Raw genomic sequence first — 144,179 nt, 5'->3', positions numbered from 1 at the left:
TGCAAAATTCAACATGGTATTTGTTGACTATGAATTTTACTTCTTATGCGAACAACCTTATGGGAAACTCAATGATGGGGGACCTACGCAAAAATCATTGAGTAACCTCTGGGTTTTAGAAGCCGACTCTTCATAAATGAGGGGAGAAAAAGGGAGAGAGAAAACTTGAAAGAAAAACTATTCTAAGAGATGCACTAGAGGATATTTTTGAATACTTAGAGTGCAGTTTTAAGGCTCATTCAACAATCTACATGCCCAAAAGGTCAGAAAAGAAACAAACAATCACCCATTTTGACATACTACAATGTATACCATTCATCTAACAGATAAAAAGTTTAAAAAACATAGTTTAATCCGTAGAGTTTCATAGAATCTATTGCAAAAGTTCATTGAATCACGAAATGCACATAAGATAATCCCTTGTACTGAGAAACAAATCACCATAAAGGCCACAAGCACAATTTTATATATTCAGAGTCTCAGAAAATGATTAATATAAAGGCATGATTCACAGTGTCAGAGTCTAAAAATTCTTCTCTCTCATTAAATAAAAAAATAGCCGAGGAGGCCCAATGGCTACGAGACTAAGAACATGAGAGAAAACTCTCAAAACAATGCATCCTATCAGAAATCCTATGTGGCAGCTCCAGATAAGCATGCATAAAAAAGGTGAAATGATATTCTATTATGATCCTTGATAAAGCATCATGGTGATCCTTGAAACAACATCATGGAAAAAATGCAGCGCGAAAGAGATATCACAGTCTGCAACAAAGCCAACGACATGTCCTAGCTCAAAATTGGACGTAGAAGGAGGAAGCCAGAAATGAACATAAGGAGGCCAAGTGTTTGTCGAGGTTGGAATACAAGAAGGTGGGCTTGGGTGCATATGTTAGGAAAAGAATCAAAGCCATGCGATAGCCCCGCGGTCTCTCAAAACTAAAGGGAGAAAGGTGAGCTACCAGAAGGAATGTTGTGACATCATGTGGCATGTGCAAACAAAGACAACAAAACGACCGAAGGAAAAATGAACACTTAAACCAAAAAATATCCCCACATAAATAAAACATGGATAAAATATCCATAGTTCTTGATGACTAAGGGGAAAATTTTGCCTGCAGAATGCCGATACCCAAAATTTATTGTCTCGCAGACCAGACCTATGCTTGAATTGGGGAGAGAAGGTCCAAAACTTGCTACAACGGGAGCCAATCATCCTCCAAGGGCAACACTTGAGATTGCAGAATCTGGCAATTCTTGTCTAAACAAATAACCTCATCAAATGGCAAGCTTGCTGGCTTCTCATGGACCATCCTGAGTAAGGCATAGAGCTGAGCAAGAGGATGCAGGAGACCCTTGACTTCATGGGCAACTGGGGGAACATTGAGATGCTAGAGAAAAGTTTGATCTTGTTGTTGCTGTTCAATTTGGCTCACAATTTTCTCGATCCCCAAAACAAAACCATAAGAAACAAAGGGTGAAGGTAGGACAAGGTGCACACAATGCTCTACACGTTCCTTGATATCCAGGATGGAGATCCTTAGGGAATTTAATGATGCCATTTCCTGCATGGCTGCCCTATGATGGCTGATGAAAAGATTAGCCCTTTTGGTTAATTGCTTGCGGTCAGTGAGTCCTTTAGCTGATAACTCATCATCAGAAACAACATAAAGCCATTTTATTAATCTCCGAGTGTCATGAACCTTGGGGCTAATGGATTGAGTGACCCTATCGATGAGATTACTTCTCTCGATGCAAAGAGACTTTGCATCACTGAGAAACCTTAAAATAGGTCGCAAGGAGGGACAAAACTGTTTAACCTTCTCCCAGTGAGAAACATATAATTCCTGGATAACAAGGGAGAAATCCTCTGAGACCGCAAGAAGGGAAGCACTTTGAGATAAGCGCACAATTTCATCGTCCCTCGCTTTTAGCTCAGCATATAATTATTTACTTCTTTCTACTTCCACTTTCGCTGTATGCTCGAGGGAGATGATTTTTGTGCCTTTATCCTATAGAGCTTCCTGAAGCCGCACCGTGCATTCATGATCCTGTTCTATTGATTGCCTTGCACTTTGGAGCTCTTTTTCAGTCTCAGTAAGTTGTCCCATATTTCCAATTTTATTGCTTCAAATTGTTCTATTTCCTCTGAAAGAGTGACCTGTGCGCTGCTCAAATTTTGAGCATATTCTTCTTTTAAATGAACTTCCTCTCATAGTTGAGCTTGATACTACGTTGCATCTCTGGAGCTTGCTCTCAGCTGCTACAGTTCTTGTTCTCTATCTTCGAGCTCTTTCACCAACACGTTTCTTGCCGACTCCTACTCTTGGACCTGGGAGGCTACATTATTCAAGACAACCTGGAGCTTCTCTTTCTCAGAATTTTCTTATGATAACAAGCTCTGCAGGTGATTGATCCCTGAACTCCTTGCATTATCCTCCTTTCTCTGTCGATCTAGAGATTCTTTGAGGTGTCCAAACTCATCTTGCATTTTGTCAAGGCACCGACTCTTTTTAATTAAATTAGAGGATACTGCCTTTGATGTCTCTTCTAAATTCCCACCTTATCCAATGTGGTGGCATTCCTTAAGTCTATTCCGATTGCATACATGGAATAGTCATCTGGCTTCATCTGGGCCATTGGCTTTTTGACCTTTGGGAATATAGTTACGTAGAGAAGGCTCTGACTTTCTTCATTGAAATGCATCTGCATGTATGGCTAGGTAGGCTTTTAGTTGTCTGTCTCCTTTCTCTTTTGTGCACAATGAGCATGGGCCACCCTGGAGTGGGTAATTGGCAGATGAAAATCCTCTGGGGTCAGAATAGCTTGACATGCGAATGCAACACTGGGGGGAACAACAAAGGGAAAAGAGACTACATAGCCTCTGAAATTGGTCTGAATTGGCTATGCAAGAGTGGTTAGAGAAAAAAGTGGGACAAAGGGGGATGCACTAGCGAAAGAAGGACCAACAAAAAATGTGCTAACGATTGAGGAAGGAGTGGATTCATCAAAAGCAAGCATATGTGCAACGAAAGATGTGGCGGGGTTTTGCGAGGGAGTACCTGTGGGTAAGGTAATGCTTGGGGTGGGAAGCAAAATTGAAGCCTGCCAAAAGGTAGCTTACTAATGGGGAACAGGCATGGGGGAAACCTGGGGCTCAACATATGACTTTGTGGATGTTAGTGCAAGGGTGGAAGAGACCGGAGTCATCATGGGAGTAGCAGGAAAAACTAGAGAGATCAAAGATTGAGTAGAGAGGTGGTGCATGAGAACCTCATAAAACCATTCAAGATGACAAATCAGACTCTGAGAAGGGAGGATAAGGCATTACAAATGTCTTTAGAATTTTTTATATAGGTTTTCAATCATGCATTATATATTTGTAATAATGAACTGCATCTTGTGAGCCAAACTCCTATTTTGGCATTTCAATGAGCCAATTAGGACTTTTGGAAAATAAGGGATCAAATGTGTTGGTTTAAAGTGTTTTAAGATGTTTTAGGAAGGGTTGAACTTGAACCAAGGCATTAGGAGGTGAAAGATGACATTTTTACAACTTTTGCAAAAGTTGTCAAAAGTTGTCATGAGCAACTTTTATGCACTTTTTGCATTTTGTAATTTGAAACTCCTCCAATAGCTCTAACCTCTTGATTTTCAGTTGAGATCAATTGAGGAATGGTTTATACACCTCGTGGATCCAATTTCCAAGAAGTTATTGTACGGAGAAGAGTTTTGATGCAAACAAACTAATAGAATTATGAGTTTTTCCTGCAATTCTGGAGTTTTGGTTGGTGGTACGATTTTGTATGGATTGGGATCCATTCCCAATTATGTGAATTGGTTGGAGAGGAGAGTTAAATCTGTTTTGGTTTTTATTTTAAGTCTTTATTGTGTGTGTTGCTCCTGATATTCAAGTTTTACTCTAGGTACCCGGAAAACCAGGATTTACCTTGGGTTTTTCCTCCATGGCCATATCTTGCACTTTACCAATCTGAGGCTCATGGGATTTGGTGAAAGGAAAGTATGGTCAATGTATTTTATATTTCCAATATTTTTTTGTAGGAAGAGGAAGGGAGAGAAGTGTTTGGAGCAACCCTAGGTAGACATCTCTATGTGGCTACCTAGACCTTGAACAAACAAAAGTACCTTGTGTACAAATGGCGATGCTTCCAGGCGTGTAACCCTAGATTCCCTATTGATTTATGTTTCCCAACATTCCCATGGGATTTTAATTGACCGGTTCATCTACCTGAGCATAGTTGCTTCACAAAAGAGGCCTAATTAGCCCTTTTAAGAAAATCAACATCCGATCGACAAAGACCTTTATTTTCTAGACCCTTACTGTTTCCTTTGGGGAGTTGTATAACTTCCAAAAGGGTGTTTGAATCCATAATTTTTTTGCCAAGGTGTTTGGGAAAAATTTGAACTTAAGGTCTCTTTACCCGCTAAATAGGGCTATAAGCAACTAGGCCTAATTGGGTGAGTTTCTTAAGGAATGAGAATGTATCCTTGCAACCGGTGCTTTGTCTAACCTTGGGGAGTCTTGTATGACTCAAAACCAGTGTGCAAATTATTTGTAACCCTTGGAGGCATCATGGAGTGTGTTGTAGCAAGATACCCTTGATTGAGTAGGCAAGAGCCTTGGAGATGGTGAGAAGATTGTACTAAAGTTGTAGAGTCTTGCCTTGATAGGATCCCATTCATGTGCTAGGGGGTCAGTGTCATACATTTTGAGGTGTTTGGCAAGTAACAAGGAGGGCTCTACATCAAGAGGAGGGGAGGAGGGAAGCACACTTGAACCGCTGGGGTCACTGCCTACTAGAGATCTGGAACTATCGCAGAGACCTGGTGAGAAGCTCCTCCAAGCTCAGAGATTAGGGTTTTCTTCTTTTTTGAGGATGGGCCAGTTATCTACAAATATACCTATCTTTTTGAGGAACGAGAGCGCTGCCTTCTAACTAGGCTAATAAAGGCCACTGACACGATGACTTCAACATTTTGTTCCTCCATGTCTACAACTTCTACCCTCTCTGCCCATTGAAATATGCAGGAACACATCACCTATCCCCTCATCATCATTGTAATTCAACCACTATCTCTCAAAAATGGTGTCCAGGTGGTAATCGCCCACATTCACTCTGGGCTATTGAACTTCCTAGCGGTAAATCTAGAAATGATTTCTTTTTCTTCCAGAGCACTCATCCTCCATTGTTCACTACAAACTAGGAGGGATAGGCTTAGCTGGATTATGTCTCTGTAGAGGAGTATAAAAACTTAGCCACAAATGACTCACAACTTCAGAAAAATCACTTGTGTCTATATAGAAATTAGGGTTGAATCTACTAGAGGATTGACCCATTTCCCCCAAGATTCTCGTCATTCATGCTTGATGGAATTCCTTCTGTAGTCACTAGATAGAAAGTCATTCAGGTCATAGCTCCATATATCATCAATGATTACCAGGCCCAACTGTACTAGCTTATAGGTCAAAACCCCTTCCAGGAGGCTTTTTTGCTCAAGGACAATAGGACCTATAGCCTTGTAATCCCCAGTTATGGCAGTGTCATGCTTGCCTGACCCGATGACTTTTTCAACCTCCACTAATTTTCTGAATATTTCTAGGGCCAAGGTTCACTCGATGACATAGGTTGGCAGGCAAAAAGGCTCTTCAGAGAAGCCATGGACCCTGACGAATGGTAAATCTTTCCCCAAAATCCAGTCACAACAGGGTCTTTCGTTATTCATCCAATTAATCTTCACCCTAGAAAAATAGGCGAGTGGGTCTTGGGCTATCACATTTAAGTCATGAAATGAAGGGGTTAGGAAATAATTAGAGAAAGGATATGCATCATATGTGGTTGATAGTATGGTGGTCCAGGCAGACATCGACATTCTTCTCCCTCGTTCATCAAGGGTGGCTAACTTCATATACTGATTGAAAAAGCCACAATTTTGATGCACAAACATGTGAATAAGAAAAGAGGCAGACCTAAAGTGACGTCTCTATTCAAACTCAGACAATTGCTAAATCATGTCATTAGCTATCATCTTCAAAAGTTCAAAATGGAAAACCTCCTTCTATTTCCAGCATTTGAAAAGAACACCCATCATGAATGTCGAGATATTTTGATCATTTACATGGCCACATAAGAAAGCATTCGTTGAAGTGATGTCTTTCAGGTCATCATGCTTTAAGTCACTGTAAGATAATAGGAGCCTTGGGGGTTCCATCATTACCAGCTTGCCGATTGCACTCCGACAAAAGGGAAGGATATCATGCCTAGTATACCAATAATTTTCCAAAACATACCTATCAAAATATTCTGTGATATCAAGTCTAGGACAACAAACCATATCTTTGATGGCCTCAGGAGTTATGTTGACTCATAATGAGGTGCCTTGAATGGAAGGAGGGTTGGGGATGATTCTAGTAGCATATTTTGCAACAAATTTTGGGTAGTGAGGGACCAAGGGCACAACAAATTATGGAATGCCACTATTCGAGAATTTGAAAACCGTGGATTGATGATCATTCCTATGATTTATCATTCTGACACATGTTGGTTCTCGGAGGCCTTTCGATTGTTTGTGCAGCTTAGGTTCTATGACATCTTCAAACTTATCAATTACCAATGCAGGGTTCTTACTTGACAACTTGGACTTGGGCTCAGTCTTAGGATATTCAGGCCTTGGAGGCATGGCGTGGGCAGCGTAGGAAATTTCACTATAGACATCTACCCACATCTCAACTTGAGATGAGCTGAGAGTTCCGTGACAACCTCCATTTTTTTTTTCAAAAACTGCTTGAGGCTATTTGATATTTTTAGACACCCAAAAGAAGATGAACAAATGCATGCAAAACCTTAATAACTTTATTCTTTAATACACTACATTCCTGGATTTGCATGCCAAAAAGTGCGTTAATTATAAGCGTTGGCTCGTATATGTGTCACCTTGGCTTTTTGTATGGTATTAATTTTGAAATATTCCCATATATCTATCACTGCGTATGTTTTAAAGCCACTTGCCTATTCCGCCGCCATTCCAAACTGTCTGGACGATTGGTTGTCAAGGACATATCTCCTTATTAAGGAAATAATTGTAGCCAGCTATGCAAGCATGAGCCATAGAGCACATAAAAAATACTAAATTAAGAGGGGCGTATCGAGAGGTACGCGTGTCACCTGCATACGCCTTTCGCGTCATTCCAAGTTCTGAGCAAAAAATTCACGATCTCGGCCTTACTCAATTCATTTGTGTGAACCATGGAAAAGGACAACGTCCCACTTTTCAAAAGCACAATTCATCAACTCCCATTTATTTCCTTAACATTCTTAGATGCTATAAATATGTCTTTTCAGACATTCATTGTGCATAGTGGCTGGCTCAACTGCGAAGAGTTTAGAGTGATGGACACTCCAATTAGGCTTGTTAGCAACAAAGCGTAGGTCATTTTTTGGGGAAATATCTTGGATTGGTGCTTGCAACGTATGACACGATGAACCAACCCTGTCATCATTGCGGCCATGAAATGGGTGCTGGGTGAGGACTTTATTGATGATGCTAACCATTATCACGTGAACACAAACATCTATTCTCACTTTGTGGCTTCATTGCTGGACCTTGGTATGAATGAGGACTTGGTGGTTGAGCTAACCTAGACTCTCTTTCCACAAGAGTACTTGGGAAGAATTGAAGAAGTGGTTAGAACAACGGTTCCCTTTTTGGGGTTGCCATATGCCTCAAACTTGAGGCGATTTTTGTATCACAATCAAGAGGTAGAATGGTTCCCACTTATCTCTGGCCTTAGAACCATGGCACTATTTGAACACCGCTTCCACGTTGAATGTGCAACCGATTTCCTGCTATGCATTCATTTCATAGTGCATGCCCACGTCAGGAGGCAACATGGTATACTGACTTCAGAGACTACATCTTCCTAAGAATTATGACTCCGGATATTCCTCCACACCTTGTGCATGTTACAATCTTTCAAGAGTCTGACAATGACTTCAGTTTCGAGCTCATGGAGGAGGTCGGCGATAATGATGAAGATCTAGACTATATGATCAAGGAGGGAGAAGAAGAGGAAGATGATTGAAAGGAAACCATGTCTAGGATGGACAACTCATCAACCCGTGAATTTAAGAACTAAGGCTGCATGCCATTTTGTAATTTTGCCTTGTACAAAGTATAATCATAATTATAAGACAAATTTTTCTTTGTTTCACCATTTCATGACTTGGCTTTTAATTGGCACATGATTGAGTATAAATAAATAAATAGAGGCTAAACAATATTTACATGGCACCCCCTTATACACATATTTACAAGCTAATTACACATATGTACAATTTACAAGTATGCACAGTTATATTCAATTGTAATGTTTGAGATGAACTCCGTTGATCAGGATTTTGAGAAATTCACCCTGCGTGTTCTCTAGGTCAAAAGCGTTGAATTCTTTGGAGTTGATGATGTGAAAAGTGCCCTCCCATAAACTATCAAACTTCACATGTTGACCTGGCTTGGTTGCTCGCTTGTTATATTTTAACACAAGATCCCCTTCTTTGAAGCCTAGGCCTAAGATTTTCTTATCAAACCACCGCTTGATGGTTTGCTGGCGGGCTTGGAAAGTGTCGAACGTGACTTCACGCTTTTCTCGCAATTCCAATAGCTATGCTAATCTCACCTCCATGGGCTCATTTTCTTCCATTTCAAGGGACTTCAACAACTGCAAGGCGAGGATTTCTAGTGAAATTGGAAAATAGGCTTCTTTCCCATATACAAGCTAATAGGGGGAGGTTTTAAGCACTTTCTTAGGTGTTACTCTGTCTTCCCAGAGAGTGCTCTTTATATGGAGGTGCCATTCCCTCTTGTGTTCAACTCCCATTCTTTTAATCATTCTAATTAGGTTCTTATTGGTTGATTCAGATAGACCATTGCCTTGGGGGTAGTAATTTGAAGAAGTTTAGAGGAAAATCCCTTGATCGAGAGAGATTTGGGTTATACGCAAGCCTGTGAATGCTCTGGCATTATCTGAAATGATAGTCGTTGGTGGACCATACCTGCTGACTAGCTCCTCTAGGAAATATAGGATTTCCGATTCAGTGGCATTTTTTAACAGGACGACCTCTGTCTAGCAGGTGAAATAATCCATGGCAGTGAGAATCCATTTGTGGCCGATTGAGCTGAGTGGATTAATCATTCCAATAAAGTCTAAACCCCATTGAGAAAAGGGCTCATCAATCACAATTGGTCTGAGAGGCATAGCGACATTCTTACACCTTCCAACATAAAATTGAAATTATTTCCATTCCCTTACCAGGGTGTGTGCATCCTTGAATAATGAGGGCCATAAATAGCTTGCGCGGGTGATTTTAATTTCTCTTGTTTGTATAGAAAAATGACCTCCCGTTGGCCCATGATGGAACTCATGTAAAATCCTTTTCCCTTGCTCTTTGTTTACATAGAGGAGTAGTACTCCATCAAAATTTCTCTTGAAAATAATTCCTTCGGTCAACCTATACTCGCTATTCTACAACCTATAGAATCTTTTCTTTTGTGGGGGAAGATTCATGGGAAAGGTACCGGTTTGCATGAAATGTCTCCGATCAACAATCCATCCTTCCTCAAGATCTGAGTTAGTTATCATTGTCTCATCTAGTATTGCTTCTGATTCTTCAGGCTTTTGAGCCAAGTATTCACAGAGGCCTTTCCCATGGATCACCTCGGTTGGTTTGACATCATCATCATATTCTAGGATCTTGGTAATCTAGTTAGCCCGCTTTTCTGTGACTTCTCCCTCCATGATATATTCATGGAGATGGGTGAGCAACATAGACAACAGTCTTATTACATGCGGTGAAATGCCTGAACTTTTTTAAGCCCTTGACTAAAGCCAGTGCTTTCTTTTCAATAAAGTTATATTTGGCTTCATACTCTTTGAGCATTTTTGAATGAAAAGCTATCAGGTGCTCACCTTTTTGGTACACACTCTTATGAGTTAGCATCACTGCTATACTAAAATTGCTTGAGAAAACATACATGATGAAATCTCTAGACATATCGGGGTTAATCAAAACTGGAGCAGATGAGATAGCCTCTTTGATCTTCTCGAATGACTCTTTAGCCTCAGGTTTCCACTTAAAGTGTAGGTCCTTCTTGAGAATGAGAGTAATGGGCCTCACCATTCCTACAAAATTAGAGATGAAACAAATGATAAAGTTAACCTTTTTGAGGAAAGATTGAACACCCTTTTTGTTGACCGAAAGGGGCAATTCCTTTATAGATTTTACATGATCTGGATCAATAAAGACTCCTTCCTTGGATACTACATGCCCCAACAATTTCTCTTGGGAAAACCCAAAAATACACTTCTTTGGGTTTAAAGAAACCTTGAGTTCTAAGCATTTTTAGAATAATAACTCCAGATGGTCGAAATGATCCTCTTTATGTTTTGAGAATACTGTCAAATCGTCCAAGTAAATGAGAATAATCTTGTTGATTATCTCCCGAAATGCCATATCCATAGCTCTTTGGAAGGTTGCACCAACATTTGATATCCTGAATGACATTTTTTGATATGCAAATGTTTCCCACTTTATGGTGAATGTAGTCTTATGGTGGTCCTCTAGCTTGACTAATAGGTTGTTATAGCCAAAGAAGCCATCTAACATGGAAAACATTTTTGAACCCGCCACTATGTGCAAGAGTTGTTCCATTGGTGACATAGGGTAATGATCCTTTAGGGAGGCCCGATTTAAGTCTTAGAAATCCACACAAAGGTGGATATCTCCATTCTTCTTCCCGACTGAAACCAGGTTTGAGACCCAAGTGCTATGTTTGATAGGGTAGATGATCTTGGAGTCTTTTAGCTTCTTAAATTCTCAAGTCATGAGGGACTCAATTTTGGGATTAACTAGTCTCTACTTTTGGCAAACTGGTTTTGCACCCTCGGTGAGCTCTATAGTATGCTGAATGATGCCTAGGTTGTATCCTTTCAGATCATCGTATGACCATGCAACTACCCCTAGATATTTGTCACAAAAATGCATGAGTCTTTCTTTGTCTTTCTGTAAGACACCCCTGTCGACCTTAAGCTTCCTTCCATTTCTGACTAATACTTTAGAATAATCACCCTTTTCAGTCGTGAACTTCCTTTTGTTGTTCCTGACATCATCATGATCAAACATGTTTTCTAGGGTGATCAGACCATTAGGGAGATTGTTAGATTTCAGCTGTACCACTTGATCACCATATGCTTCACCAATCCTAGGTTGCAATTGATCCGCAAACTCTCTGAAATATTGGATAAACATGGTGATATGTTCAGGGCTCTCAAATACTTGCCAGTGTGTATCATTATCTGGGATAGCAGGAAAGATGTCCACACAAACTGCATGTATATTTTTGAGCAACTGAGAAATGGGGTCAAATTGAGACCCAATAATAGCCATTCAGTTTGTGACTGCATTCTCCTTGCGAGGAACTCTTTTTATGTTAAATGCTTCAAAGGTCTCAATCAAATCCCACACTTTGTGATGATAGGATTACATGCGGACATGTTTGGTGAATGAGATCCCTCGAACCTGATGCACCACCAGCTCCAAATCTCTCATAACTCTCAGTTGTGCAATCCCCATGCGTTCTGTAAGGCTAATTCCTTGGATCAGTCCTTCATATTCTACGCCATTGTTAGAATAGGAAAACTAAAGATGGAAAGACCTTAAGGTCTGCTCACTGGAAGGGAAGGTCAAACAAATTCCTGCTCCAGAATCCACTTTACATCTTGCTCCATCAAAGTGTAGAGTCCAAAGTTTGGAAGACAACTCTTCCTTTTGCTTTTCTACCTCTTGAGTCTCTTTGGTCAGCTTAGGAATGACCTGGTCTTCATCAAAGATGTAGTAAGTTCCAAGCCTTGTAGCATGATAGTTTGCATATGGGTCCGCATCTATAAATTCATTTAGGAAAAGCTTCTACTCTGGTGATATTTCCCCAATTATATCTTCATCTTCTAGAAGCTCATCTCATCACTTGAAATGGAGGTGTGTGTAGATTCAAAATTGATTAGAGCCTAATATACTACATGCTCCAAGTGGAGGGGTTCAAAAAATATTTTAAGCTTCACTCCATTCTTGGTTCAAAGTATCAAAGTGGACCAGTCTAGAGAGAGGTATCCTCCTACCTTGGTAGTGAAATCTCATGAGAGGTAAAGACCAAACGTAGGGGGAATATCTATGGTGACTACCTCTTGAGACACAGTTATGCTTGGGCATGAAAATAGAGTTAGCTAAAGGTTTTTGATGAGTGCTACGGTTTGGAATTTATTCCCATCTAACTGCATTACACCTCTGCTAAGGGGTTCATAGTTTATCTTCAAAAATTATGCAATTTTCTTAGGCATAACAATGGTGTTAGCAAAGATCTATCATGGAGTTATGTAATAGCTTATCCCCTACAATGAGAGTTAAATAGAACGGATTGGGTTTAGGCTTACCTTCTTTTTGAAGTTTAGACAGTTCAGTGTAGTTAGTGAGCACGGTTGACAATCGAGGTTGGTCACCGACTGCTACTTCCTTATCTTTAGCCTTTGTGTGATTCACCTCGACCAACGCTTCCTTCAGGTGGGCTTTCTACTCTAGAATGGAAAGGATATCCCATAGGGATACATTAGCAGGATCCTTCTTCAATTGTTCTACCACATCTAGGATTGAGGGAATAGGCGCTTTTGCTTCTTTTGGCTTGTAAGGTATGAAGTTCTTTCTTTGGTAAGTGGGAGCCATTGCAGGCTGTTCCCAGGCCTTGTCTGGGCCAAATCTTCCTTGCATGGTGACTGGTTCTCCTATTAACCAACACTTTGAGTGGAGGTTGTAGTTAGACTGCACTTGGGGTATTCCCGAGGTTGAAGCGAGCACATCATTAGTGAGCACTGCATCGCTACCCTCCATCCAGGAGAACAAAGCATGGTCGGGGATGATTTTTGCTTCTTGCTCCATTGACATACTCTACATCTGGGTGATGAGAGTGACATTATCCATTCCAGGAGAGGTATACACTCCCGTATCTGGGGAGACACCTTGGCTTCTTTTCTCCGCAACTTTTTGTTGCAAATTTCCTCTTGGGCAATTTCTTGATGAATGAGCATCATTGCATGGAAAACACCAAGAATTAGTGAAGAAGTTGAGGAAATACAACTTTAGAGATCCCAAGAACACCTGCATGCAAATACCTGTCACAAGAGAAGAATGGAGGCACATTTGGGTCCCAACAACAAGGCCTGATGAGGTACCTGTGTGTGTGAAAAAGTGGTCTGTAGCTACAAGCACAACACTTCAATTAAGTCATTATATGCATGGTTAATAATCAATAATCAATAAGTAAAAAACCATAACAAAGCAACAAATTGCCTTCTAAAAGATGTGAGTATAAGATTACTCTCAGATTTTTATAAGCAATACCAGTGACTAGACTACACCAAGACGAAGGATTTAATCTATATGATATTAACTATATGGATGCAAGATGGATGAATAATTCAAGCAAATAATCAATTCAAGCAATAATGGATGTAAGCAATAATGGATGCAAGCAATCTAAAAAGCACAATGATCTTCAATGACTCTAGAGAGAAATTAGCGTGATAATATCTCCAAGTGTGCTCTCAAAAATCTCTAGGGTAAATTGGAATGAGAGCTGAAGACTGAATTTATAGAGAATTGCAAGAGGAAAGCTCAATTTAGGATTAATTGAAAATAATTGAGAAATCAGGTTTAGTTACTATTGAGATAGATTCCAATTATAGTTTAATTGAAATGCATTCAAATTAGAAGTCCAAGTTGAATTGGAAATAATAATAAATTAATTCCATGCATTTGTGATAAAAATAGATAATTCTTTTATTTATTCAAGAAAAGAGTCTTTTCAATGCAACCGAACTTCTTTTTCTGAAAAGCTTTGAGTTCCAATTTTAGAGAATAATTCAATAATTCAATTTATTGCTAATCTGATTTCAAGTTCTAAATTTAGAAAAAGAAATAATATCTCAAGTTTGATTTCTCTTTCAATTCAATTCTTTTATTTTAATTTCAATTCAACTCTTGTTTTGTAATTAATTACTCTTTTGTAATAAATTAATTCCTTTTGCATGATTAAATGGCAATTTTATTAATTAATTAAATATGCAAGGATATTTAATAAATTAAAATGGGATAATTGATCAAAATGATATTCTTGGAAATGATTCAATTAATTAAATGAATATTTAATTAATATTGAGTAATTGATTTACCATGTGATATTTGATGATTAAAGAATTAATAATGTGCTCAAGATTGATTTAATTGCCTTTGGTTAGGACCTTGGTGATGTTGTCAAGATTAGGGGCCCATGGTTTAGATGACCATTTTTATATTACATTTGCCCCTCTTTGAATTAATGTGCGAGCAGCACGTTGGTTCAAATAATGTGTGATGTCTAGGAGATGCCAGTTCTGAACTTGATTGATCACGAACTAGATGAAGAGCAAGGTGTTTAGCTTGATTCGAAGCGACAAAGCTAAATGAAGTCTGATTAAAGCGATACCATTCCCAAACTTGATTAAACTGAGGAACGATAGAAACAAAAGATACCGAACTTGAACTTGATTGATCAAGAAGCGGATCTTACTGATCTAGAACTTGATTGAACTTAGATGCAGTGAGTGATGATAAAAATCGATCTTGAACTTGATTGATCAAGACACGATGAAGACAAACTGTTTATCTTGATCAAGAAACAAATACTGAACACCTGCTTAGATTGAGTGTGATCAAAGATACTCTTTAAACTTTTGATTGAGTTTAAATGAATAACCAGCTTGATTTGAAGCGATGAAACTGATTAACGTTAAGAGATTGATTCAGATGAAAGACAAATATCAACTTGATTTGAAGCAATGAAACTGATATGCCCCTAGCGATTGATTTGATTCAGATGATCGAGAGATCTCAACTTGATGTGAAGCGATGAAGCTGAGATGCCCCTTAGCAATAAGAATTGATTTTCTTTAGTTAAAAAAGATTTTGGTCGACTTTTGATGAAGATTTAAAAATATTGTTCTCGACTTTGAAGATGTGAAGTCATAAGGTCGTGAGTATGCCCCCTCGAGAACAAAATCAAAAGATAGCGAGGGATTGATGTTATAGGCAATTGTGTGGTGAGAATAAGTTATTTGAGCACAAATTGATTCTAAGGAATATTTGGAAAATTCGGTGTTGATTGGTAAAATTGAGCAAAGAGTTGATCGTAATGTTGATGTGTAGAATTGAAATTGATATTCAACGTTGAAATTGAGCACAATTAGAAGAAAAATGAGCATTTTGATGAAAAGAGTGCTAAGTGGTCAACGTCGTGAAATTTTGATTAGAGAATTGATGTCAGATTTTGATTTCGATCCCGAAAATGAACTCAGGACAGCCAATTTACGAGCTCTTGATTTGCTTTCATCGTACTTGTGTTGATTGATTATGAGATGTTGTTCTATATGCTTTATTCTATATGTATGCATTTCTTTTCAATATGAATGTATGTAATGCAAATGATTATAGATGTCTATTTTTGGTTCTTTTCATATGCAAATAAATGAATGAGTATGAGTAATGTGAAATGCAATATTTCATTTTCTATGCAATAAGATGAATGCAAATGAGTAATAATGAAATGTATGAAGCTATATTAAATGTTATGTATGCAGCTAAACATCTCAAGACACAAGTACTCGATTGAAGAAATGGTGATAAATAGACCACTTAGCATAAGAAATGATGATGATTTCAGCTCTCATTCAACATATAAAGAGATTATTACCATACCAAAATCACTCTAAATTCACAAAAATGCAGAATGATATGCAAAATGGTATGCAAAATGCAACCTAAACCTAGTCACTAGATTTAAAATACTTAAGATTCATCACTGAGCATAACGAACACAACTGGCAGGTTAGAGTTCCTTTCTTTCTCAAATGTGCAATATTTATTATCTTGTCCGCAATGACCCTTTTTTCATTCATATCCTTGGACAGATTTCGTAGGGACCCGAATTGCATCATAAAGAAATTCCCTCAAAACAGACAAAGAAATGATATGGACCTCCCTGTAGCATACAAATAAGCGGAGTCGAGGCATGTGAGGCGGTTTGACCTTGTTGTGAAGGCTCTTATCATAGACACCAGCTAATTTATATGTTTCCAGATCATTGGGATCATTCCTACAAGCAGAAAACAAAGAAAATATTATGCCCCCAATCCTTGCTCCTCTTAGTCACAATAGACTTCCTCGAGTTACTCAGAGGGATAATAATCGAAAACCAATATAAAAGACAACACACAAAGAAAATTTTCATTCATAGCTCAAACTGTTTAGTGATTGTTTTCCATTATGTTGTTTTGCTTGTTTACTCAGTGATAAATTTTTTTTGGTAGTTAGGAGACAAGTGACTGACTTGGAGTGGATGACCAGGTTTCATTGACGGAAAGATGAATTGGTTGGCATTGCTTAGGATATGTAAATTGCTCTGTCGAGTAACCTAAGACTAGGACGTTGATCAGTTTCAAGTCATGAGGGTTCCAACGAACCAGGATGTCACAAAAGTGACTAAAAAAAATGTACAAGTGAAAGCAAAAGATGCATGAAATCGGGAAATGCCAACGTTGTGTTGATAGATGGAGTGCTTGAGTACAAGAGGTGCATGTTTGCCAGGTTTTCACCTGCTTGGCAGAGATTCAAATTTTTTTTTTTTTTTGACCAAGGTGCCTATTTACCAGGTTTTCACCAAGGCATTTTCTCTCTTTATATTTTTTTTCTTTTTCTTTTTCTCTTTTTTTTTTGTATTTTATGATTTTTGTATTTTTTTCAGTTGTACAAGTTGGTGGCACAGAGAATGCTAAGTGAAAAATTTATTCAAGTGGATGGTGTTAATCGGTTCATGAAGCTATTCTCCTTCCAAGTTTGAGAGTTGATAGGCACTAGAGCTGAATACTGTAGTAACAATGTAGGGACCCAGCTAATTGGGTTCAAACTTCCCTTTATTGTCACGAAACTGTTGATTTTTTGGATTTTCTCTTAGAACTAGGTCACCAACTTGAAATTCTCTTTGTCAAACTTTCTTGTTATATCCTCTAGACATTCTCTTTTGATACACTCTGAGATGATCAAACGCCACTTACTGACGCTCATCCAACAATTCGAGTTCTTGCAATCTAGATATTCTATGATCTTCATCAGTAATAAGACCTTGCAAAGAAACTCTTAGAGATGGTATTTCTACTTCAATAGGTAGTACTGCTTTGGACCCATACACCAAAGAGAAAGGTGTATCCTCAGTAGGTGTTCTGATACTTGTTCTGTAAGCCCACAGTGCAAGATTGAGCTACAGATGCCAATCCTTCCCAGATTTGTTCACTGTTATGTGCAAGATAATCAACAGGTTTTTGTTAGACGCCTCAGCTTGTCCATTACCCTGAGGGTAATATACTGATGACCATTGTTGATTTATTTTGAATTTCTCACAAAGCTCATCCAGATCTTTATTCTTAAACTGTCCTCCATTATCAGTCATGATGGATGAAGGTATCCCATACCCGCAGATGATATAGTTCAGGATGAACAAGGCGACTTGTTTACCGGTTGCTTTAATGAGCAGAACTGCTTCTACCCACTTGGTGAAATACTCAATGGCAGTTATGATGAATTTATGTCCATTGGATGAAGCAGGATATATCTGACCAATGAGATCAAAGGCCCATTGCTGAAAAGGCCAATGTGTAATGAAGGGTATAAGATCCCTTGCCGGGGCATGTATGAGATTTCCATGAAGCTGACATTTCTCACAAGTCTTAGCAAATTTTATGGCGTCTTTTTCCATGTCTGGCCAGTAGTAGCCAACTTGTAATAGTTTCCGAGCTAAAGTAAGACCATTCGAATGAGATCCACAAATACCTTCATGAACTTCCGATAATGCATGTTTAGATTCTTCAGTTTCTCAACACCTATGCAATGTACCATCCAAAACTCATCTAAATAAATCATTAGAAATGATAACATACCATGAAGTATTTCGAGTTAGGTTTCTTTTCTCATTTCGGGTAAGATTTTCAAGGATAATTTGGTCTTGTAGATAAGAGTAGATATGACTATATTGGGATGAGTCATGTCCAATAATAGAATAGACTATTTGGGTCTTAGGAGAATCATAGGCAGGGTAATATAAGTCTTCCACTAGGAAATCAAAGCGAAAATTGGACTCCTGTAGCTTAGGTATAGATGCCAAGGTAGCCATAGCATCTACTGCTCTGTTTGTGGATCTAGGAATCTATTGGAATGATACAAAAGAAAAATAATTCTTAAGATCATCAACCATCCTCTTGTAAGGCATCAATTTCTCATCTTGAGTCTAATATGTATCGTTGATTTGATTAACCACCAGCTGAGAATCTCCATAGATATACAATTCTGCAACCTTCCATTCAATAGCTAGTTTTATCCCATTCAACAAAGCTTCATATTCTGCAATGTTGTTTGTACAAGGGAATAGAATCTTATAAGACTTTGGGATTGAATACTTTTGAGGAGTAATGAATAATATGCCAGCACCTGAACCATTTTGAGTAAAGGAACCATCGAAGAACATCTTCCAGGGTTGTTGAGTAAGGTGCATTATAGATTCATCTGGAAACTCTATATGAAGTGGTTGAGTGTCCTCAAGTGGAGCGTCAGCCCTTTTATGGCTTTGCGTTCCACATATTCAATGTCAAACTCTGTAAGGATCATTACCCATTTTGCCAATCTTCCTGTAAGTGTTTCCTTATTGAGAAGATACTTGAGTGGATCAATTTTGGCCACTAGCTTGACTGAATGTGCTAGCATGTAGTGCCTCATTTTTGTGATGCAAAGACTAATGCCAAGCATACTTTTTCTATTATAGTGTAGTTCATTTCATAAGACACCAATGTCCTGTTGATGTAATAAATAGCTCGTTCCTTTTTGTTGTCATCCTGTTGTGCCTGAAGTGACCCCAGTGATGAATCGGTTGCTGATATATATAAAATTAGTGGTTTACCCTAAATTGGTGGCATCAATATCGGTGGATTCAAAAGGTACTCTTTGATTTGCTGAAGATGTTGTTCACACTGCTAATCCTTGTTGTAAATTACTCATTTTCTCAATACCTTTGTGAAAGGTTGAGCTTTGTCTGCTAGCTGAGAAATGAATCGTCTGATGGATTGGAGACATCCCTGTAGACTTCTCATTTGACTGATGTTCTTCAGAGGTGGCATTTCCATTATAGCTTGGACCTTCTTAGGATCAACCTCGATTCCCTTCTTTGAAATGATATAGCCAAGTAGTTTACCAGATGTCACTCCGAATGCACACTTCTTTGGATTTAACCAGAGTTTAAACTTTTCCATTTTGTCAAGTATAAGACCTAACTCTTGAATATGCATTGATCTCTTCATAGTATTCACTAAGGTGTCATCAACATAGTCTTCCATATTCTTATGCATCATATCATGAAAAATGGTTGTAACTGCTCTTTGGTAGGTAGCTCCTGTGTTCTTTAGCCCAAATGGCATGATGTTCTAGCAAAAGGTTCCCCATGCACATGTAAAAGCTATCTTTTCTTGATCTCTAGGAGCTATTTTGATTTGATTGTATCTGGAGAATCCGTCCATTAGTGAGTACATTTCATTCCCAGTAGTCATGTCGACTATCATATCAATATTTGGTAATGGAAAGTCGTCCTTCAGACATGCTTTGTTAAGATCTCTGAAGTTAGTACAAACTCTGATAGACTTGTCTGCCTTTGACACAGGTACTATGTTTGAAATCCATTCGACATAATCTATAGCTCTTATGAATCCAACTTTGAGCAATTTTTCTAGTTCATCCTTGACTAATAGTGCTACATGCGGGTGCATCTTACAGAGTTTTTGCTTAACTGGTTTTACTCTTGGTGTAATTGAAAGATGGTGCATAATGAGATCAGGATTGGCATATCAGAGTATGTCCATGCAAAGTTTATTTTCTTTTCTAAGAATAGCTGAGTGAACTCCTTCAATTCTTTTGCTGATATTGATTGAGCTACATGAATGATGTGTGGTGTCTCTTGACTCCCAATGTTCACTGGTTGAGTTGGCTCGATTGATATGGAGGACCTTTCCTAGAAATGACTTGGTAGTATATCAAGTATCTCACCTTCAGGCACCTCAGAGAGATTTTCACCTTTAGGTACGTCCTTTATTTTCTCTTTTTTAGATTCTGACACTGCCACAATGTGGTTTTCGCCATCAGATCTTTTATTTTTATTTTTCTTGTTTTTGCGACTAAGATACTTGATATCCGCTTCAGTCATATTTTCACTTTGTTCACTAGTGGAAGAGTCTATAGGTTCGACTACATTGAGATAATAGGCTAACTATAGTCATTGGCAAAAGTAGGTATATTCATGGGCTTGTTTTGTAAAGTATAGTCAATCAATTCGGGATGTACTAAGGATAAATCTTGGATAGGTTCAAGAGCGTTCATGGTATTGTTATCACAGCGGCAGATCGAAAAGTCGAGTTCCAGAAGAATACCTTGAGTAAGTGTCTCAAGACTAGGAAGAGTCAGATCACGATTATTAAAGTTCATGTTAATATTTAATTGATCTAATCCGATAGACATACTTGTAACTTCGTTCAGTACGCCAGACTAGACTTCATATCGTGGTTTAACAACAATAAGACCAGTAGAAAAATTTTCATTGTTTGTATCAGATGATTCATAATTTGAGGCCGAGTAGATATTGTCTTGAATAAGACTGTCATCAGGGTCATTAGAGTCATCAGATGAAGTTTATGAGTCTTCTTCAGGTGATTTAGTAAGCATATGTATGGTATCAATACCAACATCTTTAATGCTGCAAGTTCCTTCATGTTGTGGTTCATTTGTCATTTGTATCTGACACACCCGTTGACATGATCTTGATGTTTCCATGATTTGCTGTCTTCTACTCCATTTAGCTTCTTCTGGACTGATAACTAGCTCTTGTTCTGTAGCTTCAGACTCTTCTTGTGTAGTGCTATACCTGATTTGTTTTGTTTTAGGATAAGGGCACATAGATGAGAAGCTTTCTGGTAATCTCCCTTCTTTCAATCCTTGTTCATAATTTGCTTGTCTCCTTTGTCTAATTTCTTGTATTTCTTTCTCTAGTTTAATCTATATGATATTAACTATATGGATGCAAGATGGATGAATAATTCAAGCAAGTAATCAATTCAAGCAATAATGGATGTAAGCAATAATGGATGCAAGCAATCTAAAAAGAACAATTATTTTTAATGACTCCAAAGCGAAATTAGCGTGATAATAATCTCCAAGTGTGTTCTCAAAAATCTCTGGAGTAAATTGGAATGAGAGCCGAAGACTGAATTTATAGAGAATTGTAAGAGAAAAGCTCAATTTAGGATTAATTGAAAATAATTGAGAAATCAGGTTTAGTTAACATTGAGATAGATTCCAATTATAGTTTAATTGAAATGCATTCAAATTAGAAGTCCAAGTTGCATTGGAAATAATAATAAATTAATTCCATGCATTTGTGATAAAAATAGAAAACTCATATGGCTGAAAAGTGCAAAGAACAAGCTTTCCAACGATATAAAGTTTTTGAAAAACAGAGTTCAGATGCTCATTCTATGGCTCCTGGAGTACAAAAAAGAGACCCCACTTTGACTGGAGAAAAACACAGTCAAACAAAAAAATTGAAAAAAAAAATCCAACATCACGAGGTCCGACTTGGAACCTGCTTTCCGACGCCTATTCGTTTTCGAAAAAATGACTCCGTATGCCCAAGTTATGGCCAAAAGAAAAAACCCCTCTTTTAGGGCATAAAAAGGGTAAAAAAAAATTAATTTTTTTTCTGACGGATTTGTAGGTACAACCGTATAGATTTTCATGCCTCGTAAAGCGTGGCAATGAAAAATCATGGCCAAGAGGCACTTGTCACCGAAATAGGTCGAATTATATATCAAAATGATTGGAAATGCCCTTCGAAAGCCAACAGTGAGGTTTGTTTTGGCCCAAACTGCTCTGATTTTTTAATGATTTTTTTGACATATTTCTCGAAACTCGTGCCAAAAAAGGCAAAACACAAAGAAAAAATTTCAGAACCCAAATTTGTCAAAATTCAAAAAATTTAATATGGAAATGATTGTTTTGGGGCGTTTTGAGCTCAACAGTGAGGTCCGTTTGAGCCCAAAATAATAAAAAAACAAAACAACTACCCCGAATCCAAAAAAACTTTGAAAAAAAATTGAAACCCTCCTCCAAAAAATCTTCTGAAAAATCAGAAACAAGAAGCAACAGATGTAGGCTCTGATACCATGAAGAAGTTGAGGAAATACAACGTCAGAGATCCCAAGAACACCTGCATGCAAATACCTATCACAAGAGAAGAATGGAGGCACATAAAGCAAAAAAGCATAAATGCTCTGAAGAAGAAGATTATCATTCAGAAAGGAAATCAATTTTAATGAACAAATACAATACAATCCTTATAAAAGGATAATAGAAACCCTAAAGATATGCAACCGTAAAGAAACCCTAAAGGGATAATGTGTATTTAATAATTAGAATAACGTGTATTTAATAATTAGAATAATTATTAAATACCTACAATATTTATTAAATGCCTAAGTTTAGCTTAAGCGTAGAGTTTAATAGACTAATAATTAAATAAATAATTATTAGCTAATACAAGATAACTCTAACATTTAGTATCATCCGTGAGGTTATTCTGACCCATAGTCAGTTCTTTGCTTGTCCTGGGGTGTATGATTTGCAAGGGGTTCAGTACCGAGACTATTTGGCCATTTGGGAGACTAGAAGAGTCTCTATTATTGGAATATTGGTTTTGTTGGTAAGGAGGATTATTCCCTTGGTAATTTTGCTGAAAAGGGGGTCTAGTAGAAGGAGTCTGCGATCTTTTTAGGTTAATAATCTCATTTGAAAAGGTCCTTAGCAGATTCTTCATATCATTTACTTCAGCGGCGAACGTCGAAGGAATAGATGAGCTAGCATGTTGTGAGCTAGGATATACATACATTGATTGAGGCACAGAGGTACTAGGCATGACCTGCTCTGGAATTTCACTTGCTATCTCAAGAAAGACTGGCATGGAGGGGTGCGGTGCGAGCTTCCCGACATCTATCAGATTATTCTCTGCCTTCACAGCTAGATCATATGCATCTAGGAGAGTATCGCCTCTGAGAAATAGAATCATCATAGATCTATCTGAGTTGAATTCCCTTAGATAGAAAATGAAAGCCATATCCGCAAGGGAATGGGCAGATAGAGAAATTCTTTGCCAAGTCTTCTGGAATATGGTATTGAAATCTGTCATTGCTTCCTAAGGAGCTCTCTTGATAGTGATTAACTGCTGCATTAGGGAAGATCTATCTACCTTATCTGAAAATATTTCAAAGAAGTGGTCACCAAGCTGGTCCCAATTTGCTATAGAGTTGGGCGTGAGGGATCTATACCAATCCAAGGCTTTCCCTTTGAAAGATGTGGCAAGCAGCCTCAAGGCTACATTCTGTTTAGTGACATCATGGACTGTGCAAACATCGGCCACATCTTGCAAGTGTTCTCCTAGAGTTTTGGAATTTGTTGGCATTCTAGTGCATTTTGTATGACTGGTGAATGATATGGTTGTCATTGTTGGAAACATCATTTTTTAAGTCCTCACAGTCTATTGGCAATAAGTTGACCGGTATGCAGTGGTTAATCGACTAAGCAGTGAGTAGACTAACACACAAGAGGACAACCGACAAGTAGTGAGTAGACCGACAAGCAGAGAGTAGACCGACAAGCAGAGAGTAGACCGACACATCGGTATACAAAAGGTAATCGGTAAGTAGATTTTGATTGGTACACCGATAAAGTGTGTAACCGATAGACTGGTAACGTTCAGTTAGCATTCAGTCAAACTAGTAGTCCTCTCTAGTCAACCGATGAACTTATCGACATGATCGACTGTCTTGATAGAGATTCCTGCAATGATTTCAAGAGAGTGATTTAAGGCATGACAACATAATTTTGAATAGGATGTTTTAGAGGGAAATTTGGTGATAGGTTAGGATAATAAATTCACATAATTCATTCTTGAAAAGGTTGTTGTTCATGCAAACTATGATAATGTAAAAGTGAACACATGGAGAGTATAACATAGTGTAGAGCCGAGTGACAGAGAGCTGACAGAGTGGAGAGCCAAATGTTAGAAAACTGACAAAGTATAGAGCCAAAGGTTAGAAGACCGACAGAGTGCAGAGCCGAAGGTCTGTGAACTAGCAGAGTGCAGAGATGAATGTATAAGCAAGTAACCGATGTTTTTACAAAGAAGATACAAACGATGCAGATAGAGTTTTGTTGTTTAGTGTGATCTGATCAAGCTATTGGTAGCTACTCCAGTAGATCATCCTTTTGTTTCTTTCTAACCATTGCAACTAAAATCCCTTATTAGGGTGGACTTTAAAAGATCCCATTGTATAAATCCCTTAACAGGGTGTCATCTTAATTGATGATTTTAAGACCTTTGACAAGGCTACCTTTAATAGGGTAAAGGCGCTAACAGGCCTTAGAAAAAATCCCTTAATCGGGTGGCACTTAATAGTCCCCTTGTAATCTCCTAACATGGATGGCTCCTCACCGGGCGTACTCCAGAAAAGTACAAATTTTGTGAGTTCCTACTCACACCGTGGTTTTCTCCCATTTGGGTTTCCACGAGATAAGTCTTGGTGTCACTGTGTATATTTTCATGCATGTTTATTCTACTGCAGTGGTTATTTATATTGATGAATGTTTAAGTTAGTAAAAAACTTGAGTTAAAAGTTTTGATTGAGTAAAACTTGTAAAGTGTTGATTCACCCCTCCCCTCTCAGCATCGATTGGGACTAACAAAATTTTTGCCTATAAATTTTGGGACGACCTTTAACGCGAAAGTAGAAATGGGGCCCCAAAAAGCTGGAGGAGTTGGAGGGGTTAGAGGGTTGCCCCTATTCCATGTAACAAAATTTATTGGAGGAAGTTGGGCCATGAATGCGAGATTTGAACTATAGGGACTTGAGTTCCTCCTGATGTGGATGATTGGACTATTACCAGGGGTGGTAGGAGTAAGCTAGGATTCAAAGCAGTTTGACTTTTGGTGATAGGTCGGTGGTTCATAAATCCGCTTTAATTATAAGCGTAAAAATGGTCCCACCGGGCGTGCCAAAAAAAGAACTATTGACTATGAATTATACTTCTTATGCAAACAACCTTATGGGAAACTCAATGATGGGGGACCTGTGTGAAAATGATTGAATAACCTCATAGTTTTAGAAGCCGACTCTTCATAAATGGGGAGAGAAAAAGGGAGAGAGAAAATGTGAAAGCAAAACTATTGTAAGCAATGCACTAGAGGATATTTGGGAATACTTAGAGCACAGAAAACCCAAATATTTGCAGTTTTAAGGCTCATTCAACAATCTACATTCCCAAAAGGTCAGAAAAGAAACTTAAACAATCACCCATTTTGACATAATGCAATGTACACCATTCATCTAAAAGATAATAAGTTTAAAAATTATAGTTTAATCCATAGAGACTCACAAAATATATTGCAAAAGTTCATTGAATCATGAAATGCATAGAAGATAATCCCTTATATTGAGAAATAAATCACCATAAAGGCCACAAGCATAATTTGATATATTTAGAGTCTCGGAAAATTATTAACATAAAGGCCTGATTCACAGAGTCAAAGTTTAAAATTATTCTCTTTCATTAAACAAAAAAGGAAAGACTATATATAGCCGAGGAGGCCTAATGGCCACGAGATTGAGAACACAAGAGAAAACTCTCAAAACAACATCCTGTCAGAAATCCTGCATGGCGGCTCTAGAAAAACATGCATAAAAAAGGAAAAACAAAATTGTGTTATGATCCTTGAAAAAGAATCATGGCGATCCTTGAAACAAAATCATGGAAAAAACACGATGTGAAAGAGATATCATAGTCCGCAATAAAGCCAACGACACATGGTAGCTCAAAATTGGATGCAGAAGGAGGAAGCCAAAAATGAATGCAAGGAGGCCAAGTGTTTGCCGAGATTGCCATACAAGAAGGTGGGACCATGTGCATATGTTAGGAAAAGAATCAAAGCCATGTGGCAGCCCTGTGCTCTCTCAAAACTAAAGGGAGAAAGGCGAGTCGCTAGAAGGAATGCTGTGACACCAAGTGGCACATGCGAAAAAGGCAACAAAATGGTTGGAGGCAAAATGAACACTTAAACCAAAAAATATCCTCGCATAAATAAAATGTGGATAAAATATCCACAATATTAGAGCCAAGCTTAGCAAGCCCCTTCTCAAGCTTTTAGGGTTTTCTTTACTTAGATGTGTTGTAGAGACAGTTTTTATTTTTTGTGGATCTAGAGGTGGGTGGGTTTGTTTATCATTTTTGGAGAAAAAATGGCATCACCATTGCATCTATAGCATTGAAAAACTCTAATATCGATTATCATTTTGTCAAAATTTAAGTAGTTAAAATTTGGGGTCAAATTGGTTAAGGGCACATTTTTTGAGGCTAAATTTGGGGGTAGCTAAAAAATGTGGGCACTGTTGAGCAAAACAAGTTTACCATTGCACTCAGAATGCCCAAGAACTCTAAAGTAACCTATCAATTTTTCAAAATCGAAGATTGGAGAATTCTTTGAAAATTTTTCAAAAAGTTTCCATTTTTGGCAAGTTTTTGTTTTCTAAAAGTTTTTTTTAGAAAATTTCTATTTTTGTAAAGTTTATATTTTTGAAAACTTACTATTTTAAAAAAAATTCTATTTTTGAAAAGTTCTTATTTTTTGAAGTTTTGCATTTTTGGGAACCCTTCAAGCCTTCCAAGCCCTAATTGACATGCAATCAGTGTTTTGCCCATAATTTTATCATACAAAGTCAAAATCTGATTCCAATGTTGATTGAATCTGGTGGTGGTTTGATTAGATTTTGCACCAATTTTCCATACCAGGCCTCCAAATTAGCCTTCAATTTTGCACTTTCAATGCCATATCTTCCACATCCAAACTCCATTTTTTTTAATACTTTTGTACATCATCAAAAACTCTTAGAGTCCTTTGTCTAGATCTATTGATGTTTTTTGCAAATTGTGCTCTAGGTACATTTTATTCATATTTTCATGTTTTCACTATCTAGTCAATAACTTGGATGTTGTTGCACTTGAGATGGATCTATTTGTTGGAGGTTGCTCTACTTGATGTAGTTTACACGTTCTAAGATTATTGGGATCCGGTATTTTCATTTGAGGAGATATCATGGGTTTTTCTATTTGTAGACCCTTAAATTTGATTAATCAAATTTAATTGCCTTTGTCACATTATTGATTACATAATTATATTATTTAATTGATTAATGTCTGGTCACTTGGCTAAGTTAATTGCATTAACTAAGCCACCTTCCTATTATTAATTAATTAATGTCTCTTGTTGAGCATTTTTATTAACTAATTCCCCCCCACCTTTCCTCTTTTAAATATAATAAATACATTATTTATTTTATTTAATTCACATTAACCTTTTCTTAGAGTTTTTAAAATTTGAATTAAATAATTCAAATTTATCCCATTTGAAGTACATGACTCCCAACTCTAACTCCCTTTTAACCCATCTCCTAAGCCTAACCCACTAACTAACATTGGTTTCCAACCAACTCTTCTTTCCAACCAACCTTATCCCATGTGTGCACATTCATGATTTTTTAAATATTTGAAAAAAGAATCAAATATTTGGGTGTTTCTCTCCCAAATGAACATGTGGATCTTATTTCACTTGTCATCATGAGTAATGATACTGAGCCTTGAAGAGGACATGTGTCATCACTTGCATTGCCACTTGTCATCAATTGGGACAAGTGGCACATCTTTAAAGCATCCTCCTCTCTTCATCCATGCCTATTTAATACTTCCATTTTCTTCATAAATTATCCACTTTTTGAAGCATATCATCATAATACCATTTTGCATCCATAGTTAAGCATCCATCTTGCCTTCAATTTAGCCTAACTTGCATCTTGCATCAATCATCATGGAGCAATCTTGAACATCCTTGTAAACATGAATTCAAGCACACATCAAACCGAAGGACCATCAAATCAAAGGATATTTTAGAGTTTTCACTTTTAATTGTTTGTTATTTGTTCATCTAAGTTTCCTTTTTAAAAGTGTCATAATCATGAGTGTAGGCTTGATTAATTGTGTAGTTTAGATTGTTATATGCATTTCAATCATCATAGTTTATTCACAATTTCACGCTCACATTTTTGGAATGTCCAGTGGGACCCACTTCACAAGTCAAATCTCACATTTTATTGTTGTTTTAGTGTGTTGTTTTGTAGATTTCAAACTCTTGAGGACAAAAACATGAGATATCAGGTCAATTTTCGCTTTGGCAGAAGTCAGTTCGACTCTAGCATTAATTTCAAAAAACCCCAGGAATGTATTTTCAAATAGCAGGAACGAGAGTAAAACTAGCGGGAACACATTCCCATAGTCATGCAGAAGGTATAAAATTCATATTTTAGTTCTCTTGTTTTTGTGATTTTTTTCTGTTTTTAATCTAAGCACAATGGGTAACTTGAGAGTAAGAAAATGGGTTTGTGGCTAAAAGAAGCGAGTTTGCATTAGTATAGGTGCCTCTATGTTTTTCTTGCTCTTTTTTTTTTAGTTCAGCAAGGAATAGTGGGTTTGTATTGTCAAATAGCGAGTTTGTGGGAAGAATAAGGAAATAGTGGATTTATACTATAGAGCCACGAGAACACCATTTTTTGTGTTTCCTACACTATTTCCAGTGTCTTAAATTTGTCAAATTTTTACTAATATGCTAATTTGTTTCTCTCAATTATTTCTACTAACAGGTTCAATTGTAGAAGACCCCAATTCAAAATTTAACTTGTTTGTCATAGGATCACCAAAGAGGGGTGCTTTATGTTGTCCTCATTTTTGAGAAATAGAAAAAATGAGAGACAACCCTACAAATTTTGTCTAATTTGTAATTCACATTCTTTAAGGCATAATTATCAAGGAGTAAGTCAATACTTCTTGAGTTAGCTTCGTAGTTTGTTGTTTTTTCTCTATGTTACCTCAAGCCTAGGGGTTTATTTTATTTTAGTTTATTTTTCATTTCCATTTTTGACTTGTAATCAGATCTTTAAGACTCAATTACAAGTTGTGGTCTTTTAGCTTACTTGTAATCAAGTTTTTAAAACCCAATTGCAAGTTTGAGTTGCATTTATTATTGCAAAGAGGTAAACTTATAGTCGATTAATGACTCTTTGTGACCCCTTAAAAATGCAATTTGAATCCTCAAGCATTTGTCTTTCACATTTTTCTCTTCATAATTGTTTTTGATTGCTGAAAATTGAGTGACTGAAATATGCCATAAGATCAAACTTTTCTTCATTTTAACTAGGTACAGGTCATTTTTGTTGTTTCTTTCAATTTCATTGTTTCTCTTTATTGTTTTATAGTGAATGATGCCGTTTTACTACTAGGGTTTTTGAATTTTCTTTTTGTAGTGTCATCCAAAGTCGAGTTATTTAAATTCAAATGCATTGTTTTTGGTTTTAAACTCTTCTAAGAAGGAATGTTTGATTGGGTTTCTTAGACCCAATCACACATTATTTTTGTTTTTCCCCAACTTGTATTGACCACAGATTTGTAATCAGATTCTTGAGATTCGTTTACAAGTATGATCTACTCTATGTAGTCAGATCTCAAGAGTTTGATTATAAGTCACCTTTCTTTGAATTACTTCACTCGTAGTTGGGTCTTCATGAACTGATTACACTTTGAACTGTTCATTGTGACATTGCCCTAAGTGTAATAGGGTCATGAAGACTCGACTATGCCATTTTTAAAAAAAGTTTACAAGTTCATTCCCTTTACCTTGTAATCAAGTCTTAAAGACTTGGTTACAAGGTGGGCACATCATGGATGACTTGTAATCAAATCTTCAAGACCCTGTTACAAGCCAGACTCATAGTAAACTTGATTTGTAATTAGATATTGAAGATTTGATTACCAGTGTTTTTCATTGTTCAATGATAACTTGTAGTCAGATCTTCAAGATCCGATTACAAGTCGTGTTATATTGTTTATAGCTTGTAACTGGGTCTTGAAGACTCAACTACAAGAAATCATTGTAGTTCACATTTAGATGAAAGTTTTACCCTAATGCACTTGAGTCTTTTTAACTTGATTACATTCTATTCGAAATGAATAAATAACTAATTTTATATTCAAGATGTAATTGGGTTTTAAAGACTCGATTACACCAACATGGATTATAACTATGAAATGCTTGTAATTGGGTTTTTGAAACCCAGTTACATCTTTTAGGTGTTTTATCATTGCATTTTAGGTTATATCAACTTGCAATTAGGTCGTAGAGACCTGATTGCATGTTATATGATTTGCACACTTTAAGACTTGTAGTCGGATCTCTAAGATCCAAGACTTTATTGGCTTAGTCCTAAAACACATATGTTGCCCTTGCATTTCTTGTCATCCTCTTGCTGTCATCTTTGATGTCACCTATCATATTCATCTCTTTGTATCAGTTATCCATGTTTTCACACATGATCTACCCAAATTGATAGGTCAGGACGTTGGTCTTGATTCTAAAGTATTATCATCTCATAAGAATATCATGGAGCCTTCTACTTCACATGAAGATGTTCTTACTCTATGGGATCTCACCCTTGCAGATCAAGCTTAGATGTCTGGAGAACAAGCTACCATGCTAGACAAGAAGATGAAATACAAATATGAGAAATATCAAAATTCTATCCCACCTTCTTCAGTGAGTTCGAATGTTGAATAAATCAATGATACAAAGATAGGACATGTCGATATGTCTAAATTTATCAAAAGAATTGAGGAACACTCATAATCACTAGACATACAACAAATCCTCAATAGTCACATCCATCTAGTCTCATCCTTCCCACTAGCTACTTTAGGACCAAAATTCGTTCTTGCTTGTGCTTCTCATTTTGACAAGGAGAGAAGGACTATTAAGGATTGTGGCATCCTAAAGTGTACTCCCTTATACCTTAGACCACATTTAGGGCTCTCACCTTAGCGCCAGCATCTTCACGCTTGAGAGAGTCCTATTTACGCCCCCACCATGCAATAATAACCATATTATATCATTTTATCTTGCTGGACCCCTTAACCCTGACCCAATTATGGGATAGGACTAGGGTGTGGTGCCTTGGTCCTCACCAGGACCATGGTGTCATGCCATGGTCCTCCCTAATTGGGGCCCATTTTGAACCCTTTGCCCTATTCAAAATTTGGGTAGGAATCCCCTCCTCGTGTCGGCCTATGTCAGAAAATTAAAATAATTGATGATGGGCAAGTGCATGAGGTCTTCCCTTTTCGTTTGGATACAAGAGGCATAAGTGGATAATTGGGAGCATCATTTTAAATTTCCTTTAAGTATCTAAAAGTCTTCTTTTATCATTCCACACATCATAAAATTGGACCCTTTACCCTAAGTGTGCCCCTTTTTATTCCTTCAATTAATTAATTCATTAAAAGCCCTAATTATGTCCTATTTCAACCTTCAAGGCCCAATTTTGCATATATAAATACCTTTAATGATCCCACCCACTTGGGAATCACATTATAATCACAATACCTTACATCCTTAAAAAAATGGTAAAAAGTTGGCCGAACCTATGTGAATCACATCGGTCCCTACTTTTTCTCCCCGAATTTCAGGATCATGATTTGGCGGTATTATAATGTTCAAACTTGACTTGGTGTGAAATTATATCGTTTCTAGGTCAACCTATGATAAAAAAAAAAGGTTAGGGTTTTATGCATATAGCCTTTTTGTCCTTTCCTTACCAATGACATAATGATGCTTTGCTTCTTGAATGTAATCACATATGTTGTATGAAATGGTATGCACATGATAAAACCCTAACACACACATGCTTAAAAATGAATTATGTAAAGTTGTTCCACAATGGTTGAATGAAAATGGTTGATGTATACTTGATGAATACTTGAGAATACTTCACATAATCTACACTTTTGCTTCACAAGAGGCTCCCTTCTATTGATTGTTCATGGATTCTTCAAATTTTGTGAGTTTCTACTCACACCGTGGTTTTCTCCCATTTGGGTTTCCATGAGATAAGTCTTGGTGTCACTGTGTATATTTTCATGCATTCTTATTCTATTGCAGTGGTTATTTATATTGATGAATGTTAAGTTTGTAAAAAACTTGAGTTAAAAGTTTTAATTGAGTAAAATCGGTAAAGTGCTGATTCACCCCTCCCCTCTCAGCATCGGTTGGGACAAAATTTTTGCCTGTAAATTTTGGGATGACCTTTAACGCAAAAGTAGAAATGAGGCCCCAAACAACTGGAGGAGTTGGAGGGGTTAGAGGGTTACCGCTATTCCATGTGATAAAATTTATTGGAGAAAGTTGGGCCATGAATGCAGGATTTGAACTATAGGGACTTGAGTTCCTCCTGATGTGGATGATCAGATCTGAGGTATACCTTTACATCATTTATTTCAAACATTTTTAATATTTTATTTTGCATCTAGATGTCTTGAAAGGAATGCAAGGTTTGAGGAAAGAGAAGAGAAATATTTTAAGCCTAATCAGAATAGATATATATTCAAGAAAAAGTAAACAATGCTACATAGCAGATGAGGAAGGAGTAACTGATGGATCTGCTAGTGGATCCGACAATGGAAAGGAATGGGTGTTATATGCTTTGAAGGAAGATGAACCAAAATTGGATATCAAAAATGAAGAAAAGGCCCTAGTAGAAAAAGTTGAAGATAAGGATGAATGGGTAATTGATAGTGGATGTTCACATCATATGACTGGAGATAAAAGGAAATTTCTGTCCCTACAAGAATTCAATGGCTATCAAGTCAGATTTGGAGATGACAAAGCATGTATTATCAGAGGTAGAGGTATTATTTCTTTGGATAGAAAGCATAATACTAATAATGTCTATTATGTAGAAGGTTTAAAGCATAATCTTTTGAGTGTTGGTCAATTGGTTTATAAGGGTTTTCAATTTCAGTTTAAAGATAGAAAATACAAAATCATTAACAAGACTGGTTTGGAGATTGCAACCGGTATTCAGACTGGAAGTAATATCTTCCACTTGAACACTGGTAATAAGACATGCTTAATTTATCATATTGATGAGAGTTGGTTATGGTATAAGAGGTTGTATAATGTTAATTTTGATTGTATTGTTAAGATCAGTTCAACTAAGGCAGTTAGAGATATACCTAAAATTATGAAGCCTCATAATCCGGTATGTAAGGAATGTCAATTGGGTAAGCAAGTTAGAATTCTTTTAAGAGCATACATGATAAATCTAATGATGTACTTTATTTGATTCACACTGACTTATGTGGTCCAACAAGAACTAGAAGCTTTCAAAATGATAGGTATTTCATGTTGATTATAGATGACTATTCTAGAATGATGTGGGTGACTTTTCTAAGGGAGAAGTCTGAAGCTTTTGAGAAATTCAAGATCTTTAAAGAAAAGGTTGAAACTTAAACTAGATTGAAAATCAAATGTCTAAGATGAGATCAAGGAGGTGAGTTCACTTCTCATGAATTTAACAGTTATTGTGAAACAAATGGAATCAGGAGACAACTATCTGCACCTAGGACTCCTCAACAAAATGGAGTAGTGGAAAGAAAAAACATAACCATTTTGGATGCAGCAAGATCTATGATGATGGAAGCCAAATTGCCTCATATCTACTGGAGAGAAGTAGTGAGTACAACAGTCTACACATTCAACAGAGTTCACATTAAAGGTGAAACCGGTAAGACCCCTTGTTGTTCTCAAAATCTGATTCCCCTTCAATGCCTTCAATAATATAATCTAAAATGGGTGCCGAGAAGACATCAAGGATAAAGGGATTTCAGAGACAACATATGACAAGGTTTGGTTAGACCTTCTACACTTCGGGCTCTTCCTTAAGCCCAGGCGGGTATACCCTTTGTGAATTAACTTCACATTCTTAAGCAACAAACCCACAGCAAACCAGTCCAGAAAACCAGTGAGTTTGTTCACCTTGAAAAACAACTGAAAACAAAGAATGAAACAATACTCAACTTCAGCATATTTGATCAACAAAGCATGCAATAAACAGCTTCGATTAGTACCAGTGCTTTATCCAAGGCTACAGAGTCACTCAAACTCAAATAAAACTCCTGAAATAAAATATCTCTATACTTCCCATCAACTTGGTCTCCATTTATCCCTGTAGATGCCTAGCATCAACAAAAATTTAATCACTTCAAAATAAGCTATGGTCCTCAAAATTCAAAGTTTATCCTAAAGTATTTACTGATAGAGTGGTCATGCATGTTTAATTTCCCTCCTAAAGAGAAAAGCTAGAAACACCCATACTGAGATTGCCTTACAATTCCATTCAAACAGAAAAATCCTAGACTATTCTGAATGAAAGAATAAATACAATTAAGGACAAATTTGAAGACAACACAGAGCTTTACTCAAAACTGACGGTCTGTATATTGATATTCATTTGAAAAGATTTTACAAAAGTCTGATTCTCCATTAAACTTTGGAAAAGCTCAGATAATATTTCTGCAGCGTTTTCTTACAAAAATTTTGTGATGCCTTTCTCTCTAGTCCTGGTATCCATTTATAACAATATGGATGCACAAAGCTTCGGAATTCTTGAGGAAAGTTTGTTACAATTACTTCAAAAATTGAAGAAGTTACAATTTCAGTTATGCACTCTTTTCAGCTTCTTCAGCAGTCTGTTGGACGGGTTGTTCAGTTGCAACCTCTTCTGGCTCTTCAGGGACGCTCTCTAACTGCTCCGGATCTCGAGTGGAATATTTAACTCCCCACTCACTATACGTCTCCTCGGTCAGCCATACAAAATTAATCACATCACTTTTAACCTTAGTCAACCCTTTCCAAGAATTCCTTAGTTTGTTGACTTCTGAGTTAAGAAAACTGTAGTGTGATTTAATTCTTTCTATTTCCTGTATGGTTATAACAAAAAATGAGGTATCATCCAGATCAATGATTCCCTTGACCCTTGCTGACAATTTGGCATTTATCTCATTGAGCCATATCTGCTTATCTTTCAGCTGATCTGGATTGGCAAAAATTCCTGGGAGTAACTCACAAACTTGATCAGTGTATTCCTTTTTAAGCAATTTAACCCTTCTTTCCACATTATCCACCTCTGTTGCCAATTGCAATAAACTCTTAGTGATATCAGAAGTGGATTTGATAATAGGGTTAGCTCTTGCTTCATCATAGGAAACACACATGAACTCCAAATCCTGCTCCCTAGGCCTCCATCTGTCAAAAATGGGTGTCAAGATGGCCTTATCTCTTCTCAACTCAGTCCATATCTCCATGACTTTTCCTACACTATTGTGAAGGAGTGAAGCATTTATAGTGTCTGCAAAACTGGAGACTGTGGCCTTGATCTTTTCTTCATACTTCGCTGCATAATAGGCCTGAGTTTGCTTAAGACTCTCCAATTCTTGGGGAGTTATCTCTATCATCTAAGAGCTGGAAGGTGCAGGAGATGGTGGGAGCTCAATAATGGGGCTAGTAGGTGGAGGTCTTGCAGGAGAAGAGGTGATCATTAATGTTGAAGACTCACCCTGTTGATGTTGTCCTGCTAATTGGCTCTGCAATCTAGCAATAATACTCTCCTTGCCTCTTATTTCCTCCTTGGCACTGTCATAAGCCTTCAAGACTGTTTCCAATTTGAGCTAGAGGGCTTCCTTTTCTTTAGCATCCTTCTTAGCTACTGCAACACTAAATTTGGCAGTCTCCAACACTGTGCTAGCGGCCTCTACTACCCCTGTACTCTCTACTCTCTTAACCATTAATCCACCAATGTGACTTGTCCCTGTGGTGTCTTTACCCTTCTTGTCCTCATTTCTCTTAAGGGACCACATGACTAGAGCAGCATTGTCTTTACTGAATGTAACCCCTTCCATGGGTTTGGTTTCTTTTCTCACTGCATCCAGCACCAGAGCATCAGCAATATTCCATTCTGGTAGAATGAGCACTCCAGCTTGTGCTACTAAATCTCTTCCCTGTTCAGGAGTAATGGTTTTGAATTCTTCCATCATCTCCTGTTTTATTTCTTCCTCCACTGAGGCTGGATCTTTATCAGGTTGTTCTGCCTTTCTTGTTTCACATCTAGCATTATACTTATCTATATGTTGTTTCCAGATAAACTGCACAAATGCTTCAGATGTGACAAAACTATCATCCGCTAGAAAGGCACTAGTGGCCTTCTTTATCTCAGGATCCCACTCCTGGCCTTTGAGTTCAGTTGAAGTGATGTCCATTTGTGCTTCAATGGGCTCTTCTGGCATCCCTTCTTCCACTTCATCATATGTATATGCAATCTCCCCCAAACTGCCCAACTGAGAGAGGTATTCAGTTGCTTCTTGTTCATCTCCAATGTGGAGAGGGGATTGGGATGGGGAATATAAGGGTGTATCTGATTGCACCTCCTTCCCCACCCTCTGCTTCTTTGGGCTGTCTTGTATGTGAATGAATTCATGTGCTTTCCTCTTCCCTTTGGATGAAGAGGGTTCCCCTCTTGCAGACACCAACACACTGTAACCTGCTTTCTTATGCAGGGTGTAATCACCAGGAGGGATGGCTTTAATAGGAGCTGATTTCCCCAAAATCATTCTTGCTTTCTCAGGGTTGTTTTTAATTACAACTTCCCTTTTCTCCTTTATTGTTTGCATCACATCCTCAAAACAAATAATCAAAAATTTTATCTTTTCTTCCCATGGGAAGAAGCTAGACAATGGGTCATAGCTGGCATCAAATTGATGCACAAAATCCAGGGCCTTCCTGTAAGCCACCCATTTTTCCTTCCTCAACTCCTGTTCATCCAAATCAAATTCATTCCTGATGAGGTCTTCAGGAAAGTGGAATTGATGGGGCCTACCTCTGCATGCTACTTTCTTCCGGAATACACCATTGTAGAAGTCCTCCGGATCAGCACATCTAGACACTGCAGTGGACAAATGGTAGGGTTTGAGGAAATCCTCAAAACATTTCCAGCCTCCCTTGGTGATTACAAATTGGTGGGCTACTGTAGCTGTAGGGAAAATAGTCCCTTTACCTCTGCCGGTTAACTCTGCCTCTTGCAAGTCACCAATTTGTCTGAGAATCTCAGCTATTCCCACTTTGAGGGGGACCTGGTATGGTAACAAAAATGGGGTGCCTCTGAAACCAAAGACCCTAAAAACTGTGGAGACTGGATACAAGTACATATCACCCCAGTTATGAACTATCTTGATACTCTCTACGAATTCTTTTGGTCTTAAGAATTCCAGAAGAACCTTGGGGATTCTTGGATTGTCAGAGCAAAGGAGAGTCCTTATCTTGGATGCAAAATATTTATCAAACTTTAGAAAACTTGCATCCTCTCTATCCCATGACAATACAGTACTCCATAATTGCACCGACATCTTTTCTCCCTCCTTTTCTTTTACCAGGTCCATTCCACTGGCGAAATAATCTCCACCTTTGAAGAGGAAGAGGTGCATCAATAGTGAATACCACCCAAATGGCCTATCCACCTTTCCATTCTTTATCCCTATCAATCCTCCATGGATAGCATCAGCAATATAGGAAGCATAATCAAATGTAATAGCAAGAGAAGGATTCAGAATTTGAACAATCATTAACAGATAATGATTTGGCATATTAGATTCAGCATCCTCTCCTAGAACTTGGCAAAGTGCCCAGTACATCCCTTTTGCCCTCGAGGTAAACATACTTAGTGAAAAAGGCTCTTGTGTATTGGGCCCTACAACTGCTAACCCTCCCACTTTCAGAAAAAGTTCTTTGAGAGGCCCATTCCTGAGATGAGTCCTCTGTGCCCTGTATACCTGAGCTAATTGTGTGAAGTTTATAGGTTCCAAGAAGTTGGTAACCTCACTAATCCCGAACGCTGTTCTCAACTCTTCTGCATTTATCTCCACGAGGGTTTTTCCATTCACATCCCGGATACACCTGGTAACTGAATCATAATTCAATGCCATTTGGGTTAACAAATCTGTATCCATGAACACCCCTGGGACTACCAATCTCCCAACATCTAATTCCCAAATGCTATTTTGAGGAGCAGGAGAATTCCTCATTCCAAAACCGACTTTAAATAACCCCAACCCAGACAATCCCACCTGCGGGTCTCTCAACCAATTACCCTTGTCATATAATCCTTCTCCAATTTTCAGTCGGGGAGCCCTAGGTACTAACTCTTTGGCCTTAGACGCCTGGTTAGTTGACAGCGTCAACTGCTCTAAAAAGTCATCACATACACTTCTTTCCAGATAATCAACTTTACCAGAAAATTCCCTTTTAGGAGCCATTTGCAATACAACCAGATGAATATCACTTCTGAAAACACTTCTGTTATACGAGAACAATTTCACTTATTACAACACAACAATGGCTGCAAAATAAGAAAAAACCTGATGCTTGCTTGAAGAAATTCGCTCTGCAACCAGTTTGCCTTCTCTGTATTTGTAAAAGATAACTCTGCGTTTGCTTCCTCTGCAAAAATCCTTTTAAGAGGTATCCTTACTTGGTTGTTAGGAAATCAAATGCTTGTACTCTGGGCCTTAACTGTAACATTGATTCCGCATGCTTCGGCCGTCCCTTCAAAATCGAATTCATACGAGAATTCATATTTTAGCTCCAACGGGTCGCAGTCTTTCTGCAAGTGTCTCTCTGTGAATTTCATTTTGACGGCTTTGTCCTTAGTCTAAGTCCTGTCTTTTTATTGGCTACATAATACCACGCGGCATCCGACCATTGGCTTAGAAAATCCCCTCACATTCTATTTTGATACTGGCTGAATGTCGCCCTTTATACTGTGGCGGGCCCGTGTCTTTCTCTTTTTGCCATGTCATCATCATGACACGTGGACGGCCGATATTCATTCTCGCTATTTCGCAGCCTTAAAGGGTGAGCACTTAACCCTTGCGAAATAGCGCGGGCCGTTGGATTATCTTTCAAGTTAATCACCTTTTAATCCTTCGAACAGGTCCTCAGGAATGGTGGGCCCGCTGAGTCATCAGTGACATCTGGCATCTAGTCATCCACTGTGCTGATTTGTCGCTCTGTCACTTGCCGGAAGAAGAACCATGGGGGCCCCACTTCAGTCTCGACAGGTCTATCTCAGAAATGGTGGGCCCACGGACACGCCATGGACACCTGGCTCCTCGTTATCTTCGGAGCCGACCTGTCACATTTTCATTTGTCAAGCATACACTATAGGGACCCACAGCTTCCTTTTAGACCGCGTGTCATCAAGACACGTGGACGGTCCAGGTTAACTTTCGCTATTTCGCAGCCTTAAAAGGTGAGCATCTTACCCTTGTGAAATAGCGTGAGCCGTTAGATCTTATCTCGACTTACTCGACATTTAAACCCTGTTAGAAGCTCTCAGAGGTGGTGGGCCCACGGACACGTCATGGACACCTAACGCCTTGTCCTGCTAACTGTGGCGGCCTATGCCATGTGTTACCTTATAATACGCCAGAAAAAAGCCACGGGGCTCTAGCTATCTCTGACAGCTATGCCTTCCACTTACCCCGTCGTGACACATGGACGGCTGATATTCATTCTCGCTATTTCGCGGCCTTAAAAGGTGAGCACTTAACCCTCACGAAATAGCGCTGACCGTCGGATCCTTTCTCAAGTTGATCGGCATTTAAACCCTGTTAGGAGCTTTCAGAAGAGGTGGGCCCACGGACACGCCACGGACACCTGGCGCCCTGTCATCTTCGAAGCTGACCTGTCGACTTTTCATTCGCTGGAAGGAGCCACGGGGTCTCAATGAATTGTAAGAGCTGTTCCTGCCGGGTCACCTCCACCTGTGAGCTGACTCATCTTTGGGGCCCACTTTTGATCCTTAATCTTAACATGCTGACTGTGGCAACCTATGCCACGTGCTGCCCTCTAATACGCTAGAGAAGACCACGTAGGGGGGCCCTACCTTCTTTGATGGCCACAACCTTTACTTTCTCCGCATGACACATGGACGACTGATATTCATCCTCGCTATTTCACGGCTTTAAAAGGTGAGCACCTCACCCTTGCAAGATAGCGCCGACCGTCGGATCTTTCCCCAAGTCAATCGGTGTTTACTGGGCCCGGCACTTTAGAAGGAAATAATAAAAGGCGAAATTTTTTTCAAATAATCAACATGACCGCCTAGGTAAATAGCAAGGGGGGACACTTCTTACGACCCCGCGACCCATGGCTTAAGTGAAATAAAGTAACGACGGAATAGAAACCAGGGGACCTAATACAAAAGATAAAGCCCAAAACTTAGAACAACCTTAAACCCTCTAGGTTTAGAATAAAGCTGAAGCATTTGGGGCCACACCCTACGAATATTTTCAAAGAACCATAGCCAATTATGGGAAAAGAACCCAATTTTAAAAACAGTGATAACACCCCTTATGAACTATGGTTTGGACATACACGTATTATTAAATATTTCAGAATTTTTGGAAGTAAATTCTATATCAAAAGAGATGATTCAATTGGAAAGTTTAATCCTAGATGTGATGAAGGGATATTTCTTGGATACTCAATTCAAAGAAAAGCAAATAGATGTTATAATAAAAGATTACATAAAATTGTTGAGAGTGCTAATGTGAAAGTGGATGAGCAGTATAGAAATCATTCTATATCATACGATAGGGAAATGACAGTGGAAATAATCATAACTAAACCAACAATGCCTCAACCGGTATAGGAAGCTGAGACAGTTACACCAACACAATTAGAAAATTCAACTGTGATTGATGATCAAAGCAGTGAACCTGAAGTTCAGAAGACACCAAGGTATGTAAGATTAAATCATTCTGAAGATCAAATCATTGGAGATAAGAACAAGGGAGTTATGACTAGAAGGAAACTGGCTAATGAAGAGGTATGTCTTATTTCTCAAGTTGAACCGACAACTGTTATTGAAGCTTGTAAGGATAAACATTTTTTAAAGGCTATGGAAGATGAATTAGATTGAATAAAGAAGAATGGAAATTGGACTCTAGTTCCCCGACCTAAAAATAAGAATGTTATTGGAACTAAATGGGTTTTTAGGAATAAACTGATTGAGAATGGTCAAGTTGTAATAAACAAGGCTAGATTGGTCTGTAAAGGATATTCTCAAATGGAAGGAATTGATTATGGTGAGACATTTGCACCTGTAGGTATAATTGAAGCTGTTAGACTGTTTCTTGCCTATACAACTTACAAGAACTATAAGGTTTATCAAATGGATGTTAAATGTGCATTTTTGAATGGTGAACTTGAGGAAGAAGTATACATTGAGCAGCCTGATGGATTCTCACCGACAGATGATAAAAATATGGTTTGCAGATTGAAGAAAGCTTTATATGGTTTGAAACAAGCTCCTAGAGCTTGGTATGCAAGATTGGATAAATATATTTTGAAGCTTGGTTTTACTAAAGGCAGTGCTGATAGTAATTTATATTATAAGATCAGTGATAATGATATTCTGATTATTGAAGTATTTGTTGATGATATCATTTTTGGAGGAGAAGATAAATTATGCATGCAATTTGCTAACAATATGAAGAATGAATTTGAAATGTCCATGATTGGTGAGATGAAGTTTTTCTTAGGTTTGCAGATTACTCAAACTGACAAAGGCATTTTTATCTATCAAAATAAGTATCTGAGGGAATTATTGAAGAAGTTTGATATGGATAATTCCAAACCGGTAAGTACTCCTATGGTGACAAGTGAGAAATTATCTATCAAGGATACTTCTACACCAGTAAATCTGACAAGGTACAAGTCTATGATTGGTGGTCTGTTATATCTAACTCTGACTAGACCTGATATTATGAATGCAATAAGTATTGTTTCATGATATCAAAGTAATCCTAAAGAAAATCATGAATGTGCAGTAAAGAGGATATTCTGGTATTTGCAAGGAACAACAGAATATGGTTTATGGTATTCTAAAAATGATGATTTTACTTTATGTGCATATACTGACTCAGATTGGGCAGGTGATATTGATGATAGAAAGAGCACTTCTAGTGGAGATTTCTTTCTTGGAAAGAAACTGGTTTCATGGATTAGCAAAAACCAGTCATGCATTTCTTTATCTACTGTAGAAGTTGAGTATATTGCAGCAGCAACTAATTGCACTCAAGTCCTGTGGATGAAGAAAATGTTGAAGGATATCAGGGTAAATTATAGTGACCTAGTAGTTATCTATTGTGATAACTCTGCATCAATTGATATGTCTAAGAATTGGGTATTTCACTCTAAGACTAAGCATATATCAATAAAATACAACTTTCTGAAGGACAAGGTAGAATAAAAGGAAGTCAAATTGGTTTATGTGAACACTAAAGAATAGATTGCAGACATATTCACTAAACCATTGTCTAAGGAATCATTTGAGTATTTGAGAGACAAGTTAGGGGTTTCTACCCCTCTGATAGAGACTTGATGTATGCAGTTTTATCATAAGTCTGACATGCATTATCAGATACTATTCATTCTGACATTGATGAGTGGTGCTACTACTCAGGAGGAATAGTCTTTGAGGTTTGCTTATTGCTTTGATATTTTTGTCAGATTTCTGTTATTGATGTCAAAGGGGGAGAGATATTGATGTGAAAATATAGAAAAAGGAGTTGTATACATTAGGGGGAGAGATTTATTCAGAACTTTAGATAGATACCATTCAGATTGTTGGTTGTCTTCCAAAGGGGGAGATTTGTTTGGCACTTCTTGGTACTTAGATATTTTTCACATCTAGTGTTTCCATAAATGCTAAAGGGGGAGATTGTTGGCATTATGGACAAATTGATTATGTGTTGCATTGATGTTTTGTTATTGATGTCAACACTAGCTATTATGGATGGTTACCGACAGATAGGTTTTGGTTTCGGTAGAAGATATAGTGTTACCAACATAAGAGATTATCAGTTGGACACTTTCGGTATGTTTGGATATATGGAATGTGATTGGTTACATGTGATACATGCTCTGGGAGCATTTTTTGGTTAGTTGGTATTGGCTTGATAACTAGATGCTATCATATACTCTCGTAAACCTTTACCGACATTGGTTTAAGGCTCTACCGACAGAGCTTTCACCAAGGAATCATGACATGTTGCATAAGTGGTGTTGGTGCGACTTCTAGATGGATTTCAAGATGCTGAAGATGTTCTTTGATTGTTCTTCAACCGCTTGAAGACATTGCTTTAGCGTGGTGGACCTAGAATAGGTCTCATATTAACGTGTACTCTACACGTTACCGGGATGTTTCAGGATGATTTATGGATTTGTAATTGTTGTTTTGGTCTTAAGCCGATATGGCATATCATTGTAAAATGGATTTATGTAATGATCTTATTGTAATATCTTTTAGGTGGCCGACCTAGTTGGTTTAGGTCTTAGGGTTGGTATAAAATGATGTAAGATCTCATTGTAGATTGTGGGCAAGGAAATGTAATGTGTGAATATTGTAATATCATTCAGGCAGAGGATTAGGTCAATCATTGAAGATCAAATTGGGATTAAGGAAGAGGTAAAAGGCCTCCAATATTGAGATTAACCAGAACTGTAATCAGGCATGGTAGATGCTATCTCTGGCAGTTCACTCTATTGGATTGTTGTCCAAATATCTTGAGGTGGTTTTACCTTTGTAGTCACTGAGGTTCTTTTGTAATGAGCAGTACGCTCTAGGTAGTGTGCCTTCCTGCATGTGCAGGCCCCTCATTGTATCACATACTTTCTGCAAAAGTATCATTTGATTGTGGGTAGCCTTCCCACTGTGGTTTTTCCTTTTTCAGGGTTTCCACATACAAATCATGGTGTTATGTGGTATGGTTGCTTTGCATTATTTATCTGTTTAATTGTTAAGTTGCATTGTTTACTAGTATCTGTGTCTACCAGCATCTGTTTTTGCTTTACCGGTATTTGAATAATTATGTGCTCCAGTTTGAAGTTGTATTGTGGATTAAATATTATAATCTGTTAACAACTGATTGGCCCCCCCTCTTAGTTGTTCATCGGTTATCCTAACAATTCACAGAGACAAATCATTCCCCTTTGGTGTGCGAAAAGTTCGAAGGACCAATGTGATGCGCCACAGTCTCGACACTTTTTGGGCAATTTTGAGGAGAAGGTCCAATTCAACTTATATTTCTTAGATCCAGGCGCGTGCGAAAATACTAGGTCTATAGCTCATTGTTTTCTTAGTTTTACCTTCAATTTTCAGCATTTTACCTTAATTCAACAATTCAACTTACAAAAGAGGAAATCACAATTAAATTCAATCCATTTAGCATTAAGTCCTTATTTGATTTGTGACTAAATCTAGTGGATTCTCTTCCCTCTTTTGAATTTAATGTTTCCCAAGTGAAAATTGATTTAGTGGTTTGTCCCTTCTATGTTGCAAATCACTAAATCAAATTTTCCACATTACATTTTGGTGAACCCGACTCCTTACACCTTTAATTATGATTTTTATTTTCTGATTTGAGTGTGTATGCAATTTAAAATTCAAATTTTCATTTACAAGTTTTATTTCCTTGCAAATTTTGAAAATTTAGAGGTTAAATTCAACAAAACTGTAATTTTTGAATTCAAAATTGAGCTTGTGATTTGTGTAATTTGGATTAGTTATTTCAGATCTGAGTACAATTCAATTTTACAATTGGTTTTTATTTACATGTTCAATTTTCAATCAAATTTCAAAAATTAAGTGGTTAATTAAAAAAGCCCTAATTTCTAATTTAAAAATTGAGCTTGTGGGTTGTTTAAATTTTGAATTTCACACTTTAAATTTGTTCAAATTTCGAATTTCAAATTTAAATTTTAAAATTAAGTGGTTAATTAAAAGAGCCCTAATTTTTAGATTTAAATTAATTCTTTCAATTTCCAAATTTCAACATTACATTTTCAATTTTAATTTTTAAAATTAAGAGGTTATTTTCACAAGGCTTTAATTTTAAATTTAAATCTCTTCTGGATAATTTTGATTTTAAATTAAGAGGTTAGCTTTGCATAATCCTAATTTTAAATTTCAATTTCATAGAGAATTGCATAATTGTTCTTTCTTAGATTTGCATTTCTTAGTTATTGCATGTTTCTTTTCATCAAAAACATTATAAAAAAAATCTCAAAAATATTGTTATATGCATTGTGTGTTCATTTCTTAAACATATAGCTCATGCACTTTTATGCTTGCATTTAGTGTATCACAAAATTTCTTCAAATCTTACACATCTAGTTTACTTTCTTTGCTTTCATTATTTCTTTCATAACATTTTTTAGAAAAAAAAATGTTTCATAATAGTTTCTTAGACCTTGCTCTAACACTCCATCGCCTTCTTAAGGAACCTATTAAGGAAATTTTGAGGCAAGAGGATGATTTCAATAAATTTTTTATTAATGCTCTCCCTCCTAAAGATGAAGCATTAATAAATAGTGTTATTCCCTCTCCCAAAATAGACCCTACCCATGAAGACACCATTTTGCAAGAAGATATTTTTGGTACTTCCTTCAATGATCTCACTATTTTGGATGAACAATTGGATGATGATGTTGATTATTCTCTTAATGTATCCCTCCCCTATGAGAGTACCTTGGTCAAAGAAGATGATATTATGATAAAAGAGGGTGATATGATTGACAATTCCCTTAATAACACTTCACCTTCTATTCATTTTAATAACCTCCCCCCTAGAGATGAAGCATCAATAAGACATGATTGTCCCTTTCCTAAGGTTTGTCATACTTTATAACATGAGAATAATACCATTTCTCATCATGTTTTCAATGCTCTCTCCCAAAAATGAAGAGCCTATCAAAGATCAAATCAATGCCAGTCATATTTCTGAGAAACCAAAAATTGTTCCTGATTATCATGCAGTGCCTCACATGTATAATATTGAAGTGTTTGCTTTGGAAACTAACGAAGACATACAAATTGAAGCATAATATTCTTTGTTAGTACCTACAATCCTCTCTCCAATTCAGAAAAGTACACCATCTACTACTAAAGAAGTTCCTAAAGAAGAACTCTTGGAGGATGATTGGGGGTCCTTAGATTTCACACATTCTTTTTCTAGAAAACATAAGATGCTTGAATTTGATTTCTTCCCTAACACATGTCTAAAAATTGATTGGGCTTCTTTAAACTTAATCCAATTACACCTAAGAGTAAACCTCTCTTGATCCTACACACAGATGCAATGGACAAATTGTAGGATGTGTGCAACAAAGTCTTGAAAGTCTTGAGAAATCACACTCTTCTAATGAAAATCTAAGTTTCCAACCTCTTGCTTTGTCAACATCCCCTCTTTCATTGTCTAATGAATCCATATCCTCTCATTCCTATATGGTATTACAACAGGATAATATTTTGTTTGATCTTCTTCATGCTAATTTAATCTCTCATCTTTGGCCTAAAAGAAGAATGAAACATAGACAACATCTTGAAAATTCTTCTTTTTGCAAGTATCATCAAATTCATGGCCATTCTACTAATGAGTCTCAAGCTTTGAAAACAAAAATATAACATTATATTGATATAGGTGTCATAAAATAACATTTGACAATGAATGTCATATTTTTCATTTTAAATAACATTCAAGTTCTTATTATATTGATTCTACTGGCATACTTAACTGGCTTACCAGTATTACGCATTAAGTTGGTTAATTGGTTTTGGTTTGAATTTATTATACAACTGATTCACCCCCCCCTCTTAGTTGTATCTGGGACCTAACAATTGGTATCAGATCCTAGTCCTCTTTTGCAGAAGTTTAACAACTTGAGGAGATCCAATGTCTACTAATTACTTTAGGAAGGACAGTCCTAAATTTGATGAAACCAACTATGGGATATGGAAGATCAGGAAGGGGACACATCTGAATTGCATTGGTAAAGACATCTGGGAAGTTACAAAGAATGGTTATACTGCTGCTGTAGCTGGTCAGACTGCTCCAACTACCTTAGCTAAAGATGAAGAGAATGATTGCAAAGCAAGAGAAGCACTTTTGAGTGCATTATCAGATCAACAAATCATAGGATTATTAGTTAGGTCTACTGCTAAAGCTATTTGGGATCATTTGGAAACACTAAATGAAGGAGATTCCACAGTCAAGATTGCAAAACTTGAAAGCTTCTGAGTCAGGTATGAACATCTGAAAATGGAAGAAGATGAAAGGATTTCTGCTTTTATGGAAAGAGTAAATGAAATTGTTTTGGGTATTAAATGTTGTGGAGGAACTTTGAGTGAGGATGAAATTGTTTCAAAAATCTTAAGAGGTTTGCCACTGGCATATAAAATGAAGGTTACTGCTATAAATGAGTTGAGAACAATGCCTAATACATTAGTAACTAGGGATACATTGATTGGAAAACTTTCAGCCTTTGAAATTGAGGAATTTGGTCATGTTGCTACTATAAAAACTGATTTGGCCTTTAAAGCATCAACATCATCTACTCCATCATTTGACAAATCAGACTAGAAAGCCTTTTATGCAAGGGAACTTGAAGAAACCAGGAAGGAGAATGAAGAGCTTGAAGAACTTGAAGCACTATTTGCAAGAAAAATGCCAAAAGGTTCAATTGGAAGTAAGTATGAAGGTAAGCACCCTTTAAATGTTTTAACTGCAATAAGATTGGTCACATGGCTTCGAGATGCCGTGATAGACATGCTAGACTAAGAGAAGAAGCTAGAAGAACATACAAGCCTAATCTTGAATATCAGAGATACAGATTTAAGAAAAACAAAGACAAATCTTGTTACATTGCTGATGAAGGTGTGACTGATGATTCTGATGAGGATCCAGTAGACAATGGATGGGTTTTTATTGCTATAACAGAAGATCAACCAGCACCTACTGCTCAACCTGTAGAACAAGCCCTAGCAGCCAAAGTTGAAGTAAAGGATGAATGGATCATTGATTCAGGATGCTCACATCATATGACAAGAGACAAAGGTAAATTCTTGAACTTTCAAGAATACAATGGAGGTTTAGTAAGATTTGGAGATGACAAAGCTTGTTCAATCAAAGGTAAGGGTTCAATATCTCTTAATGGTAAGCATAACACTGACAATGTCTACTATGTTGAAGGATTAAAGCATAATCTTTTAAGTGTTGGTCAATTAGTTGAGAAGGGATTTCAGTTACAATTTAAAAATGGAAAATGCAAAATCATGAATAGAACTGGTTTGTAAATTGCAACTGGTAATCAGACTAGAGGTAATATCTTTCATTTGAACAACAGTAAAAAGGCATGCTTGATTGCACATATAGATGAAAGTTGGTTATGGAATAAGAGACTATGTCATGTAAACTTTGATTGCATGGTAAAATCAGTACTTCTAAGGTAGTTAGAGATCTACCTCAAATTGTGAAACCTCAGAATACAATTTGTAAGGAATGTCAATTTGGAAAACAAGTTAGAGCTAGTTTCAAATGTATTCCAGAAAAATCTAATAATGCTCTTGATTTAATTCACACTGATTTATGTGGTCCAGCTAGAACTAGAAGCTTACAAGGTGATAGATATTTCATGCTAATTATTGATGATTATTCTAGAATGTGTTGGGTTACTTTTCTCAGAGAAAAATCAGAAGCACTTGGGAAGTTCAAACTATTCAAAGCAATGGTTGAAAATGAAACCAGTAAGAAAATCAAATGTTTAAGATCAGATCAAGGAGGAGAATTCACATCTAAGGACTTTAATACATTCTGTGAAGTGAATGGAATCAAAAGACAGTTATTAGCACCTCGGACACCACAACAGAATGGAGTTGTTGAAAGGAAAAACAAAACTATCTTGGATGCAACAAGAAGTATGTTATCAGAAGCAAATCTACCACATGTGTATTGGAGAGAAGCAGTCAACACTGCTGTCTATACATTCAACAAAGTTCACATCAAAGGTGAAACCGGTAAGACCCCTCATGAACTATGGTTTGGTAATAATCCTACTCTTAAGTATTTCAGAATTTTTGGAAGTAAATGTTATATTAGAAGAGATGAGTATATTGGCAAATTTGATCCTAGAAGTGCTGAAGGAATATTTCTTGATTATTCATCTAAGAGCAAGGCATATAGATGTTTTAATAAGAGATTGCAGAAAATTGTTGAGAGTACAAATGTAAAGATTGATGAACAATTCAGAGGAACTTCAAGGTATATAGACTTTGAACCGGCAATAGACATTGTGACAAATGAACCTACACTGAATCCACCGGTACAAAATGAAGATCCAGTTACCCCAATATCATCAGAGGATTCCACAGTAAGTGAAGAACAACAAACTAAGACACCTTGGTATGTAAGATTGAATCATTCTGAAGATCAGATAATTGGAAACAAATTTAAAGGAGTTATGACAAGAGGAAGATTGGCAAATGAAGAGGTATGTCTTATTTCTCAAATTGAACCATCATCTATCAATGAGGCATGTGAAGATAAAATTTGGATTAAAGCTATGGAAGAAGAATTAGGACAAACTGAGAAAAATAATACTTGGACATTAGTTCCCTGACCTAAAGATAAAAATGTAATTGGAACCAAATGGGTATTTAGAAACAAACTTAATGAAGATGGTAAGCTTGTCAGAAATAAAGAAAGACTAGTGTGTAAGAGATATTCTCAGAAAGAAGGAGTTGATTACAATGAAACCTTTGCACTGGTAGCCAGAATTGAGGCAGTTAGATTATTCTTGGCTTTTGCAGTTCACAAGGACTACAAAGTTTATCAAATGGATATTAAATGTGCATTTTTGAATGGAGATCTTGAAGAGGAAGTATATATTGAACAACCTAATGGATTTTCTTTGACAGATGACAATGATATGGTTTGGAGGTTAAGAAAAGCTTTGTATGGATTGAAATAAGCCCCAAGAGCTTGGTATGCAAGGTTGGATAAGTATCTTTTAAAGATTGGTTTTACTAAAGGAAATGCAGATAGCAATTTATATTATAAAATAACTAATGATGACATCTTGATTATTGAAGTATTTGTTGATGATATAATCTTTGGAGGAGAAGATGGATTATGCAAGGAATTTTCTATTAAAATGCAGCAAGAATTTGAAATGTCTATGATTGGAGTAATAAAATTCTTTTTAGGATTGCAGATTTCACAGACTGATAAAGGTATATTTTTGAGTCAATGCAAGTACTTGAGAGAATTAATAAAGAAATTTGGGATGGAGAACTCTAAATTGGTAAGCACACCTATGACTACAAATGACAAATTATCTCAACGGGATGAATCTACACCTGTTAATCCAACTAGATACAAATCTATGATAGGAGGTTTACTGTATTTGACACAAACTAGGCCTGATATTATGAATGCAGTATGTATTGTTTCTAGATTTCAAAGTAATCCTAGGGAAAACCATGAATCAACAGTAAAAAGGATTTTCCGATACTTACAAGGCACAACAAATCTTGGATAATGGTATCCTAGAGATGAAAATTTTGATCTATGTGCATACACAGATGCAAATTGGGAAGGAGATGTGGATGATAGAAAAAGAACCACTGGAGGAGCATTCTTTCTTGGAAAAAGATTAGTTTCTTGGTTGAGTAAGAAACAAAGTTGTACATCTTTATCAACAGCTGAATCAGAATATGTTGCAGCAGCAACTAACTATACACATGTACTATGGCTTAAACAAATGTTGAAAGACATAAAGGTAAAATGCAAGGAACCTATTACTATATATTGTGATAACACTATAGCAATTGATATATCTAAGAATCTGGTATTGCATTCTAAAACAAAACATGTTTCTATCAAACTGAATTTTCTAAGGGAAAAAGTTGAAGAAAAGGAGATAAAACTGGTTTATGTGAATACTAAAGAATGGCTTGCAGATATTTTCACAAAACCTTTGCCTAAGGAGACTTTTGAATATCTCAAAAATCAAGTTGGAGTCATACCACCACTGGTAGAGACTTAGACAGTTGATGATTGTCATCAACCGGCAGAATTAAAAGACAAATATTTTATTCCGGTCTTTGATGAGGAAGCTACTTCTCAGGGGGAGTAGTTGGTATTTTGTATGAACTTAAATTTTGTAGCTTTGGCATTTGATGTCAAAGGGGGAGAGATATCTATGGAAAAACACATTATCTTTTGAGGAGAGATTGGTATTGAAAATAAATCTTTGGATAAACTCATGTTGCTCCTAGGGGGAGAAATTGAGATTGTTGGTTTTTGGTATTTGGCATTTCTATTTTGGCACTTTGATGGTTTTTGCATCTTGTGTTGCCATCAATGCCAAAGGGGGAGATCGTTGGTATTTTGGTATGTTTTTGTCATTGATGTCAACACCTACTGAAAACTAGCACTTTGGAGATCCAACAACATTCACCGGCAAGCAAGTAACTATTGCACAATTACTAGTACATGTCTCCCCGGCAGTATATAATGTTCACCGACACTTGGAATGATATGGAAGACACTTGGTAATGTTGAAGACATCGTGTGGACACTTTGTTTTGTTGAATTAATCATTGGTATATTCATATTTGCATATTTGCTTTTACCGGCAAATAGGTCCAGGTTATCTAGGGTTACACCGGTAGGTTTATCTTTTCCAGATCAGCATGGCACGCTATGGAGATGATTTATCATTGATGTAAATGCAATAAGCTGACATGTTTAATCAACATTGCATCGGATAATATATTGTATGTAAAATGTTTATTGTAATATCTTGTAGAGCCGACCTACTAAAATTGGTCTTAGGTTATGGTATAAATGTAAGATCTTATTTGTAAGATCAAGTGGGGAATGCAAAAAAGAATTGTGTGAAGGTATATGCAAGATTAAGCAGAGGTATACACAAAGACATCATTTGAAGGTGAAGCTAGGTTTTTGTAGAAGCATATCAGCATTACACCGGTACTGAATCTAGCATATGAAGATGCTATTTTGTACAGTACATTCTTATTGGATTTAACCATCCGACTATAGTCAGTGTGACTCCCATTTTGTGATTGAGCAGTGAGCTCTAGGCTGTTGGCCTTTCTGCATGTGCAGACCCCATTATGTACACTTACTATCTGCAGTAGTATCATCTGATTGTGGGTAAGGTTTCCCACCATGGTTTTTCCTCTTACAGGGTTTCCATGTACAAATATTGGTGTTATGTGTTGTGGATGACTTTATGTTTATGTTTCATGCATTAATCCTTACCGGTATAGCAATTTAATGTTAACACTGTCTACCGACATACTTAACTGGCTTACCGGTATTAAACATTAAGTTGGTTAATTGGTTTTGGTTTGAATTTATTATACAACTGATTCACCCCCCCCCCCCTCTTAGTTGTATCTGGGACCTAACATTGATAAGTATTTTATGATCTTTACTGATGATTTTTTTAAAATGATGTGGATAAATTTTCTAAGAGAAAAGTCTGAGGCATTCGGTAAATTTAAAGCATTTAAGGCTCTTATTGAGAAAGATACCGGGAAGAATCTAAAATGTTTGAGATTTGACCGGGGAGGTAAATTTACTTCTGATGATTTTGTGAAGTTCTGTGATGAACATCGAATTAAGAGGCAAATGTCAACTCCTAGAACTTCACAACAGAATGAGATAGAAGAGAGAATGAATAGAACTATTGTTCATGTTGCTAGAACCATGATGATTCAAGGTGAAGTATCGAAGATGTTTTGGAGAGAAGCAATTAGTACTACTATTTATACTTTGAACCAAGTACTTGTCAAGAAAAGTAATAACAAAACAACTTATGAATTATGGCATGGAAAGACTCCTAGTGTAAGTTATTTCAAAATTTTTGGGAGTAAATTTTTTATTAAGAGAGATGATTACATTGAAAAGTTTGATGCTAAGTGTGATGAAGGTATTTTTATTGGTCACTCTACAAAGAGTACGGAAATTAAATATTATAACAAGAGAACTAAGAAGATCATTGAGAGTGCTAATGTGAAGATAGATGAACTCCCAACAGATCCGAGCCTAAAAAGGATGAAGAAAGACTTGTGTTTATAGAACCGGAAGTGCAAAAGACTGATGAGAAAAATGTTGCAAAAATAGGTGCACAACTGGTAAATGCAGAGAGCAATGAAGAAGATGAAGAACATGAAGAACATGAAGAAGGAAGCACAACACCAGAACTGGTAATACCAAGGTATGCCAGGCTAAATCACTCAGAAGAATAAATAATTGGAGACAAAAATGTTGGAGTACAAACAAGGAGGAAAATCAGAGAAAATTCCTATCTGATTTCTACTGTTGAGATGAAAATAGTAAGAGAGGCATTAAAGGATGATGACTGGATTAATGCAATGAATGAGGAATGGGATCAGATAGAGAAGAAAAAAACATGGATACTTTCTCCCAGACCCGAAGACAAGAATGTGATTGGTACTAAATGGGTCTTTAGAAACAAGTCAAATGAAGAAGGTAAGGTTGTGAGAAATAAAGCAAGACTGGTTTACAAAGGCTATGCACAAGAAGAAGGAGAATATTATGGCAAAACCTTTGCACCTGTGGCGAGATTGGAAGGAGTAAGAATGCTACTTTCTTATGCTACATTTAAAGGATTTAAAGTCTATCAGATGGATGTTAAATCAACTTGTCTTAATGGAATCCTTGAAGAAGAAGTGTACATAGAACAACCAGATGGATTTGCTTTGTCCGAAGACAAAGAAATGGTTTGCAAAATACATGCTTTGTATGGATTGATAGATTTGTATGGATTGAAGCAGGCACCGAGAGAATGGTTTGAAAGGTTTCATGCACACTTGATCAAGATAGGATTCCAATGTACTAGTGAGGACAATAACATATATCTTAAGACTTATGGAGACAAAGTATTGTTAGATGAAGTATTTGTGGATGATATAATTTTTGGTGGTAATGATGATTTATGCATGGATTTTGCTGAGGAGATGAAAAAGGAATTTGAGATGTCTCTTATCGATGAAATCAAATTTTTTATTGGGTTGCAGGTCCAACAATTGGATGGTGGAATATTTAACTGTCAGAGTAAGTATGGTAAAGAGGTGTTGAAATTTTTTGGCATGGAGGATTGTAAACCAGTTGGTACTCCGATGGTGATAGGATACAAGTTGTCTAAACAAGATGATTCACCATCTGTTGATGAGAAAGAATATAGGTCTATGATTGGTAAATTGCATTATGCCGTTCATAGGAGACCTGATATTGCACATGCTATTGGATTGGTTGCTAGATTTGAAAAGGATCCCAAGGAGAATCACTTGGTAGCGGTGAAAAGGATATTCTGGTACCTGAAAGGCACAATAGATTATGGTTTATGTTATCCTTATAAAGGAAATTTTACTTTGAATGTGTTTACTGATGTTGATTGGGCAGACAATGTTGATGACCAAAAAAGAACTACCGATGGAGCTTTTCTCCTTGGAGGTAGATTGGTTGCTTGGACAAGTAAGAAGAAAACATGTGTTTCTGAGTCAATGGCAGAGACAAAGTATGTTGCAACATCAATGAATTGCATGCAGGCAATCTGGATGAGACATGTGCTTGAAGGATTCAACTTTGATATGTCTGAACCAGTAACTATTTACTGTGATAATACTAGTGCAATTAATTGTAGACACCTAAAAATGGTCAATGCTTGTGGAATCATACTTTAACATTTGTGAATTGCCTTATTTTAGGGTTCTTGCATTGCATTAACATTTCTCTTATGATTCGCACTTGGTTTTTATCATTTGTGAGCATTGAGTCCTTCTTCTGCATTCTTCATTTATCTCGCTCTCGAATTTGGTCTTGTCGACAACAATCTTTAGTCATGATTTTGGTCAATCTTATCCTGTCGCATCAATGTGCGTGCTAATTTGTCATCATTTTGGACATCGTCAATCCTAATTAGGGTTTTGTCCTCTTGTCAAACTTGTCATTTTGTGATCAATTTGTCATCGATCGTCATCCTTCTCAATCGTGTTAATTTGGATCAATTTGTCATTATTCCTCGTAAATTGGCGCATTTTTCAGTTAAATCATTTATCAATTCAAAATCATGATCGAATCAACATCAAATCAATTTTATATCAAGACCTAATTGTCGTCCTTGCATTTCTAATTTAACCTTGTTTGTCATTTTCTCTCCATTCTCCCTCAAGGTTAAATAATTTATTTATTTATCCTAAGTCTCCTTGTCACAATTAAATATTCATTTAATTGGCTAATTAATTCCTCCTATTTTTGTAAATTAATTAATGAATGAGAAATTTTTAATTAATTTACCTAAATTCCTAATTTTCTAATTTCATCATTTTCTAATCTCCTAATTTTCCTAATTTTCCTAAATTCCTAATTTCCACCTATTTCCTAATTTGTCAAATTTAATTTCCACCTAATTAATTTTTCTCTAGTTCTCCCTATTTTTGTGCTTCGGTGGAAGCATGAATTTCTCATGTGTCATACTTTTGACATAGCAAGATGTCATAAGCCTCTAGTCCTCTAACCTTTGCATTGGCAATATGTCATAATTCATGACATAGAAGGTGTCATAACTTTCTTCTTTCCACTCAATTTTCCCATTTTGAAATCAATTGCCTCTAATGTCAATTTAATGCTAATCTTGTCTTTTCTCCAATTTGTCTATAAATTGGATGATTTTCTTCAATCAAGGCTCTTGAATCACATTATCTGATAACCACTTTGTCGAATCAATCACGCTTTGAGTACTCTTGTGCTAATTGTCAATCTTGCTTTCACATTAGGTTTATGCACTTGAAGGTGAGATCCACAAACAAAAGCTATTTGAAGAAGAAAGAAGGACAATAGAGCCACATGAAGGAGATATTCAGAACTGCATTTGGTTTGCTTAGCTTTTAATCTTGAATGTTTTGCTTTCATGTCTTTATTGAGTGTGTTTAGGATTGATCATTGCATTTGAGCTTTCGTGATTGAGCTAGATTAGTATTTTGATTTGCTTGTGATGATTTCCGATTTCCTAGCTACATTAATATATCAAAAAATCCTATGTTACATGCAAGAACAAAGCACATAGAATTGAAATATCATTTTCTAAGAGAAAGAGTACAGGAGAAACAAGTCAGAATGGAGTATGTGACAAGCAAAGAGCAACTAGCATACACTTTCACTAAACCATTGCCAAAGATAACCTTTGAATATCTTAGAGGTAAATTAAGGGTTAGACCCCTACTAAAAGAAAACTAGGATGCAGGAGATGCACCAATCTAGTAGGCTTAATGACTTTTTCTCACTTTGGATTGATGAGATGCAAGCTACTCCGCAGGGGGAGCAACTTAGATGAGTTTGCAGACATGTTGAAGACAACAACAACATATTTGATGACCGGTGATTCTTATGCACCTTTCACATTGTTGTCAAAGGGGGAGAAGAAATATGATTAGTCATGGGAGAAGAAATATGATGAGGAGAAGATGTGTAATAGAAAGGGGGAGAAGAAATGAAGATAAAGTGTAATCAGCAGATGAGGTACATCATAGAAGAGAAGAGTTGCAGAGAAGGTCTAGAATAGAATAAAACAATATGAGTTGAGTATGCTGATGTTTAGTGTTTCCATCAATGCCAAAGGGGGAGAATGTTGGCATGTTTGACATAACTGATACAGATAGAGAATGATGACTGAATCGGTATAAGACTGTTTGAGATGACATTGTGATGAAGAGATTGAGATTGCATGATGGATGATGCTAATTAGTTATTTGTGTTGTTATTGATGGAAACTAATGTTTATTCATATCTACTAATGTTTATTTATGTTGTATTGTGTCATCTAAATCTTTTGGTCTACTAGAGAGAGCTTACTGGTAAAGAATCAAGAAATTGGGAATTAGGACCTTCACCGGTAAACGAGGAAATATTCTGATTGTATCTAACGATTGGTGATAATTGAGGATTTGTGGTTTTGAATGTGATTTTTTATCATTTTAACATGTATCTGACTGGAACCACATCATGTTGTGACAACCAAAAGTTATGTTTATAATTTCTGTTGAGTTTTTGCCAAGGTTTAAGGACTGATAAAGAATTCTCTTGTCTAGTAATGATTTTTGGTTTGGCTATGATCTACTTCAAGTTCACATGTTGATGATAACATGAAACAAACTACATGAAGTATTTATAAGATGTTTTGGCGTGTTTGGAGAACTAATTTCTTGGGAATATGCAAAGTGCTTAGCAAAATGAGCTAAGGGTTTGACTTTGTATCAGATTGACTTGTTGTGACAACTTATGATCATTCAATGATTGATATTGATTTGTAATTGATTGTAATGATCCATATGATGATCTATATTGTAAGTCTTAGGGTTTTGATGCCGACCTAGTTGTAAAGGTTATTTATATCGGTATAGTTGATGTTTGTTGTGTCTCTGATTTTGAGAAGTGTGTGAAGCCTAACCAAGGTGTGAAAAGATCTGCTAGTGTTGTAGACTTAAAAATTAATTGGATATGATCAAGAAAGCAGTTGAGTGCTATACACAGATCACTCACAGTTGTTCTCTAACATTACAACAACTAAAATCCCTTAACCGGGCAAGTCCTAACATGCCTCACATTGTAAAATCCCCTAACAAGGTGACTCAATATCTAAGTTCTAAATCCTCTTGCGAGGTTGATCCTAATAGCTCAAAGCTCCTAATAGGGCTAAGGTAAATCCCTTAATCAGGTGACTCCTAACAGGACATCATTGTAAGCTTCTAACTGGGCTTAGCTCCTAACAGGGCGCATTTCGAAAGAGTGCAAAATATTTGTGGGTACCAATTCCCATAGTGGTTTTTCCCTATTTGGGTTTCCACATGAAAATCGTGGTGTTCATATAGAAAATATTTTTGATGTGATGATATGCTTTACTTTTAGTTTATGCATGGTTAATGAACACTTTGTTGGTATTATGGATGTGTTGCATTAGTTTTGTCATTGATGTCAACACTTATCCTTATGGAGATCTTTGGTTATGTTGAACCGACACATTATGTTCACCAGCAAGTTCAGTGACTTATGCACAGTCACCGGTATATTGTCCACCGACAGGTTATATTGTTCACCGACACTAAGGATGACTTGTTATCATTTGGAGATCACTTGATTATGTCAAAGACATGGTTTGGATACTTGATTTTGGTGTTTTGGTTATTGGTCTAATCAAGTCGACATATTTGCTGTTACCAACAAATTGGTCAAGGTTATGGACTGGTATGCATTATCTATTCCAAATCAACACGACACGTTATGGAGATGATTTATTGATTGGATATTGTTGTAAATGTATTGAGCCGACATGATGCATCACATCTAGACTTGTTTGTAATTGATTTAGTTTTAATATTTTTAGTGAGCCGACCTACACATTTGGTCTTAGGTTTTGTATATATGTAAGATCTCATTTGTGAGAAGAGAAAAAGGATATGGTATGTAAGGTTATGGTATGGTATTGTAACTTGGTATGTGCAAATATTGAAGATCATATGAGCAGATCATAGAGAAGGTTCAAGGAAGGTTTGAAAGTGATTATCGGAGCTTAACCAGTACTGAATTCAGCATTGGATATGCTATTTTGAGTAGTGCATTATTCTAGGATTTAACCATCCTACTGTAGTCATTGCGACTCCCATTTGAGCAGTGTGCTCTAGGCGGTTAGCCTTTCTGCATGTGCAGACCCCATTTGTATACACATACTATATGCAGTAGTATCATTTGATTGTGGTTTTGGTTTCCCACTGTGGTTTTCTCCTTACAGGGTTTCCACTTTAAAATCTCTGTGTTATGTGTTGTGGATGTTGTTTCTCTTTCTGTTTCATGCATTAAGTTTCACCGGTATTGATATTAACTGTTAATCTCTTATCTGGCATTAAGTTTGGTTTACTAGTATTAAGTATCAAGTTTGATTAAGTTATAATTGGGTTGAAATTAATAGACAATTGATTCACCCCCCACCACCCCCTCAGTTGCCTTTTGGGTCCTAACAATTGGTATCAGAGCTAAGTCCTCTTTTTGCAAAAGCCTAACATATTGAGGAGATCTTATGGCATCTAACATTTTCAGGAAGAACAGTCCTAAACTTGATGGAACTAACTATGGCATATGGAAGATCAAAATGGAGAGACATCTGAATTGCATTGGAAGAGACATATGGGAAGTTACAAAGAATGGCTATGTTGGTCCTACACCGAATCAACCTAATCCACCAACATTGGCTAAAGATCAAGAAAATGATTGTAAAGCAAGATAAGCACTTTTGAGCAAATTATCAGATCAACAAATCATGGGATTATCAGGCCGATCTACTGCTAAAGCTATTTGGGATAAATTGGAGACATTGAATGAAGGAGATACCACTGTCAAAATTGCAAAACTGGAATGTTACCGGGTCAGGTATGAAAATTTGAAAATGGAAGAAGATGAAAGAATTTCTGCTTTTATGGAAAGAGTTAATGAAATTGTTTTAGGAATACAATGTTTTGGAGGATCCTTAAGTGGAGATGAAATTGTTTCTAATGTTTTAAGAGAATTTCCACCGGTATACAAAATAAAAGTAACTGCTATTAATGAATTGAGAACAATGCCTAATACATCAGTATCTAGAGATACCTTGGCTAGAAAACTTTCAACATTTGAGCTTGAGGAATTTGGTCTTGTTGCTACAATTAAGACAGATTTAGCCTTCAGAGCATCATCGTCTGCATCATGATCATGATCATGATCATCATGATCATGATCATCATCATCATCATCATCATCATCATCTAACAAATCTGATTGGAAAACACTGTATGCAAGAGAACTTGAAGATATCAGAAGGGAAAATGAAGAACTGGAAGCACTATTTGCAAGGAAAATGCCTACAGGTCCATTTGGAAGTAAGTATGAAGGTAAAGCACCATTTAAATGTTTTAATTGCAATAAAGTTGGTCATATGGCATCTAGATGTCCTGACAGACATGCAAGATTGAGAGAGGAAGCAAAAAGAACATACAAACCTAATCCTGAATATCAGAGATACAAATTTAAGAAGAACAAAGACAAATCTTGTTACTATAGCTGATGAAGGAGTTACTGATGATTCTGATGAAGAACTGAAAGACAATGGATGGGATTTTGTTGCAATAAAAGAAGATCAACCGACACCTACTAGTCCATTGGTAGAGCAGGCCCTGACAGCTAAAATTGAAGAAAAGGATGAATGGATCATAGATTCCAGATGTTCATATTATATGACTGGTGATAAAAGTAAATTCTTACCTTTTCGGGAATATAGTGGAGGTCTAGTAAGATTTGGTGATGATAAAGCTTGCTTAATCAAAGGAAAAGGCACTATATCTTTGGATGGTAAGCACAATACTGACAATGTTTATTATGTTGAAGGTTTGAAGCATAATCTTTTGAGTGTTGGTCAATTAGTTGAAAATGGATTTCAGTTACAATTCAAGAATGGTAAATGCAAAATCAAAAACAAAACTGGATTGGAGATTGCAATCGGTAATCAGACTAAAGGTAATATCTTTCATTTGAACAATAGTGATAAGACATGCTTGATTGCACATATTGATGAAAGTTGGTTATGGCATAAGAGACTTTGTCATTTAAATTTTGATTGCATTGTAAAGATCAGTTCAACTAAGGCAGTAAGGGATTTACCTAAGATTGTGAAACCTCATAATCCGGTATGTAAGGAATGACAAATGGGAAAGCAAGTTAGAACAAATTTTAAGAGTATTTATGAGAAATCCAATAATGTTCTTGATTTAATTCATACTGACTTGTGTGGTCCAGCAAGAACAAGAAGTCTACAGGGAGATAGATACTTTATGCTAATTATTGATGATTATTCTAGAATGTGTTGGGTTACTTTTCTCAGGGAGAAATCAAAAGCTTTTGGAAAATTCAAACTATTCAAGGAAATGGTAGAGAATGAAACTAGTAAGAAAATCAAATGTTTGAGATCTGATCAAGGAGGTGAATTTACATCTAAGGAATTTAATAAATTATGTGAAGTAAATGGAATCAGAAGACAACTATCAGCACCCTGGACACCTCAACAAAATGGAATTGTGGAAAGGAAGAACATAACTATTCTGGAAGTAGTTAGAAGCATGATATTGGAAGAAAATCTACCTCATGTATATTGGAGAGAAGCAGTGAATACAACGGTTTACAATTTCAACAGAGTTCACATCAAAGGGGAAACCGGTAAGACCCCTTATGAACTATGGTTTGATAATACTCCTACTCTTAAATACTTCAGAATTTTTGGAACAAAATCCTATATTAGGAGAGATGAGTATGTTGGTAAATTTGATCCTAGAAGTGATGAAGGAATATTTGTTGGTTATTTGTCCAAGAGAAAGGCATTTAGATGTTTTAATAAAAGATTGCATAAAATAATTGAGAGTGCTAATGTGAAGATAGATGAACACTTTAGAGGAAATTCAAGGTTTGTAGATTCTGAACCGATAGTTGAGATGATCATAAATGAACCTATACAGAGTGCACCAATACAAAATGTGGATCCAGTCACACCGACATCATTAGAGAATTCCACAGTGATTGAAGAACAATAGCATGTGAATAAACCCAGGTATGTAATACTGAATCACTTAGAAAATTAGATAATTGGGAATAAGTATCAAGGTATTATGATAAGAGGAAGACTGGCAAATGAAGAGGTATGCTTAATTTCTCAAATTGAACCAGCATCTGTTATTGAAGCTTGTCAAGATGAACATTGGATTAAAGCAATGGAAGATGAACTAGAACAAATTGAAAAGAACAATACATGGACATTAGTTCCCCGACCTAAAGACAAAAATGTAATTGGAACTAAGTGGGTATTCAAAAATAAACTTAATGAAGATGGTAAGGTAATCAGGAACAAAGAAATATTAGTGTGTAAAGGATATTCACAGAAAGAGGGAATTGATTATAATGAAACCTTTGCACCAGTAGCTAGAATTGAGGCAGCCAGATTATTTCTTGCATTTGCAACTTACAGGAACTATAAAGTATACTAGATGGATGTAAAATGTGCATTTATGAATGGTGATCTTGAAGAGAATGTTTACATTGAACAACCTGATTGATTTTCATTAAAAAATGTTAAGGATATGGTTTGTAGATTAAGGAAAGCTTTGTATGGATTGAAGCAAGCTCCTAGAGCTTGGTATGCTAGATTGGACAAATATCTTTTGAAGCTTGGTTACACTAAAGGTAGTGCTAACAACAAATTATATTTCAAAGTGACTAATGATGACATCTTGGCTATTGAATTTTTTGTTGATGATATCATTTTTGGAGGAGAAGATGGATTGTGTAAAGACTTTGCTAACAAAATTCAAGAAGAATTTGAAATGTCTATGATTGGGGAGATACAATTATTTTTAGGATTGCAGATTTCACAAATTGATAAAGGTATATTCATATGTCAAACAAAATACTTGAAGGAACTACAGAGGAAATTTGGTATGGAAAACTCTAAATCGGTAAGTACTCCTATGACTATAACTGATAAATTGACATTGAAGGATGATTCAACTCCTATTAATCTGACAAGATACAAATCTATGATTGAAGGTTTACTGTATTTGACATAAACAAGACCTGATATAATGAATGCAACATGTATTGTTTCAAGATTTTAGAGTAATCCTAAAGAAAATCATGAATTAGCAGTAAAAAGGATTTTCCGGTATCTACAAGGCACAACAAATCTTGGTTTATAGTATCCTAAAGATGAAAATTTTGATTTATGTGCATACACTGATGCAAATTGGGTAGGAGATATAGATGATAGAAAGAGTACCAATGGTGGTGCATTCTTTCTTGGTAGTAGATTGATTTCATGGATAAGCAAGAAGTAGAGTTGTACATCATTATCAATAATAGAATCAGAATATGTTGCAGCAACAACTAATTGTACTCAGGTATTATGGATTAAGAAAATGTTGAAAGACATAAAGGTAAAATGCAAAGAACCTATAATCATTTATTGTGATAATTCACCAACAATTGATACATCAAAGAATCTGGTATTTCACTCTAAGACTAAGCATGTTTCTATCAAATATAACTTTTTGAAAGAGAATGTTGAAGCAAAAGAAGTAAGATTGGTTTATGTGAATACTAAAGAGCATATTGCAGATATCTTTACTAAGCCTTTGCCTAAGGAAACTTTTGAATATCTTAGAGAGCAGCTTGGGGTAATACCCCCACCGGTAGAGACTTAGACAGTTGAAGATTGACATCAAACCGACAGAAACTAACAGAGAAACCTTTTTCTGTCTTTGATGGAGGAAATCTACTTCACAGGGGGGGGTAGTTGGTTATATTACTTGGTCATATTAGTTGGTTATATGTTTTGGTATTTATTTGCTTTGGCATTTGATGTCAAAGGGGGAAAGAGATCTATGGAAAAATATTATCCTAGGGGGAGATATTATTGTTTGGAGACATTATTCATTGAGGGAGAGATATATACTCTTTGCATTTTGATTTTGATTTCTAGTATTGATCTATTTTGGAGATTTTTGGTTTTTGGTTTTTGGCATTCTGTTTTGACACTTAGATATTTTCCATCTAGTGTTTCCATCAATGCCAAAGGGGGAGATTGTTGGTATTATGGATGTGTTTCATTAGTTTTGTCATTGATGTCCACTTATCCTTCTGGAGATCTTTGGTTATGTTGAACCGGTACATTGTGTTCACCGGCAAGTTCAGTGACTTATGCACAGTCACTGATATATTTTCCATCGACAGGTTATATTGTTCACCGACACTGAGGATGACTTGTTATCATCTAGAGATCACTTGATTATGTCGAAGACATGGTTTGGATACTTGGTTTTGGTGTTTTGGTTATTGTTCTAATTGGGTTGACATATTTGTTGTTACCGACAGATTGGTCAAGGTTATGGACTGGTATGCATTATCTATTCCAGATCAGCACGACACATTATGGAGATGATTTATTGATTGGATATTATTGTAAATGCATTGAGTCGACATGATGTGTCACATCTAGACTTGTTTGTAATTGATTTAGTTGTAATATTTTTAGTGAGCCAACCTACACATTTGGTCTTAGGTTTTGTATTTATGTAAGATCTTATTTGTGAGAAGAGAAAAAGGATATGGTATGGTATTGTAACATGGTATGTATGAATATTGAACATCATATGAGAAGACCATAGAGAAGGTTCAAGGAAGGTTTGAAGGTGATTATCAGAGCTTAACCGGTACTGAATCCAACATTGGAGATGCTATTTTGAGCAGTATATTATTCTAAGATTTAACCATCCTACTGTAGTCATTGTGACTCCCATTTGAGCAGTGTGCTCTAGGCGGTTGGTCTGTTTGCATGTGTAGATTCCATTTGTATACACATACTATCTGCAGTAGCATCATCTGACTATGGGTAAGGTTTCTCACCGTGGTTTTTTCCCTTACAGGGTTTCCATGTTAAAATCTCTATCTTATGTGTTGTGGATGTTGTTTCTCTTTCTGTTTCATGCATTAAGTTTCACTGATATTGATATTAACTGTTAATCTATTAACCAACATTAAGTTAGGTTTGCCGGTATTAAGTATCAAGTTTGATTAAGTTATAACTGGTTTGAAATTCATAGACAATCGATTCACCCCCCCCTCTCAGTTGCCTTCTGGGTCCTAACACACTTAATGTACAACATTGATATATCAGTTTAGCAGATGTTTACCAGCAGATACCACTACTGGTAAATGACTCTAATGTTGGGCTACGTTTGATTTGGTGAATGTTTTATGAGTCTAAGTTTCTGATTTCAAATTATTGTTAATACTAATTCACCCCCCTCTCAGTATTAACCAGATCCTCTAAGATTAATAGGACATCATGTGATAACCTTTTCATCTGGTGGGAGTCTTGCTGATTGACATCCAACTGCATACCGGTTTATGCACTTCTTCATTAGTTAAAACTTTGCTTTCTCACTGGTCATACGCTTTCCGGTTGGCAACAATGTACTGCCAACATATCATTTACCAGTTGTTATACCATACCGGTCACCAGTCCTTATGTATTCAACACAAGCCAACACTAACTTGTGTACCGATGACTCCAATGATCACTATGTAGGTTGACATCCTCTTCTTACCGGTGACAAGCTATACCAATAACCTGATATACTAGTTGATATCGATGACACCATTACTGGTTGACATCAATGCCAACTATACCAATAATCTCTCAAACTGGTTTCCATGTTATACCGGTTGACATCAATGACAAAACAATGCCAATGATCTCCCCCTTTGGCATTGATGTCAACACATGTAGTATTTGACATACTATAGATTCTCTCTCCCCTTTTGACAATAATGGAAAATGGCACAAACACTATTTCTCTCTCCCTTTTCTCTACTGGTTGCTTCTCCTCCATTGACCATTTCACTTTGCATCCTCTCAATCAGCAACACTTGAGATGGAGGGCTTAGACACCAATTGACACCAACTGCTTAGCTACCAAATGTATATAAAAACTGGATACCAATTGCATTTACAAGTCTGATACCAATTGTAGAAACATGTGTTAGTGAATTCCACTTACTTGCCGATTAGACTGCATCATCTCCCCTTTTGACATGCAGAAGGTTATTCTAACCCAGATTTGTTGATACCAAGTGTTGAGGATAACATTGATACCAGTTTGATATCACATGTGTATTCTTTGATACCAAAATCATGTTCTCCCCTATGCAGGTAATTCTCCTTCTTTGTTCACAATCGGCTGCTTGAGGACGTTTTCTCTTCCTTTATTGTTGGTATTTTGATGATGTTTAAGTTGTGATTGTCATTGATGGACACACACTTATTTAATGTATGAGTTATTCTCAACTGGTAGTTGTTCCAACCGGTATTGTATGTCATTAATATGTATAATCTTTATTTGTTGAAGACTATCGGTGTTTTAAAGAAGATGCTTATCGGTCAAAGCATGAATGAAGACCCCGAGTGAGAGTTAAATCTTTTGATCGAAACACTATGTTCCAGTTTTCCAGTCTTCACTTGTCAACCAGTAATCGATATACTTTGTTAACTGGTATAATTGTAATGTGTGATGAGTTATCATCCACTGACACGTTGGCAGTGTTTCTATGCCGTGTTACCAAATGTGTCTAGATGCAATGTACCTAGGAAATTGTAGTCTAATCTTATTGGACCGACATGAAATCAGGCTCCTATATGAGGACATCATGTCTAGGGTTTTAAAGTAGTTGTAGTGTGTGAACAAAGATAAGATCTGTGCGAGAAAAGGTCTCACATAACATAGATAGAGAGCGTGAAGTATTAAAGACTGAAGTAATGCTAGAATGCATTAACAAGGAGCTGCCAAGGATCTAAACAAGCATTCTGTGCTACTATCTAGTTCATTCACTTGTTGATTACTAATATCTTCGACAAGTATGAAACCCTTAATCGGGAAGGCCCAACCAAGCCTATTAAAAATCCTCTAACAAGGTGGTTCACAGTTGTGAATCTGAAATCCTCTAACAGGGTAGTCTTTAACAGGACTTATCTCCTAACAGAGATTTGGATTCCTAACATGATCTGTTCTAGTGAAGAACGTTGTAAGGCCTTAACCGGTCTGACTTTAACCGGTCAGGTTACTATTCTGCAGATAGTTGACTTGTGAGTTTTACTCACCATGGTTTTTCCCATTTGGGTTTCCATGTCAAAACATCTTGTGTTATGGTGATTGTGCTTCTGTGAGTGAATGCTTTATTGGCTATTTGGCTTGTTTATGTTTTAATCGATTTATTGTTTAATCTACTACACCGGTCTGTGGTTAAACTGCTTAAGAATTTGTTTAACTTATTGGGTATACTAATTCACCCCCCCTCTTAGTATTCATCAATTGGTATCAGAGCCAACCTTTCTATAAGTCTAAGCACTTGGAAGGAGATAAGGGGAAATAAAACATGAGGGAACTCACTCATCATCTTACTAATTCTGAGAGAGCCTATGATGAACTCAAAGTCAAGTATAAAGCCTCTTTGGCCAAGAGAAGAGAACTTGTTGAGCAATTGATGGAATTTACTAAAAAATAGCTCTTCTGATGAAACAGACATGGAGGCCCTAGTCGAAGAAGTGGAAAAACTAAATGAATCCAAAACCAACCTAAGGAGGGAGTTGGAAGGACTGAATATCAGGATGAGCCATGAGCTAGAAACTAGAAGAAAAGATGAAGATTTGGTAAAGGACAAGGAGCATGAGATCTTTAAGTTGAAACAAGAAATCGGTACCATTACCATCTATCTGCAGTAGGGTAAAGAAGAGAAAGAAGAAATATAAGCTAAACTAAATGCAGCGACTTCTCAGAATGAAACCTTGATGGAGACCAATGATGCTCTTTCCAAGGAACTTGTTGAGATAAAGGAGATACTTGCTAAGTTCAACCAAAGCACTGCTAAGTTGGAGCAAAAGATGGAATCGGTGAAGCCATCTAAGGATACCACTGGAATTGGTTTCTCTGGAACCAAGAGTGATGCACTGAAGAAACAATCAACACCTAAGAACAACAGCGAGAGTAAAGGTAAGAAAAAGTTTAAACCTGTTTCCTTTAACTGTCTTAAGGAAGGACATACTGCCAATGTATGTAGGAGAAAGGCTTACAATAACTTTCCTTACTTTCAAAATAATGTGGCTAGATCTGGTAGATTTAATGGTCACTGTTATGGATGCAACAAGTTTGGGCATAGAGCTTTTGAGTGCAGGTTGGTTATGAACAACTCTGGAAGTTATCCACCAAGAGCTAAAGGAGTTGTCCTAGAACTTCCTAAAAACTGGAACCCAAACCAGTATAGAACCTATGACCACCAGTCAAATGTTTATAAAGCGGCAACTAGTTGGAGAGCAACCTATTTTATCTGTCGTGGTAGTGGTCATACTACTGCAACATGCATAAGGAAGAATGGAAATGTGATCACCGGACCATGAAGAACACCTGGAATGATATGATATCATTGCAACAAACTAGGACACACTGCCAGAGCATGCATACTGAGAAAGAATCCATCGGGAGACATACCAATCAACCTAGAAGGGAAGATTGATGTTGAAACCGTTCAGGCGGATATGGGTAAAACTTGGAAAAAGAAATCTGACGAGAAGCCACAAGATGTACTAGTTTCCGCACCCAGTGTGGAAATTCGTGAACCGGAAAACTGAGCTTTGAAAAGATTTGGGGGAACATATCGGTAAAATGTTTCAAACCCCCAGAGTATATCAGTAAAATACCTTTATCGGTATTTGTTACCTATCAACCAATAGAAGAAATGAAGTGGTAAAAGGTAAAATTAGGGTTTGAGCCCTAATGATGATGCATTTATTATGGTAGGTGGGAGCATGTTTAAAAGTGACTTGTGTCGTCATTTTTACTTACCTATTTTTAAGAGTAGAATTTTTCTAAGCTTGAGCAGCGCAAACAGAGCAATTTATCTTGCATTTGAAGAATTCAGAAAGGAATCTTGCAGAAGATTTTGCTACCACTTAAAGCTATCAGTGTGGAAGTCAAAGTGGTAAACAAGCTTCCGAAGAAGTTTGTTGTGCTCGACATCGACAAACCCTAGTTCAGAGAGTGAAGGTATTTCTCATTGAAACATTCTTGTCATTTGGAATCTTCTAGATATGGCTTCTGCATCTAAAATCCCCTCTAGTTCTACTGAACCTAAGGATGTACCCGAGTTTCTTAAAAAGAAGATGAAATATAATGCCCTATCTCAAATTCCTGTCGGAGTCATTGTCGAAGGTGATGTTTCAGAATATATTGATTGCAAACTAGAAGACCTAGGGTCCCTAGTGATTCACTCCCAGGTGAGTCTGTTCTGTGGAGACGATAAGAAGATTAAACCTAAATATAGCATAATAGAGAAGAAGAAATTGCATAATGCAGTATATTTTATTGAATAATTTATAGAAGAACACATCAGGATTATCCTTAGTAGGGTTCATGGTGATAAGATGTACCTTGAGAGAACACATGATATTACACCGGAGGCAATTCATGTCATGATCAATTTCTGCAATGTTGGGAAAGTCCTTGTTCTTTGAAAGATCACCAAAACCAAAGTGACAGAGCTCACTGGTTCTGTAAGTGACCAACGGTCAATGATGGTCAACACCATTAAAGATGATTTGGGGAAATATGCATGCATGGTAATCGGGTATAGAATATTCTATGCTAGCAGAATGAATTCTGTTCCTACAGTTGCGGTGCATGCCACTTACAGGATGATCAAGGAAAATGCAGAATGTGACTTATGTACTTGTATGGAGAAACAACTCATAGATAACCTAAAGTCGATCAAATCAGACAAAACCCAGAGGTTTAAGTTTGGTCAACTAGTTGTCAGTTTATTTTTGTATCAAGATTTTTTTTTGGAGTTGGTGATATTCAATGGTCAACTGACCTACCAGTTTCCAGACCAAAAAAGGAGAGTCTGCAAGTAGTAGGAATTGCATATATGGAGATTCTGAATAGATATTTTGATGAGTCAAAACTAAAGATGAACCAACAAATGAGAATATCTGGTGATCTAGTTAAGAAATATGAAGATGACATATATTTCACCATCAAAACAGATCACTGCATAATGGAAGTGGTCAAACCTAGAGAAGATGTAGTTGGGCCTATGGGGTATGAAGTGGTAAATGATATATTGACAGGGTATGCCTCTACCCTACTTGCTTCGCCATTGGATCCCAAGAAGAAGAGGACCGACACTTACTTAGAGAGTATCAAACCTATTGAGGTAAAAAAAGTAGAAGAAGAGTAAAGCAGTGCCATCGGCATCAGCACTGGTTACATCTGCTGCCAGTCCTAAAGTGATCAAAAGGTCACCAACAAAAAAGAAACCGGAGGCTATTTTGGCAAAGGTATTCGAAAGGAAGAGGAAAACCAGGAATAACTCATCGGATTCAGAAGGCACTGAACCAGAGGTAGAAATAAAGAAGACAACACAATCAAGCAAGAAGACAAAGTCAACTGATAATGTACCAACAACCTCTGCATCGGTAAATTTAGATATTTCCTCTTACAAACCTATGACACGTTGTCAAAGGACCATAAAGAATATTAGAAGAAAAGTTCTTGATGATTTAAAAGAATATTTTGATGATTTCATTGATAGTGAAAAGGAGGATGTTGAACAAAAGCTTATTAAATATTTATGTATTAATGATCGGTCACCTTCTAAAATTAAATCAGTTACTTCTAAATCTTTTTATGATTCTTTAGACAACAAAAGGCGCATTGCCATTGAAAAAGAGCAAGACATCCGAGAGAAATTTTTTGCTCAATATTTTCCAGATGCCTCTAACTCAGAATTGTTTGAAATTATTGATAAGTACAAAGGCATTTTCTTTGTGTGAAGAAGAAGACTCCAACTACTCGAAGACAAAACTTCTGAAGTGGAAAAAGACACCCATTTAAAGCATGATCATAAAGTCATCAAGGGCATCTTCCAATAAAGCATGATCATAGTGATTGAAAGGCTTATCAATGGACTCAAAAGGAGACATAACCTCATAAAGAGAATTATGAAGATCAACCATGTCATTTTATTTAGTGGAGGAGTTGATAGGAATGTACTCATGAGAGGAATTATTCAACTTATCTTTCTCATCACCATGAAATGGCATAGTAACAAGGTCGATTAGTTTTTGGCAAATGAGGGTTTAGAAGGCTTAGGGTTCAAAAACTCATCTAGAGCTTCATCTAATTCATCCTTACTAAACTCATAATTGACAAAATTGCATACATCATCAAAAGCATAAACATCTTGCAAATAAAAATCTGACATTTTGAAATGACAGTTGAAATGAAATTTAAACACATAATGCAAGCAAATAAAGGGAAATCTTTTTTTTTTCTTTTCTTTTCTTGATTTTTTTTCACTTTTTTTTTACATTTTATGTTTATAAAGTAAAATGAAAAGATACCAAATCTAGATCTAACAATGCAATGTAATGCAATTGGATTCACGTCGGGTTCACTAGAATGTGTAAGGGGAAAGTGAGACTACCTCTTAGGGTTTCTATTCCTTTGTTGTAAATGAGAGAGAGGAATGATACAAAATGCAATTTAACATAAAGTGCATGTAAGCAACACCTTAAACTGGAAATGCAGAACAAAAAACAAATGATAAACTACTGAAAAGTATAGATTAGGAGGCAAAATCAGAGGTGCACTTGTGTTTGAAATCTAAGCCAAAATGAATGGGACCAGGGTGCCATGCCACTGTCCCAATTTTGCAAGTTTGAAGCTGCACCTGAGAGACTAGATTCTAGACCCTACTATGTGTGTGAAAAAGTGGTCTGTAAGCTACAAGCACAACACTTCAATTAAGTCATTATATGTATGGTTAGTAATCAATAATCAATAAGTAATAAACCATAGCAAAACGACTAATTGCCTTCTAAAAGATGCGAGTATAAGATTGCTCTCAGATTTTTATAAGCAATACCAGTGACTAGACTACACCAAGACAAAGGATTTAATCTATATGATATTAACTATATGGATGCAAGATGGATGAATAATTCAAGCAATAATGGATGTAAGCAATAATGAGTGAGTAAAATAGATGCAAATAATCTAAAAAGCACAATAATCTTCAATGACTCCAGAGTGAAATTAGCGTGATAATAATCTCCAAGCGTGTTCTCAAAAATCTTTGGGGTAAATTGGAATGAGAGATGAAGACTGAATTTATAGAGAATTTCCAAGAGAAAAGCTCAATTTAGAATTAATTGAAAATAATTGAGAAATCAGGTTTAGTTAACCTTGAGATAGATTCCAATTATAGTTTAATTGAAATGCATTCAAATTAGAAGTCCAAGTTGCATTGGAAATAATGATAAATTAATTCCATGCATTTATGATAAAAATAGATAATTTATTTATTTATTCAAGAAAAGAGTCTTTTTAATGCAAGTGAACTTCTTTTTCTGAAAAGCTTTGAGTTCCAATTTTAGAGAATAATTCAATAATTCAATTAATTGCTTTTCTGATTTCAAGTTCTAAATTGAGAAAAAGAAATAATATCTCAAGTTTGATTTCAAGTTCTAAATTGATGAAGATTTGAAAAAAATGTTCTTGACTTTGAAGATGTGAAGTCATAAGGTTGTGAGTATGCCCCCTCGGGAACGAAATCAAAAAATAGCGAGGGATTGATGATTATAGGCAATTGTGTGGCGAGAATAAGTTATTTGAGCATAAATTGATTCTGAGGAATATATGAAAAATTCGGCATTGATTGATGAGTTAAGCGTAGAGTTGATCGTGAAGTTGATGTGTAGAATTGAAATTGATATTCAGTGTTGAAATTGAGCGCAATTTTGAAGAAAAAATGAGCCTTTGATGAAAAGAGCGCTAAGCGGTCCAAATTGTGAAATTGACTAGCAAAATGATCTCGAATTTCAATTTCGATCTTGAAAATGGAATCAAAATGGGAAAATTAGCTAAGGGTACAATTTTCATGTCCATCGGAGAAAGTTGAAAAATTAGGTTTTAGCTATATATGGGACAAAAGTGTCATTTTCAAATCATTTTAACCCTCCAAGTTTGAAAATTCAAAAAGACTTCTGCGAAGAAAATGGTGGTCCCTACTTGTCAGCGTCGATTCAAGTGCTAGAGACGTCATAATCAACCCCGAAACTATGAGCCAGTGGTAAGTGAACGATTTTAAGCCTCTTTATGTTTTCAATTTTGAATTTTTTTGTTCATTTTTCAAGTTTTTCACATGTGTGGGGTCAAGTTTCACGTTTTATTGTGCGAGATAGGATTCTGTCTTGTATGAGTAACTGGTAAATTTTCTTTTGTCGTTTAGGGTTATTAGAATTGTCATTCAGGACGCACCCTTCTATCGTACGACAGGTCTGTAAAAAGACCATTTTGTCGTGCAGAGTCCAATAATTTGTCGTTTGGGGTTATTTTATCGTACGATAGCTATTCTTGACTCGTACAAGATTCTGCTTCTCTGTGTTTTGTCGTTCGAGAGATAGTGAGCATTTTTGAAGGTCTAAATGTGAAATTTTGATTTTGCATTTGACTTAGTTGGATTTGCATGATATTTTACTTCTCTTGTAGGCTCATTTGGAATGTTTTCTAATGCTTCGTTGTTGGTTTTTTGCAGGTTTGATTACCTCCTGTGCTCTTTAGATGCGTTTATCCTCCTACTATGGCATTAGTTGGACATTTATCTGAGGTTGAGAAGGTTCATATTGACTTGTGTGGCTTGACTCATCTATTGATATTACTTGATATCCGTGTGAATCACAGAATGCTCACGACATTGGTAGAATGTTTGCATTCAGAGCATAACACGTTTCATCTGCCAGTGGGGGAGTTGACTATCACTCCCAAAGATGTATATAGGATCCCCCGTATCCCTTCTGCTAGGGATAAGGTGGATTATGATTCAGGGCACCTTCCAGCATTACAGGCAGTGAGGCATGTCTTCAGTGATCTTGACATTTTGACTCGTTCCATTAGTTGGGACATACTGATGAGCAGGTACAGCGAGGAGTTTTCTCTGGCATGTGTTCTAGCAGGGTTCATAGGTTGTTTTTTGATGCCAAACAGAGGGAAATAGGGTTTCCAGTGCGGATGGGGTCAGATGCTAGAGAGATTGATAGAGACCCCTCAGAGACTTGGCTGGGGTTCATGTTTATTGGCCCACATGTATCGAGAGATGCATGAGATCATGTATAGAGATGGGTGGAGCATGGCTGCTGGTGTATATATTTTGCAGGTGTGGGCTTGGGAGAACCTTCCCATTTGTCGGCCCATAGTAGATGACAGTAGAGAGCCTGGGCAACTGATTATATACAGGTATGCCGGATACATTGTGTAGCCCCATCTGGGAAAGACAATTTTTTGGAGATGGCAGCTAGATGACCTGATAGCCATTGTATGGAGACCGTACAGAGGTTTGGAGCCTTGGGATGACTGGCGGCTAGTCCGTAGGGACCTTTTTGTCACACATCCTCTTATTGGGAGATCGCAGACTATTGTGGAGTGGTTTGTTGTATCACGGGTGATGAGGCAGTATGGCCAGGCTCAGGGGATCTCACAGGAGTTTACAACATATGCGCATTACGCAGATGAGGAGAGACAAGGATGGTCTCCACAGTTGTCCTATGCTTTGGTGATGCAGGAGCTAATTGGTTTACATCGCCTGAGGTGGGATTGTATGGATGATGTGGTGGATGTGGGGGTATCGCCCCTATATAAAGATTGGTTTCAGCAACATCCATTCCCTCAATTCACAGATCTAGCAGAGCAAGCTCCTCATATTGAGGATATTGAGGATGATGCCCCCGCACCAGCACAGGGACAGGGATAGGGCCATAGGAAGGGACAGGCACAAAGAGTTGAGGCTCCACGACGGAGTGGTGGTGATCCTGGTGTGAGCAGCAACAGTATGCAAGCTGATGTTGGACAACATAGGGGTGAGGGCGGATCCCTAGGGCATGTAGGAGTGAGATTGGGTGGGACTAAGGAGGAGCGAATAGCTCTGAGATAGGTTCGGCAATGGCAGGATGAGCAGGGTGGTACTGGAGGTGGAGATGGGGGTGGGGAGCCTGTGAGAGAGCAGGGGATTGACGCAGGGCGGTTGATGAGAGCACGTCTTGCAGAGCTACAGTCACAATTGACAGTGGTTCAGACTCAGCTGGCAGAGTGAGACCAATAACTTGCCGAGGTGAGGGCCGAGCGTGATCGCCAGATCGCATCATTGAGGGTAGAGTCGAGAGCAAAGATAGAGGCTTTACGATAGGAAGTCCTTCTCCAGAGTAGTAGGGCAGCCTACTATGTGGCAACATATAGTGTCGTAGTTCCTGTTGCGCAGTAGGTGATACCCTACTCGCAGTATATGGCACGATCAGAGGGAGCTTGGGCACCTCGTTAGGATCCCAAGCATCAGGCTCCTCCTCCTCCACTAGGTGATGAGGGAGAGGGTGCTAGCTAGATTATTTCTTTTTGTAGCTCAGATATTTTTTGTAGACACACCCATTTTTTTGTAGCCTATACGATTCTTTCTATGATGGGAGTTTGTATATATCATTCAACATCATTTTATACTCTTATACTTGACATGATATATATATATATATATATATATATATATATACGAGATCTGATTTGACTTCATCATACTTGTGTTGATTCGTTTATGAGATGTCTTTTATATGCTTTATTCTATATGTATGCATTTCTTTTCAATATGTATGTATGTAATGCAAATGATTATAGATGTCTATTTTTGTGTCTTTTCATATGCAAATAAATGAATGAGTATGAGTAATGAGTAATGCAATGTTTTCATTTTTCCATGCAATAACATGGCGGCAGATGAGTGAATAATGAAATGTATGAAGCTATATTAAATGTTATGTATGCAGCTAAAACATCTCAAAACACAAGTACTTGATCAAAGAAATGATGATAAATAGACCACTTAGCATAAGAATTGATGATGCTTTCAGCTCTCATTCAGAAGATAAAGAGATTATTATCATACTAAAATCACTCTAAATTCACAAAAATGCAGAATGATATGCAAAATGATGTGAAAAATGCAACCTAAACCTAGTCCATGCAATAACATGGCGGTAGATGAGTGAATAATGAAATGTATGAAGCTATATTAAATGTTATGTATGCAGCTAAAACATCTCAAAACACAAGTACTCGATTGAAGAAATGATGATAAATAGACCACTTAGCGTAAGAATAAATGATGCTTTCAGATCTCATTCAGAAGATAAAGAGATTATTATCATACCGAAATCACTCTAAATTCACAAAAATGCAGAATGATATGCAAAATGATGTGCAAAATGCAACCTAAACCTAGTCACTATATTTAAAATACTTAAGATTCATCACTAAGCATAACGAACACAACAGGAAGGTTAGAGTTCCTTTCTTTTTCAATGTGCAATATTAATTATCTTGTCCGCAATGACCCTTTTTTCATTCGTATCCTTGGACAGATTTTGCAGGGACCCAAATTGCATCATAAAGAAATTCCCTCAAAACAGACAAAGAAAAGATATGGACCTCCCTGTAGCATACAAATAAGCGGAGTCGAGGTATGTGAGGTGATTTCACCTTGTTGTGAAGGCTCTTATCACAGACACCCAACTAATTTATATGTTTCCAAATCATTGGGATCATTCCTACAAGCAGAAAACAAATAAAATATTATGCCCCCAATCCTTGCTCCTCTTAGTCACAATAGACTTCCTTGAGTTACTCAGAGGGATAATAATCGAAAACCAATATAAAAGACAACACACAAAGAAAATTCTAATTCATAGCTCAAACTGTTTAGTGATTGTTTTCTGTTATGTTGTTTTGCTTGTTTACTCAGTGATAAAAACTCTTTGGGAGTTAGGAGATAGGTGACTGACTCAGAGTGGATGACTAGGTTTCATTGACGGAAAGATGACTTGTTTGACACTGCTTAGGATATGTAAATTGCTCTATTCAGTAACCTAAGACTAGGATGCTGATCAGTTTCAAGTCATGAGGGTTCCAATGAACTAGGATGTCATGAAAGTGACTGAAAAATATGTTCAAGCGAAAGCAAAAGATGCATGAAAGCAGGAAATGCCAACGTTGCGTTGATAGATGGAGCACTTGAGTACAAGAGGCGCCTATTTGCCAGGTTTTCACCTTCTTGCCAGAGATTCATTTTTTTTACCAAGGGCCTATTTACCAGGTTTTCACCAGGGCATTTTCTTTCTTTTTATTTATTTTTTCTTTTGATGATTTTTCTTTTCTTTTTTTAATTTTATTTTATGATTTTTATTATTTTTTAAATTTTTTTCAGGACTTTTTCCAGTTGTACAAGTTGGTGGCACAAAGAATGCTAAGTGAAGAATTTCTTCAAATGGATGGTGTTAATCGGTTCACGGAGTTGTTCTCGTTTCAAGTTTGAGAGTTGATAGGCACCAGAGCCGAATACTATAGTAACAATGTAGGGACCCAGCCAGTTGGGTTCAAACTTCCCTTTATTGTCGCGAAACTGTTGATTTTTTGGATTTTCTCTCAGAACTAGGTCACCAACCTGAAATTCTCTTTGTCAAACTTTCTTGTTATATCCTCTCGACATTCTCTATGCACTCTATCGGTCCTGAAACTTCCAGCAACGCTCAGATCTGAACCTGTACTTGTAGCTGAAAAAGAGGGTTTTGTGTGGCTATATGGGGTTTTGCCTTATTCAAACCCCTATTTTGGTGATTTACAGGACAACAAATAGCCGATAATGTACTAAAAATGTGTGTGCTAGAACCTTGTGTGTGTGCAAGATCCTAAAATGAAAGCAAATAATTTAGAACAACCTTAAAGAGTAAACCCTAATTGCCTATAATTGACAAAGTAAATGGTCTAAATCCATGATGCAAAGTAATATAAAGCATGAATATGAATCAAAATGAATCTTTATACAAAGACATTAAAACAACATGAAACCATACCCAACCCCCAAGGGAGATGTACAAGCCAATCTTCAGTCGGTGATCTCCTATTGCTTATCTATATCTTCAAAAGCCCCCAATTGATGAAATGATGCTTGATGAATTTTTGGTGGATGAATGTTGAATGTTGTCGAAGACTTCAAAGATATACTCTTTTTTTGCTGCAAGGAAGGCTCTTTATGCTCCAAAAACCTGCTCTTAGATTCTTAGAATAAGACCTCTTCAAATGAAGAAAGAGAGCTCTTAAGTATTTAACCCTAGATCTTAATTTTGTCTTTAGGCTGACCTAGGATTTGAATTTCCTACCAATATTTTGGGTTTAAGCATTATTATATCATAGTATTATGCTCTCAAAATTTTGGGAAACAAGTTGAGGACCATATGCACTTTCAACATGGTCTGACCAACGTTTCACCAATTTTTTGGGGCCATTAGATATGATGATATTAGAGAGAATCCAAAAGTTACAGTTGATTTTGAGATGTTTTGATATGCGAAATCAGGCCTTAAAGATCAAAATAAGACATAATTAGGGTTTATTATTAAATGATTTATTGAAGGAATAAGATGAAAAGGGGCACACTTAGGGTAAAGGGCCCAACTTTATACCATGTGAAGAGGTAAAATATGAATTTAGATTTAATTAAATTAATTAATTAAATGATTAAAAGAGATTGGAAATGCAAGATCCAAAACACACTAAGGTGATTGCTAAACTAAGTGTGAAATTGTACCACCCTAGCAAGGGTGTACACTTTACGACACTAAAAACATAAGCATATTTTCACCTATGCTCCTTCCCCTGATTCCAATTTGTCTGATTAGATTACTAATGTTTGTCAAAATCGGCTTAGCGTTGAAAAATCCCATTTGACCTATTGTTGAAATTCACCTGCTAGAGATTTCAATCCTCTAATCCTAAAACCTTCCAAGAATCCCTTCTACTTCGATCTTGAAATTATTGACCAAAGGAACCCACCTTTTATCTATATGACCAATCTTTCTTGTGGTGACCAAGAATCCCTAACTTTGGCTAGGTAACTTGATTCGTTTGTTGCAGTATGATGATTCAAACCTTGAAGACTTACATTTGATGTGAAGGAGTTATATACATCAAATCATTGTACATTATGAAAAGCCCGCTATGGAATATGAAAATGTTTTGTGTTGTCCACTGCAAACTAGATCAAGCACTCCTTTGCATTCAACTCCTTTCCTTTCATCATTTTTTTTATATCCAATATTTTAATACAAAAGCAATTGTAATTCAAGATCACATAATGTCTAAAAGTTGAGTTAATTGAAATATCTATTTATCTAATTACAAATAATAAGTAAGAATACGATGATTAATTATTATTTGTAATTAGACAAATAGATATAAACAATTGGAATAAATTTCAAACTTAAATCTAAGCTAAAAAAATAAAAAACAAATAACTAAATGCAAAGCTAAAATATATCAAATATAATAATTTTAAAAATTAATAAAAATAAATATTTATTTAATTATCAAATAATATTAAACATATATATTTGTTTTTTCTTTGGTCTATAATATTGAGTTTTTTTATATTAATGTTAATATTTTCAAAAAATATATCCATGTCCATAATGCCATTAGATTCCAAATTCACACATATCTAAAGCAAATATCATCCACAAAATTTAGACTAAACTACTACCCATTGGCCACCATAAAACCATATCATCCTGGCCATCTAAAACTATCCTACAACCACCATTATACAAAAATTCTTTACATAAAAATCCAGGGTCATCATCCCATACTATAAAAGAGGTTTTTTTAAAAACAAAAAGCATTCTAAAAAACTAAATTTTTAATGCTTCTTCATTGCTTTCAATGGCCCTTTGTTCCAGTCACTAGTACATTTGGGGCTGATTTCCGATGGCCTATTGTCATAATTTTGACTATTTTTTGTCGGATTGCTGACAAATGAAGCCGTCAAAAACTCATCGTTGGACATTCCGATGGTGCCAGCTAACATCAAAATTCTGACGACATCCTGAACTCTTCCAACGGCGGCCATGACCGCTCATTCAACAAGAGAATGTCATCAAGCATAAAGCATCCTCGTCAGATGGACGTTGAAATTCCGACACCTACCAAGAACTTGCACTGATGACGATTATGACGAGCGTCCAACAATAGAGTACTATCAGACATACAACATCCTCATCAGATGTTTCATCGATTGGCATCGGAATTCCGATGCCTACCAGTAACTATGCACCGACGAGGATGTTGTTTGTCTGACGGTTTGGTTGTCAGTTCAAATTTGGGAGGATGTCGGAATTCCTACAGTGATTTATTTAAAAAAATAAAAAATAATACGCATGCCAATTATAATGGTGCTTGTTGGTTCCCTTTTAGCATGTCCTACTAGATGGACCCAAGTAGTTCAATTTCAAGTATATTGGGATGAATTTCAATGCCATTTGGAATCCCACATGAAGCCACATTGATATTTTATCCATTAATGGTATTCATAATGCCAAGGATTGTAAGTTGAGAGGGGTAGTAAAAAATGACAGGAATGGGTGATTTATTTAAAAAAATAAAAAATAATACGCATGCCAATTATAATGGTGCTTGTTGGTTCCCTTTTAGCATGTCCTACTAGATGGACCCAAGTAGCTCAATTTAAAGTATATTGGGATGAATTTCAATGCTATTTGGAATCCCACATGAAGCCACATTGATATTTTATCCATTAATGGTATTCATAATGCCAAGGATGGTAGGTTGAGAGGGGTAGTAAAAAATGACAGGAATGTGGTTTGAAGGTAGGGGTTGGCGAAAGGGATCGGTGATAGAATGTACAACTCTAAAGTACCAATGAAGAGATGAGTGAAAGAAAGTAATGGTTGGGAGGTGTGATAGGGGAAGGTTAAATACCTTGATGGGGATAGAGAGAGAAGTAAAATTGAGAAGGGAGTCATTTTGGGAAGGTTAACTTTGTCACTATGATTTCTTACACAAACTCATGAGATTTACCTTGCTTTCATACTTTGACCTTTAGGAGACTTAGAAGAACACTTGGAGGATAAAGGGAAAGGATCTACATGAAAAGTGATATCAAGGAAAGTTTAAAAGTCAATAAATATGCATTTCAATCCATGACATGAGCTACATGAAAAGGGGACATGACAAGTCTAACCTAACGAATTTATCTTTCCCTTGAGCAATTCAAAGCTTGGGTATTCAAGAAAGTGTGGGCCTTCCCTTGTTGCATCCTTAGTAATAATATTATTCCATCTAATCAATTACTTGGTTATGTTTTTTCTCTTGAATTTCCTTTTTTTGGTCTCTATGACTATCTTAGAGACCAAGATGAGGAGGTATCTTCGAGGAAGGTTCAATATGTTTTCCCAATACCCTCTTCAATTAGAATATATAAAATACATTATGCATTTTAATTTCATCTAGTAATTACAACTCATACGCTACCTTAACTACCTACTTTTGGAACTTATATGGCCTCTAAAAGTGAGGACCAACTTTTTCATATTTGAATGCCTTTACGAATGACTGCTTGCAAGGCTACAATGAAAAAAATACCAACTCTCCTATTTCAAATGTTTCATCCATATGATGGCAATAAACACACATATTTTTGTTGATTTTATGGTTTTCGGAGATTATTTTTGTGTGACTTCGAAATGTATTAGCCTTGTAGGATCAAGTCACTTGCTCCTTGGAACCTATTATCAAAATAAACAGGGTCAACAAATTTTTTAATCTTCATACCCATATAATAACATGAAGGGGTTCAACTCAATGACAATATGATGAGTTGTATTATAGTGGTACTTCCCCAAGGGGAGCCATTTTATCCATGCATTTTGCTAGTCCATTTCATAGTTTTTTATTTCATTCCACCCATTTATTTACTATCTTAATTTGTTCATCCATTTGAAGGTAATTGTTGGTGTTGGGCATGAATTTGGTTCCCACCAAACAAAAGAGCCTTTTCTATATGCTCAAGGATTGAGTATGTATGTAACTCATAATTCTCTTAGGTGGTCCATGAAGCATAAACAATTCCCTGAAGAAGACTTTAGCAACCTATGGTTCCTTTTAATTCAAAGAAATGATAAAGAGGTGTACATAATAAATGGGTTTTTCCACAACCATGTATATACAATCCTTGACTTGGACCTTGAGGAGTCCTACAATGAATTCCTCAAGGCACTCACCCATTTTTCTTAATAATTGGCAAGGTATGAAACAATATTATTGGAAATGACTACTTTATTTTGTTTCATTTATATATGTACGTTAGGTGCACTTCCAATGTCTCTATAAATGAGAATGTCATCAAAGAAAATGTGGACAAATTTCCTCAAATATTTTACAATCCATACAAGAGTAGAATGTTGTAGGCACATTTTTAAAGAAAAATAAAATGATAAATATTCATAGTGCATATAGTTGCATCTAAAGTAGTGTTATATATATCCTCCTCTCAAATATGGGTTTGATGGTGGCCCAATTCAAGGACTAGTTTTTAGGAATATATTACTCCATGGAATTTGTTTATTAGCTTATCAATCCTAGGGATTAGGTACCAATTTATTATTGTAGATACCTATTTTTTATTTTGTATTTAATGCACACTCTCATTGTGTCATTATTATTTCTTACCAAGACCACCAAGGAAGAAAAAGGGCTAAATCTAGGTTTAATGTACCCTATTTCTAATAAATTCTTTATTGTGTTTTTCATTGTATTCCTTTTGTTATTTGAGATGAAGATAAGAGGTAGTGATAATACTCACAAAGTACAATACATCCAAAACCACACTCATGCTTATTATCCCTCTTTCACTCATTGGAATATGATCACATAGACCTCTCCAACATGTATGAATCCAAACCCCATGTCCTTCAACACTCCAACACCATAACACCTTCCACTAGTCACTCACCCTAGTACATGCTCAATTAGGACTTCCAATCCCCATTAAAATCATACAATGAATAACCCCAATACATATACTTCATAGGCATCCTAAGAAGCTGTGAGGCCCCACCCCAACCCAGTCTGACATTTCAGTGGTTTTTATGTTGAGACTATTATGGATGCTTTATTTTTATGCATTTTGGATTTAGAACTTATATGATTCCATGATTGGGATAACATTGCTATATGTTGATGCTTCATTTATATTCTTTATGATATAGAACACTACATGATTTCAAATAGGATGAAATTGTGGTGATAAATGTCATTATTGGATTTGCAGGACTTTACTATGATGATAGAAATATGATGTATGTTTTATGTGTGGATCAAAATTATGAGAATTAGGATAATTGCTTATGTGAAATTACTTGGATATAAGATGTATTAAATTGTTCAAATGTAAATTTGTATGCAAGTGTTTGATGTGTATTATTATTCTTGTGTTTTATATTATATGAGGTTATTTGAAGTTACTAATGTGTAATTGAGATGTGCAGGAAGTTATCCATGGAAATATTACGGAGAACCAAACCTAGACCTATGTATGTTCGTAAAGCCAGGGTTTGTCTATTTGGAGAGACAACACCCCGTTTGTGTCGTATTTTATTCGTAATAGTAAATGATGCATGTGTGTTAAATGTTATTTAATTGATTTATGTAAATCCCACAAGAGACACGATTTCATGTATAATTTTGCAAAAGTATTTTCTTTGTGTCACTTGACACATGTGTAGATTTATGTTTGAATTTTTAAATTTGTCTCTTGGTGGGAATTGTTTAACTATAATTTTTTCAATTAATGTAATGAGATTCCATAAATGCCTTGGGTAAAGAATCTTTGGGATGGTCAACATAGGTTTGACCCGAAAATAAACTTCAGAGGGGTTAAAAAAGGGTTAAATGGACACCTAGGGGGTAGTTTAATAGGGTTTCCTAAAGCCCATAAGGTATACCTAAGGGTTAGGGGTAATTTTAGGCAAGTTTCTACTCCCATGTGACCTTTTAGACACCCTAAAAAGTGACTTTTCTAAGTTGTGCGAAAATTGAAATTAGAAGACTTGAATTAAGTTGTAAACCTTCCTTTTCGAATGAGAGTTCCCTTTCCCATTTTACCTTACCTTCCTTTTTAGTTTTTAGAAACTTGTGAGAACTCTCACAATGGGCTTCTTAAGCAAGAATTAGAAAATTAGTGGGTAATCACCCACTCTCCATTTTTCGAGACAAAAGAATTTTGAAAAGAAAAAGATAGATTTTGGATTGAGAATTTGGCTAAGGGTAGAAAGAGAAGAACTATGGAATTGGGCTGCTCATCCTCAACAAAACTAGCATACCTTTGGGCAGTTTAAAGTTGGTTCTATTTTTCTTATAATGTTTTCTTATTGCATGTTGTTTTGAAAGAAATGTTTGTGTAAAAGACTAGTTTTCGTGCATTTGTTTCTTGGAAATTTATTTGGTGTTTTGTGCTTATGCAATGTATGTGTTTTGGGAGTAATCAAGACCTCCTACTCTTGGGAGAGAGGAGGATCTTGTGGGTGGTAGAAGTGACAGCCCTCGAGTGAGAGGCTCTCGTTATGAGAGTGATCACAAGGGATTTTATGCGACCCTTGCTGCATGGCTTCTTTATGCATTGGGGGTCATAAGGAGGGAAATAAGGCATGAATGCCTTGGGGGGCATAAGGAATATGGGGCTGTTATACTTGATGTATTGGTTTTCCATGAGGTGGCTATATGTTTTTCCATACTTGCAGTCTCCTCAGGGTACTTGGTCCACTACCACCCTTGAAAAGGACATCACAATGAGTGGTGTAGTGTAGCCTGGGTTGGGGTTGTGTTTGAGTTGTGTATTTTCTATCTTTTGTGTTTGCATGTGTGTTACCTGTCTAGGGCTTGGTTCTTCGAGCTCGGGGGTGGCTACCAGTTAGCCTGATAGCTTTGATTTAATTGCTTGTTAGAAGGAAATAGCAGGACAAGTAGATGTGGTTGGATTTAGTTGTTGTAGAAAAATGATGTAAATGTTATTTATGTTCTTTGAAAGTCCTCACTTGATTGAAAAGAGAGACCTATTTGTAAAGTGACTATAAAGTCTTGTGACTAAGTTTAAAGTTATGTAATAATTATTCATGCAACACTGCAAAAAAGAAAGAAGTATCTTTGGTTTAGTTTTCTAAATTTCTGGAAATTAACAATGTTGTGTTTTAGGATATTTTGATAAGAAAAAGATTTATTTATTCCTTTTATGCATTTAAACACCAATATTAAGAAAGAAATGAATTTGATTTGCATGCATGTAGGAGGCTGAAAATAAAAGCTTTTAGATCAATCCAGGAAAATGTAAAAATCATTTATTTAACTCTGTGAATTTTTATTTTATCTGTGATTGTATTTTTTTTTTTAAAAAAAAATTGCGCAAAAAAAAAAGGAGCAAAGATTTTATAGCCATCTATAAGGTTTCAGATTTATAAAATAAATGGTTATATATAGTTGCTGTTAGATTTTTTAAAATTTGTCATTTAAATAGTTGCTGTAGAATTTGCAAAGTCTGTCAATTAATTTATTGCAGAAAAGGAAAATCATATCTATTGTAGTTTTAATTAAATAAAATCTAGATTTATTTAGTTGCTGGTAAATTTATTAAATTTAGTCATTTATATAGTTGAAGTTAGGATTTATTAAATACTGGCATAAATTATATGCAGAAAATAACATCTACAGTAAACAGTTTAATTACTTTACTTTTGCTGTAAGTGAATCAGAAATTTTCATAATCCATCTATTTGATGTTTGCATTTAGGAAACTTATACATACCTGAAAACAAAATACTATGGTCTATTTATTATATAATCTCTATTATATAAAATATATTTATATGTAAATATATAATTATATACATGCAAATTTCATGTATATACTTATATATATATATATATATATATATATATATATATAAAATAAATTTCTATAAATACCCACAAAAATAAATATTAATGTACCTATATACATATAAAAATGCATGTATATATATAAATATATATATATAAATAAATATATATAATTATATTAAAAAAATAAAATTAAAAATTAAAAAAAAAACCAAAACAAAAAAAATTTGCATAGGAGTGGGGTTTAGAACCCCCACGGGGCCTCGGCCGCGCAACCCCTGTGCGGGCCGAGACTCTCACAGAGGTCGTAGCCTCTGTGCGGGCCGCGACCCTCACAGGAGGCCACGACACCCTGTGCGGGCCGTGCTCCGCGCAGTGGGCCACGCCACTATGCGGGCCGCGACTCAGGCCGCTGTGTGGGCCGCGACCCCCAGAGTGGGGTGCCCCACTGGTGGAGCTTCGTGCACCACTGCCCCAACATCCCCAACAAACGCTGCTATCTGCCATGGCCGCCGTCGGGTCTCCCCAATTCGGCCCTGCACCAAAAATTGTAAGCAAAAAAAAGAAAATATTAAACCCTAGCGCAGGTAGGGCTAGGGTAATAATAATAGAAATGGTAAAATTTATAATTTAAGGGTATTTTATAATGCAAAATCCCTAGCTAGGGTTTGCATGATTTTGTTTCTTTTATAAAGCTGAGAAAATTGTTATAGTAATTTAATATATATATTTATATATGTAATTATATATAAATATAAATATTAAATACACATAAATGAAAATATAAATAGAAAATTGTGGAAATTAAAGAATAAAGCATATCTTTAGGTTTTAATATTTATTTAGTATTGTAGATTTTTAAGAGTATATAAAATCAAGTGGGCAAACATTATTTTTTAAAAATCAACCTAAGGGTATTCTTTTTAAAAAAAAAGGGGTTGAGATTTAATTAACATACTTGGATATAGGTTTTTGGAATTAAATCTTATAGGACGTATTTTCGTCATGGGCTTAATTGTACCTTAGTTAATTTAATTTGAGCACATTTTAAGTATGGATTAAAACGAATTAATTTAAGTATATTTTAATTATGGATTAAAATGGATGCTAGGAGAATAATTTTAATTAGCTTTCTAAAATCAATTAATGGCTATCCGAGATTAATTTTGCCTGCGCCAATTAATTATTTGAATTAGTTGACTTATTAAATTCAAGTAGACCATAAAACCATTCACTTAGAATTCCGCATTTAATTTTATTTAATCTCGAATATTTGAGCTAGTAGATAAAGTTAATCTAAACATAGTTAAGACAAAACATGTTGTAGTATTTTGTATTTGTCGATTTAATGCTTTTAAAAGTTATGTTTTTAAATTTTTTTTTTTATCCCGTTCTTGCCCTAAATTTTGGGCATGACAGAAGGATTCTCAACATACACAAAAGGGGTCTCTACTCCACTAACAAACCAAAGTACAAAAGAAGTCTTACTGTTACACCGTTGTCCTTTTGTGCCAGTCATGTAGGCTTGGGACAATCATGAACATGGCCTTCCTCCCCTCTCCTCAGTGTCTCTAAAAGGCTTATAGGAATTTATAGGGTCCACTTACTAACCTTCCCAAAACTCCAACCACTGAGCTTCCCATCACACCCTATTTGGCAAACAAGAAATTGTTGTCTCACTAGTTTTGCAAAGACAGTCACAGTCACTGTTAACTTAGGACAGCCAAAGGTTTGCTTAGTTATTGGTTCTTCAACTTGGTGACCCTTTCCCTTGTCAATGGAGCCCTCACACATTCCTCTTTCCCTTCACTAGACTCCCCAAGAACCATTAATGCATTTACACCCCTTCAAACTCCATGAAATCACTGTGTTTCAGACTGTGACTCAAAAATCAGTCCCTTGCATTCAAATAAAATGTGCCAAAATTACTTATGAGCCCTTGAAAACACCAAAATATGAAAAGGCATGATATTTTACAAGTTCCCACCAATTTTGGTGGTTTTCCTATGGCTACAAATGATGCATTACATTATTTATGGTCACTATTAACCCTAGGAAGGGTTTTGACAGTGCTTTACAAAAATTGGAATATCTTTTTCAAAACAAAATCAGATTGGATGAAAACAAATCCAAAATAGAGGGGATTTCTTTGAGTACCCTTGGTTTTATGTGTGCCTACTTGGCATTAGGAGTTGTGTCCAAAAGCCATTAGGAGTCCCAATTGAAGAAGGGCTCGAGGGAGTAAGATTTTGTGAGTTGGTGTGATTCAAGGGTTGGAAGACATCAAGATAGATTTGGGAAAGGTGAGAATGCCCTATATGATGTATGTAAATGGTTGTATGAGGCTAGGGAGTAGGAGTGAGTCTTTGGGGTGTTGAAGCAACTTGAGGGGCTAGTAGCCTAGTGAGGGCTTGGGGTTTGTTCCCTATTGAATAGGTGAGTTGGGAGAAAGATCTCCCTAATTGATTGAGATTGGTGGATGCTCTGCATCACAATGCTCCAATGTTGACCTTACCTAATTATTTGTTGCTCATTGAATCTTACACAAATGCTACTGAGGATATCATGGGATCCATCGTGTTATAAGATGGTAAAATAGTATGCTACTATTCAAAGGTTTTCTTTTCAACAATGAGGGACTATCTAGCTTATGATAGAAATTTGTGCATTAGTCTAGGCGATGAGAAAGCACATAAAAAATAATATGAGAAAGACTCAAATTAGGGAATACAAATAGAAAGAAAGTAGTACTATATAGGTGAGCAAAATTGAATGTGTCCAAGGCATGGTTTCTACTTTTGGAGGCACATAACTCCAATGTGGAAATTCATTTTGGTGGTAGAAAAATAGTGATTCATTTGCAAAGTTGCATGCACTTTCAAGGATGCAAGTAGTAGAAAAAATTGTTAGAGGATGTGAGTTATGATGCACTTGCAAATCCAAGATGCATTAAAAAAGTATATAGAACTAAAGAAAAAGACAATGAGTTGTTGAATTAATAGTTCAAAACACGAAACAAAAAAGAAAAAATGAATAGTTTAAACCATGAAGAAAAAAAGAAAGATAGAAGCAGTAGTAATATTATATCACTTGGTACCAATTTGAATACTTGGTTCCTCCCCCTATTACTTAAAAGTTAATACTATTCTCTAGATGTCAAAAGAAATTTAGTCATGTGCATTGACCGCTACAATTTGGAATGCAAAAGAGGGAATGTACTTGATAGTCTGCTACAATTTTTAGAACAAAGAGATTCTATGGCACCAAGAGGTTGCAATCATAGCCTATGTTGGCCATAATCCCTGTTGTAGCAATAACAAGATGTGAGGTAACATATATAAAATTGTAGTCTTGTAAGAGCCTCCATGAGAGAAAATACATGATCATCTAGGGAAAATATAAGATTGGCTGACAAATATAAGATAGCAATCGTGCAAATCATACAACAGTGATAAGGAGAATGCCTAAATAATAGTCCATATGAATCACCAAGTAATACCAGCATATAGTCATAACAATCCTCACACAGAGCAACCATGGAGTCAAAGAACATTGTCCAATATATAGTTATAGAAGGATAAAAAATTTATATCCATCTATTCTATTGATACATTATTATAGGAGATAAATAGCTATAACAACCCCAATGATGCTATAGGGCAGTCATACTAGATTAAGAGCATGCAATAATGAATGTACCGATATCAACATAGTGACATTGAAAAGATCATGCATAAGGAGCATTCATAGCAATCAATGGAACAAAGGATAGTATAAGCCCAAACACAAAGGAAGATCATCGCACAGTGTATATTTGTCACAAGCATTAGAAGTCACAAGCAAAATACAATTTTATGAGTCACAATAAGTGCCTTGGAGAGTGAGAAAACACCAAAAAGAAGGTCATCCAGATTGTAGAGCAGCACAAAAGTCATAGATTGGAGGTAGAATACAATCATGAAGGCATTTTTTTTGAAAAGACAGGGTTAGAGCCCAATCATGGCAGTATCACAAGCACAATGTTGTCTAGGTCATTTGACAATCAACAGTGAAAACAAAGTCCCACACTTAATAGTTAAAGAACAGTCCGAAAGTCAGGTACAACAAAAGCATAAAAGCAGTAGAAGGGTCCCAAAACCAGGAGATTAGTAATGTATAGAGGATCAGGCACAAACACCATTATCATGATCACTGTCTAGAGAGATTACAATATTTATGACTGTTATAACTTTATCAGAGAACAATGACAATACACAAAAGGTCACAGTCCATTCACTGGAAAACAACCAAGAGAGAAACAATGACTTAAGATGCAAAGCACAATGTTCCATTCATCAAGATAGTGGCATCAAAGTAAATACAATAAAAAATACAGTCTTAGAAAGGAATCTTGATATTAATGAGGACATTGGAATTTATAGCATTATAATTGATCAAAAGTCACCATCATGGAGGTATCCTTCATAGTCATATGATATAACAAGAATGAATAATATATTGATAACCATCAAAGACTTTGTCACAGTGTATCATGATTATAATTTCAATCCAAATTCCTTCAAAGGAGTAGCTTCAACATAGGATTAACAGTCTAAGGACAATTTGCAACCATGAAATTGATAAATAGTTCAAAGTCCAACATAGTGAATAATGAAATACTGCTACAACAATACTTCATGGACAACCCATAGCCTTATAACAAATACACTGATAAGGGTAAAAAAGATCACTATTATCATGGGTCTGAGACAATATAAAATGATCAAAATATACAATTATTAGTAGTCATTAACTATCTTAGAGGATTGACAAAGAAAAACATGTGTTCTCCTCATAGAACATAGAGATATGAAGCAATAACGAGATGTGAGGTAATAGTTATAAAATTTGGATGAACTCAAATAGACATTTACAAATACAACCTACCCTTTATAATACCTAATTAAAAAAATGGATGCAATGCAAGTCCTTGTATCAATAATGTCTAGCAGATAGTAAAAAACTAGAACAATAAATTCCATATAAAAGTGGTTAGACTTAAAATGATAAGGAAAATTTAAAAATGCTAAAGAAAATGTCAACTAATAAAAAAACTTACAAGGATGAGGCATATTCATAACTTTTGCAGTCTCGCCATGGATATCAACACTAAAAGCAACTCATATGGTTAGTGTACATACAAGATAATATGGGAGTTCACTATACCCAACAACTTGTGGTGTTGTTGTTCGTGTTGGCTCTGTTGGACCCTGCAATTAAGATTCAATATACATTATTCAATAGGATTAACTATGCAACATAATGAAATATTGAAAAGTGTGTTATCTTATTGAGCTTCGCTTGGTTTCAAGAATAGTTTAATATTCCCTACTTAATAGGGCCAACCATGTGAAGGTGGAGGCTCATTTGGCTCCTCGCCCCCCCTAACATCACTCTAAATTCCCCGTTAACATCTAACATTCACTCATTATTTCTACCATTAATAAAATATAAAATTCATTCATTAATATCACATAACATTCATTAACACATATTATTGATTAACATTAATTAACACACAACATTCATCAATATTAATTAACACATATCATTCATAACCATTCATTAGCACATAATTACATTCATTAACACATAAAAATCAGTCATTATCAAATAAGGTAGATTACAATCATTTATTTTTTTCTTTTTTCTTTGAAGCTATGAAAAGAATAAGTGGAGCATCATTTTCTTCATCATTTCCCCCCTCTTCAGTTGTTTTGCTCTCTGCTCATGATCTCAATGTGTGCCTAGTCCTATACTGAGGATGAGGACACTGAAGCGAAGGGGGGTCTGCTGCAATAACAAAGAAATGGGTTCAATTCAAAACATTTTTTATTATTGTTACAAGTATTTCATTAATTTAGAGAACATAACTGTGGCACTCTTTACCTGATGGGGCCACATCATTTTGTCTAGCCTCAACCTCAACATGCTGAACATCCTCTAGATCCTCTGAGTTGAGATACTAAAGGTTACATTAATGGTGAATACCAATTGCAATTAAACTTGTTTAAAGAAATAACAATGGTCCTCTTTACCTGATTGGGGAACATCACGTTCCTGATGTTGTGTACCCAAATCATGCTCCACTTGGTCACCATCTACTACATGCTCTAAAATATTAACAAAAAAGGTTACATTAATTACTACACTAATTACAATTTAAGATGTTTAATTGTATTAATAATTACATAAATAAATTTGAATAGAAAATGAATACCTCCACTACTGGGATGCACATCCAGACCTTCATGTGTAGGTCGTGTTTCACGATTAGCAGGCTGCATTCCAATGTCATGCATATTGTTATCATTGCTTTATTATTTAAAACAAATATAGTCACTTTATGTTGGAACTCAACATCAATTAGATTATCGGTAAAGTATTCAATTTGAAACAATTTTCATTTAGCTTATTTACCTGTGTGACGGATGCACCATAATATTGTGTTTGCCCACTCAATTCTTGTAGCCGTTCAACCACAACTATATAGCCTTGCTGGTAGGCAATTCTCTTGTCATCTTCTATGGGCGCTCTGTTGAATTCAGAGCCCTGCATTTTTGCTTGGTATCATGAATTTTTCTTGCATTGTTTGATCAAAAAAATAAAAATCATTTGTAATTTATAAATATTTTGATGCAATATTTCATTTACTGATACTTACAATTCATGCGGCAAGTTTCATATAACCACTAGATCCGAGTTTGTGTTGCCCATTCTTTTCTTGTCTTGCCTTGGTTGCCTTTGACGTGTCACTCAGTCTATGAAAAGTTTGAAATATGTTAGATTATATAAGTATAAAGAGTAATTAATTAGTACATAATTACATTATTAATAGTATCCCATACCTTCTTTTGGCATTTGTTGGTGTATTTCCTTTTTTCCTTTCAATTCTCTCCTTGGCATCCAAAATTAGGTCCTTCCACTCCCTCTTTGGAATCATGGGAGACACTTGTACTTTACTTTCTTCTTTAAATGGGTCCTATATTGGTCCCTCACATACTTTAGATATGTACTATCTTTTTCAAGGAGCTTGGTTTTGTCGAATGTGTCATTTCCAAACAACTCAACCATGCGCTTTGTCAATTCATGTTTTAACCTTTTTTCATGGTCATTCCACCTTTTAAAGCAAAAAGAAACTTGTTCGATTCAAAAATGAACTGAAGATACCTTTATTATAGTTCAAGAAATAAATCGAAGGAAAACTAATCTAGCAATGATATGAAATCAAAATAGTGGATTAGGGTTAGATCACATATGATGTTCCACCTTTTACGTATGGTGGGCCCAAATATCTGCAATGCAATGTCATTAAGATTTTTATAAAAAATATCATTTCTTGCAAAAATATAATGGGATCATTAGTCCAAAATGAGTGATCAGAAAGTAAATTACAATTAGACTATATATAACAATAATTTTAAAGTACCTGGAACCTTTTGTATCTTTATGGGAATCAATTCTTCATCGCTCACCACCAATGTGGCCTACAATGTTCCCGTACTAGCAATACAAGAAGATCTAGGAAATGATGGTATGTTATCAGTAGTAGTCACCTCTAGGACATCCTCATGTGCATCTCTTGCTATAGAAAATGAATCCACTATGAAATGCCCCCAAGAAAGAACGCTTGAAGGGAAATAAACACGTAACAGAAGATAGAGAAAAAGAGGGATCTACCAACATTGGGCGGGCCAACATGACGTGCAATAGAGGATATCTGCATGCTGTGTGTTGCCAACATTGCAGTCGGCAATACAAGAGGGGCTAACCTCTGATGAGGCGGCATTTGCACATGAACATTGACAACACCTGAAGAATAGTACATTAAATATATAAAACATTAAATATATGAAAACTGCAAGAATTGTAAACAAGGATGAACCTTTATTATGAACATTGATAGTATCAAGTATGATGTGTTTTGGATACTCAAAGTGATAAGGAAAGCAAGTGATAAGCCAAGAAAATCATCATCACCTAAACTACCTGCAATACCTTGATCATGGCCACTAGGTTGATGAGGATGCATAAATTTCTGTAAAAACAACATGTACATATTTTAGTTAATGACATAAAAGAGTATAAAATATAAACCATTATTGAACTTTTGTTATAATTAAAGCTTTCATTACTACTTACTTGCAAGTTTTCTGTTGTATGCATCAATTTTTACACCCTCTCTTATATCTCACCAGTCTGAGGCTCCACGGATGCCAAAGCAACAATATCTCTACTAATTTTTCTAATAGACTTTTATCAATTCTATAGGGTTTATGGAATTTGTGATGTCATTATCAATTAATCCTATTGAGTCCACATCCCTAGAGAGGTGCTCAGGTACTGCAGCTCCCTTTCCCTTTCCCTGAACATCCGCCTGTGACAAGAATATCATTAACACTATCAAAACTACTCCAAAACACTAAAAAAAATAACATAATAATGTAACAATTTGCTTCTATCTAATTTGTACAATTATAATAAGGTTTACCTACTTGATAGAAGTGTCATGACCTACATCCCTATCTGTGCTATGTGATGGATCCATGTCGCTCCGTGACAAAGAAAAAATATAAAAATTTAGAGAAATGAAACCAATAGACTTAGCAAAAAAACTTAATAATAAAATGGTATATTGGAGTCATTAATTGGAGGTTGGTTAATATAAATGGTATATAGTACGTACCACGCCCATGATAGTAACTTTGTTTGTATCTATACGATTCAAATTGTAATTGATTAGCAACTCTTCCCTTGCACTTATTGATTTTATCACACATACGAATACATGATTTCTCTAGTGCTCCTCAAATATGCAATTGGGTTGTTTATTAGTTGATCCAGGTCGCATACTATTTATAAAACCTACAATATTCTCTATTGCTTTTAGCCTTCCATCAATTTATACAGCCACTCGTTTACTTTGATCATTATCTTTCTGTTGTATATAATTTGCTGACAGTGCATACCTACACATACTTTTTTTATATCGAACAATCTGCATCCAATTATTGTAATTATAACAAGGTCCAACAAACTCCATCAATTCAACAACTTTTCTATAACAGACCTTTATTTCATCCAAGGAAAATAGGCCCAAACCATGTAATGATGAAGGTGCTATGCGATATATCCTATCGTTAACACAAAAATCAATGTCTATTGGAGGAAGTTCCTTGGGTACCCATTGTTTCTGTAGATGTTTGTACCTCAAGGGAACCTCAATATTGCCTTTGGTCTCATCATCATAAGAACATGACCCCCCTTGAGCAAGAAAAAAATCCATGCGTTTATCAAATTTTCTTTGAATTATTTGACCTCTAGTTGATAGGGTCAAGTATCATGGCAACTGATCATAATTTTTTGAAGACAGGGTTCACACTTAAGTGTTGGCTCTCAACAATGCCACACTTCCAAAATTGTCAGTCTCAAGACATCTCCTATTGGGTCAACACTCATTGATGGCCACAAGGCCAAATCAATGTATCTAGGCTTCAAACTCCTTACTCTAGGCTTGGAGGGCCCTACACAAGGTCTATGAACTTTACCATTATAATTATTTTTTAATGGATAAGGATCTATATTATCATTTCCAAAATAGTGTTATGCATATTCACAAAAATAAAGGTAAGTGGAAAGAGTCACATCCCAAAGTCCAAACAAGACAACAACTCAAAACAAAAAAACAATTATAACAAGACAAATAAGAGGAGGAGGTTAGCCCTAGTCATTTGTTTTGCTCTTTATCTACAATTGCTTGTTTTGCATATGTCACTTGAAACTACACTTCTATGACCCTATTGCAGACAATAGGAATAATTTTATAAAATTAGCAGTAGCACTATCTTTTCACCCAACTATAGTGAAAGTCCCAAATCATCTTTGGTGGTTCCTTAGTGGGAATACAAATGTGTCTCATGTAGCATAGGAGCTTATTTTCTATGTGAAAATCAAGAACCTACCACCTAACTATTATTTTTTGGTATATGTCAAAGAATTCAAGATCTCTAATGTTAAGTTAAGGTCATTCTAATGTTTCATGCTTGCAAGAACCAAGTGTTATTATCAAAGTTTCAGATGAAAGATAAGTCAAGCAATAAACAACCTTATCAATACTCCCGTTCTTGTGTCAAATGTTCAATTGAAAAAAAATGTTGTAGGTACGTGGAGCACCTTTGATGATGGTAATTTTAAAACTCACCTCAAGTCTACATGAACTATAGAGGCTTGTAATAAGTATGCATGACTATCTCCTTACCCAAAATGTAATCCTTCCATTGCATGCAAACCTAAATGATAGAATATATCTCTTTGTTATATTTTAAGTACTTACCCACTATGTTATAAAACATCTTGTTATGGTAAATAGAAAAAGTCTCAGGTGACACTATGTTAAAAATGGCTCACCATTGTAGGTAGATGGAGAACCTTTGATGGTCATTTTGCAACTCACCCTGATTCTACATGAGCTATAGAAGCTTGTGATAAGTATGGATGATTGTCTCCTTCCAATATGTATACCTTTAATTGTATGCAGACCTAAACAATAGCATAAATCTCTATCATATTTTAGGTGCCTACACACTATGTTAGAAATCATGATTGTCCAAAAATGGTCATTTATATGGTTACCAATTTAGTAGTGGTGTGTCAAGGACATTATCAATTGAAAGATTTACCTAACAATGCAAAGGTGCACCCATCAACAAAATCAACATGCCTTTGTACCTTGAGAGCATATGCTCCATCTTCTTCTATTGTGTAGTTATTGTTGGTGTTTGAGCACATGTATCTATTGCAACTTTCCATTCTTCTTCAAGTCTAATAATTCACCCAAACTGAAATTCACCTCCATAAAACCACCCAAACTTAAATTCACCTCCATCACTAAATCAAGTGGAGTTCCTTCAACTCCTCTTTGGCTAGCAAGCTAGCAATCCAACATTGTTGAACTGGAATTCTAATTTAAGTAGGGCTCTACTAATTTTCTCTAATCTAATAAATTACAAAGAAATACATCTCCAATTTAGAAATATAATCATCAACAACATCTACATCAATTTTCTTGTCAAACTTAGGGATGTCACAACTTACCTAGGCTCTGAAGGGAGTCCAATTGCCAAATGACCTTTCCAATGGGGCTCACTACTTATTTTGGTTACTTCAGAGCATCAACACAAATTTGTTCATCATTCTTGATCTTTATTTTCCTCAAGCCACCTAGATCGACAACTTGAAGGAATTCGAGCAGTTAGTAGCTAGTTCTTCAATATCATTGAATCTCATCTTTAATTCAAATATCCAATTATCTGACTGCATTTGATGGTACATACAAGAGCAACTAGGTTGTGATATCACTTATCTAAATTAGGCTAGTGATTTGGGGAACAATACACTAGTTGAGAAATTTATTGTACCAAAAGTAAAAATTGAACAAAATAAAACATAAAATTGATAATTACAATATAGTTGAACAAAATGATCTTTATTTTAATCGAGTGTATTTACAAAATGGGTAAACTTTGTAGTAGAGATGAATGCCTTCTATTCTTGTTACATGATTCAAATTCAGCCACTATATAGATTTCAAAAAAAGGAAAACTTACTAAAAGTAGTATATTAGGGATCTTGGTGGAACCAAAGAATCATCACACCTAGTACTAAGTATTGTCCTTGGAAGTTGAAATAAGCATTCAAATAAGGACAAACCTAATGGAAAACTGAAAATGTTTGTTGGAAAATTATTTATTTGGCACCCCCATTTGTCAAGGCCATAACTCTTGTCTATAACTGCCATTAAGATGATATTCTCAGCAATTGATTGAATCTCTTGAGCTTGGTGACTAAGACACTAGTGGTCCAAAAGCGAGAATAGGGTCAAGTGAATTCCTTCTCCAATGGATAATTTAATTTTAACGTTTGATGGCACATCTAAGAGGGTTGTTAATTGCATTTTAAGCTTAATGTCTCAAGGGAAGGAGCACACATGTAACCTATAATTGCTCCTTTGTCCAATTGTTTTACGCATTTGTAACCTTGAATGATGCTTTTGCACTATTTTTCTACAATTTTGTACAATCTAGTTGTGCTTTTGTTCAATATCATTCTTTTTTTAGAAAACTTCCAAATCAGACACACAATCATGACTTCACACCTATAAAATAGGAAACTTTTGGACAAACTAGACTTGAAATGACACTTGGAAACAAACTTAAAACTTGCAAACTTGAAATTTATACTTGACAACCACACAATTAAAACATAAGAAAAACTTGGAGGTAAGTTAAGAGGAATTTAAGTGTGGAATGCCTTAACATTTACTATCTCTAGAGGAATCTCTCAATATTTTGTTTTCATATTCAAAGGTACGGATAAAAGATCTTAATCAAGTTGCTATATTGGAAGAAATATATGAATTTGTACAATATACTAAAGGGATGCAAGTAATTAAAATGGTCCTTGATTCAAATCCTAATTATTATCTCCAGTCTCTACTTACCAAGGGTGACAAGTTACCTCTAGTTTTACTATCCCTATCCACAAGAAACAAGATCTCATATATTTTAGTACATCTAGCCAAAACAAATTAGTTAGTGTGTCCATCCCAAGAATACCATTGTTTGACATATTGAATCTACAATATAAAACCACATTTCAATGACAATCATATAGAGAAACACATGATCAATTTTATGAGCCTATTTTAATGACTCTTTTATTTGGCTTGATAGAATTTTATACTCTAGTTATTGTATTGAATTGTTTCGGGGACTATAGTTAGGAGATAGCCATTGGGGGGTTATATTGCTCCTAAGTTCCACCTGCAGTTAATCGAGAACTAGCTACGAAAGGTAGAGATCGATCTGAAGCACAAAAAAATTGCATATCGATCTCTGATGTTCTTCTACAGATCGATCCAAAGCACAAAAGTTATGCAGATCAATCTCTTGCTGCTGCAGATCGGTCTCTTGCTACTGCAGATCGATCTCTTGCTGTTGCATATCAATCTCTCGTCATTGTTAATTGGGTAGACATGTTATGCTCTAAAACCATGATACTTTCTAGTCGATAAGACTATTTTATACATACTAAAGTATGCCATCTTATGAATTATAGATAGTATACATTTGCATTAGAATTATAGATAGTAATTTCTAATCTCTTATACCATTTGATGCAAGCACATAAATATTCCTCTACCTAACTTAGAAACTAAATAATAGTTAGCACAAATGTATAGATTATTTGCACACAAATTGAATTGACATAAAGATTAAAACAATATATTTATTCAAATATGTAATTAACAATCTCCATTCAATCCTCTCTACAATACCTCTATCTCTCTTGGCCAATCTTGGCCGATGCCCACACACCTCCACATCCTTGGTCGATACTTCTTATATTGTATCTTCTCTAATTTGATACCCTTTCATGTTTTGAATTACAATAATTCCTCTAGTGTTTCATTTCACCTTTGATGCCTTTTCAGTTGCTTTTTGTCTTCACATTTAATGTCTCTCCTTAGCATTTCATTTTTTAGATAGTTATTGATTTGATCAAACACATGGCAATTATATTTATGGTAGAGTTTCAAAAGCCTTTACGCTTTGATGGATATCATACCCTACTCTATGGCTCAACCTTGCATCTTTTCTATTCTTGTTTCTTGCATAGCCTATCTCTATATTGTGCCACACACCATCTCTGTAGCCTTCCAAAGTAGTGTTATGTTTGTTCATTGTCCCTTTTAATTTTACCATTATAACTGCAATCTTGTATTTATTTTTAATCGATGCTTTCCTACATTGTTTGATTTGCCATCTTGTTAGAATGACCGCTCTATTATGCTTTGATGGATGTCGCATCCTGTTACAAATCTCACATTTTGGCACTTGCAGAAAGGATATTAGAAAGGATATTGGCCTCCATGGTCAAAACTTAGTTGGGACACTTGCTGACCTCCTCCATCAAGTGTGTCATCTTCTCTTCTTCCCTCTTTCATTAAATGATCATGCACAATCCGATCTCCTCCAACAATATCTCTATCCACTCTTACCCTCTTTCATTGATTTCAATCCACCATATTGGTGGAGGCATCTATTAAGGTGGGTGTATCAGAGGAAGCCATGTCAAATGGATGTAGCTAGATCAAGGAGAAATTGGGCACCGGGGTATATTCAAGATAGAAACCTTAAGACTTAAGAAGATTAAATTTAAAATGAAAATTCATATGCAAAAGAGCCTAGCCTTTTAGGAGATCGCACGCAAGGTTGCCAAGGTCAACGAAGCTTGCACATAGGGTTGCCAGAGGTCCACGAAGCTTGCATGGGATTGATTGCAAAAATGACTTGCGCTCTTTTTTTTTTTTTTTTTAAGTAATGCCCGTGGTTATCGGAATTTTGACGAACGTGAGCACTTTAAAAAAAAAAAAAACAATTTTCATTACTAATTCCTTCTCCGTCGAAACCAAATATGAAATTATTGTCAGAATTCCAACGAATTCGGGCATTTTTTCAAAAAAAAATCAAATTTGATCACAATATACCTTCTCCGTCAGAAACCTCTATCAGAATTTTAGGCCAAATGTACTAGTGAGTAGTCTTTGAGATTGAACCTTGGCTCTTTGTTCTTATTTGCCTCCATAGTCTTCTTCCCCTTCCTTCACTCAAGGTTCTTTTCCTGAATGAAGAATTTGAGGGATTATTGCCTGATATATGCTTCCACCCTTTGCTCATCCTAGTTCTTTCCTTTCAACCATTAAATAAAAAGAATCAATTATTGTGGTGCCTCCTCCTTTGCACCCTTCTCCTCCTCCACAAGAAGAAAACCTGCACCCTCTATGGCTTGACCAAGCATTTAATACAACCCATACGATCACTCCTCCTCTACATAGCCTTTCACTACCTACTCCACTTCTTCCTTCTTCCCCACTTCGAGTCCTTGTGCCACCGACATTGAAATAATGTCAATGTTGAATCTATATGTATGCTCCGTATTCATGAAATCTTCACCAAAAAGAACCTCCATGTAGGAAATTTTCTTCACCATGTTTAAACAATCCCCTCAACCATTTCTTAGAAAATTGCCCCATAAAAGTGAGCTATTGTCTCAAGGTGATAAGTGAGAAGGTCGCCTCCATGGAAAACGTTGTTCACCACCCTTTGTTTCAATAGTTTGCCACCACTGGTAGGTTCGACTAGACACCACCTTGCAAACAAAGGGAATTTAATCTTAGACATTTAACCCTTGTCAAATCCAAATACTACCTCGCCTACTCATACATGCACTCTACACTTGCTAGCGTACAAACATAAGGGAAATTAATTCCTACATTTGTGTGAGAGTATTCAATCCAAGGTGATATCATTGAAGGCCTCAATAGTACTTCATCCTTCATCATTAAAAGATATTGCCCAATTATAAATATGATCTACCAGCTCATTCCCTATGCAGACCATGTGACTTACGTCATAATCATCAAAAGTTTCCAATATGGATTTGGAAATGGTAATAACTTTATTGAGTTCCCAAGCATGGATATCACCTTTATTAATGAAATTTATATTTATTTGAGAGTCCCCCACAAGATGTATTTTATGCAACACCAATACTTTGACCATTTTTAGAGTTTCGATCATGGACTGAGCTTCGACATCATTGATTGTTCCTTTCACTAGATTGGTTGCCCTAAGTGCAATGATATTTCTATTCCAATCTCATGCAAAAAACCCAACCCCTGAAGGACCCATATTGCCCTTGGAAGCCCCATAATAATTAATCTTAAACCATCCAAGCTTTGGATTTTTCCACTACACCTTCATAGGATGATTCAAAATTAGATTAGCCTGATTAGGCCCATAAACATGCCAAAAATTGATCAAAGCCCAATTGATCTGAATATATCTATCATTTTTGGAAAAGGGAATTTTATCTTGATTCACCAAAGAACTGGTCATACTAACCAATTCATCAATGGAAGCTTTTATACATCCACACAATTTGGCCAATGACACACTTTTCTTGGAAGATCCGCCTATTCCTCTCCTTCCATATTTCCCATATAACCATTAAGGAAAAATTTTTCCAGATACTTGAAAAGGTTGAATTACACCTCTCTAAATCACCCTTGAAATAATTGAGATAAAGAAGTAGGAAAGGGACAACTCCAACCCCATTTGTTAATAACCATGTTTCGGCATGATTTGGCCACCTCACAATGGAGTAGATGGTCAATGTTTTTATCTTCTTTTTCACATATAACACACCGAAAAGGAACATTAAAATCAATTTTCTTTAGACAATCTTTAGTGAGGATCCTACCTTTGATTGCCAACCATGCAAAAACACCTGTCTTAGGTAGGAAATTCTCCCCCCAACAAAGCAATGTTGGCCAGCCATCCAACTTTGCTACTTGATCCAAAAGTTTATACCCTATTTTAATCGAATAATCTCCATTCTTCACCCCAAACCAAACAAGTTTGTCCTCTTTTCCTATCAAAAATACTTTCCTTACCCTAAAGATAATTACAATTATTCTTTTTTGGTTCTCATCTAAATCAAAGTTTTCAACTTTCTTATAAGTCCATTCCCATCTCCCATTTACTAATACTCTCTCCATATAGTCAATTACTTTTAGCCCCCATCTTTGCTTCAACATTGACTTTAGATCATCATAAATTGGATCATATACTAACAATAGGAATCCTCCTAGAACTTTTCCAAATGACCATCTACCAGTTTACATGTGAAATGATTGGAAATCATAGGTTTGCATGATACAATGAAATTCCAAATTGTCGACCCACTTGGAGAATTTTGAATTGTCAATATTCTCTCCCTTGCCTAATGATGTAGGTATTTGGATTTAAAAATATTAACCAATAATTGGCTCGGGTTTGAGTACCCATAGCTTCATCCATGATCTATCAATTCCTAAGTCTAACCCCACTCACAAATTCTAGAGTACAATTTTTTTCGCAAGCCAGAAATGGAAATTTAGCTTGATCATTAGCCTCATTATAGAAAAAATTCCTCATTTTCTTCTCAATGACCTTGATAATATTTTGACGTATTTTCAAACACATCATTAAAAATATGGGGATCACAAAAATCACAAACTTCAATGTTATAATGCAGTCCATAGACGTAAGCCATTTACTCTTCCAACCATCCATTCTATTCAAAGAACACCCAACAAGATGTTTCCACAACTTGCTGTGACAAACCTCCCCAAAGAGAAGTGTCCCAAGATATCTGCTTGGGAGGGAACCTAGTTTCATTTCCAAAATATGAGAAATCTCCTCTATTTATTAGGGGGAGAATTAAAGAAAAAGATTTCAGATTCTCTTCAGTTTATACACCGGCCCAAGATTCTACTATACCTATTAGTAGTTTCCTTCATCTCCCTTGCCTCCTTAAAAGAGGCCTCACCCAGAAAAAGAGTATCATCTGCAAATTGCAAATGAGGTAAAGAATCCACTCCCTGAGAATATTTAATTCCTCTCCACCTACCATCTAATCTCTTCCTAAAAATCAGCCTTCCCAAGACCTCTTCCATAATGATGAAGAGAAAAGGATAAAGGGGTTCCTCTTGAAACAACCCTTTAGAAGAATTAAACAACCCCTTATGGACTATTATTCACCAAAAATGAAAATATAGAGCTGCAAACACAATTCTTAATGCAGTTTACCCACTCAAGGTAGTAACCAAACCGCTCAAGCATCTTTAGTAAGAAATCTCTATTGACTTGATCATAGGCTTTTTTAATGTCAATTTTGACCAACATTCTCTCTATCCTTGTAGTGCACAAATAGTGAATTTTTGCATGTGCAATGATAATCCCCTCCATAATTAATCTTCTTAGTGAGAAACCACTTTACTCCTCTGCAATAACCAAGTCAAGAGTGTTCTACAATATATTCGTAATGACTTTAGAGACTATCTTGTATAACACATCATACAACAAATTTTTTTGAAAGTCGTCAAAGGTCTCCATAGATTCTTTCTTGAAAATGAAGGTGATAAAGAAATTATTCAAATCCTTGAGGACATACTCACCTCTTCTTGACTCCTCCACCACACTACAAATGTCCTTGCTCAAGATGTCCATAATTTTATAATAAAGACTTGCAAGGAACCCATTAGGTCCAAGGGCTTTATCCCCACCAAGGGAGAAAAGAGCCCGCTTTACCTCTTGAATTTTCATAAGTTCCATGAGAATTTTATTTTGATATGAAATTATACAATTTGTAATAACATGATTTCAAATATCATTATCTAGTACCATCCCTACATCATCATTGGTCAAGAGATTGTTGAAGTATCTAACTGCTTCACTGTTAATATCTTTCTTCTCTCTAAACATTTGATTATTAGAATTTTAATTGAAAATATTTTATTTACACACCTTCTAGCCTTGCCTAAATTATGGAAAATTTTTGTGTTACAGTCACCTTCCTTCAACTATGTTTCCTTGGAATTTTAGTGCTGGAAAATTTCTTCCCTTGCTATAGTATCTGAATAGTCTACTTTTAATCTTTTCTCTTCCTTGAAATCAATCTCTTCAATGCCATATTGAATAGTCTATGAATTGAGCCTTTCTAAATTTTCTTCTACTTTGAATTTTATAACAAAGATGTTGTTAAACCATTCTCTATTCCACTTTTTTAAACATTCCTTGAAGAATTGTAAAATTTTCAAAAAAATAAATGTAATATGTCCAGCTATCACTGAGGCATTGCGCCAGCAATATGCAATCAAGTCCCTGAAACCTTCTTCTCTAAACCATGTCTTTTCAAACTTAAAAAGACACCATGCAAGAGCCTCATTGTCATGAATCACCATCCTGATGGGAAAGTGATCAAACCTAGTGAAAAGAAGAATTTATACCTCTACACCCATGGGGTCCCAACCCAATCACTAGCCACAATGAAATGGTTGTTTTTTAGTAATATTTAGGAATCCTTGTATGTAGTTCATCCAAGTGAAATCCTATACTTTGAATTTTATCTCCATAATACCATTATCAATCACAAAATTATTAAAGTCCTTCTAGACCTATCCAAACCATCCTATACCACCTTTCTTATCTGAAGGTTTTAGTGTGGCATTGAAATCACAACCCAAAATAATCACATCATTACCATACTCTCAAAACACCTCAAAAATTATCCTCCACATGTCTCTTTTACCATCTATGATAGTTGGGCCATAAATATTTGTTAGGTGAAAATTTTGTAGACTTGGGGAGGTTTACAAAATTTGGTTTTCAACACAGTATGAAAGACAACATCTCTCAGAAGGCAAGATATAGTCTCTCCTATTTATAAGGGAAGGGTACCCCTTTCTACTGCAATTTATATCTACTCTTAATATACCTGTAACTTTACACTAATTTTAGGATGATACAATAACTTAGTTGTCTTTTTTTAGAACAAGTGTTTATCTAATTCTCTATTTAGAACAAAATAACAAAACAATTATAACTTGTAGTCTTCTTAAAAATCTATGCTAATTCAAAGCTAAGTGTCCATGAAAGTACAAAGACATTCGTTGATTCCTTTTTTTGAAAATGACTTAAGGGACAAGTTACTTGTATATAAGAAACTCAAAGTCTTCTTCAAATACTCAAATCCTATCAACCATTGTAACCCAATATTGATTATAACTGACATTGAAATAAGATTCACAATATATTGTAACCACAAAGTTTTCCAAATATATCACAAAACTTTCACCCGAACAAGATAACTCAACAAAGCATAAAGTCTTCACTTATTATTCACTTAATACAAACTTTTCTGTAAGATATCATAACATAGAGTCTATAATTGTAACGTCATAAATTGTACGCACTTGCTAAAGTAGTACAATTTAACACCTAGTTTAGCACCCGCCTTGGCACAGTTGCATTTTGCATTTCATTTCCCCTTTAGCACTTAATTAATCAAATTAATTAGGTCTAAAGGTTCTATTTCATCATCTTCCACATCATAAAGTCAGGCCCTTTCATTAAAGCGTGCCCCTTTCATTTTATTCCTCCAATACATCACTTAATCAAAAACCCTAATTAGGCCCTATTCTGAGCTTGGGGGCTTGATTTCGGGGGTCAAAACATCTCGAAATCACCTCTAACTTTGGGATTCTCTCTAAAATCATCATATCTGATGGCCCTGAAAATTTGGTGAAAAGTTGTCGGGACCGTGGCGCCCGGAGTGCACACGGTCCCGGACATTTTTCCCGAAATTTTAGGAGCACGATCCAATCATAAAATAAAGCTTAACCCCAAGAAATTGGCGGGATATTCAATCTCTAGGTCGGCCAAAAGTTGGAATTAAGACCTAGGGTTTCATACATAAGAGCTCTCTTTCTTCATTAGAAGAGATCCGAATTTTGGTTTTCAGGAACCTCATATGCAGTGAAAGAGCAGATCTTTGAAGACTTCAACAAAATTCAACATCCCTCTATCAAGCATTTATCAATTCCATTCATCCATTTAGGGCTTGGAAGACATTGAAGAACAATAGGAGATTACCGACTGAAGATTGGCTTGTACCCCTCCCTTGGGGGTTGGGTATAATTTCATGTTGTTTTCATGTCTTTGCATAAGCTTCAATATCTCATTTATTCATGCTTTAGATCACTTTGCATCTTGATTTAGAGCATTTACATTATCATTTACAAGCAATTAGGGTTTACTTTCTAGGTTGCTCTAGTTTGCTTACTTGCATTTTAGATCTTGCACACACACAAGGTCTGCACACACATTACTTTTACAATACAACTTGGCTATTCGTGGAGGTGGAAATCACTGAAGCGGGGGTTTGACTAAGGCAAAACCCTATATAGCTGCCCAAACACCTTTTTCAGATACAAGTGCAGGTTTCGGGACTCGGACGACGCCGCAGGTTGCAGATCCGACGCCCTGGTCCCTGGGACAGAGGCGCTGGGCGCCCTGGTCCTCCTGACAGACAACAATTTTTAGCAGTTCGGACAGCTTTCCAGAGTGCAAAACAACAGTTTCAGGTACAGTTTCAGGTGCAGAATCAGGACAGTGGCGCCCGCGCCCCCGTCCCGAACATTTTCACTCAGATTTTGAGTCCAGGTACACATTTGCATTCTTGTCTTATCTTTGTATTTACAGCTTTCCATTGTTTAAGTTCAATTCTGCAATCTTGTTATTAGTTCATACTTGCATTTTAGGGTTAGGAATTGGACTTGCATAATCTTACCTTTCAATTACAACAAAGGAATAGAAACCCTAATAGGTAGCCCGTGGCTCTCTCTTTCACCAAAAAGAAGTATCCAATTGTGCGATACCTCTAGGCTCTTTCGTATTCCGTAATGTGTGACAAGAGGTAGGATTAGGACATGTTAGCCTAGTCTCGCTTTTTCCCCCACACATTTTGGTGAACCCAACGTGAATCTATCATTGCTTCTTCTTGCATTGCATTTGTTAGATCTAGATCTAGATTTAGTGTGTTTTCATTTCATTTTCATAAAAAGAAAAAAAAAAAAAAAGAGAGTGTGTTCTTTGTTTCTTTGCATTGTGTGTCTAAGGTTTATGCAACTTTTATTTCAAAATGTCAGACTTTTATTTGCAAAATGTTCATGCTTATGATGATTATTATGAGTATAGCCAAGATGAATTAGATGAAGCTTTAGATGAGTTTTTGAACCCTAAAGATGCTAAACCTTCATTTTACCAAAAACTCATAAACCTTGTTACTATGCCATTTCGTTGTGATGAGAAAGATAAGTTGAATGAGTCCTCTCAAGGGTACATTCCTATCAACTCTTCCACTGAATCTAGTAACATGGTTGTTTTCAATAATCCCCTCTATGAGGAGATGTCTCCTTTTGAATCAAAAGATAAACCTTTTAATAGATATGATCATGCTTTGTTGGATGATGCTCTTGATGACTTTGTGGCTTTATCGAAATCTCTAAACAAGAACAAGACTTCTAAATTGGTTAACATGATCAACTTGAATGAGCATAAAAAGCCTCTCTTTGAAGTCCAAGGTGCTTATCCTTCTCCCACCTTTCAAGTTCCTAAATCACCTCTCCTTACTGTCCAAGGAGGGTATGATCATGATTCCTTTATTACTCCAAATAAACCTATCATCACTGTGCAAGGAAGAAAACCTATAAGTCCTTATAATTATGCCAAGTAATTAACTAGAGAGAGTTATCATGCGGTTGCCCATACTTATCATACCAGAAATAATAGGCAGCCTAGTCCTCCTCCTGTTATTCCAGTTTCTCTTCTGAATCCTCAACCAATTCTTCCGCAAGCTCCATGTATTTCACAAGTTCTTAGTAAGGAATATGATGTCATAGAACAACTTAAAGTTACCCCTGCTAAGATAACCCTTTGGGATTTGATTCAAACTTCTTCCGCTCATCATGGAATGTTACAAGATGCCTTGAAAGATCTGAATGTTCCTCCACCGAATACATCTAGTATTATAGCATCTTTGGTTAACTTTGTGATGAATCCTAAAGCCCAAATTGTGTTTACCCAAGATGAGTTGCCTACTAGTGAAATTCAACATCAATATGATCCCTTGATGATTGTGGTTATCATGAAAGACACTACTATAAGACGAACACTAGTAGATAATGGCTCTGACTCTCGTCCTATTTGAGGCTTTGACAATGGGGCCTGTTACTTTGCCTACTCCTATCCATGTTATGTCGGGAAATCTAACATACAACTTGCTATTAGGGAGACCTTGGATTCACAGTATGCAAGCTGTCCCCTCTACATTGCATAGACAAGTTAAATTTATTTATAACAATAAGACATATACCTTGATAGGTGATACTAATTTTCAAGCTTGTTTGCAAACATCTACTTCCGAAGGGGGTTCTTCTAAGCCGTCCTCGTCTAGTGATGACTCTTTAAACAAGATACCTATTGATGAATCCTCGCTCTCTGATGATCAAAATTCTTTGGATGAGTCTGGAGCTCCTGAAGAAGATTCTTCTCGATTGGAATCTACACATAAGAAGGATTTTGATCCTGAGAAGGTTCTCGCAGACGACGATTGGGGATCTCTTGATTTTAATCCCACCTTTGTAGGTGAATATAAGGTTCTTTCTAGAGAGCTTAAAGCTGAAAATAAGGAAGAAGTTAAAAATCAATCAACACTACCTGAACCTATGAGTAATAACTTTGTGGCCGCTTCTCAAACTTCTTCTCCCCGCACTTCCAATTCTGAAGGGTTTGATTCTTTGTCTTATGAAAAACCACCTTCTCTTTCTGAAATGGCTAATCGTTATGGTCGCGGTTTTCGCATTTTTGCTAAGCATGGGTATCATGGAAATGGTTGTGGCGCTCACGAACAAGGGATAAAGGTTCCTCTAGAGAATAATCTTCACAACCATGCCTTTGGACTTGGCTATAATCCCTGTAAGCGCACTAAAGCTTCTAGAAGACCATGTATTAGTGTTAATACTATTTCTACATCTCTATCAATGCAACACCCCGAGTATATTGATGAGGATCCTTCGTGTGCCTGTGCTTTGGATGTTTTTCCTACTGATGATGCTTTAGCTGAGTTTTTAGGAGCATATGATACTCTTCCTCGTTATCATCACAATAGGGGACTTCCTTATTGTTTGAACACTGAAGCCTATTTTGGAAAAGAGATTGATAATGATGAGATTGTGAAAGAATTCCCTCAGTTAAAGGATACTCCTCAACAAAGTAATCTTCTCATAAGTGACACCACTGATGTTAAGATGGATCCTTGCAATGAAGAAAAAGTTATTAAAATTGGAAAATGTCTGGACGAAGAGGAACAAAAACAATATGAAGATTTATTGCATGAATTCCCCGAGATCTTTGCTTGGACATACTCTGACATGCCTGGTATAGATCCTAAGATTGTTACCCATAATATTTTCTTAGTTCCTGATGCTAAGCCCGTGAAACAAAAGATTCAAAAAATGAATCCTAAGGTGGCTTTGCTTGTTAAGGCTGAGATTGAAAAATTATTGGAGGCTGGATTTATCCGCCCTATTGATTATTCCCCATGGATTTCAAACATTGTCGCTGTGGCTAAACCTGATAATAAAATAAGAATGTGTACTGACTTTCGAGATTTAAATAAAGCTTCTTTAAAAGATGATTTCCCTCTTCCAAACATTGACATGATAGTTGATTCTACGGCAGGACATGCCTTGTTATCCTTCATGGATGGTTTTTCAGGATACAATCAAATTTTCATTAATCCTCAAGATCAATTCAAAACTGCTTTCACCACTCCTTGGGGTACGTTTTGTTGGATAATGATGCCTTTTGGACTTAAAAATGCCGGTGCAACTTATCAACAAGCGATGACCCTTATCTTTCATGATTATATGCATAAGATTCTAGAAGATTATGTTGATGATGTTTTAGCCAAATCCATTCTCCGCATAGATCACATTAAGATCCTTCGTCAAATCTTTGAAAGGATTCCTAAATATCACATGCACTTGAATCCCCAAAAATGTGTTTTTGGTGTTGATAGTGGAAAACTATTAGGATTCATAGTTTCGGATCGTGGGATTGAGGTGGATACTAAGAAAATAGATGCTATTGTCAACATGCCACCTCCTAGAAATGTGTCTCAACTCAAAAGCTTACAAGGAAAGATTCAAGCTATTCGTAGGTTTGTATCTCAACTTGCGGATCGTACTTTTCCTTTCACTCAACTTCTCAAAAAGAATATCACTTTTCAATGAAATGAAGACTGTCAACAAGCATTTGAAGATTTAAAAGTGTATTTGGCTAATCCTCCTATCCTTCGATCGGTCGAACCTTCTAAACCCTTCCTTCTTTATACAGCTGCTTCCTCTCATTCTCTTGCAACATTATTGGCACAACATGATAAAGATGGTAAGGAGTGTTCGGTTTATTATATAAGTCGTACCTTACTCGATTATGAAACCCGATATTCTGCGATAGAAAGACAATGCTTGGCCTTGGTGTTTGCGACTCAGAAATTGAGACATTATCTTTTAAATTCAGAAGTCCATGTCATGGTAAAGTTTGATCCGTTGAAGCATCTTTTCTCTAAAACTGATTTATCAGGACGCCTAGCTAAGTGGGTTATGATGTTAACTGAATTTGACCTTAAATTTGTTTCACAAAGAGCAATTAAAGGGCAAGCGTTGACCGATCACTTGGTTGAGGCCCCTTCACCTTTCTCCCTCCCTAACCCTGAGTCTTTTCCTGACGATTTCATCTTTTGTACAGAGAAAGATGAAACTTGGGAGTTATACTTTGATGGCTCTAAGTGTCGTACGGGATCGGGGGCAGGTGTTGTTCTGATTTCTCCTACAAAGAAGTCCATTCCCTTATCTTATCGTCTCAATTTCCTATGTACCAATAACATTGCTGAGTATGAGGCTCTTATAGCAGGAATAAAGGCAGCCTTAGCTTTGAATATAAAACACATACATATTTTTGGAGATTCTCAACTGATTATAAGACAAGTAACAGGACTGTATCAAGCGAAACAAGACAAATTATCACAATATAAAGACCTTGCTATCTCTTTGTTACAAAAATTTGATTTTTACACCATAGAACCTATTCCTCGAAAAGATAATCGACATGCGGATGCAATGGCATGTGTGGCTTCTCTTGTATCTTTAGAGGACCCCGTGGTTGATCTTAAATTCGTTATTCACAACCTCATTTCACCAGCTATTGAAGATGATTCCAGCCTGGTGACATGTTGCGACTTTATAGACTCAGATGAATGGTACTCACATATCGTAAGATACTTGACTGATGGTACCTTTCCTGATTCCACCAATAGGAACACCAGGGCTAGGGTTCGCAAGTTGTCTGCTAGGTATATCATTCTTTCTAATGTTCTTTACCGAAGGTGTTATAACGGTCTTCTCCTTCGCTGTCTTAACAAATCAGAAATCCCTATTGCTCTTGAAGGGGCGCATTCAGGTGCCTGTGGGGGGCATTTTGGAGGTAAATCCTTAGTTCAAAGGTTGCTCCGTATGGGATATTATTGGCAAACTATGCAGCAGGATTCTTTTTCATTTGTTAAGAAATGTCATCAATGTCAACAACACAATAATTTGATTCATGCTCCTGCCCAAGAACTCCGTTCTCAGGTAGCCTCTTGGCCTTTCTCTGCATGGGGGTTGGATCTCATCGGTAAAGTCTCTCCTCCTTCATCTCAAGGACATACTTTCATAATAACCGCAACAGATTACTTTACAAAGTGGGTAGAAGCTGTTCCTCTTCGCTCTACCACCGCTGAAGTGATTTGTCGATTTCTTCTAGAAAACATTATTTCTCAATTTGGGATACCTTCCACTATAATCTCTGATAATGGGACATCATTTAAGAATAAAGATGTGAAGCAATTCCTCGAGAAATATCATATCAAACATCGATTTTCTACACCATACTATCCTCAATCAAATGGTCAAGCCGAATCATCCAATAAAATAATTGAACAAATTCTTTGCAAAACCGTGAATAAGCATGGTAAGGATTGGAGTACTCAGCTAATCTATGCTCTTTGGGCCTACCGAACGAGTGTACAAATTGCCACAGGAACTACCCCTTATAATCTTGTTTATGGTGCTGATGCTATTATGCCTTTAGAATTAGAGATTCCATCACTTAGAGTTTCTCTCAAAGGTATAGTAGATGATGAATCTTACAGAGAACAAAGGCTTCAACAGCTTGAGATGCTTGATGAATAGCGTATAAATGCTCTTGAGCATATTCAAGCGTATCACAAAACTCTACAACGAAGCTATAATGATAAGGTTATTCAACGTTCCTTCTCAGTGGGTGACTTAGTGCTCTATGAGAATCAGCGCAATGTGAATGCCTTACCTGAAGAAAAGGGAAAATTTAGTCCTAATTGGCTTGGACCGTATATCATTATTGAAGATTATGGATCAGGTGCTTACAAAATAGCGGATGTAGACGGTACACCTCTTAAAGACCCTATAAACGCTATGCACTTGTGTAGATACTATGCTTAATTCCTCATTCCTTATCATTTATCTATTTCCTTCCTCACTTCTTCAAAACTGGATAATATGTTAGCATATCTTTGTTAGAGCAAATAGAATTAAATGATGTTTTGTTTAATCTATATTGCTTCGTTCCTGACAAGCATGTTTCTTTACTTTATGGTTTGTCTTGAATTCATTTATGTAAATTACAAAAGATTTACATTTTCATTATGTTGACATATTATACAATGTTTTTATGTGTTAAGTTGAATCATGTCATGTTGTGTTTAAATTCAAATTAAATCACATTAGCTATATGATTCGTAGGCTTAATACATACTTTCTTCCTTATCATCAATATAGTACTTGATCAAATATTTCAATTAAGTCACACATGTATCAATTTAATCATTTCAATTAAGTGACGACTAGATGCTCCCTCCTGATCCGGCCGTACAGGTGGACCCATAGGCGTATACCGTGATATAGATCGTGAATGGCTCCAAGAGGAACTCCTATGATCCCTATCCATAAGGATAGCGCGATACAAGGTAGCCTCGGCCTGAGCTGCTGCTAGATCACGCTGTGCTTGCTGAAGGTCCTCTGATAGAGCCCGCTCTCTCTCCCTCCATATCTCTACCTGTACTCGAAATAGGGAAAAAAAATCATCATGCCAACCCGCGTTCCCTTGAGGTCTATAAGCAACTTGTGAGGAACTAGGGATCTGCGCTATCGTGGAGATATCTGTCACTGCCTGCTGGATCAAGGAGCGCCACTCCTGCACATTAGCTGTAGCAGTAGAACAGATTTTGTGTTAGTACCATTTTGTATCATCAAAACATCAATCAATCAATTTAAACCTATTATACCTGGATCTCCCTCATGCCAGTAGGGATCATGATATGGTAGCATCTGTGACTGGGAACTACTAGGCTTCCCTCACTCGAACGATCTGTGCGCGATAGGTGCAGGTCTCCGTATCGCCTCGTGTTCCCTCTTTTGGGGAATAATGGGAGGATCGAAGGCTACGGTATCATCTCTTGAATGGTGAGGAGCTGCATCTGACTCCTCCTCATCATCTCTATCCTCCTCCTCCTCATCATCCCCATCCTCATCTGCATCCTCATTCTCCTCATCATCATCTCTCTCCTCCTCCTTGTCATCCTCGTCCTCCTCCTCCTTGGCACTAGGCTGATCTCCTATAGGCGGATCAGGACCTCCTGCCTCCTCATGACCCTCTCCCTCCTCTGGCTCCTCCGATCTAGATCCCTGATCCTCATCTCAATCTCCATGCCTCCATGGACTTGGATGGCCTGTCGGGTGATCTGGTGGAAAGATGGGCCCTGGGTATGATCTCACAAACCAGGAATGATACCTGCACTGTGCCCCGGGTCTGCAGCATAATCAGTAACCACATCCTGGTCGGACCCCTCTATATCTGTGATCTCAATATCATCTATCATCGGTCTCGCTACTACTCTGGGTCTGGGAAGGACTCATGAGTGTCGAGTGTAGATGGGCACATCGGCTGGGACGCACTGCTCTAGGCCGAACTGCCTCCGTACTCAGTCAAAGTAGAATGGGACTATGATGTGTGGATATCGCCCTCTCAGTAGGTGGTTCCTCTGTAGGCATGCTAACTGTCTCTCCATCCCATCTCATCTGTGCATCCGCAGATATGGTCTCCACACAGTCACCTTAGCTGTCAATCTATCAACTATCACTCTCCAATACAATAGATCTCCAAATCTCCACTTGCTGGTAAGTGGATAAGCAAATACCCTAGGTCGCTCGCTAGCCGTAATCATCGGATAGCCGACAGGCCTGGTGCATGTAAAGTGCTCAAATATCCACACCTGCAGAAGTGTGCATGTCATCAAACTGCAACCTTGTCCAAAAACATACTCCTCAAGGTCGTGATAGAGATGTGCAAGCATACTCTGACCCCAGGCATATACTCTCCTATGTCTCTCCATAGCCCTGATGCACCATGTGAGACCCCCATGCATGTGCGTACCTCGCCCGTTAGGGCAGACAACTAGTGCAATGATGGCTATCATAAGATGTCTCATGAGGGGCACCTCTCCTGTAGGATGTAAGAGCCAGCTGACCATGATACGACCTCTCGTCTCACGCGGCATGACTCTCCCTATGCAATATACCTGCTCCCTCTGATGATCCTCTACTCACCGATCGGTCGCATATGTCATGGTAGCTCCTCTGATCGGTAGGCAAAGAATGCGGTACACATCCTCAAGTGTCATGATCCCATCACTCCATGAGCACCATCAGCATCGCGGGAGGAAATCGAATGGCCGGCATAAGAATCATAGACCACAAACCTACTATCGACAATGTGTCTCTCTCTGCCTGAGTAAATCGGGGAATCTGATCTCGCAAACTACGAAGAATCTGCCCCACTGTGTGCTCTCTCATGTATGGGAGACCCTGCATCACAAAAACATAACTATAATCAGTACTCAATCATCAAAAATCATTCATGCAAACTGTCAAACATTGTATGCTAACCCTGACATCTCTCGCCAAGTCCTGATTGGGACCATGGCGCCCTGTCAGGGACCATGGCGCCCTGAGGGGACTATGGCGCCCTGTCAGGGACCATGGCACCCTGAGGGGACCATGGCGCCCCACAGGGACCATGGCACCCTAGGTGGGACCCAGGGTCAGGTTCCAGGGCCCGCAAATGATCACAAAAAGTCAAATGCAGAAAATCAAAAGTTAAAGTTCAGTCAACTCACCTCGTCCAGTGGCTCGTCGTCGATCACGGCCTATCGCATGATCGCAATCCTCGCGGGACGCTCCAGTCATCATGAAGGCATGATGATGGCTATGTGGGCTCCACTGCAATGAACAGTACTCAGAATCAACAAAGTGACAAATGCAAATGTCTCTTTCAAGGTATATACTTTCATTCCTTTACCTTTGCTTTCAAAACCCTAATTTTCCTCTATCACTCATTTCATCATAACTTGAGTTTGGGAGATGCGATTTTCAAAATGTTTGTTGCGTAGGAATCGTGTTTTCATTCCCCTACTCTCGAGATGTTCCAAAAAAGTGCTCTGATGAAGCCTTTTCAGTGAACATCCCTCATCAATACTCTCTTACACAATTTGTCGTAAGTAAACATGTTACCCTTTTTCACCTCCCTAATAAGCAAGTTGAAACAGGGGGGGGTATTTAGCTACTCACAAATTTCATCACCTTCCTTAGTAAGCATTAGGTGATTTTGTGATCTAACGTGTGTTTTGTAGGGTGCGGTTCCTAACTGTGTACTGCAGATACCACTGGGGGCTTCGTTTGACAACTTATGGATATATCCTTTTTCAAATAATGTTTACTTTTCTGTACTTTAGCTTGCATATGCACGTAGTACTCATATGACCGCTAAAGTGGGGGCTAAATGTAACATCATAAATTGTACGCACTTGCTAAAGTAGTACAATTTAACACCTAGTTTAGTACCCGCCTTGGCGCAGTTGCATTTTGCATTTCATTTCCCCTTTAGCACTTAATTAATCAAATTAATTAGGTCTAAAGGTTCTATTTCATCATCTTCCACATCATAAAGTCGGGCCCTTTCATTAAAGCATGCCCCTTTCATTTTATTCCTCCAATACATCACTTAATCAAAAACCCTAATTAGGCCCTATTCTGAGCTTGGGGGCTTGATTTCGGGGGTCAAAACATCTCGAAATCACCTCTAACTTCGGGATTCTCTCTAAAATCATCATATCTGACGGCCCTGAAAATTTGGTGAAAAGTTGTCGGGACCGTGGCGCCCGGAGTGCACACGGTCTCGGACATTTTTCTCGAAATTTTAGGAGCATGATCCAATCATAAAATAAAGCTTAACCCCAAGAAGTTGGTGGGATATTCAATCTCTAGGTCGGCCAAAAGTTGGAATTAAGACCTAGGGTTTCATACATAAGAGCTCTCTTTCTTCATTAGAAGAGATCCAAATTTTGGTTTTCAGGAACCTCATATGCAGTGAAAGAGCAGATCTTTGAAGACTTCAACAACATTCAACATCCCTCTATCAAGCATTTATCAATTCCATTCATCCATTTAGGGCTTGGAAGACATTGAAGAACAATAGGAGATTACCGACTGAAGATTGGCTTGTACCCCTCCCTTGGGGGTTGGGTATAATTTCATGTTGTTTTCATGTCTTTGCATAAGCTTCAATATCTCATTTATTCATGCTTTAGATCATTTTGCATCTTGATTTAGAGCATTTACATTATCATTTACAAGCAATTAGGGTTTACTTTCTAGGTTGCTCTAGTTTGCTTACTTGCATTTTAGATCTTGCACACACACAAGGTCTGCACACACATTACTTTTACAATACAACTTGGCTATTCATGGAGGTGGAAATCACCAAAGCGGGGGTTTGACTAAGGCAAAACCCTATATAGCCGCCCAAACACCTTTTTCAGATACAAGTGTAGGTTTCGAGACTCGGACGACGTCGCAGGTTGCAGATCCGGGAAAAGCAGGTTGAGACAGCACCCCACACCAAATTGCAGAGCAAAAGACCAGGACAGGGGCGTGGGGCGCCCTGGTCCTGCCAAGATAGGGGCACTGGGCACCCTGGTCCCTGGGACAGAGGCGCTGGGTGCCCTGGTCCTCCTGATAGACAACAATTTTTAGCAGTTCGGACAGTTTTCCAGAGTGCAAAACAGCAGTTTCAGGTACAGTTTCAGGTGCAGAATCAGGATAGTGGCGCCCGCACCCCCGTCCTGAACATTTTCACTCAGATTTTGACTCCGGGTATGCATTTGCATTCTTGTCTTATCTTTGTATTTACAGCTTTCCATTGTTTAAGTTCAATTCTGCAATCTTGTTATTAGTTCATACTTGCATTTTAGGGTTAGGAATTGGACTTGCATAATCTTACCTTTCAATTACAACAAAGGAATAGAAACCCTAATAGGTAGCCCGTGGCTCTCTCTTTCACCAAAAAGAAGTAGCCAATTGTGCGATACCTCTAGGCTCTTTCGTATTCTGTAATGTGTGACAAGAGGTAGGATTAGGACATGTTAGCCTAGTCTCCCTTTTTCCCCCACACAATAATATTTAACTTTTTCTCTTTTAATCAAATACTTTTCAAAAAGCAAGATATAATATCAAATAAAGTAGAAAAGAATGAAATGAGAACATTCTCTCACACAATAAAGCACTTCCAAGACAAAGATTAGATGCAACTTCTTTTCTTCTTTGATTAACTTCTTGAATACAATACAACCTCTAATTCTTAGATATCTTTTCAATTTTGTAGAATTTCAACGTATTAGCCAAAAGATGATTATTACAAAAAGATCTCTCATATATATAGAAGAGGGATGATGCACAAAAATAGGAAGAAGTTGCAATTAATTGTGACTAAGTCAAAAGTAGAAACCTATTTGACTTAGGTTATGTGCACTCCTATATGTGTACTAGTGCATATATAGAATGAAACTTGAGGTGTCGATAGATTATTACAAAATGACACTAAGAAAACATAAAATAATCTAAGTATCTACATCTTCACATTGGTCTTGTTTTTGGAATTCTTCAAACTTTTGTAGAGAAATTTTTATTTGGGCTTCATCAGGTCCCTACATGTGACTGGTGATGACCTTGACCTATGCAATGAAATCTCTAAAATCAATGCCACAATTATTATGTTTCTTTAAGAGAGAATACATAAAATCCAGAATCAATTATAGATCTACCAATTTGTCAATACAGGGCAAAGAGAAGTCCTCTTTCTCAATTTCAATGGTTAGCAACAAACTAAACTATTCAGACCATACTATGTTCGGGATTTTGGTTCAAAAAGGGGATGATAATGAGGAAATGCCGATTTCATTTATGAATGTTCCCCTGAAGAAGCATGAGTTGAAGTATTCTCAGATAGAGAAGCAAGCTTATGCAGTGGTTAAAGTCGTGAAATAGTTCAGGTATTATATACTCCACTCGCATGTGATTGTTTTTGTTCCCAATTCTGTAGTAAAGGTTGTTTTAACTCAACAAGATGTTGGTGTCAACAATAGAGCATCTTGGGTTTCCAAGATACAAGAATTCAATTTAGATATTAAGCCCACTAAACTAGTCAGAGGACAAGGCCTCTGTAGACTGATGGAAGAAAATGAGTCCAAAGAGGACAAAAATTTACCTTTAACCTTGTTCGTTAATCATCAAGATTCTTGGTTCACTAACGTGGCGTATTATCTTACGTATGGGGATTGTCTAGACCATCTTTCTCCTAGAGAAAAATGAAATCTAAGGTTGAAAGCTGCAAAGTATGTTATCTCAAATAACATATTGTATAAAAAGGGGCTAGATGGCACTTTCCTCCAGGGTGTGGATAAACCGCACCAGGAAGCTCTACTGAAAACTTTCCATAATGAAGCCTACAGGGGTCACTTTTCCTCTATGGTTACCACATACAAAATCCTAAGAAATTGTTATTATTGGCCAGGGATGTTCCGGGATGCATACGCTTGGGTGGCAAGATGTGAGAAGTGCAAGCTATTTACTGGTAAACCCCAATTGGCCGCCTTGCCTTTAAGACCCGTGGTGATTGAAGAACCATTTAAGCAGTGGGGACTAGATTTTATTGGTCCTTTGAATCCTAGTTCTAGTGCGGGGCACACTCACATATTAAAGGTGATGGATTATTTCACTAAATGGGTGGAAGCTATGCCTATAAGAAAAACTACCTCAGAAATTGTGTGTACATTCCTTAAGGAGAATATTCTTGTCAGGTTTAGAGTTCCTCAGAAAATAGTCACAGATAATGCATCAAATTTTTCTTCATCAGAACTGAGCTTATTTTGTTATGATCACGCGATTGCTTTGGCACACACTTCTGATTATTATCCGCAGGGTAACGGTCAAGCGGAATCAAGTAACAAGAACTTGATCAATATTATGAGGAAGTTAGTTAGTGAAAATTTCAGGGATTGGCACAAGAAGCTACATGAAGCACTGTGGGTGGATCAAACTTCACCAAAATGGGCCATAGAGATGTCACCATTTGAACTGGTTTATGGTATTGGCGTAGAAATCTCTCTTCCTTTAGAATTAGCGGCTTCTAAACTGCAGTCGGTGATAGAAGATGCATTTTTCCAGAGCTCTCTTGAAAAATGAATCATGTACTTAACTAAAATTGAGGAAGAAAGAGAAAAGCTGGTTGACAGGATCACAAAACATCAGATGAGGGGTAAAAATATTTTTGATCAGAAGGCAAGGCACAGGAAGTTCATGAAAGGAGATCTAGTGTTATTATGGGACAAAAGAAGAGAACCGAAAGGTGCTCATGGTAAATTTGAGTTGTTGTGGAAGGGACCTTATGTGATCTACGAGGTAAAAGGGCCCAATTCTTTTAAACTTGCTTATCAGGATGGTTTTGAGCTTCCCCTGTCTTATAATGGGCAGGATTTAAAATTGTATCAATTGTGAACAGGCATCCCCTGTTAGCTTGTACATATTTGTTTGTCGTGCTAGTTTAGGTGTGTTCATTTTTGTTGTAGGTCGATCCTTAGTCAGTTATGATGCAAAACCAGAGATTCTGTGATTCATTGCTTGGTATCTTATGACACCCAGTCCCCATGCAGAGCCACTATTGGGCCCATATACAATTTTCATTCCATATGCGTCCCTATAAGAAGTCATGCTTGTCTAGTTCGTCAGTCAAGAACTTGCTTAAATTTTGCTCTTGTCATTAGGTCCTTGTTAGGTTTCACTGTGTTGAACTTGAACCTTGAACTTGAACTTGAACCTTTTTGGTTCAAGGTTCAAAGTTCAACGGGCATTGTTTCAAGTGTCTTTCTTCTCCGCGCAACTTTAAGCTTTGCTAGTCTTGTTAGCATTTCGCATTCTTTGAACCTTGAACTTGAACCTTTTGGGTTCAAGGTTCAAGTTCAACATTTGTCATGTCAATGTCTTTTTGTGATGGTTGCGCAAGGCTCTTAGTTTTATGTTTAGGTTCTTTGGAAGGCGTGTGACTTGCCACGTGGTGATGGCTTGGACTTTCAGAACATGATAGACGGCCGCCGAGGGAAGGAATATTCTTTTTCTAATAATTTGAAATTTGCCATTTATGGCAAGTATGTGTGAAGATTGGCTATGTCAGAAGAGAAGTGACTTAACGGTTAAGGTGTACCTCAGCGTAATCATTCAAAGTAACTTCACATGAACAAGGAGTAATGAAAGTGACTTTAGTAATGATGGGTAAGATTTTCTCCATTTTAAAAATGAGAATTTGTCTCATCGGAATTATATTTTTGTGAGAAGATTTTGAGGAGGAGTTTACGGAGCGGGAAAATTAGGCAGCGATAGAGGGTTACAGAGAGCAGAGGAAGGTATGTTCAACAATTTTCTAAATTGCTGCAGTTTGTTTTAAAAGATCTGGCTGTTCTTTAGCTACTTGTTTTTGTTTTCAATTTCCTTCTTCGCCTAGGATTGATTTGGGGAAAATCACGAACCAAAATATGAGACCTGTTTTACCCAAATTGGTGAGCTCCTCTTCCCTTGTAATCTCTTTACCGGAGCTAGGTGACACAACCCTACTTCAACTAGATTTAGAGGTTTTTGTGGAGAGAGTAAAGAGTTCAACCACAGACATGATGAAAGATGTGGCTCAGAGCGGATTATTAGAAGCTGCCGCCTTCCCCACTGCTACTCCCTACCCAGAGTTAGTCTTAGAATGCATGAATCATTACGACAAGGGTAATAGGTGCATAAGGAGAAATGATGGTGAAGTCTTGTTGTCTATTGATAGACAGATGGTAATGGCAGCTATGGGTATTCCACACTAGGAACCCTATGAAGACTGGACCATTGGTAAATCTTACGGGATCTTCTTTGAGAAGAAGCAATATTATAGAACAGTGATTTCCCGGAATTGGCTTGTAAAATTCCAAAAAGGGGGCTCGAGGCTACTGAGACGTTTAACTCGTGAACATTTAATTCTAGCAATCCAAGATTTAGTCATACTATTGAGCAGGGTGAAGGGTAATTCTCACTCTTTTTACTGGGAAGACTGGATGTATTTCTTCATCCAGGTTACTCTGGATAGAAATCGGTTCATTGATTGGGGAACTATTATTGCGGAAAGATTACATGAGGGTCTGAGTAATTATCTTGGAATGTCCAATTTTTATATGTCATCCTAGCTGCTATACATGCTTGCCTATGTTAGAGAGTGGTCGGGGTTGTCACATGCAAAATGGGTTCAAGGCATGAGGATTTATGATTATCATCCTAGTTCAACTTTGAAAGGGCATGTTGATGATTATCTTCATTGGATGATGTTTTTGTTGGAAGGCTAACCTTTGAGTTACAGGGAAATTTGCATAGAAGAATGTCTGTAGAAGCAGTTGAACTCGTCAACATATATGGCAGTTTCTTCATACAGTTCAGCCATTTCACTTATTTAAGAGTTGGAGGATTTAAGGGTGAACCCTTTAGACTTCCTAGGTACATCTCAGACTCTTGCATATTGATCGAAGTATCTAGATAGCTTGCTTACGTTGCCAAAGATTATGGTGAGGACTCCGACACAAGTGGGATTTTCCCCATTGATTTAGGACATTATAGCTGTAGATCAGTTTCCGATGCATCAAACCTTGAACTTGAATTTAAAAGGTTCCATTTGAAGTCCTTTGTAAAGAGGGATAAATTTGACAGTAGGGGTTTTATTGCTTAGTACGTAAAGAAAGGTACCTGATCAACATGTCCCTCAGTTGGAAGATTATTGGGAGGGTTGTCGGGATGAATTTGAAGTACGAAGAAGGAGTTGGTCAAGACTAACTTTGAAGCAAATTCATGATATGAAGTTACCCATGGATACCTCAGATGTCATCGATGATGATGAGGATACACTTGACTCCGAGTTTATGAAGCAGGTTCATGATGAACCTCTTCCGGAAATAGATTGGAACAAGAAGATGGGCGGCAATGTTCAAACACGCACTTTGGGTGTAATCCGAAGGACAAAAAATTGGCTTAGGGGTCACCATTTTCACCCAGCACGAGCCACTAGCTCAAGAAGCAAAAATGGGAAGAGGAGTACTGCAAATAAAATTTTTGTTGTGACTAACATTCCTGTTTCTGATGCAGGAAAAGCACAGGGAAGGATTAAGGAGGAGAAACTTAACATCGGGGTTGAGATTTCTGTTGCTGGTCGAGTTACCAGATCAAGATCTAAGAAGGGTTCCAAGTCGTTGGTTTCTCACCTCATTCTGGATCTAGACCCAGAGGAAACACTGAGCAAGATGACATCCCTTATTTCTGAAGCAGACAAGCTTTCAATTGACATAGACACTATTTTTCAGGACTCAGGAACACTTGAGATCTAGTCTCATATAGACCATACCACGTCTCCCTCCTCAGCAGGGCTTCCATCTATGCCTTCAAAAGAGCTAAGCCTAGCACCAAAATGGCTAAATGATTCCATCACCAGGAAAAGGAATGTAGTTCCGATTTCAGTATCAATGGAGGACGCTGTAAGTAAATGTCTGGGAAGGTCTACAAAGTCCAAAAAGTTAAAAACAAGGCAATGATTGACTTTGATGAAAATACGAAGCATTGGACTGCGTATATTGTTACACCTGAGCCTAACAAAGATGCTGCTACAGCTTTAGAGGTAGATTATGCTGTTGAACGAATAGATTTGGGAATCAAAACCAAAGCCGTGGATGTTAAGCACTTGGAGACTTCCACCAAACGAATCATCTCTCGTACCTGGAAGGATGAGAGAGACAAGGCTGAGTTAAAACAAAGCTTAACACAAATGACTCAATATATCCATGCTTTGCAGAATAGCCCATTGCCATTATCCCAACATTCAAGCCCTTTTAGTCCAAAGTCCCCTAGCAATCAAAAACTCCTGGATGAGGTTCAACGGAATAGGATGATCGCTGAAGTTTTCTTAGAATGGCTCACCACAATCATGTGCCAGGCAACCAATTACATAACCAACTTGGTCCAGATTTTTAAGGATGCTAATGAGGTTACTAAAGCCTTAGATTTTGACTTGGTTTCATGGCAGAAGGAGAAATCTAAATGGGCTATGATTTCGAAGCAGATACAGGATATTCAACGTTATGGGCTAATGAACTTCCTAGCTAAAAACCAAGTGTCAGGTTTGAATGAAGATGTCATGTTCATTTGCAAGGAGACTATTGAGTGGCACAATCAGATTATTGAGCAGGGTTATAACGAGTCAGCCAACCTGTGTGGTGAATTAATAGCCTTGAGGGCGACCATGCAGAAGGACTTACGCTATGTGGATGTTCAACTACTTAAGGAAGATGGTGAAACTCCAGAGGACACCACGAAGATGATTAACTAGTTCAGCAGCCACATCAGATAGATCAAGATGGAGAAATCCTTGTCTGTGGAAGATTTTATAGGGATCTCTAAGGTGGAATCAATGCTCATTGTTTACCTCGATCATCTGGATTCTCACAGAGATAAAGTGCAAATGGTGAAGAGGAAGAAGGAGATCTGGAAACAAAAGGTTATTCATATTAGTTTTCCACACGTAATGGTAATTCAGGAGTTTTCAAAAGTACACCGAGAGTGAAGCGCGACCAAGGCAGTGATGGTGTTTGTTCAAGACACTAACCCGAGCGATCACATCAAAACAGAGTAGACTACATGACTAGCGCTGCTGGTAGTTGTTTACCAGCAAGCCTAGTTATTTTCTTTAAAAATTCGGTTATTGCAGTTAGGGTTGATTTTCATTAACTCTTAGGAGTTAATTTTACTTTGGTTAAAAATGCTATTGGGGTTTGGTGACCTATAAGTATCTGATGTAATAACTTTGAATGGGTTCGCTAAGTTTTTGAAAAAGACTATCTTTAAAACTAGCTAAATACATTTTTTTTGTGTATGAAGGAAGTTGAGGATCATCTGTGAATGTGAATCTTTTTAACAGCTATTTTTAGTCTCAAATTTGTGTGTTTGATTTCAAAGTTTGATTTCTGTGTAAGTCTATTTTGAGGAAGGGGCTGTTATACTTTCTATATGTGCAGAAAACTATTGGCTAAGTTCATCTCTGAGGGCTTTTTCATTTTGTTTTAGTGATCGTATGAAGTCTGTCGGCTTTATATAAAATGTTATATATGAATCAGTACTTGTATTCATTTTGTATTGACTGGTGTATGCAATTGCCTTTAAGTGCTTTCTGGTGAAAAGCATTCCATTGATTGTATGTAATTTGGAGCCGAATGAATATTTACTAGAGGGAGTTGAACCTAAATTCAGAGGTTAATCAATTAAATGATTTTCCAACTGATTGGTAGAAGATTTTGTCTACTTTCTTGTGTTTCACACTGCTATAATTTAATTAGATAATGAAAGACAAATCTGTTTACCAACAAATATCAACAAGATCAAGTTCTCAAATTTTCTCTACTATGAGTTGACAATAATCTAGTTTCCTGCTATCATGCTCCATCCTATAATCAACCCAAATATCTTCAATGCAATGTACATGGACATATGATTTCTTCAATTTATTCCTCATTCCTCTATAATAAAAGTCTCTCCTTGACTTGAAGAATCTCATGGTTACTCTTCTTATTTCTTGTTCCTTTGCCCTTGGTTTGAAAATTGAATTGATGGAATATCTACCAATAGTCAATGAAAACTTCAAACCTACCTTATCTGGTGATTGTGCCTCATGCACTGCAATGCTTTGAAGATCCAATTCCATCAAGACAATTTTATCTGATGGATACCTTGGGAGCATGAAAGGTTCACCATTAAAACATCCCACCCTAAGGTAGATGAAAGTAGGGAATTGGAGTAACATACACTTGTAATGGTTCACAACTTCCCATGCATCAACATACACTCTTTTGTTGTATAAATATTTGTTTAGCATGCACATATGGTATCCAAATAATGCATCATTTACCCTTTGAAAGTGATGAAAACTATTATTAAATACCAATTGGGAATAGTATTCATACATGACAACTTGCCTTTTGTCTCCTGATATTGACAAACCTGGTAAATGTCTCATAGAAGCCGTTGCATTTACCAGATTGGATATCATATAGAACTTGAGGGTATTTGGTACCTTAGTGAGATGCTTGCACAAGACACCACTTCTTTTCTTACCCCAATATTTTTTCTCTTTGTTTTGCCTAATGATATGGATGTATTGATACATCCATTCATAATAGGTATCTAAAGTAGGAAGTCCCTTCACCCTGCTTAGAGTAGTAACCAAGTCATTGAAATCCTCAATAAGATCACTCCTATGAAAGGTTTTCAACCATCTGGCAATCGTAGGTCTTGAAGAATTCAACCAATTATCATTCATATTTATTTTGCACTTATAAAAATTCTTGTCATAGTAACTTTGTGTTGATTGAGTGGTGATATCAACAAACTTCCCAATGTTTGGACAGTTGAAGATAGTGTTGAAAAAGTCCTCATCAAGATTGATAATCTTTTTTCCACTAGCATCTTTCACACTTCTTCTAACATGATCAAAATGATTTGCAACTGCAAGAAGAAATTTAGGGTCCTAAGCTAACATTGGAAATGTTGAGACTAGATGAATAATGTTTTTGATAGCAGGCTTCATCTTATAATATAAGGGTGTGTGCTTGATCCTTTTGAGAAATTCTACCAGGTCCACATGACCTATTTCAGTATTCCTTATATTATCAACATTTGAACATACTGATGAAGGTGGAAAGATCGAATGCAGATCTTGGTTTTTGAACTTTATTGTCTTCTTGCTTGGAGATGAATTTGTCATTTGTACAGGAATGGTACCATAACATGGAGAAATCATCAATGCTTGAGAAGAACAATCATCAACCATCTTGATCATTTTAAACAAGAGAAAGGCAACCCAAATTGGGCATGAAAGCAAAATGATAGAACATGAAAATAACATGAAAAGCCATGAAAAAGAAATTCAGTGGTAAAAACACTAGGAAACCTTGCAATTTTGAAGGAGAAGAAAGTCCCATGAATTTACCTTCAAGAAAAATGATAGATCAACAAGAGAAAATTTGTGAAAAGAGGAAGTTAAAAATGAAATAAAAAGACTCCCAGATCAAATCAATTAAGGAGACATTTCATTAAACAAGGAATGAAATAAATAGGTGCAAATTGGGTTCATTTAAGATGATAATCCAAGGTGCATTTCAGGTTCATGAACCCGATTTGCACCTAAGTGACTAAGGAAAGAACATAAAGGAAAAGGTGTAAATTGTGTCTATGAACCCAATTTGCACCTAAAGACCAAAATGGTGTAAATCAAGTTCATAGGCCCGATTGACACCTAAAACTAATAAGGTAAGAAAATTCTAAGAATTCCAAAACAACAATCACGTGCGAGGTGACAAAATCATCTCAAAAAGTCTACATAGAGCATTTGAACTACAAATGGGGCAAACATTTATAGAGTTGTCCTAGTTTTGCATAAATCCAAATTGGGGACAACAACTTTAAGGAGGAAAAACCTTTTATGGAGAGCTTCAGAGTGATAGTTTACTAGCTTCTAGTGCTTATCTTGCTTCACCCATTGGGACATCACCATAGAAGCATTCCACAATACTCCAATACCCCTGGAAGCACCATCTGCATTCACAAAAGAACCATCCCCCCAAAATATCTTTTTTTGCAAAATAATAAATTTCATCACCCTTAATTTTGTTTCCTAAAGTAATATCACATCTAGACGGGTTTGATCAAGACATCTCTTGATCAATCGTCTTTTGTTAGGGGCATTGTAGCCCCCTGACATTCCATGAAAGGAAATTCATGGCTCTTGGAAAAAAGGCATAACATGATGTAGAATAGGGGTAGACAATATCCAAACACTCACAAAACACTAATTCCTCAATACCAAAAACACCCAAAGTTGGTTTCCTCTCACAATCCTTCAATTCTTCTAGTAGCCCTCCAAACCATGTTTTTCCCTCATAACTTTCAGTATAGGCATACCATAAAAAATGTAAAATTAGTTTCAGATACCCATTTGGGTTTTATTTGACATACCTTAAAATGATGATATGTTGTTTTATACAGAACACTCCAAAAGTTGATTGTTATTCCGCTAATTACGCCTAAAAGAGCAACAAATCAACCTTTTTGGTCATAACTTTTGATGCAAAACTAACACAAAATGTAGGGGTAATTTGGGATACCCTTTTCACCCTCTTACAACATATTTAATTTATAAATGGGGTTGCTTTGGAACAAAAGCCTCGGATTTTGACTGCTACGTTGGAGAATAAGCCTGATTAGGCCACTTTTACAAAGCAACACCAAGAAATATTTTCTCCAAACCACCAAACCTTATTTCTGAGTCATAGACACATCATATGGGCTCTAAAAACATCAATTACACCTTTATAACAATCATTCTATCATCCTTTTACAAAATCCTCCTCCTACCGAGTCAATCTAAGCCTAATGCTTGAGGATATTAGGCTAGGGCATCAAAAAACTTGGTCTCAACACCATTCCCTGCTCCTACAAAGTTCAAAAACATGAAAATCAATCCAAATGCCTCCATTCCACCAATTTTGAGGATTTTCCACCAGTGGAATGGGCTTCAAATCATTAATTTTGTGCTCAAACCCTCAAACCTAGGGTTTCAAAACCACTTTCAAAACAAATGGCAATAACTTGCATAAGTCTTTATAAAATTCAATGAGACTAGAACCAAAAGAAAGGGGATTCAATCCTCTATCAAATCCAACTGGTTTCAGATTATAGATCCTCCATACAAGGTCATAAAAATGACTGCAAAAGCAACATAATAGTAAAAGTGCAGAAAAATAGAATATATTTTATTGCTAATTCACCAAAACACCATCAATCAACACCCCTGATTGATGGAAAAAAGTTATTTACATGTGTGGCCAACCTCTCCAATGGTTACCAACAACCATTTGGACTATGTTAGTCCACCCGTAAGTTTTCCTTTAAAAAAAAAATATATTCTAATTTGCGGGTTGTCTTTTTGTGCCTTTTGTTCTATCGGGTCATTTGTTCTCTTCGTACTTGAACTGTTGAACTCTTTTTCAAAAGGTTCAAAGTTCAAGGTTCAAAGCGCAATTTAAAAAAAGAAAAGTCAGTCGTTCTGGTCTGTGTCACCAAAATTTCAAATGTGTTCACTTGGTCTTCGATCATTGAAGTTTTGAACCCATTGAACCTTGTGTTCAAGTGGTTCAAGGGTTCAAGGTTCAATAATGCCTTTTTAATAGGTCACAACAATGTATTGTTAAATGATGAGCACGATTCTTTCTTTTTATGTTAAGTTGATATGCGGTCTTTAACCTTGAACTGAATATCAAGTGGTTCAAGTGGTTCAAGGTTCACTTTAATTATTCCTTTTTCTTTGTCGCTCCTTCCCGGTGTTGTTTATGTGTCGATCATTACTGTTTTATTGCTTAAATGAACTTGAACCATTGAACCTCGTGTTCAAGTGGTTCAAGGTTCATAAGTTCTTTTCAAACTAATCTAAAAAGCTTTTTGGTGGAAAAAAAAGCGACGCGACAAGAAGGAATATTCCCTTATTCGGCTTTTTGAAATTCTAAATGTGGAAAGTAATCATGAAAATATCAATTTTCCTATGTGGAAGTGATTGCTAATCAACAAGGTGTCAGGTTTGTCATTTCACCATTACTTCACATGCTTGAAGTAAATCATGATGAAGCGTGTGCCACCCTATTGATATTTGCCCATCTGATTAAAGGAAGATGTATGAGTTTATTTCCGTATTTAGGAAGGTCACAGTTGCCTGATTTCAATTAATTGGAGGCGCCGAAGGTAAATCCAACTCTGTTCTCTGGAAGAGTTTCTAGTTTTCATGGTGTTATTAGGTAAGTTCAGTTGTCTTCTCCTATGTTGTGTTTCTTTGTGCACTGAAGTTTTATCAGTATTGAAAAAGGGAAGGTCTGAAAATTGTTGGGTAGCGTATTGTATTATTGTTAGAATTTCTTGGTTAAGGAAATAGATAGTTAGAATGAGGCCCGTGCTGCCAAAGCTTGACCGAACCTCATGTTTAGTGAGTATCTTGCCAGAAATTAAAGACACCTCATTATTTCATGCAGATTTGGTAAATTTCCTTGAAAGGACGAAGAATCCTCAGGCCAGTTCGCTAATGGAGAAGATAGTTAAGAGTGGTCTTGTGGAAGCTCCTGCATTTCCATTAGTTGTGCCGTGTCTAGATTTAGTGTAGGCTTGTATGAACAGATATGATTCTGAGAACATATGTATCAAAACTAGTGATGGTGAAGTGTTAGTCCATATTAATAGGGAAACGGTGATGGCGACAATGGGAATTCTGCATAAAGTGGGGTATGAGGATTGGACCATTGGAAATTCATATGCCTATTTCTCGGAGAAGAAAAGAAAGTACAAAAGTGTAATTGCAAGAAGTTGGCTCTTCGGGGTTCAGAAAGGAGGATCCCGACTACCCAAACCCTTAACCAGAGAACACCTCATCACTGAGGTGCGGGACATTGTTGTTCTTTTAAATAGACTAAAAGGGAATTCACATTCCTTCTATTGGGAAGATTGGATGTACTTTTTCGTCCAAGTGGTTCTATCTGGTGACAGATTTCTGGATTGGTCTCAGGTAATTATAGAGATGCTTCATGAAGGGTTAAGAAACTTTGTGGGTATGAGTGGGTTTTACATGTCTTGTTACCTATTTTATATTTTAGCTTGCACAAAGGATTGACCTGGATTACCCAATGAACCTTGGATTGATGGAATGAGGGTTTATGATTTTTAACCTTTGTTACAACAACAGAGATATGTTGAACAAATTGACAAATGGAATGGAGTCTTTGAGGGAAGATTGACTTTTGAACTCCAGGGTGATGCCAACAAGAGGATGTCCATAGAGGCTATGGGGCTAGTGAGTATTTATGGAAGCTTCTTTATCCAGTTTCCACGGTTCACTTACATACGGGTAGGTGGTTTTGAAGGACAACCATTCAAATTTCCTAGCTACGCCTTTAATAGCTTCGTACTTACAGAGGTGAGAAGGCAGCTAGACCATATAGATAAAAGACTAGGGGCAAAGGGAGAATCCGGGGTGGTTTTTCCCATTGAGCTTGGGTATTACAGCTCCAAATCGGTATCGGATGCTTTGAATCTAGAACTGGAGTTCAAAAGGATGAATATGTAGCCATATGTAGCTAGCCAAAGATTTGATAGCAAAGGTTATGCAAGGGAGAACCTTAACATAGACAGTCATTTCTGCCATGAACCCCAGATAGAAGATTATTGGGAAAATTTCAAGGATGAGCATGAAGTGAGAAAGAGGTTGTGGTCAAGATTCACTTTGTAGCAGATAGATGTCTTGAGGCTCCCAATTAATACATCAGGTGTATTGGAAGATACAGAGGAATATGTCTTGGACCCTGAGTTTGGTACTGAGATTGAAGGGAAACCGATTTCAGAAATTGCCTGGAACAAAAAAGAAGATGATAACATTCAAACAAGGACCTTCAATGTTGTCAGGAGAACGGAGAGCCAGCTGAGGAAATTGAAATTCAAGCAGTGTTTTTCCATGTCACCACATGAATCAGGAAGTGATTCACACATCTTGGTTCAATCTCCTATTTTTACCACTAATAAAATTGTTGATATTGCAGGTGTCTCAAAGCCCGTTGTAGAGAAAATATAGCCAAGAAGGTTAGGAAGGTCGCCATCCAGTCTTACAGCTGCCCGAGTAACCCAGTCAAGAAGCAAAAGAAGAGTAGAGATCTTGTTCTGCAATGAGTCATAGTGGATTTAGACCCCAATGAAGAGCCTGAACAAATAATGGACTCATAGGATCAAAGTGAACCTGGGATACAAGAAATGGATACAAATGAAGGGGTAGGAACTCAACAGGATCCCATGAATGGCCTAGTAATCGTTACCTCTCGGGTGAACTCACAATAATGGTTCCCACTTTTTTGCCACTTTTGACACTGAGATGAACACTTTTAAAATTTGAAGATGATGTAAATTAGTGATTTGTAGCATTTTGTCTCTAGATTCTATATATATTTTTTTCAATTTTTTTTGAAGGATTTTTTAAAAAATTTTCCATCTCCCTCGAAAAGTAGTTTTTTACAACAAACTACATTTTTTAAGAGTGATGTGCCTCCCGAAATGCATAACTTTTTTTCTATAGATGATAAAAACTCAATTATTTCAAATTTTGGTTTGTAACGTCAATATCCAGGGCTTGCAGTTGGTTTGATAGTGATATGTTCAATATTTTTCATTTTATTAAGTTTTGAAGTCCGACTAGTCATAATTCTGACATAGGTTTAAGTTTGAACACATAACTTGTTCTATATATATATCGAAATTTAATATTTTTTCTTTTGTTAGAAAGAAGGCATCAATACCTAGGGCTTAGATATTTTTCAAATTTTTTTTGAATTAGTTTCCTATTTTTCCCAATGCGTTGAATAGAGAAGTTCATGTTTGGTGAAAAACCTATGTTTGGTAAAATTAAAAAAACAAGTTCATAATAAACTCAATACGTAAAAATATTATATTCATTGGAAAGCTTGCTTTGAGGACTACAATACTACATTTTGGGTTGTCAAGATCATTCCATTTGAGCCTTCAACCAGAGGTTTGAAGGCCAAAAATCTGCAAAAAAATGTAGAAAGCTCTAGAAAAGTGTTAAAAAAGGAATTCAAATGAAAGGGGGTTCAAGAGAACCCCCCATTTTTAGGGGGGTTCGAATGAAGGGGGCTTCAATCGAACCCCCCCTATATAATTGAAAAATAACATAATCAAGCATTAAAGGTTCTTCGCTCGAAAGAGTGGGTTCGAGCGAAGTGGGGGCTTCACTCGAACCCCAAAGGGTAGTCCGTTCGAACACCCCCACTTCGCTCGAATCCCCCTAAATGAAATTCTCCACTTTCGCCAATTTCCTTCATTGGCAAAAGTGGGAACCAGCTTTGTGATTTCACCCTCCCTAGATACACAAGTCACCCCCCCACCTAAAGGATCTACCAATGCTCCAAGATGTATAGAAGTTGCCATTGGAAAGAAAAGGAGTGTGGTGCCCATCACCATCCCATTGGAGGACATGGTCAGTAAATGCTTAGGAAAAGAATTAAAGCTTAAAAAGCTCAAAACATAAGCAATGCTCGATGTGGATGACACAATAGGATACTGGATAGCTAAAGTGGCCAAGCCCATTCCTGGGAGAGATGCAGATAAGGCCACAGAGGAAGATTTTACTATGGAGAAAATAGATTTGGGCGTCCCATCAAGGGTCGTGGATGTAAAACATTTAGAATCTTCTACAAAGAGGATAATCTCCAGGACTTGGAAAGATGAAAAAGGCAAAAGAGAAATGAAACAAATGGTCACACAAATGGCAGAGTACATCAATGCTATTCATAATCCAAATCCTCAGCCATTGTCACAGATACCAGTGTCATTTGATCCTAAGTCCCCAGCAAACCAGAAGATGCTTGATCAAGTTCAAAGGAACAGGGTAGTGATGGAGATGTTCAACAAATGGTTGGATCTAATAATTCAACAAGGATCAGAATATATTACTAGTCTGGTCAAGGTTTATAAAGATGCAGAAACTGTGAGTAAAGAACTTGAACTGGAGACAGTCACTTGGGAAAAGGAAAGCGTCAAGTGGGTAGCGGTTCTCGCACAAATGAATGATGTTCAGAGGTATGGATTGATGAAGTTCTTAGCTAAGAAACCAGTAAAGAACCTAGATGATAATGTGCTATATGTGTCAAAGAAAAATGTGGAATGGCGCAACTCAATCATCGGGCAGGGTCATGAAGAATCCACTAAGATACTCAAGGGATTGACTAATTTGATTGACACTATACAGAGGGACCTTAAATGTATTGATATCCAACTCATGAAGGAGGGAGCTAAGGTGATTGAGGAAGTTGCAGACATGATCAAAGTCTTTCAAGATAGAGTTCATTCACTTCAGACCACTAAATCTTTAACTACTGATGATTTTTTGAAAGTAGCAAGGATTGAATCAATGCTCATTGTTTGTTCAGATCACTTGGAGGTTCACAAGGCAAAGGTCACGTAGGTGAATATGGACAAGGAAGTGTGGAAGTAGAGGATCATACACATTAGCTTTCCCTATTTCCAAGTAATCCTAAACTTTTCGACTGCACACCCTGAATGGCGATGATCTGTGACAAAATAGGACAAGCCCGTAACTTCCCGAGTTGCAGAAGATGCTGCTTAGTTATGCTACAATAAAATGCCGGCCTTTCAGCGGCTATTAGTTTAGCTTTCTTTTGTTTCATCTGAATGGTTTCTTTCACTGAGGTGAAAGTAAATGTTATTTGTTAATTATGTAAAAACTATGGCCTGGTGGCTATTTAAGCTGAAAAGCTTTCTTTTGAATGGGTTCTAAAATAGTGATTTTGGAAACAATAGAAGAGTTTTTGATACGAATTGTGGAAAATGAAGTAATGACTGATTATTAATGAAATGATGAGACATCTTTGGATCTGTGCATTCTGAGATTCTTAATTCTTCTTAGGTTGTTATGTGGGCATAATTTAATCTGATAATCAGTTATCTTTGCATTTCCTTTGGGTTCATATTTATTATAGATTGTTGGATGACTCGCATGTTGTTAATCAGCTTGATCCCCCTTGCCCCATGAGGCATGAGAGAGTCTCGATTAAGCTGCTAGTTTCTCATGTTGAGTTCCCATTTTGTTTTGAATGTATGCAGTAAATGTATGCTAATCAGAGTCTGTGAACTCTTCCTTGAGCAATTTCTCATAAAAATTTAGGCATTTATTTGTGCAGATGGATAAATGCTAAAGCCTTTTGAATACTTTCTGGTTAAAAGTGTTATAAAAAGAGATCTATTGTATAGTTAATTCATTGTAAATCATATGAGGAGCTGCCCTCTAATGCAAAGGTTGAATTATCATTAATTCTTCCAACTGTTGGTATGTTTGTTTGTTTCTAAAAGGGTAAAACGGAGTCACATTTTGCTTAAGAAGATAATAATTAAAATTTCAAGGAGACAAATCTATTAACCAATAGATTTTTGGTGACCGTGCTGGGGAGTCAAATTATAAAACCAATTGCCTAGTTGCAAGTCTGGAGTCAAGGAGATATACTATGTCCCAGAGAAGGGAAGGGGTTTTTGATTTTGTCTTTCAGGAGTTACATAATCTAGATTTTCAACCCACCTTTTCACCTCAGAGAAGGGCAAGAACTAGGCCTCCTTCCTCATCACCATCACCACTTGTGTCCTCAGTTTGTCAAGCTCTCACCTTGCACGGTGTTATTCTACCTAATATAATAAACCCTACTCCCCTCAATATTATATTTCCAATGGCAGCAAATAATCCTTGGGGGGTAGCTGTAGGCCCGTTGAACCTGGGTCTAAATCTCAACCCCTTACCAAAGGGCGCTAGGGATCATTTGCCAAAATTTAGTGGCATTGGAAATATTATTTTTGATGAACACCTGAATGCCTTTAATGTAGCTTGTGGAATAATAGCAGTTCAACATGAGGATGTTGTAGTGAGATTGTTCATCCAGACTCTAACTGGGGTAGCAACAAACTGGTTTTATCACTTACCAAATAGTGTGATGATGACCTAACAGGATCTAAAAATGTGATTTGAAGCAAGGTTCAAAGTAGCAGAGGATGAACATTCTCTCTTAGCCCAATTAGCCTAGTTAAAGAAGGAAATTATTGAGTCAATGAGGGATTTCGTAGCAAAGTTTGATAAGATCTTGCACAAGATTCTAGCTAATCAAAAGCCCTCAGATCATAATCTTAAGTGTTTTTTTATTAATTTAGTGCCTTCTGAAATAGGTTTCCTGATCCGTAGGTAAAGAGTTGTAGATCTAAATGTTGCCAAAACCCTTGTAGTTGAATTGGAAGATGATCTAATCACAACAGGTAAATAGAAAAGGGAAGTACATACACCTAATGCTCAGCCTTCAACTTCTTCTTCTTTTGATCCTATTATCTAGAGGTTAATAATGATGTGATCACCCTAAAAAGACAATTGCCCAAAGCTAGTACCTCGTATCCACCTCCTTATGAAGATATACCTAGAAGGAATGTGAACTAGTTTCTGGGCTATGGGAATAAGACCATGCAGTTACCCCCTGCTCAGCAAAGACCAGCAATTGAAGCACCTCCTGCTAAAGGAAATATGTGTGTATTGAACTGAAGAACATGATGGTAGCTCCTGCCCTGAGATGGTACGATATGCGCAATTGATGAATTTTAAAGAATATCTTAAATGAGTGGGGTGAAGAGGGATCTCCAGAGCAACTTGGCAACTTTGAAATCCATTTTCTTGAGTACGAGTCTGATTCAGAAAGAGGCGGTGACATTTTGGTTACTTTGGAGGATCCTTCATGTGCGGTGCTCATGAGAAATCAGCAAAATAAGAAACCCTAGGTGTCTTCTTATTCATCTACAATGGCCTTCAAAGGTAAAAGAACTGATTCAAAGTTGCATCATAATGATCAAGAATTGCAAGAACCTTTATTTTTAAAGACTGCTAAAAAAGAAAGTTCCTTTGATATAGTAGAGTTTTGCAAGTCCTCACAAATTTAAATCACACCTGCTAAGTACCTAAAACTAAATCCTAAAGAATTAGATAGACTGGTGCAATTTGTGAAAGGAAATAATACACAACAGATTAATGATATGCAACAGTCAGTAAATGCCTTTTTGCCCTCACATAGAAATGAGTCGGTTCATTCCTCGGTTTGTGAAAAGATGCCTGAAATTACTGCTCTTCAAATACATGGTTCTGTTCCCCTTCTTGAGTCAAAACTAGAGCCCTTTTATATATCATTATTCATTAATGGTCATAGGTTGAATAATTGTATTATAGACTCAGGTGCATCTGATAACATAATGCCCTCCATTGTAGCCAAAGCATTGGGGTTATCCCTGACCAAAACCTTCGGCAGATGCTATTCCATGGACTCAAAACAAATTCCTTTGCTAGGCCAAATTAAGGATGCTTAGGTAGTTCTTGCCTCTCACCTAGATAAAAGGATCAAGTTGACAATTATAATAGCTGATATCCCAGCCAGTTATGGCATGCTTTGAAGTCATACTTTCTATTGAGACTTAGGTGGAGAAATCAAAATGGATTTGTCCCAAGCCACAATCCATGTTGGAAAACAGCGAGTCATCCTGTAGCCTGAACCAATGTCCAAATTCACTGCTTTCCCATCTGATAACCCTAGGGACCATATTTTGTACCATGATTGTCAATTTGGGAACTACATGATTTAGTATGACAGTGAAGTGGAGGGGTATTCATCCCAAAATGGGGAAAAAGAAATCCTGTGGCTAATGGAGTTTGATGGCAGTTGTGCAGCGTCAAGATCTGGTGTAGGAGTTGTGTTGATACCACCTTTCAGCAATCTGATTCCTTTTTCCTTTAAACTAGAGTTCAAAAACACCAGTAATACAACAAAGTATGAGGCCTTTTTGTTAGGCTTAGTTGAAGCTAAAAGGTTGGGAGTTAAGATCCCGTGGGTTAAAGGAGATACTGAACTCATTGTTAAGTAGGTTAGGGGATTGTTTAGCGTTAAGAATGAAAGGTTGAAGCACTATCGAAATAGAGTTTGGGATGAAATTGAAGGCTTCGATGCATTCTCCATTGAGGCAATACCCAGGGAATTGAACTCAAAAGCTGATTCATTGGCAGTCTCAAGATCATTGCTTGTCCCACACCTTGAATTTGCTGAAGAAACTTACAGGATAGAGTTGATATATCGGCCCAGTGTTCTAGACAACTCTAACTCGTGGCAGGTATTTGAGAATGATAAATAGATAAATAATTTTATGCAAGGTTTGGATATGTTTTCATCCATGTATTTTGAAGGCTCTAATGCAAAATGCAATGAATTTTTGCCTAAACGAGCCAAGGAATTACCTGATGGAATCATGCAATTGAAAGGAAATAAGATTCCTAGAGGACTGGTTTCTTTGGAGAATTTGTTTGATGGTAATGATGCCTACAAAAATAAAAAAGGTGACAAGTCTCGAGAGGCTCAGGATAGTGGAGGCTATGCGAAGGTCAACATTGGTACTAAGAATGAACCTAAATGTATCAATCTGGGAAAGTGTTGTACACCGACAGAAAAGGAGAGGTTCACTAATGTCTTGATGGAGTTTAAGGACATATTCACTTGGTGTTATGATGACCTTAAGAACTTCAGAGAGGGAAAATTCTAGCATTAGATTCCCTTGAAGCCCGGAGCAAGCCCATTCAGGAAAAAGCTTAGAAGCTTTAATCCGAAAGTGGCACAGGCTATATTCCAGGAAGTAGATAAGATGATAAAAGGTAGAATTATATACCCCATCCATCATTCTACATGGATAGCAAATATTGTACCAGTCAGAAAGAAAAATGGGGAAATAAGGATTTGCGTCAACTTTAGAAATCTAAACCAAGCCAGCTTAAAAGACAATTATCCCTTGCCGGCTATGGACCACATTTTGCAAACTGTCTTAGGGTTGAAGATGATGTCCATGTTAGATGGATTTTCTAGATATAATCAAATCAGTGTTCAGGAGAATGATCAACACAAAACTGCCTTTATTACTCCCTGGGGTACATTTGCGTATAACCGGATGCCTTTTGGTTTGATCAACGTAGGAGCAACATTTCAATGGGCCATGGATTTGTCTTTTGGCCACTTAAAGGATAAGATTATTGTTGTATATATGGATGATTTGACAATGTTCTCAAAATTTAGGAAACATCACATTCGGGACCTAAAATAAGTGTTGCAGCGATGTCGCAAGCATGGGGTATCCTTGAACCCCAAGAAATCAATGTTTGGAGTCATAGAGGGTAAGTTGCTCGGTCTTATTGTCTCCAAATAAGGGGTGAAAATAGATCCTGAAAGGGTAAGAGCAATTCAATAATTAACTTTACCGTCAAATGGGAATGTTGTCAGATCCTTTTTTGGGCAGGTGAATTTTCTTTGGAGGTTCATTCTAGACTTTGCTGAGACTACCAGATACATCGTGAACTTGATAAGTGAGAAACAATCTTTCAAATGGAGCGAGGAGGGGAAGTAGGTGTTTGCCTCAATAAATGATGCAATTGGTCAGGCACTTGTCTTGGTTAATCCCGATTTCAATAAAGATTTTATCATCTACTCCTACGCATCAGAGCACACTATGTCAGGGGTTTTGCTACAAAAGAATGATAATAATGATGAGGTCCCTATAGCATTCATGAGCGCACCTTTGAAAAAGCAAGAAATTAAATACTCAAGAATGGAAAAGCATGCATATGCGGTCGTAAAGGCAATGAAACAATTCAGGACTATATTCTCCATTCTCACATTGTGGTTTATGTACCTCATTCAGCTGTCAAGAGCATTCTAACGCAGCAAGACATAGGAATGAATGAAAGAGCTTCTTTGGTATAAAAAATTTAGGAGTTTGATTTAGACATTCGACCCACAAAGTTGGTGAGGGGGAAAGGTTTGTGCAAGATGATCGCTAAAAGTAAGAAGAAAGTGACAGAGGAATTGCCTTTAGTTTTATTTGTCACCCTACAAGATTCCTGGTTTGTAGATGTAGCTTATTTCTTGACATATGGAGATTGTCCAGAACACCTTTCTGCGAAAGAAAAGAGGAACCTGAGACTGAAAGCTGCTAAGTACATCATATTTAATGATGTACTATATAAAAGGGGACTAGATGGGACCTTTCTAAGATGTGTCGATAAATCACTCTAGCAGTCTCTTTTGAAAACATTTCACGATGAAGCCTGTGGGGGTCACTTTTCTTCAACAGTAACTTCTTATAAGATCCTGAGGAACTATTATTATTGGCCAGGAATGTTCAGGGATGCATATACATGGGTGGCCAGATGTGAAAAATGTAAGTTGTTTGCCGGTAAGCCTCAGCTTGTAACATTACCACTCAGACCCGTGACTGAAGATGAACCTTTCAAACAGTGGGGTCTGGATTTTATTGGTCCCTTGACACCAACCTCAAGTGCTGGTCATACCCATATTTTGACAGCTACAAATTATTTTACTAAATGGGTCGAGGTCATTCTGGTACGAAAGACCACCTCAAATATTGTTTGTAATTTTTTGAAGGAGAACATTTTAGTTCGTTTTGGAGTCCCCTTAAAAATTGTGGCAGACAACGCTACCAATTTCTCCTCCGTTGAAATCTCTTTGTTTTGCTATGATCATGGAATCTCTCTTGCTCATTCATCTGATTATTATCCTCAGGGAAATGGCCAAGATGAATCTAGTAACAAAAACCTCATTAATATCATGAAAAAATTAGTGAGTGAGAATTTTAAGGATTGGCATAAGAAACTATATGAAGCTCTTTGGGCCAACTGTACATCGCCAAAGAGGGCAATTGGGATGTCTCCGTTTGAACTGGTCTATAGTGTTGGCACTCAGGTAGCACTTCCTCTAGAGCTGGCAGCCACCAAGTTACAAATAGTGATTGAAGATGCTTACTTCCAGAGTTCTTTGGAAAAGTGAATCATGTACCTGACAAAGATTGATGAAGAGAGAGATAGACTGGTGGACCAGATAACAGAACATCAAATGAGAGTAAAAAGAATATTCGACAAGTGAGCAAGGCCTCGAAAGTTCATGCAAGGTGATCAGGTATTTCTCTGGGATAGAAGAAGGGAACCTAAGGGAGCACATGCTAAGTGTGAGTCACTTTGGAAAGGACCATTCCTGATTCATGAGGTAAAGGGACCGAATTATTTTAAACTTGCATATTTGGATGGTACTGTTCTTCCTTTGACCTACAATGGTCAAAATCTGAAATTGTATCAACTATAAACAAGAGCCTCTCGTAGTTTTTGTACATAGTGTCTAGTTATTTTTGTGTTTGTGTGTCTTTTAGTTTAGTTAGTTTGTATCTTTGAATAAATTTTGGCGTGTGAAACCAAAGATTCTAAAGTTCATTTTTATTTCCTTCACAGTTCTAGTCCCCAGTCAGAGCCGATGTTAGTCCACCCATAAGTTTTCCTTTTAAAAAAAAAATATATTCCAATTTGTGGGTTGTCTTTTTCTGCCTTTTGTTCTATCGGGTCATTTGTTCTCTTCGTACTTGAACTATTGAACTCTTTTTCAAAAGGTTCAAAGGTTCAAGGTTCAAAGTGCAGTGTTAAAAAAGAAAAAGTCAGTCGTTCCAGTCTTTGTCACCAAAATTTCAAACGCGTTCACTTAGTCTTCGGTCATTGAAGTGTTGAACCCATTGAACCTTGTGTTCAAGTGGTTCAAGGGTTCAAGGTTCAATAATGCCTTTTTAATGGGTCACGGCAATGTCTTGTTATATGACGAGTGTGAGTGTTTCTTTTTATGTTAAGTTGATATGTTGTCTTGAACCTTGAACCAAATTTCAAGTGGTTCAAGGTTCACTTTAATTATTCCTTTTTCTTTGTCGCTCATTCCCAGTGTTGTTTATGTGTTGACTGTTACTGTTTTATTGCTTAAATGAACTTGAACCATTGAACCTTGTGTTCAAGTGGTTCAAGGTTCATAAGTTCTTTTCAAACTAATCCGAAAATATTTTTGGTGGAAACAAAAGCAGTGCGACAAGAAAGAATATTCCCTTATTCGGCTTTTTGAAATTCTAAATGTGGAAAGTAATCATGAAAATATCAAATTTCCTCTGTGGAAGTGATGGCTAATTAAAAAGGTGTCAGGTTTGTCATTTCACCATTACTTCGCACGCTTGAAGTAAATCATGATGAAGTGTGTGCAACCCTATTGATATTTGCTCGTCTGATTAAAGGAAGATGTATGAGTTTATTTCCGTATTTAGGAAGGTCACAATTGCCTGATTTCAATTAATTGGAGGCATCGAAGGTAAATCTAGCTCTGTTCTCTGGAAGAGTTTCCAGTTTTCATGGTGTTATCAGGTAAGTTGAGTTGTCTTCTCCTATGTTGTTTTTCTTTGTGCACTGAAGTTTTATCAGTATTGAAAAAGGGAAGGTCTGAAAATTGTTGGGGTACCGTATTGTATTATTGTTAGAATTTCTTGGTTAAGAAAATAGATAGTTAGAATGAGGCCTATGCTGCCAAAGCTTGACTGAACCTCATGTTTAGTGAGTATCTTGCCAGAAATGGAAGACACCTCATTAGTTCATGCAAATTTGGGAAATTTCCTTGAAAGGACTAAGAATCCTCAGGCCGGGTCGCTAATGGAGAAGATAGTTAAGAGTGGTCTTGTGGAAGTTGTTACATTTCTATTAGCCGCGTCGTGTCCAGATTTAGTGTTGGCTTGTATGAACAGATGTATCAGAACTAGTGATGGTGAAGTGTTAGTCCATATTAATAGGGAAATGATGATGGCAACCATGGGAATTCCGTATAAAGTGGAGTATGAGGATTGGACCATTGGAAATTCATACGCCTATTTCTCAGAGAAGAAAAGCAAGTACAAAAGTGTAATTACAAGAAATTGGCTCTTGAGGGTTCAAAAAGGAGGATCCCGACTACCCAAACCCTTAACCAGAGAACACCTCATCACTGAGGTGTGGGACATTGTTGTGCTTTTAAATAGAATAAAATGGAATTCACATTCCTTCTATTGGGAAGATTGGATGTACTTTTTCGTCCAAGTGGTTCTATCTGGTGATAGATTTATGGATTGGTCTTAGGTAATTGCGGAGAGGCTTCACGAAAGGTTAAGCAACTTTATGGGTATGAGTGGGTTTTACATGCCTTTTTAATTGTTTTATATTTTAGCCTACACAAAGAATTGGCCTGGATTACCCAATGAACTTTGGATTGATGGAATGAGGATTTATGATTTTTACCCTTTGTTACAACAACAGAGATATGTTGAACAAATTGACAAATGGAATGGAGTCTTTGTGGGAATATTGACTTTTGAACTCCAGGGTGATGCCGACAAGAGGATGTCCGTAGAGGCTATGGAGCTAGTGAGTATTTATGGAAGCTTCTTTATCCAATTTCCATGGTTCACTTACATACAGGTAGGTGGTTTTGAAGGCCAACCATTCAAATTTCCCAGGTACGCCTTTGATAGCTTTGTACTTACAAAGGTGAGCAGGCAGCTAGACCATATAGATAAAAGACTAGGGGCAAAGGGAGAATCTGGGGTGGTTTTTCCCATTGAGCTTGGGTATTACAGCTGCAAATTGGTAACGGATGCTTTGAATCTAGAACTGGAGTTCAAAAGGATGAATCTGCAGCCATATGTAGCCAGGCGAAGATTTGACAAAAAAGGTTATGCAAGAGAGAACCTTAACATAGACAGTCTTTTCTGCCATGAACCCCAGATAGAAGATTATTGGGAAAATTGCAAGGATGAGCATGAAGGGAGAAAGAGGCTGTGGTCAAGATTCACTTTACAGCAGATAGCTGTCTTGAGGCTCCCAATTAATACATTAGGTGTATTGGAAGATACAAAGGAAGATGTCCTGGACCTTGAGTTTGGTACTGAGATTGAAGGGAAACCGATTCTAGAAATTGACTGGAACAAAAAAGAAGTTGATAGCATTCAAACAAGGACCTTCAATCTTGTCAAGAGAATGGAGAGCTGGCTGAGGAAACTGAAATTTAAGGAGGGTCCTTCTATATTACCACATGAATCAGGAAGTGATTCACAAATCCTGGTTCAATCTCCTATTTTTACCAGTAATAAAATTGCTGATATTGCAAGTGTCTCAAAGCCCGTTGTAGAGAAAATACAGCCAAGAAGGTCAGGAAGGTCGCCATCCAGTCTTACAGTTGGCTGAGTAATGTAATCAAGAAGCAAGAAGAAGAGTAGAGAGGTTGTTCTGCAATAGGTCATAGTGGATTTAGACCCCAATGAAGAGCCTAAACAAATAATGGACTCAGAGGATCAAAGTGAACTTGGGATACAAGAAATAGATACAAATGAAGGGGTAGGAACTCAACAGGATCCCATGAATGCTCTGGTAGTTGTTACCTCCCCAGATACACAAGTCACCCCACCACCTAAATGATCTACCAATGCTCCAAGATGGCTAGAAGCCACCATTGGAAAGAAAAGGAGTGTGGTGCCGGTGACCATCCCATTGGAGGACATGGTTAGTAAATGCTTAGGAAAAGAATTAAAGCCTAAAAAGCTCAAAGCACAAGTGATGCTTGATGTGGATGACACAACAGGACACTGGACAACTGAAGTGGCCAAGCCCATTCCTGAGAGAGATGCAGATAAGGCCATAGAGGAAGATTTTACTATGGAGAAAATAGATTTGGGCGTCGCATCAAGGGCCGTGGATGTAAAACATTTAGAATCTTCTACAAAGAGGATAATCTCCAGGACTTGGAAACATGAAAAAGACAAGAGAGAAATGAAATAAATGGTCGTACAAATGGCAGAGTACATCAATGCTATTCATAATTCAAATCCTCAGCCATTGTCATAGATACCAGTGTCATTTGATCCTAAGTTCCCAGCAAACCAGAAGATGCTTGATCAAGTTCAAAGGAACATGTTAGTGATGGAGATGTTCAACAAATGGCTGGA

This window comes from Cryptomeria japonica, chromosome 3 (genome assembly GCF_030272615.1).
Source record: "Cryptomeria japonica chromosome 3, Sugi_1.0, whole genome shotgun sequence".
In the NCBI taxonomy this organism is placed as follows: domain Eukaryota; kingdom Viridiplantae; phylum Streptophyta; class Pinopsida; order Cupressales; family Cupressaceae; genus Cryptomeria; species Cryptomeria japonica.
Note: the sequence above shows the minus strand (reverse complement) of the source record.